This window comes from Dama dama, chromosome 28 (assembly GCF_033118175.1).
Source record: "Dama dama isolate Ldn47 chromosome 28, ASM3311817v1, whole genome shotgun sequence".
NCBI classification, from domain to species: domain Eukaryota; kingdom Metazoa; phylum Chordata; class Mammalia; order Artiodactyla; family Cervidae; genus Dama; species Dama dama.
The window spans coordinates 45,440,989-45,585,167 of record NC_083708.1 but is presented as its reverse complement, the minus strand read 5'-3'; positions in this window follow the sequence as shown (position 1 = coordinate 45,585,167).

Genomic DNA, 144,179 nt, shown 5'->3' with positions numbered 1-144,179 from the left:
TCTTGACATCATCTAAGAATACCTTTATACAAAATAAAAGTGTTGATCTAAGTATCTAAGAATACCTTTATACAAAATAAAAGTGTTGATCAAAGTATAAAAGTAAATTGGTATAAATATATTTATTTTTAAATAAAAATAATTTAAAAAAATAAATTGCAGGGTAGGTTTAGTTAAGATGAGAAAAAGTATATAAAAAAGCAAAATAACAATCTTAAATTTAAAAGCCCATTTGTCATTAATGTTGCCAATACTAAATATGTATTAAACAAGAATTAAATCAGTGTTTTATTTTTTAAATTAAATGATTATATGTTCTAAATCTCAGAAAATTTAGTGGTCATAAAAGTTAAAAACTTGTGAAAGATTCTGATCATTTTGTATGACACAATAGGATCTAGAACAGTTAGTTTCATTATTACTATTAAGTTATATAAACATACATGTGCTTATATATAATGCATACATTTGTGGTAAAATTAATACATCCTATACATTCAAGCACTGTGTTAGATACTAAGCCTGCAATTTTATTTGAAAATGTACTTTAAAACATTAATATTGAGACCCAGAGCACATGGAGTTTTCTTAGTTGTTTTATGAATTATAGTTTCTTAGTTTTCTTTACCTCTCTGATTCTCATATCCTTTTCATTAGAAGATGATGTCTGTTAGGTAATTCTGTAAATATTAGAATTTTAACTCTGTCGCAGAGATCCTATTTACCAAATATCTCCTCATAATATAGCAGTGTTTTCATTCATCAATATATCAACTGTAAATAAAAACTTCTAGACACACTGAGTCTGAGTCCTGCCAAAGGAATTTTTTTTTTTTAATTCTTCCTTCAAATAACTCAAAGGCTGTGGTCTGTGGTTTAGTGAATCTATTAGAGCAACAAACAATCTAGTTTAAAATACAGACTAGCCTGACAGAAGACGAAACATGCCTTTTACTAAAGTAATAATTACTTCAGTCTCTATGTACCACAGTTTATTTACATGCATTTGCTAATATTTATTTTTTAAAAAACTTCCAAGACATGGAAGAGGCGAGACAACTTGATCCATTGTCAAGAGATTAAAATATTTGAAAGAACTAGACTCAGAGATCTTACATATGTTAGAAGGATCAGAGGAGGATTTTTGCTTTAGTGGAAAAATATTCTTAGCTGATGTAATGGAAAAAGCATGAAAAATGTGTGAACAAGTGGAGAACATCAAAGAAAGACAGAAGCTATTAAAAGAAGCCCAATAGAAATGGAGAAGTTGTGGTAGCAGAAATAAAGGTATCATGATGGATGTATCAGAAGACTGGAGGATACAGAGAAAATAATTAGTTTGAAGACAGGTCAGTGGAATTTATCCACACAGATTTGTGAAGAAAACAAAAATTTTAAAAAGAAGAAAGAAACCAGAACATGCAACCTTTAAGTCAAGGTCAAATGGTCAAACATATATATAATTAGACAAGAGAGGAGAAAAAGAGGAAAATATAAGGGAGAATGAATGGTGCAGCATGTATATTAATATTTTAAAAAATAACATTTTATAATAGTTGAATAAGTTCCTTTTACACTGATTCATGCAGAGCAACCGTAAACTTTGGATTGAAATACAATCAATAAATCAATAAAATGAATTTTTAAAAGCAACTTTGCAATGATCAGAAATTCTTAATGTTAATATAGTCTTATTTACCAATATTTACCCTTAAGTCATTGCTTTTTTGTGTTGTTCAGGAAATTTTTCTAACATCTAGATTATAAAAATATTGTCATATAATATTTCTCACTGCCTTATTAATATTCAGTCTTATGAAAGTTGAGTCTATGGTTTTACATACAGATGCTATTTGTCTCAATTACATTTACCAAAATGTGCATACTTTGCCAGTTGTTCTTTTGGGTCATTTTATCATAAATTTTATGTTTATATATTCACAAAGTTCTTTTTAGATTTTCAGTGTAGTTTAATTTTTGGTTGTCTCATATTTTGTGCCAGTACTGCACAATTTTAAATATTGTGCTTATATTTCTCTTTGCATTTCCATATGAATTATATAAGCAATTCAATGCTGTCAGTTTTTAACAAGAACCAAAAAAAGAATGATGGGATTTTGATTTGGAATGCTTTGCATCTAATAATATAGATAACCGATATCTCTACAACACTGAGAACAGACTCTGGATAGGTTAATAAGGGGGGAAAGCAGATGGAATTACTCACTGAAAGGATTTTAAGTTGTATAAAAGTAGAAGAGATGTTTAAATTTTAGACTGAAGATTTGGAACAACTATCAGTGATGACACATCCTGGATATGGCTGCTGGAATGAGTGGATAAGATGAAGTTCAGGTAAAAGTAGTTAAATTCAAGACTATCAAAAAGAGGGAAAAGGGAAGAGGGAAAGAGAATTTGAGGCACTCAGTGGAATATGCATTAAGAATACTTTCGTCAAGGCAGATAGAAGACCTGGTTTGGAAGCCCATGAGCCAGTTGCAAAATCTTCAGCAAATACAAGACTGGATTGGATCTTATCTATCCCATGTGGTTACAGAAGTGTTAGAAAGAGGATATAGTTAGTCTCTAAGCAAAGTGGTGTTTCAGATAAAGGGAAAGAACTGTTTGGATGTAAGAAGGGCAGTGAGTATCAGTGGAATATACAGTATGGGAGAAAAAGTAACAATTCCTTCAAAACCTGATTCCTTGTTCAGAAGGCAAAAAGATGCAGGCGGTGCTCAGTCACACATTCTAAGAGGAAGACTAGGTTAACCATGAAGTAAAGGAGCAATGGGAGATTTTATAGAGGGTGGAGTAGTATGAGAGGAAATCAGAGGACTAGAAGCAGTTGATAATAAGTGTGAGGCAAGGGAGAGGATAACTTGGGCTGGAGAACAAAATACCAGGAAATTTAGATTTCTAGGGTTGAATTGACCTGAACTTTCTAGGCCTTATGGGTTTTGTTGTGGCTGGGTTTGTGTGTGGTTCTGAGAAAGCTGTACTTTCAGTGAGCAGGTGAGAAACTAGATAAGTTGTGCCCCAGGAATAATATCAAATTAAAAGAAAACCTGGAGTTGTTGTGCTAAATTCAAGTTGTGAGCCTTGCAATATCATTTTTTAAAAGCAAGATTGCTATGTTTATACATTTTTCTAAAGGTGAAATACTAAACAAAAATGCATGTATATATATATATATTTGAGTATGTGAGAATTTTAAATGTAAGAACTTAGATTCCAAGCTGAGGTTTCATATGGTAAAACAACATATTCAAACTATTTATTGCTTATCATCATTGAAAATTATAAAGTATTCTTTCAGTGAGTGCTGGGCTGTTAACAACTCTTACTAGACCAAGCAATCCCTACTGCTCACAAACTTGAAGGTGTTAAAGTCCAAACCAAAAATAAAACTAGTGTATCATTGTACAAATTGAAAAATAAAAAGACATTAGGAGGAACTAGAGAGACAAGTAAATTAACTATATTTTAACTCTTAAGCCTTTTATTGAACAATAGAATAATTAAAATAAAATTATTTGGGAATAAAATATACTAAAGGGGAATAAAGACTAAGCATGAAAGAGGGAATTTTAGAAGAAAGAATGAAAATATGGTTGGGATATGTTTTGAAATAGGCCAATTTTATAAAAGGAGAGGAAAAACTAAGAGAACAAAACATACCTTTTTTGATGAAAGGGTAGTTTTAAATACAAGGAGTCATTAAAACAAATCTGTAAGAGGATTATGTTGGAGAGGTGATAATTAGAAGTAGACTGCTCATTATTTCCCTGTTAATTCAGATACTTGCATTCTCCTAATTTGCACGTTTATGAATATGTAGTCATTTAATCTAAGTTCTGCCTCAGTTCAGTTCAGTCACTGAATCGTGTCCGACTCTTTTTAACCCCATGAACTGCAGCATGCCAGGCTACCCTGTCCATCACCAACTCCCGGAGTTTGCTCACACTCATGTCCATCGCATCAGTAATGCCATCCAACCATCTTATCCTCTGTTGTCCACTTCTCCTTCCACCTTCAATCTTTCCCAGCATCAGGGTCTTTTACAATGAGTCAGTTCTTCACATCAGGTAGCCAAAGTATTGGAGTTTCAGTTTCAGCGTCCGTCCTTCCAATGAATATTTAGGACTGATTTCCTTTAGGATTGATGGAATCTATCTGAAGATCTGGTTGGGTCTCCTTGCAGTCCAAGAGACTCTCAAGTGTCTTCTCCAACACCACAGTTCAAATGCATCAATTCTTCGGCATTCAGCTTTCTTTATAGTCCAACTGTCACATCCATACTTGACTACTGGAAAAACCATCGCTTTGACTAGATGGACTTTTGTTGGCAAAGTAATGTCTCTGCTTTTTAATATGCCGTCCAGGTTTGTCATAGCTTTTCTTCCAAGGAGCAAGCATCTTTTAATTTTATGGCTGCAGTCACCGTTTGCAGTGATTTTGGAGACCAAGAAAATAAAGTCTCTCACTGTTTCCATTGTTTCCCCATCTATTTGCCATGAAATGATGGGAATGGATGCCATGATCTTAGTTTTCTGAATGTTGAGCTTTAAACCAGTTTTTTCACTCTCCTCTTTCACTTTCATCAAGAGGCTCTTTCAGTTCAGTTCAGTTCAGTTGTTCAGTCGTGTCCGACTCTTTGCGACCCCATGAATCACAACACGCCAGGCCTCCCTGTCCATCACCAACTCCTGGAGTTTACTCAAACTCATGTCCATCAAGTTGGTAATGCCATCCAACCATCTTATCCTCCGTCATCCCCTTCTCCTCCTGCCACCAATCCCTCCCAGCATCAGGATCTTTTCCAATGAGTCAACTCTTCGCATGAGGTGGCCAAAGTACTGGAGTTTCAGCTTCAGCATCAGTCCTTCCAGTGAACACCCAGGACTTATCTCCTTTAGGATGGACTGGTTGCATCTTCTTGCAGTCCAAGGGACTCTCAAGAGTCTTCTCCAACACCACAGTTCAAAAGCATCAATTCTTCGACACTCAGCTTTCTTCACAGTCCAACTCTCACATTTGTACATGACCACTGGAAAAACAATAGCCTTGACTAGACAGACCTTTGTTGGCAAAGTAATGTCTCTGCTTTTTAATATGCTATCTAGGTTGGTCATAACTTTCCTTCCAAGGAGTAAGCATCTTTTAATTTCATGACTGCAATCACCATCTGCAGTGTCTTTGGAGCCCAAAAACATAAAGTCTGCCACTGTTTCCACTGTTTCCCCATCTATTTCCCGTGAAGTGATGGGACCAGATGCCATGATCTTAATTTTCTGAATGTTGAGCTTTACGCCAACTTTTTCACTCTCCTCTTTCACTTTCAATAAGATGCTTTTTAGTTCCTCTTTACTTTCTGCCATAAGGGTGGTGTCATCTGCATATCTGAGGTTATTGATATTTCTCCCAGCAATCTTGATTCCAGCTTGTGCTTCATCCAGCCTGGCATTTCATATTATGTCCTCTGCATATAAGTTAAAAAATGAGGGTGACAATATACAGCCTTGACATACTCCTTTCCTGATTTGGAAATAGTCTGTTGTTCATTACAGGTATAGGGATAGAATATATTATTAAAACAGGCATTTTGTCATTTATTTTTCAATGTAGAAGAATATTTACCTCTATTGAAGAGCTCATATATAAGGGCATGTATTATAAGATAATCCCATTTATGCAAGCTTAACCATGCACTTGAAAAAGAAAGAAAATATGAAAGATGGAGAAAAAGGTTAATTTAAAGCATGTAATATTTAACTCAGTAAATTTATGTTCAAATGGAATATGAGATGACACTCTTACTATTAGTCTCAATTGCTTTGTTCCGCTAACACCATGCTACCAAGTATGTCTAGTTTCAGTACAAGAGATTCTTAAATGCAAGACAACTTCATCTGGCACTCAGTCGAAGAAACAGGGCATAAAAGGATAATGTTGATTATGTGCTGACCTATTAGTTAATAGTTGCTTCAGCTGTGGGCCATGATTCATAATGAAAATAAATGTTTGCTTCATGTCTCTTTTTCCTTTTTCTCCAGTACAACTATTAACTATCTAGGAATGAGACATTTTTCAAACCATGCCAGGTCATTATACCACCATCATAATGACTCTTGGTACTTTTATGAGAATTATGAGACTCCATTGAGTAGCCTCCAGTCACCGTAGGAATAAGAGGAAGACAGAGATGTGATTCATTTTCTGTATGCCTGCTTCTTGCAGAGTACTTCCTCTTTCAAATTTTATATTTATTTTATTTCCAATTTTGTTTTTTTGGAGGTTTTTTTCTACATAACATTAAAAGTGAAAAAAATGGAAAGAACAGCAGGCATGCATTTAATGAGGCCTATTTTTCTTTCTTTTTTTTTTTTTTAGTTCAGGTCCAGATTTTCTAAATGTATAGATTTTCTTTTTTTTTTTTTAATTTAGAAGTGAATAAACAAGTGATTTTGTTACTTTCCATGTATAACTTCAAGTTTGTTTTTAAGTAATGTAGAGTAACTCTCTGTATTCCTTTTACTTATTTTTTCAAAGGTTTAATATCTACTTTTATCTACATGTAAGTTGGAAAACTTCTGTGATACTTGAATCTCTCTCTCTTTTCCTCTCACTCTCATAAAGCAGGTATTTGTCTTTCTGGATCAGGTCTGTACTCAGCCTTTATTTCAGGGATCTGACCTGTTCCATTTCAAAAAAATTGAAGAGCTCTAAATTAATTATTTCATTTCTCAGGATTTTGGCCTCTTTTCTGTTTTTTTTTTTTCTTTCTCTTATAAATTCATGGAGACCTTGACTCTATCTTTGTAATATATTCCCAACATAAACCCATTTGTGTGGGTGTGTGTGTGCGCATGCATGCTCAGACATGTCTGACTCTTTGGGACCCTATGGACTGTGACCCACCAGGCTCCTCTTTCCATGGAGTTTTTCAGATAAGAATACATACTGGAGAGCGTTGCCTTTTCCTCCTCCAGGGGATCTTCCTGACCCAGGAATCTAAGCCACATCTCCTGTGACTACTCCATTGCAGGCCAACTCTTTACCACTGAGCTGCCAGGGATGCCCATTTTATTAGCTTTACCCTTACTTCATTGTCTAGTTTCTAAATTTATCTTATTGGTAAAGGCTCCAATCTTTGTTGAATGCAGTATGTTAACAATGAATTTCATTCCTTTAAGTTCGTCTTGAAGAGCTGACTGGGTTCTTGCACTTTATACTTGCAGAAGTTTATGTGCATCCCCGTTACTCATTGTTAAGGCTCACTCTACTGCTGCTTTCACTGTCTACCTGTTAATGTCCTTACCGATTGTGGTTCCTAATATTTTCTGCTTTCAAGTACCAAGAATAAATGTGAGTCCAATAACAGGAGAATGTTATACTCTGTCAGCTGTCTGGATAACATACTTTGAAAATCTATACAGAACACTACTCTCTCTCCAACTTTAATCTCTTACCACCTAGACCTAACCTGCCGTATGTTTGTGCCTGAATTACTATAATAGCCTCTTAAAGGGTAAAGCTCAGTTTTACTTCTTCTGTATAAGGGGAAAATGCAATTCTTTATCCTGCGAATGTTTACTCTCAGAACACTTCACTTCTAGTCACCATATGTGTTTGGATTTTTCATCACAATAACAATCAAGTGTCTGACATCAGCTGGGTATCTACAATTTAATCCAGTCCTGATATCATCTACCCAGAGGTAGTATCAGGTCCCACAGCTAAAGACTCAGCCTCGCAGACTGTGCCCCAAGCCCCACTGACCCTCCAGTAGCAAACCCAGGTTATCTATCCCCGGTGCTTCTGATCAGCTGGCTACAGATGGGAGAGTCCAACGACTTCACCTCAGGTTCTGTTAACTGGGTAGGGCAGCTCAGAAATCAGTGAAACACTGAAGTTTACCACTTTACTAATATGACAAAGGATACAGATGAACAACCAGATGAAAAGATACATAAGGTGAGGACTGGGAGGGTCCCAAGTACAAGAGCTTCTGTCCCTATGGAGTTGAGGGACGTCGTCTTCCTGCTATGAATATGTTCACCAACTTGGAAGTTCTCAGAACCCCATACTTCTGGGATTTTATAGAAGTTTCTCATATGAACATGATCAATTATTAACTCCAGGGCCAGCCACTCTCCTCTCTCATTAAGTCTGCTCTTTCTGATGATCAACCATCATATGGGAGCCATCCAGGAGTGCACCCAGAGGCACCTCATTAGAATTAAAGATGCCCCTAGTGCTCCTATACCTTAGAAAATTGCAAGCACTTTAGAAGTTCCATGCTAGAAACCGAGGGGAAGTATGTGTATAAACACACACACACACACATATAGATAGATAGATAGATAGATATAGATAGATATACACTTTTATGCATGTTTGTGCACATATATAAACATGATTATATATACATATGTACTTTCTATGATCTCACATCTCTTAAGTGGTCTTCCTGCTTCTACTCTTGCTCCAGAGGTTTTTCCGAGAACAATCACCAGAAAGATCCCATTATAGACCAGTTTGTGCTGCTTTTCTGTCTAAAACTCTCTAACATCTCTCATCTTACTCAAAGTCTGAGATCCCAAAATTTATGGCCTTTTACCTCTCTAAATTCATCTCTCCCATTCCCTACCCTCAGCCACTTGGCACAGACACGCTGGCCTTCTCACTTTTCCCTAAATCTGCCAGTCACACTCTTCAATAAGTTGCTTGACTGGTAAAAAGTTAGGATATTTTTATATTGCTTTAAAATGTGCATCTTACAAGATAATTATATGGCTAAGTTGACTAAATTTTCCTACACATGACTCATATACTTTCAGTGTTATGTGAGAAAACTAAAAATGATTCCAGCTTAAGACCACATGATATGAACTTTTGACCTTCAATTTTCTCCTGTCAGTTGACAAGTGTTTGGAGTATTAAAATTAATGTTTAAATTAATTTAATTTTCACTAGCAAATTAATTTATTAAAGTTAATTTAATTTGTGTTAGCAAAGTGTAATTAAAGTAGTAAGTCTGTTGCTGCAGAAAAAAAAAAATCACAAATCCGTTTCATAGAAATTATTTTTGTATTACCTGCTGTCAGATTAATTCCAGTCACTCATTTGAATTGAAGGTAGGAGTGAATTACACATATAATTACTTTAATGCTCTATTTTACTATATCCATATGGATAAAATCAGTATTAGATTGCAGTAGCTAGTAACTGATTTTGTTAACATTTATAGATAAGACACTAATTTTCCACCTTCAGTGTTACTCAACTAAGAACTAAATGAAAGTAGAGCGTTCACAAGCTTTGTGTAAAATATAATTCTTTTGAGAAAATAGTGATTCTGTTCCATTGTAAATGAAGAGAATTACTTTTGTCAAAATGAAACATCCTTTGTGTATTTCCTACATGGGATTTCAGTGTTACTGCACTTAAAGAATTATCCACTTATAAAATAGCAGGAAATTTATCTCATTAGGTTAGTAATCAGTTCAGTTCATTTCATTCACTCAGTCGTGTAGGACTCTTTGCGACCCCATGAACCGCAGCACACCAGGCTTCCCTGTCCATCACCAACTCCCAGAGCCTACTCAAACTCATGTCCATCGCATTGGTGATACCGTCCAACTAATCTCATCATCTGTCATCCCCTTCTCCTCTTGCCTTCAGTCTTTCCCAGCAGCAGGGTCTTTTTCAATATAGGAATACTTTTTAAGTAAAAAGGTTAGTAATAATTTTATTTAAAAATTATTCCTACATTATGTGAGTTGCTTTCATAAAGTATTTAAGCTCTATTTAGAAATTCATATTTAGACATAAGAGCAATATTTTATGAAATACTTTTCTTTCTAAAATTTCTATCCTGTTGCTCCAGGGAGATAATGAAGAGTTTTAGATGGCAGAGGAAATCTTTTATAGATGCTCTGTTATCTAAATGACCAAGAAAAAATGCATTCTAACCAACAATGAAAGCTTTTACTCTGTAGTGGTTTTATACATCTTATGACCCATCACATGATATGTTGAATTAATTAAAGATATGGAACTTGTTGTTTTAAGATCATTATATCTAGCTAATTTCATAGTGACACAATATTCTACTATATAAATATACCCTTATCCATTTAAAACCATTTCTCAATTGATGAACAATTACTCTACTCCATATATTTTTCCTTTGTAAAGTTTTCTGCATTGAGCATACATTTATATATGTGTGTATATATATGTGTGTGTGTGTGTGTGTGTGTGTATACATACTTTCACAATATTTTGTAGTTTATAGTTTTAGAATCAACATTACAAATCAGAGATAATACAGTTTTTATATTTTAATACCTATGTCTTAAATTGTCTTCCTAAAGGATGTAATATTTATAGTCTCCTGAGCAGTGGGTGGTATGAGCTTCTGGTTCATTGGGACTTTAAGTTTTATATTCTTATGGATTATTCTTAGTGTGAATATCTTTATATATATATATATAGACTTCATTAATATGTTTGTCTTTTGTTAATTATTTCTTAAGAATGAATCATTTGTATTCAGAAAAGATGCTATTGTATATGCTAACACTTTTTGTTACATGTATTGCAAATCTGGTGACCAACTGTTTTTAAAAAAATGTGTTTATGGTGTCTTCCAACTTACATTTTTATTATGTCTCATACCTTATAGATTATTAATCCAATTCTGTATAATAAGTTGTTTCAAAATTTAGTGGTTTAAAATAAGGCAAAAAAGCTATTAGTTTCCATAGGTCAGGAATTTGGACACAACTCAATTGGGTCTACTGACTCAGGATATTATACAAGGTTGAAATCATGTTCACAATGAGGGCTACAGTCTTGTTTTCAAGAAAAAAACTCACAGAGAACCCATTTCCAAGCTCTCTTCGGAGGTCGGTAGCGAGATTCAATTCTCCCTAGGCTGTTGGATCGCAAGTCTATTTATCACTGGCTGTTGACTGGAGGCCAGGGCTCTGGCTCTATAATCCCTCTCCAGAGAGCAGCTCACTACGTGGCAGCTGGCTTCCCTTTGAGTGTGCAAGTGATGAGGCAAGAGATCAGAGATCGGCAGTAGCAGAAGCCAGGATCTTTTTGTAACCTAATTTCAAAGATGATAATTTCATCAGTTTTGCCATATTCCATTCCTTTGAGCCAGGACTCACACATTCCCCTTGTGTAGGGAACTACACAAGGAGATGAATAAGAGAAAGCGTCAGAATAAGGGGATCTTTTTGAGAGGCATCAGAAGCAGTGTACCATGGATATTGACGAATGTGTCTGAGTTTTCCTTTACTGTTTGGTGCCTGTGCCCAGTCTCTCAGTCACGTCACACTCTTTGTGACCCCTTGGACTGTAGCCCACCAGGCTCCTCTGTCCATGAGGTTTTCCCAGAGAGAATACTGGAGAGGTTGCCATTTCTTCCTCCAGGGTATCTTCCCCACCCAGGCATCGAATCCACGTCTTCATCTCCTGTGTCTCTGCATTAGCAGGTGGAATCTTTACCACAGTGCCACCTATAGCTTTGACATGTTTGTGACTTGTTTACAATTGCTTTGATATGGCTGGAGACCTTGAGGGTTTATATTTGGTCTAGTAAAATATGTCACATAGTTGATTATTCTGGAATAATATTTTCAGTCAAGCAATGAGATCTTTCAGCAGCTCCAATAATAGAAGTCATCTTCTTTCTTTCACTATCTTCCATGTTCGTTAATTCCCCTCTGACCATTTTTCTTCTTGATGCTATATTCTCTTTTTTTTTTTTTTTGCCTTTTTAAAATATTCTTTCTTTATTTTTTATTTAAGTCTACTCTACATTGGTTTACTTATAATAGAATATTTGAGATAATTTTCCTACTTTCATTCCTTTCTCTTTTGTTGTCCATTTCTACTTTTACTTTAAATTTCTGATTGGTGGCTTTTCATATCTCAAATTTTTTTTGTTTGGACTATATAAACTTTTGGAACATGTTAAGTTTTCTTGTTTTGTATCTCTTTTATATTTTGTAAAATGTATAGGATCCCTTTTTTTGCATCGCTCTTTTTATTGATGTATAATTGATGTACAATATTATATAAGTTAGGTTTCCCAGGTGGCTCAGTGTTAAAGAATCCGCCTGCTATTTCAGGAGACCTGAGACATGAGTTCAATCCCTTGGTTGGGAAGATCCATTGGAGTAGGAAATGGCAACCCACTCCACTGTTCTTGTCTGGAAAATCCCATGCACAGAGGAGCTTGGTGGGCTGCAGTCCATGGAATCTTAAAGAGTCAGAGACCACTGAACAACTGAATGTGAACATGAGCACATTATGTAGGGTATAGGTGTATAGTATAGTGATTCACAATTTAAAGGTTATACTTCATATATAATAATTGGTAAATATTGGCTATATTCCCTGTGTTGTACAATATATCCTTGTAGCTTATTTCTTACCTAATAGTTTGTACCTCTTAATCCCCTACCCCTAAATTGCCCTCCCCTTCCCCTTTCTTCTCCACACTGGCAACCACTAGATTATTCTCTAATTCTTTGAGTCTGTGTATTTTTTTTTTCGTTATATTCACTAGTTTGTCATCTTCTTTCAGTTTTCACATGTGATATCATACAATGATATCTTTGCCTTTCTTTGCTGACTTATTTCACTTAGTATAATATCCTCCAAGTCCATTCATGTTGTTGTAAATGGCAAAATTTCCTCTTTCTTATGGCTGAATAGTAACCTAGTGTGTATATATGCATGTTTTCTTAATCCATTCATTTGGACATTTGTAAATAATGCTGCTGTGAACAATGGGGTGCATGTATGATAGCCATTCTAACAGATGTGAGGAGATATCTCATTGTGATTTTGATTGGTGATATTGAGTATCTTTTCATGTGCCTGCTCACTTTATGCATGCCCTTTTCAGAACAATGTCTATTCAGATCTTCTATCTATTCATTTTTCAATCAGGTTGTTTGATTTTTTTTATGTTGAGTTGTGTGAGCTGTTTAAATATTTCAGATAAAATGCTATGACCAATAGGATCAATTTCTTCAGTGTACAAGTGTACAATTTTGTTTCATGATTTTCTGAAACAGTTTGCTAATGACTTTTGTTTCTGTTTGCTGATTTTATGATATTGTGATCATTTAAATAAGTTTGTTTAATTCTGTCCAATTTTACCCCTCTTTACACACAATTATTTTGGCTCCAATGTCTTCAAATAGTATTTATGATGTAATTTTTTTATAGAATTTCCATTGATATGAGGCTATTTTTTGTCATTTGAGAAGGAAATATTGGAAGGTGTTTATATAACACTAATATTGTCTACAACTACACAGAATTCCTACCACAAAGATTTCAGATTTATTTTTTGACTTTTTTATTTTTCTAGTTAAATTAGATTTTATTATAATCAATGTTCTCAATTACAAAAACAAAATAAATGTGTTTTCAATATGTAGGGCCATTATTTATATACTTGAAAATGTAAGGAACAGTATAACATCCTGAAAGCTTTGCTACAACTTTAGGAAATACTAGCTATTTTACTAGATATAAATGTCTAAAATTTTGGTAATTTGGGGGGAAACATCTTGTTAAGGGTTTAAAAGTAAGTGAATATTACCACCTTGCTGAAATGAAAGCAAATACTCCTTTAAAAAGCAAAAACAATAAGAAAACCAAGTTAAAATATTAAAAATTATGAAACCATGTACATCATGAAAAATGCTAGACTGGATGAGGTGCAAGCTGGAATCAAGATTGCCAGGAAAAATATCAATAACCTCAGATATGCAGGTGACACCACTCTTACGGCAGAAAGTGAATAAGATCTAAAGAGCCTCTCTATGAAAGTGAAGGAGGAGAGTGAAAAAGTTGGCTTAAAACTCAGCATTCAGAAAACTAAGATCATGGCATCCAGCCCCATCATGTCATGGCAAATAGATGGGGATACAACAGAAACAGTGACAGACTTTATTTTTTTGGTCTCCAAAGTCACTGTAGATGGTGACTGCAGCCATGAAGTTGAAATGCTTACTCCTTGGAAGAAAAGTTATCACCAACCTAGACAGCATATTAAAAAGCAGAGACATTATTTTGCCAACAAAGGTCCGTCTAGTCAAAGCTATGGTTTTTCCAGTAGCCATGTATGGATGTGAGAGTTGGAGTATAAAGCAAGTTGAGTGCCAAAAAATTGATCCTTTTGAACTGTGGTGTTGGAGAAAACTCTTGAGAGTCTCTTGGACTGCAAGGCGATCTAACCAGTTCATCCTAAAGGAAATCAGTCCTGAATATTCATTGGAAGGACTGATGCTGAAGCTGAAACCCCAATGCTTTGGCCACCTGATGCGAAGAACTGACTTATTTGAAAAGACCCTTATGCTGGGAAAGATTGAAGGCAGCAGGAGAAGGGGACGACAGAGGATGAGATGGTTGGATGGCATCACCGACTCCATGGACATGCATTTGAGTAAACTCTGAAAGTTGCTGATTGACAGGGAAGCCTGGCATGCCGCAGTCCATGAGGTCGCAGAGTCGGACACCACTGAGCAACTGAACTGAACTGATTTTACTTTCTTTAAAAGCACAATAGTTTGAAGTAATTAGCCTCCATTTAAAATAATAAAAGGTGAAAGACACAAGGAAATAAACCAAAAGAAAATATCTCTCATTCCTAAAAAAAAAAAAAAAAAAAGCAAAGGACTTTATTTGTTAAATGAAGTCATGATCCCATGGATAGAAAATTTTATATTATAACAGTTTAAAATATGTAGATTGAATTGTGGTTTCCTGATATTGAACATGGTATCTCTGACTTATCAATTATTTTCAGGAATATCGCATACATGAGCACACTATAAGTTCTCAGCATATTTGTTCATCAGATAATAGGGCCAGTAATCACAGTCTGAGGCTACAAAACACAAGCAAATCACACTGGGGAAGATTTAAGGTATTGTTCAAATTGGATCATGAAAAATAGGTTGGGGTTAGAGAAAGAAAGGAATAGGAAGAACATGCCTGGTATGAGAAATGATGTGTCTGTGGTAGAGAGCACATTTCTTTCAACATTATTGTATTTTTTTCTCAATAAGATAAAACAATAGGTAGCCATAAACACACCCATATTGAATGTACCCTTTAAGCCTTTCTTTCAGGGTAAATGCAGCCATATTACTAACTTCTTGTCAATGAATAAACAGAAGTGAGATGTGTCATTATCAGTTTTAGCCTATTGATTGGTATGGGCTCCTTCATATTTGTTTCTCTTTCTGTAACTAAGATGCTGTAAACTGTGGTGTGATCATGATGATAAAGACCAAAACCCTAGAAAAGTGTAGAAGTCCAAGGTGGAAGGAACCTGAATCACTAAGTGACTCTCTAGAGTAGCCTCTCCAGATTACTTAGCCTTGAGACGCTTATGAAAGAAATAGATTTTTAGCATCTTTAAGCCACTGTGATTTGAGGTTCTCATTTTTATAGTGTTTTAAAGTCTTAACTAATGTTAACTAATCTTAACTAATACAGTGAACTCAAGTACATAAGAGAGAAAGCACCATAAGGCTTAATGGTCCAGGACTGGATTAGTTAACCATAATTTAAAGAAAAAAAGAATGTGACCAAGGTGAATATATGCAAACAATGTCTTCCATCACTTCTGAGAAGGATCCTTAGAAAAAAGGCATGTGCAGTTTGACTTTTCTAGTTATTTTCTTGTTTTAGGAGTGGGATATTAAGATGACATAAATTACAAAATGTAAAATCTCTTAATTCAAGACTGCAGGTTCTGGAATCCACACCTTCAGACTTTGGTGCATAAACCTGCAGACAAAAATGAGGGAGATGAGGTGTAGTTTGACGTAGACGTCACGTTCATTTTCACAAATTAACACATGTGACACATTTGTTTAAACAGCAACACTGACTTATTTGTGTATGTTGAAGAAACCTTGCATCCCTGGGATAAAGCCTACTTAATCATGATCTTTGATCTTTCTAATGTGCTTTATTGACTACGCCAAAGCCTTTGACTGTGTGGATCACAATAAACTGTGGAAAATTCTGAAAGGGATACGAATACCAGACCACCTGACCTGCCTCTTGAGAAACCTGTATGCAGGTCAGGAAGCAACAGTTAGAACTGGACATGGAACAACAGACTGGTTCCAAATAGGAAAAGGAGTATGCCAAGGCTGTATATTGTCACCCTGCTTGTTTAACTTATAGGCAGAGTACATCATGAGAAACGCTGGGCTGGAAGAAGCACAAGCTGGAATCAAGATTGCCAGGAGAAATATCAATAACCTCAGATATGCAGATGACACCACCCTTATGGCAGAAAGTGAAGAACCAAAGAGCCTCTTGATGAAAGTGAAAGAGGAGAGTGAAAAAGTTGGCTTACAACTCAACATTCAGAAAACTAAGATCATGACATCCATCACTTCATGGCAAATAGATGGGGAAACAGTGGAAACAGAGGCTGACTTTATTCTTCTGGGCTTCAAAATCACTGCAGATGGTGATTGCAGCCATGAAATTAAAAGACGCTTACTCCTTGGAAGGAAAGTTATGATCAACCTAGACAGCATATTAAAAAGCAGAGACATTACTTTGCCAACAAAGGTCCGTCTAATCAAGGCTATGGTTTTTCCAGTGGTCGTATATGGATGTGAGAGTTGGACTGTGAAGAAAGCTGAGAGCCGAAGAATTGATGCTTTTGAACTGTGGTGTTGGAGAAGACAGTTGAGAGTCCCTTGGACTGCAAGGAGATCCAACCAGCCCATCATAAAGGAGATAAGTCCTGGGTGTTCATTGGAAGGACTGATGTTGAAGCAGAAACTCCAGTACTTAGGCCACCTGATGCAAAGAGTTGACTCTGATGCTGGAAAAGATTGAGGGCAGGAGGAGAAGGGGATGACAGATGAGATGGTTGGATGGCATCACCGACTCAATGGACACGGATCTGGATGGACTCTGGGAGTTGTTGATGGACAGGGAGGCCTGGTGTGCTGCGGTTCATGGGGTCGCAAAGAGTCGGACACAACTGAGCGACTGAACTGTTCAGAATGTGTCGTTGCATTCTGTTTGCTAGAATTTTGTTGAGGATTTTTGCACCTATTGCTCCCTGTTTTTTCCTACAGAATGTTTCTGGAACTTTTGGGCTTCTAATTTATTTATCTATTTATTCATTTATTTATTTACTTTAGTTAAGGGCTCCAAAAAAAGAGAGAGGAAGTTAGGATAGCATAGCTGGATTTGTATTACTTCTATGATAATTATTGTAACAATTAAATGTAAATAAAACTAATTTTCCCAAGTCAGTTTCAGAAGCGCAGAACCAATAATGATTTTGAAAGCAGTCTTTTTGTTCATCGTTAACATAGAAGGTGATAAATTTTGCCACGCAACAAACAGCTTGCTATTTGTGCACCCCCTCGAGGGCACAGGTGGTATTGGTTTAGAACACCTAGGCAGTCAGAATATGAAAAATAAGCCTAGTAAATTCACACCTAACTCAGATCAGTTACAGAGATTTACGTGGTCTCCCTGTTACTTTGTTCACATTTTACTTCTTAAAATGTAGAAAGTGTAGTACTTTTGGTCCACTTAAAAAACTAGATGCTTATTTTAGTTTCTTGAGTTTCAGATTATTGTGTTCTTAGAGATAGCTTCAACCAAAAAAGATAAAGCTCTGTCCCAAGTTTTGGGTATGTGACCCATGAAAAAAAGTAAAATAATGCTGAATCTGTCAGAGGGAGATTAATAATTCTGAATCTGTCAGAGACAGACAGACTCAGAGACACAGACAGAGAGTTGTAGCTTAGTCGCACACACTGGGGGAGACAGCAAAGGCACCCCACTCCAGTCCTCTTGCCTGGAAATCCCATGGACGGAGGAGCCTGGTGGGCTGCAGTCCATGGGGTCACCGAGCGACTTCACTTTCACTTTTTACTTTCATGCACTGGAGAAGGAAATGGCAACCCACTCCGGTCCTCTTGCCTGGAAAATCCCATGGACGGAGGAGCCTGGTAGGCTTCAGTCCATGGGGTTGCTGAGGGACTTCACTTTGATTTTTCACTTTCATGCATTGGAGAAGGAAATGGCAACCCACTCCCTTGTTCTTGCCTGGAGAATCCCAGGGACGGGGGAGCCTGGTGGGCTGCCGTCTATGGGGTCGCGCAGAGTCGGACACGGCCGAAGCGACTTAGCAGCAGCAGGAGCTGCAATGTCACTTCTGAAAAGAAAGATACATGTGTGGATGTGGATTTCCCAGAGAAGCGCTTTACACCACACTCTGCAAACTATTTATCTGTCAGTGGTTAAATGGCCACAATGATGGTGATCTGTTGGACCTTTTAGAGCACCTGGAGGAACTATCAAGCCTGACTGACAAGCTTAGGGGAAAAAAAAATGGTGAGAAATAGAATTGATCCTGTGAGAGCTCTACTTGATGTACTTCCCAAAGCTGAGAGTCTGTGAAAAAAGATTGAAATTACTATTGAGTATTGATTAATTGTAGATGCCAAATAATCCCAGTATTCCTAAATTTTTACCATCCTGTTAAATAGATAACGGCCTGATGAACACTTAACTTTTTGCTTCTCAAAATACTTATAGTTATTTAAGAAATAATAAGAAAAAAATCTACCAAAAGCCACATAAAATGTTACCAACATAAAATGACCAAGCCACTATTTATTAAGACATGACATAGTCAGTTGTTTTAAAACAATGATAGTAGATGAAAAATAAAAACACAAAGCCAAAGTCCCTGGAAGAATGGAAAGCAAAGTTAAGTTAGGATTGAAGGTGCCAATCTTTATATATCAGGATGGAAGTTATGACCTGACATTTTATCCTAAGGTTTGCCATCAGAGCTACTCAGAGATAGGCTACCCTCCCTGGTGTGAGACCTCGTCACTCTGCAACTCAAAGAGCGCTGTATTAAATTCAGCAGCTCAATGGAAAGAAAAGGAAAATTCGCACAAAACCAAATCATACAGAACTTCACTAGGGAAAAGAAAGTGAAACAAGTTCAGGATAAGGCAAAGAGCTCAGGGAACATAGTTGAGAAGAGTTTCATCTATAAATAAAAGCAGCAATGCTACATTGCCCCAATTTATTTTTGAAGAAACTATCCTTTGAAGATTGTCCATACAGCACTACCTAGGTTTGACTCCTAATAGATTTACAGAGCATTCTTTTGCGCTTGTTCTATTCTCTGTTTAATGCTGAATTTCAAGCTGCTGGATAACCTAGAGGAGTGTATTGCCATGGATACAGTGAGGTGTGATTGTTAAAATAGACTTGGCATGTTTATTTTTCCAAGTATTCATTTTGAACACTTGTTTACAGTTCTTTTGTATTTTAAATTTGCTCATAGAATACCATTTTGGCTCTCTGTTTTCCTTTGTTTTTACCATTTACACAGAAGCAGAGGCTAATCTATTACAACTGAAATTGCCACACTCAAAATGAGTGTTCTAAGTACTACCCCTGACATTAGCCACTGTCATTATTAAAAGACTCTCATCTCAGTTTAAATTAACATTGACCTTAGATTTAATAAGGACATCGACGATTACTGTCAAAGCAGCTGTATCACGTCAAGGTAAGGTATGCATCATGAAACACATTAAAGTATTTTAATACATTAAGTATTTTAATACTCTTTATTATTATGTTATAATAGTGCACTAATCATACAAATGTAGACCTCTGTAGCAAGATGATAGTATTAGGTATGTTTAAAATTCTTTGGAAAATACAGCCTCAAGGTAGACTCCTCTAAATTCCCCAGGCCTGGTACAAGTGCTGAAATATTAGATGAACGGGTGCTTAATAAAAAAGGACTGTAATCTTGTTAAAACTTTTCACCAAAATATTTTCAGAATTGTTTGGTTTGTTTTTTTATTTTTTGTTGAATTAATCTTAGCAGAGGCTGAACCTCTGTCTTCAGTTTCTTGTGTAACATGTGAAAAATCAAAGCACATGGTGAAAGGTCACTGTCAATCTCTTGAATGAAAGAATGTTTAAATGGCTATCTATGTGCCTGCTTGGCTGGATGACTGCATTTTTTTCTTTGTGTTTTAGGATATTGGTGTTTGAAATTATTATCGGATTGTGTAAAATGAACAATGAAGACTAAGGAATTCTTCACTTCATTTATAGCAGTGATACTCAAATTTCAGAATGCATAAGTCATCTAGATTGACAGTTAAATTACCCATTTCTCAACTCCTCATATAAGGATTAAGTGTGTATAGGTTGGGACCTAAGAAGCTGCATTTTATCACATTAAAATTTGTACTAATGCAGGCTATCTGTGGATTATGTTTTGAGACATACTTTTATATAATATATAGTTTTGATCAGAACAGACCCAGTTATTATAAAAACAGTTGAGCAAATCTAGGTTAAGATGGTCATACTTCAGAGTCCATACTAAGTAGATCTCTGAACCTCTGGCTGAAGTCTCACCAAGCCAATAAATATTGCTGTAAACACAATAAAAATAAGAAATCTGAGTTGAACATTTGACAGGTGCAGGGTTTTGGAGTGTTAGTATAGCTCTTGATTCAGTTCCCTGGGTTAAAGTCTTGGCTGTCACCTTTAGAAGCTGGATCTGCTTAAATGCATTACTTAACTTCTTGCTTCTATAGTTGTCTCATTTGTACAAGTGGAAAAAGCTAGCATCCCTTTTTTAATTAACATAAAGCATTTAAAAGGATAACTGATACTTTATAAGCTCTTAATCAGTAACATTTTCTCCTCAAAAATCACTGTTCTTCTCTTTCATTTTCCTAGTATCTTTGGAATGCTGTCATGAGAGATTCATAGAAAATGTAAATCTTAGTAGGACTTTAGGATCAATTTACAGGCCCTCTTCATTTTATAAATAAAATAAAATCAACTAGAGAGCTTGGGAGCTTTGTCAAGATCACATAGCTAGCCTGAGAGAAATGGGACTAAAGCTCTAGACTTTTTACGATTCCTCTTTTATGTATATTTTTCAGAATACCTTTGTATGTACAGAGTACATGGGCTCAACCTGAGAGCTATATGGTTTTATTTTCTCCCCTTGGAATGAGGGGGATGATTATAGAATCCACGTGTTCATCGTTTGAGGGTTTTTGTTTTCGTATTTTATTTTTTATTTTTGTTGGAGCATAGTTGCCATGTTGTATTATTTTCAGGTGTATAGCCAAGTGAACCAGTTTTACATAGACATACACCAGCTCTTTTTTAAGATTCTTTTCCTGTATAGGTCATCGCAGAGTATTAAGTAGAGTTTCCTGTGCTATATAGTAAGTCTTTGTTCTCCGTTTTATATATATTGTGTGTCTGTGTCAACCCCAGTCTCCCATTCTCTGCTAACTGTAAGTTTGTTTTCTACACGTTACCCCTGTTTTGTAAGTAAGTTCATTTATACTCTTTCTTTAAGATTCCACGTGAAAGCAATATCATATATTTGGTTTTCAGTGTCTGACTTACTTCAACTTGTATGAAAATCTCTAGGTCTATCCATGTTGCTGCAAATGGCACTCTTGTGTTCTTTTCTATGGCTGAGCGATATTGCGTGGTGTATATGTACCACATCTTCTTTATCCATTCCTCCATCAGTGGACATTTAGGTTGCCTCCATGTCCTGGCTATTGTAAATAGTGCTGCAGGGAGCACTATTTACATTTGGTGTACCTTTTTGAATCACGGTTTTCTCTAGGTATATGTCTAGGAGTGGGATTGCTATGTATGGCAGTTCTATTTTTAGTTGTTTTTTTTTTTTTTTTTTTAAGGAATCTCCATACCCTTCTCGGTAACAGTTGCAGCAATTTACATTCCCACCCACAGTGTAGGAGGATTCCCTTTTGTCCACACCCTCTCTAGCATTTATTGTTTGTAGATTGTTTTTTCGCTGATGTCCGTTCTAAAGTGTGTAGTGATACTTCATTTTAGTTTGATTTGCATTCCTCTAAAAATTAGTGATGTTGAGCCTCATATGCTTCTTGGCCATCTGTATGTCTTCTTTGGAGAAATGCCTGTTTAGATCTTCCAGCTACTTTTTGATTGGGTTGGTTGTTTTTTAATATTGAGCTGCATGAGCTGTTTGTATTTTTTGGAGATTAATCTCTTGTTAGTTGCTTTGTTTGTAAATATTTTCTCCCAATCAAGAGGGCTGACTTTTTGTTTTGTTTGTGGCTTCCTTTGCTGTGCAAAAGTCATTGAGTTTTTAAGGATATGAAAACTAAAAATGCACCAGAAGCCAACATCTCTATTTTCTTCAATAAACAGATATCATTTATTGTGCACATATTTACTAGGTGAACAATAATTCATAGGACATACTTCAGCCACTTTACCATGGACAAAAATATATTTGTCTGTTTCCTTGATTGGAATGATGGTACAGTACAAAAATAATTGACTTAAAAAAATTCTCATGAGTAAAAATGAATGACTATACAGTGTCCATCATGTAGAATAAAGAAAAGTACAGAAATAACAATTCTCTTTTTGTTGTTCTATATTATTTTGTCATTGGTTATTTTAAAATCACTGAAATCAAATGTCATTGATTATCAGTGGTAAGGGGAGCCCTGGGCAGAGAGCCCTTCAGTAAGGGCACCCAGGAGGATCGCTCTGCCAGCTGGCTTGCAGTATCAGGTTTTATGGCAAAGGGGTTAGTTTCCAGGTTGTCTCTGGCCAGTCATCTTGCTTGGACTATATGCAGTATGACTCAGGGTCCTTCCTCTCTCATCCAAGATGGATTCTAGCACAAAGGTATCTGGTAGTTAGAAGGATATATTATGGACTGGAATGTCTTCCCTCCTTTTGGCCCATCCCAAATTCATCTGGCTGGCTATAGCTTGTTAGTTCTGTGCTCCTTATTGGGACCTCCTGTTGTGAAATAACTCATAAATGTGCCTCACCAGGGTATATGGTTTCAGACAATGGTTCCTTAATAGGCTGTTAATATTATTTGATTGAAATAAACACAGAATTTATCTTTAACCAATAATTAACAGGATAATGTTAATATTAAAATTAAAACTCTTCACTTTTCAACATGACTATTTCTCCTTTTCAAAATTTAATAATGACTTATTCTAAAGTTTATATTGAAAAATGAAAGACCAGTAATAAAAAACAGACGATTAATAGAGAAAGCAAAAGAAAAGCAGATGACTGACACAATGCTGAACTTCAAGTCTTACTATAAAGCTGCATGAGGCTGTAGTGATCAAAATATGATAATATTACCAAAAGTATAAACAAATAATTAATGGAACAAAATAGAGAGCCCAGAAATAGATCCGTATAAATAAAAGCAGCTGATCTTTGACACAGGGGCAAAGGCAATTAAATGGAGAAAGGATATTCTTTTTAATAAATGACTGGAACAACTGGACATCCATATGCAAAACTAAATGTCTTACACATTTCACGGGACTAGCTCAAAATGTATTATAAACATCAAGGCAAATGCAACGTGTGAATCTCCTAGAATATAAAATGAGATAGCGTTTAGATGACTTTGAGTTTGCTGATGATTTTTCTGTTTGGCTGTACTGGGTTCTCCTTGGTGTATGGGCTTCTCTCTAGCTGTGGTGAGTGAGAATACTCTCCGGTTGCAGCACACGGCCTTCCTCCTGCAGTGGCTGCTCTTGCTGTGGAGTGCGGGCTCCTGGGTGCCTGGGCTTCAGCAGCTGCAGGGCGGGGGCTCAGTGGTTGTGGCTCCCGGGGCTCCAGAACCAGGCTTAGTAGTTGTGGTACTTGGGCTTAGTTGCCCCACGGCATGTGGGATCTTCCCAGAATAGGGATCGACCTGTGTCTCCTGCATTGGCAGGGGCATTTGTTACCACTGAGCCACCAGGATGACCCTGCTGATGATTTTTTATTAATAGATTTAGTACCAAAAGCACTGTCCAAGAGGGAAAACAAATAACTTGATCTTAATTAGTACTAAAATATTACTTTGCAACAGGCTTTATTAAGAGAATGAAAAGATAAGTCACAGACTTGGAGAAAACATTTGGAAATATATGTATGTGTGTGTGTGTGTGTGTGATAGGACTTGTATCTAAAATATATAGAGTTCTACTCATTTTTCCGTAAACTTAAAATTGCTCTGAAGTAACAGAAAATAAACAGCAAAAATGTAATATAAGACCCATTTTATCCATTATAAAGAAAAGCAAATGAAAAAATTTGAATCATAAACTACCCTTTTATTAAATTTATCATTACAATTAAAGCAGAAAAACATTATAGAAACCATTCTAAACCTATATATATATACATATATGTGTGTGTGTGTGTGTATATATATATATATATATATATTATTCCCAGAACCTCTTGAAAACTACAGTAAAGAATTTTAGAATTGAGAAGACCATATACACAAAGACATACAAACTAATATAATAACATTGAAGAGTTACGTATTTGAGGAAATTTTACACTTTATTCAGATAGAAAATATTAAATATATTCTTAACATCAGTAGAATAGTTTGAAAGGATCAGTATAATTAATCATGCTTACTCAGTGTTAGAAACTTAAAATTCACCATGCTCCAAAGACCTGACTAAAGTGAGATATGTATTTTTTCCCTTAATTAAAAATCTATTTTGATAAAAAGCAAATTTTTAAGGAATTGCTAGTCTTAGTTAAGTTGAGTTAATGAAGATTTATCTTGCTCCAGGCAAACAAAATATATCTTTATTTCTAGGATAAGATTCGCACTGGACATGCTCCATCCAAATAATGCCTGTAAAAGTAACTTCTAAAAATGTTCTTTCCCCATCTATGTTTTTATTTAAAACTAACTTCTTTGCATTTAAAGTTCACCATTTCCATTCCCGTTCTTTGGAAATCCAAGGTGTTGGTTTCCTCTGGTTTATACTTTTGAATTCTGGTCCAAGTAGGCTCTACCAGCTTCAGTGTTTTGGTGGTTTGAATGTTTGTTGGCCTGAGGGTCATGTTGATGTGGTTTTATTTCTTTACAGACAAATATGTAGCACAATTATAATGTCTTTAGAGCAGAAAGTAAACAATGTATATCTAGTTCACTGCTTTTACTGTTTGAAAATATAGCTCAACTGGCTTTGAACTCATTAATTTTCTGTGCCTCTTCAATGAAATGGTGTCTCATATAACACCTGAACAAGAGTGAATTATTCTACTTCAGAAAATGCAGAGAAAGAGTTATGCACTATTGAACTTTTAATATAAACCAACTGCTCCTTGAAATGCTTAATGATTACAGAGAAGACCTATAGGGAGCTTCCAGACTCAATCTCTCCTAGAAGAATAAATAAAAAAGACAGGTAATTAAAAGCAAATTCAGTTCTTGGTTTCACTGTTCAGTGTGTGTGCTCACCAAGGGTCAGCAGGTCAGAAGTAGGGATGCGGAATACTAAGCTGATGGTAGACTTCACTACAAGAAATCTACACTGTGCTTTTCATTATGAAAATCAGCAATGGAAAGTCTTCAACTTTAACTGACAGGCCAATACCAATTTTTTAATAGATGTGAATTAAAATGATGTGGAACTGTGTAACAATGAGTATGTTTGCATGTTAAGTTGCTTTTTATTTGCAAAACATAAGCCATATATATATATGTAGTATACATATATATAATTATATATATACACACATATAATTTACCCTAGGGGCAAATTTTGAAGATAAGCTCTCTTCTTTTTCAATTTTTTCCTGTAATTATATCTACTGGGAATTTAAAATTTAAACTTGCAGACTATAAATGGAAAATTGAATTAGCAGCTTTATTTGTTATTCTCCATTCCAGTCTGGAAGCTTGAGAAAGTAAACATTTTGCTTTCTGAAAATATTTATATAGCAAAATGTTCTTTGTATTACCTGTCAGAATTTCACATTCCAGTAGTTTAATGAAACAGCTGACTTATTTCTAATTATGCAAATCCCTTTCCACATACTGTAGTTTTGATAAATACATACAGCAGGTTGTAACACATGATTTTTTTGTTAATTGAACAGATGCTAAGATCACAAAACTTGCCAATACTAAAATATTTGGGAAAAACATGGACTATGCTAACTGAGCCTACAACAATGACTGTTCCAAAGCTGAAAGGCCCATGTATACCAAAATGTTTAAGAACGTAAGAACATATTTAAGAAGATAAAGTTTGATGTATTCTGAGATTTCCTTCCTAGACAATACCTCTGAGAATGTTGTTATATACACTCAATTTTAAGTGAGGAGTAAATAAATGTAACAACTATACTATAATGATTCAGGAATGGCACAAGCTGTGAAGAGGAGAATTGAGTTATAAAAAGTGAAAAGGAAACTTTACAACATTTACAAATCTACTTGCTGGTAGAAATAGCTTCTATTTTTATTTTCCTTTTGCAATTTTCAGATGGTAATACCTTTTGAATATTGTGAATACTTGGCAGATAATAAAAAAATAACTAAAATTTAATGCAGGACCATATTCCAACTACATAAGGAAATGATCTATGCTTTAATTTAGTTTTCACTACTCACTGTTCACATATGTGCAGACTTGGAGGCTGCTTTTTCTCAGTATAAATATTTGGAGGACAGTAGTATCAAACCAGACTGCACCACCACCTGAAAATCCTTTTAAGCCCCCAACTGTGGTTGATTTTCTATTCCAAATACTTTTCCAATCCCATTAAATGCTATCTAATCCTCTCACTTTCAGATGATCTTTCTTTTCATTTCAGAGAGAAAATAAAATGCATTGGATAGGAACTAGATCAAATTCCTCTAAAAAACAAAAGAGAGTGGGAGAAGGAAGGAAGGGAAAGGGAAGAAGTGAGATGGAGAAAAGGAAAGAGGAAAAGAAAAGTAAAAGAAAATGTAAATGGATAACAGTTTCTCCCACAACCAAAATCTAATTTCCTCATCTCTGCCAGATTCTATGCTCTTCTGTCTTTCTAGGGATTTCTTTAACCACAGGCTCTCATCTTTACCTACTTCTCTTCTGGGTTCATCCATAAATATTTGAAAATATGCTGTAGTGTTAAGCAGTAAATAAACTCTGTCCCACCCTAGGTAACTACCTCCCCATCCACTCCTCACCTCAGGCACCTTGTGGTCACCTACCCATGCTCCCTCCTTCATTTTATGGCTATAAAAACATGTTACAATTTACTACACTGGCCATGTTTCCCAAACTTCAATTTGTATTCCTTACATGTCTCTCCTAAGTCTTCATCTTTCCTAATGTTACAAATTTCCTCCTGGGCTGTCTCACTGACCTCCATGGCTTCAATTTTCATCCATCTTCTAACTCTTCCAAAACCTACCTTTGCATCCTAGCTTCTCCTAGACTTTGGAAAGGAATATTGAACAAAACAGTAGATGCAACTTCTTGGATATAAGACAGGAAACTCACACTCAACATATTCACAACTGAAATCTGCAACTTTCTTCCCCAGGCCCATTCTCCTTGCCTCCTAGCTTATCACAGAGTTTTGCAAAAATCTGCCCTGCTATTATTACTGATAGGATACGCAGTCACTGATTAGGAAAAACAAACAAACAAACATGTAATATTTGATCAGTGTGATACTCTCTCTTTTCTGGTGTTCTATCAATTTAATCACTTAATTATTGTTATTTTTTAGTTGTCTCATTTTGGCTAAAATGAAAGAAACTTTCATTAGTCTTGTGGTGGAATAAACATAATTTTCCCATGTTAGTAGAGCTAATGTTTAGTTGACCTGTCATCTTTTTTCTTTGAATCTTATACCAATAATGGAATACTTCAGATTTTTTTTGTAAAGAAACTCTCATAACAGTATAAATCATGCTGTTTATATGTATAATTCCAGTATAAACCATTACATGTATTTTAATTTTGATCATGCATCACTTCATATACATGTAACCTGCATGCAAATATGAACTAAATAAAATTAATATCCATGAATCCACCCTAAAACTATTATCCACAGTACTGTTTTATCATCTGTGAAATGCTGTCCTTTTGCCTAATCTTCTATTGGCTATTTGTATTTCTTTACTTATCAGTTTATTACATTGGTTCTAAATACTACATTTTCATGAATTATTTTCATGGCTTATTATTTCTTCCAGTTTTTTTCCTTGCCTTTTAACTTTTTATAAGATGTTTCTAGTAAACATAGCTTTCATTCAATAAATATTAATATTGCTTTAAATTATTTTTTATTCTATAGTAAAAAAAAAAAAAAAGCAAAAAATCTATCATCTCTCAATTAATCAATTCTAACTGATTAGTTTTCTTAACTCCTGACTTCTCTTGTATTAAAGGTGTATTTGTGATGATAATGTGTGGCAAGACCAACTTGTGTTCTGTAAAAGTCTAATTAGTTGATTAAAGCAAATTTGTATTTATTGTGTGCCATTATTTCTGTAAGGGTCTTGATTGTCCCATAACAATTGAAAAGGGAGTCAAATGTGGGATAGAGCATCAAAGAAAAGCTGGGAATAGATAAGAGACCCCCTCAAAAGACTTTTTAAAAAAAGTGAAAAAATGATTAATAGAAACACTTCTGTATTCTTGGTTATAGAAAGACCAGAATATTGATGTGAACTAGTAAACAACTTTTTTTTGTATTTGGTAGGGATTAAATATTCTGTACTTGGATGACCCTTTGTGGTGAATTTGCACAGATACATGCATGTAAAACTTTATTAAACATTTTTCAATTTTGATTTAACAGTAGTAGCCTCCATGGGCTTCCTTGGTGGCTCAGATAGTAAAGAATCTGCCTGCAATGTGGAAGACCTGGGTTTGATCCCTGGGTTGGGAAGATCCCCTGGAGAAAGGCATGGCAAACCACACCAGTATGCTTGCCTGGATAATCCCATGGACAGAGGAGCCTGGTGAACTACAGTCCATGGAGTCAAAAGAGATATGACTTAGCAACTAACACAAACACATATACTCATTGTTTTGAGTATTTAAAACAATACTCAAATGAGCAACTAAGCACAACCATCATGTATCTTGCAATTTATCTTATCTGATTTATAATAAGAACCGAAATAAGACATTATATTTTGCATCAGACATGCTAACGTATATTCTCTGAAATAAGATGTAATCACCATTGCTGTGTTAACAATATAATCACATAAATTGTTCAATCAAATTTATAGATGAGATTGCACTGAAGAATATTAGTGGTACTGATTCTCCTCTAAGTTATGATATCCTCCAAAATTTCCAACAAGCAATCTTGCTATCTCAAATTGAACAGTTACAAAAATTAATAAAGCATTTCCTCAAAAGCAATCATGTTAATATTGTCTGTCTCATCTTGAAGTTCACTTTCCTTTATTCATTGATTTTTGCCATACTGCACCTCTTTGAAATCTGTTGTAATGCATTTCAGGGGGAAAATCAGATAATCTCTCCAATTGTGAGGAGTCCTACAATTTTTCATCAATACCCATGCCTCGAGTGATTAATTATTTTCTCTCCGTATATGTTTTGTTTCAAATATGAAATATAGCTACTATTATTGGCTTCACTTTCATAAACATAGATGGAAAGACTATAAGAAATGTTTGGAGTTTTTCACTAAGTATATTTTGCATGTGTCTGAATAAACTTGAGAAAAATTACCACAAAATTATGTATCTATATGGCAAAATTAATTACAAAATTAAAATTAAGATGATGCCCAGTGTATTAATTAATGTACTTATGAGACTGCTTGAACTTTGCATATTCCTCATTTGATGAGGCCACAGTTATTTGATTAGTTTTTTTTTAATTTATTTGAACTTATCATTTTGAGTGGCCCAGATGGTAAAGAGTCTGCCTGAGATGCATGAGACCTGGGTTCAATCCCTTGGTCGGGAAGATCCCCTGGAGAAAGGCATGGCAACCCACTTCAGTGTGCTTGCCTGGAGAATCCCATGGACAGAGGAGCCTGGTGGACTACAGTCCATGGGGTCACAGAGTCAGACATGACTGAGCAGCTAACACAAACACACACACCAAACACACACACAAATATGAACATGCATGTTTTGAGTATTTACATATTACTATTTAATTTTTGTGCATTAAAAATTATTGAGTTGTGTGAATAATAAAACCAGTGACATATTTCACCTTGATTAGTAATTTGATATAAGTTGCTAAAATGTCTTGGATAAATGTTTTGCTCTCTGCGCTTAGTCTTTCAGTCATGTCCGACTCTCTGCGACCTCATAGACTGTAGCCTGCCAGGTTTATCTGTTCATAGGGATTCTCCAGGCAAGAATACTGGAGTGGGTTCCCATGCCTTCCTCAAGGGGAGCTTTCCCACGCTGGAATCAAACCCAGGTCTCCCACATTGCAGGCGGATTCTTTACCGTCTAAGCCACCAGGAAAGCTGAAGAAAGAATACTGGAGTGGTAGCCTATCCCTTTTCCAGGGGATCTTCCCAACTTAGGAACTGAACCAGGGTCTCCTGTATTGAAGGTGGATTCTTTACCAGCTGAGCTACCAGGGAATCCCCAGTGTGTATTTTTCCTCAGTAAAAGAACAATAAAAATCATTTAGCACTTATTTTATTGCAAGGACTCTTCTATAGCTTTCACCTATGTTAATCCATTTAATTCTGACAAGGAATGTCTAAGGTAGGTAGTATTATTTTCATGCTTTATAGACTAGAAGCTGAGACAGAGAGCTAAATGACTTGCCTTTAGGTGATTTAACCTGTACAGAGAGACCTGTAGCAGTCCACTTCAATACCTAAACTATAACCCCTTCAGTATACCAAAAGGTTTTACATTGCTTAAAAAAACAAACGTTGGAGAAGGAAATGGCAACCTACTCCAGTATTCTTGCCCAGAGAATCCCATGGACAGAGGAGCCTGGTGGGCTACAGTCCATGAGATTGCGAAGAGTCAGGCACGATTGAGCAACACACACACACACGCACACACACACAAACACACACACACACACACACACACACACACACACACACACACACACACACTGTTCCCAGAGATTGCGAAGAGTCAGGCATGATTGAGCAACACACACACACACACACACACACACACTGTTCCCAGAGATTCCAACCTAAGCGTTTCACTTTGCTTTCAAGCTTACAATAGCCTCTGGATCCTGGAGCAAACCATTTCACCAGTTCAACCTCAGCACCAAATCAGGTACAATGGACTTGATGCAGTGTTTTTCTCATATCAAGTTCAAACCTCTCGAAATAGACTTTGGTTGCTAAAAGATAATCACAATTACACCATTGTCATTAATTTGAGAAAAGATGAAATTATTTATATGTATTTAGTCTTAATAAAAAGATAAAAGAGGGTAAAGAATCCATTATGTATTTGAAAAATAAAATACTTTTTCTAGTAAAAAAAAACAAACAAACGTGACATGACCATTGCATAGTTTCTTCCCTTTATTTTTCTAATTGTTTTAAATTCAAAGGTAATTTGTTGGATAAGTTAATTTGAAATTTTTATTTAAATGGGCACTTCTAAATTAAAGTTCCCCAAAATAGAAAACCTTCTATGCAAACATAGCCCATATATCATGAACTGTTTATTTACCTGTTATTTTCTCCGACAGAGTTTGTCACATAAACTGTAAAATAAATACCCTGTGCCATGATAGATCTGCCTGACATTCTCAAAGAAAGATGAACGTGTTTCTAACAGTGAGAACACAGGAGAGGTATGAGCATATTCTCTTCTAAGTTCCAAGTATAAAAGGTAAACATTTCTAACTACAGTGGTTCTGTATTATTTAGATTGAAATCAAGAAGAATGTTCTAACAATGAATTCCCAAATCTGATTGAAGATTTTAGAAAATAAAGATAAAAGATATTGACGCTATTCAGTTCAGTTCAGTTCAGTCGCTCAGTCATGTCCAACTCTTTGCAACCCCATGGACTGCACAAGGCTTCCCTGTTCATCACCAACTCCCGGAGCTTGCTCAAACTCATGTCCATCGAGTCGGTGATGCCATCCAACCATCTTATCCCTGTTGTACCCTTCTCATTCGGCCTTCAATCTTTCCCAGCATCAGGGTCTTTTCTAATGAGTCAGTTCTTTGCATCAGGTCCCCAGAGGGTTGAGTTTCAGCTTCAGCATCAGTCGTTCCAATCAATATTCAGGATGATTTCCTTTAGGATTGACTGGTCTGATATCCTTGCAGTCCAAGGGACTCTCTGCTAAAATATTCAAAATATCTGAATTTGTTGAAACTATATTGATAGGCTTGAAGATTTCAGATATACCAGATATGCTATAAACACATTTTAAAGCTTTTTTCTGTTTTAAAAATTTCCTCAATTTTCCTGTCCTATTTTTTATTCCACTAACAGTATTTTATTCCTCTTTGATTATTTTAACATCTCGTTTGCTTCCCTTTCCCCAAAAAATGAGAGTATTTTATGTTAAAAATTACTCTCTAAATCAATTCAAGAAGAAAATTGCCTGCAAGTTACAGTATTAATCACATGGTATTTTTATGAAATACAGTATTATCCTTCTTGAAATAGAGTATTATATTTACTGTTAAATATACCTTTACTTCATCTGTCTCTCTCTGCTCTTCAACAAGTTTCTATTAGAAATAACATATTCTCATTTCCTGGTTATAAAATATTTCAACTCCAAACTCATACTTATTATGACATATCAAAAATGTTTTTCTTTAATACTTGATGAAGAACATTATTTTATGCACATAAAAATTAATACATAATTATATTTGAAGACAACAATTAACATTTTTAATAAGAAAATCAATTAACACATAAATAAAGGCTTAGGATATGTTTCTTTTTGGCAGGTGGATGTATACTTAAAATCTGAATATGCCTTGTTAAAGCTATTAGTGCCCCAGGTAACTGGATAGTTGAATTTTACACATCTGCATTTCAGAATAGATATATGATTATAGTAAAAAGTCTGCAGTTGTAGTAAAATAGTACAATATAAGTCTTTAAAACAGAAGTATAAAAATGATTGAAATGAAAGACAATTTTTTTTTCCTGTAGCGCTCAATTCACTATGCATGCATGTGTGTGTTTACATGTAGATATACACAGACAAAACCACACAGGCACATGCAAGATGTACATTGAAGGGTTTTATGGTATTAGGGTAATAATAAAAATAGAAACATTTACTTTGAAGTACTTAGTTAAGATATGTCTCTTTAACAATTTTAGAAGGTTATTTTAATTCAGAAATATAAAAGAACACAAAATATTTAAAGTTAACAAACAAGCATTGAAGAATGAAAAACATAGCATTTACTAATTTTAAGTTATGCATCTGAATTTGCATATTAACCTCCATATTCAGTAAATTACAGCAGGTATGTATTTATAAATAGCATGTGTGACTGGATCGATTATAAAGTCTTTCTTCTAGCTATTACACTGCTGAAACCTGCCTGATGAGCCTTGGCAAGTCCATACTTACCATGGAGGGGAAGGGCAACAGTTTAGTTGGAAGGAGGGCACAGTAGTTGATTTGTCCTAAAACTGTAGTTGTAGAGCAAACACTTTTTTAATAAAGTTACCAGGTTATTGTACTGACTTTAGAAGGCAAAGCACTATACAGTTCCAACTGGGGATCTGTAACATCCACCGTCAGCACCACTCTTTCTCTATGTAAAAGCCAGCCCTTTTCAGCTTTTCCAGACAAGTGGAGCCAGAGATTTTTCTCATTCTGATTAAAATTCTCTTTTTCTTAGTTCTCACACTTTACCATTTCCTTCTAGATCCATCCATTTCCTTCTGGATGATCGTTCCTCATCCTCGTGGTAGTATTTTGCGTTGTTCTCTATTTACGTCTCTAACACTTCAGTGTTTAGTCTGTAAAGGTGCAAACTTCGGTAATCATAATTATATTTATAATACTATAGCTATCTCAGTTTTTCAACTTAGATATTTTACAAATCTTTGAAACAGTGACTTCAAAATCTTTATTTTAAACTCAACAAGCTCTTGTTGATCTGTTTTCTATGGAAGGTAGTTCTTTTTATATTATTTCAGTAGGTCTTCATATCAACTCTATGACACAGGCCTTGATCAATCATATTTCTCATATTGGATGTGGCTCTACTGCCCTGGATTCTAACTTCATCTGAAAATTTGTGAGTACTCACATGCTGTTGTACTTATGTGACTTTATAATTGAAAATTGAAAATGGGATTCTAAGTTAACCACTACACAAAAATAGCTACTCTGTTACTGGAATGCTTCTTTCTAGATAGTTTGCTAAATAGCTCTTGCAACAAATTGTTCCACTGCAAATGCATTGTTTAACCTGGGACTGTTTTAATTCCTGACACCAGTACTTTACTAATAACACTAAGCATGATGAGTTTCTAGGCCTCCCTCTGTTATTACTCTGCTAGATTTACCCGCTTGATTGTGATATGCTCACCATGCATGGAAATGTTTTCCTCTTGTATGTATGCACACATATCCACATGCATGAAAGGACACACATACATGTACACACATACACACACACGTTTTTTGATCAATATACCTTGATAGAATGAACTGGATTAGAGCCTGGCAGGTACTCAAAAATACATATAATTAAATTCAAATTGCTTTTGAGAAAGTAAGCACTGGTGAAGAGACAGGTTGATAAATACTGTAATAAAATTTGAGTCAACACTTTGTTTAAAATGGAACACACTGCATGAAGTTGGAGCTTATATACAACAGAGCCATAGTTAACCATATTCCAGATTTCTGACCAACTAAAATTTAGCTGACATCTTGTAGGGGGGAAAAGTAAATAATTTATATAAATCTTACTGATTTCAAACCAGAGAAAAGGCATCATTTATTAAAGTGCTGGGAAGTTGATAGTGATGATGATGATAAGCAAGTGGATAATAGTGTCTGGAATTTTGGAGGCCTTCCACCTACACTTTCTGCATGAATAAAGAGAAAAGAAAGCATCTGGCATACCAGATGGCTTATATTTGTGACGCCCAAGGGAAAAAAAAAAAAGAGTATGGAAGACAGAAAGACATGTTCCTACTGATACTAATAGTTTAGTATTCAAATTATGCTACAATCATTTTTTCTCTATAGGAGATAAATGTGCCTATGCATCAAAAAGACATTTTAGGAATGAACTCTTAAGGAAAGAAGCAGACTGAATTCAAATGTCTTTTTCTTGTAGAAAATTGAATCCCCAATCATCCAAGGTGTTTTTCCAATTCTAACAGTGTTATTTTTTTTCCCAGCTTCTGGCTTAGTCTTCACACTGCAGGTGTTTCTTTCTGATTCAGAACATTTTTCATACCTGTTTCCCTTCACAATTGTAATGTTAGGGAAGGAAAGACTTAGGCCACACATGCAGCACCCTTGTGATTTTTGGACATCAAAGCCCAGAAGGAATATCAAAGTGCTGCTTAATCTTCCTGTAAGTGACTTGTGGTTCCTAAGTATCAACTCTTCCTGGAACACCATTTCTTAGTTCTGGGTTCCTTGGCTCTTCTTAATGACACGTTATAGCCCTCACGGAAGGGACACCTCTCCCCCCTCGTTAGCTCTCTCCATGGAGATCTCAACAGAATCTCTGTTCATTTTCATTCTCCTTGATTAAAACTGGCAAGTGTTTTGAAGATGGGTGCATTGGGAACAGAAAGTTTACATTCAGTTCACTTGTTCCCAGGTTTCACAATCCTTTTGTTTTCTGTTGCTTATAAGAAGTTTGACAATCCCTTGAAAGCATTTTCTTTTTGTTAATAATTATAACTTAAAGGACTGTTCATGAATTAGTAAGTGAGAGTCACATATACCAAATGTTTGATTATATAGATAAATTAATAAGATAATATGCTAGCTGTTTTGAACTAAGAAGAGAAAATGTGGTCATGTCATAAATCACATTTTTGAGTCAATAATTCTATGAGTTCCTTTGCCTTGTGGAAACATATGTATGTTCATTTTAATAGAATGAATTGTTAGGAATTGAAGCAGTTTTCACAATGCTATCAAAGGTCTTAAAGATAACAATGAAGTTTAAGACATTGAAAGAGGAAAGATAAAGATAAGTAACAAAATAAAGTAAAATAAAATCCATCTGCAGCACTGATTTGTACAAAGATGATTAGTATTCAGTTTATGACACTTTTAAATTTGTCATATTAATGTAAAGCTGTCTTTAATGAAATGCCAAACTTCTAACGTAATAGATTTTTGCTTTTTTAAGTGAAGGTCCAAAAGCTTTTACAATTTGAATAAATTTTTATGAGAACAGACACACTATTTTACCTGTGATAAAGAAAGAGATAAATATTTACCAGACTTTAATTAGCTACAATGAATCACTTTAAAAAGTGACAGAACAGCTCAAGGCTTTTGTCTTTGACTTGTCAATTAATTACTAATTTTATGTTGTCAATAAATACATTGATATTATGGAATAACAGAATTACAATAAGCATTGAAAGTCATTTAGTAACTTTTTAAATGTTTCCGTGTTAGCCTGTTATTTTAGTTATTTAAGCTTACAGATTTTAATAGAGTTAAGGTTGTACAGGTAGTAATGTTTAGTCAGTAGTAAAACATTTCATGACCCTATACTAAGCCTTGGGGATATTTCTAAGGAATAGATACAATGACCTAACATAGACCAAAGTAAGTAGGTCAGTACAAATTCAGTGCAGATTAAAATGTGATATCTTGTAGGTTGTTTCTTGGTTATTTATTTCTAGTATTTTATCTATTTCAAGTTAGATTATATTATTTTTCTTGGGGGGGCGGGTACAGTAGTAATTATTATGCTATACATTTTTTGCTTCCCAACGTACACTTCTGTTCCCTGAAAGTAGTATAACCTTTTAAAGCAGGCTGAATAAAAGCCCCCAAAGACACACAAGTACTAATCCACAGAATTGGGGGAAGGTACTTTACAGATTTTATTAAGATAATGGGGCTTCATCTGATTGGGCCCAGAATGTAATCATAAATGTTCTTAAAAAAGGGAAGCAAAGAAAGATTTAAATATAGTGGAGAAGTCCATATACAGAAACAGAAGCATTGTCAGAGAGTGATGATGACTCTGAGGATGGGGGAAGGAGCCCAAGCCAGAGAATACCAGTGAGGCCACTACAGGCTGGAAAAGGCAAGGAGACAGACTCATCCGTAGAGACTCCAGAAATAGTGCTGCTGCTGCTGCTGCTAAGTCGCTTCAGTCGTGTCCGACTCTGTGCGACCCCCGAGACGGCAGCCCACCAGGCTCCCCCGTCCCTGGGATTCTCCAGGCAAGAACACCAGTGGTTGCCATTTCCTTCTCCAATGCATGGAAGTGAAAAGTGAAAGTGAAGTCGCCCAGTCGTATCCGACTCTTCGCGACCCCATGGACTGCAGCCTACCAGGCTCCTCCGTCCATGGGATTTTCCAGGCAAGAGTACTGGAGTGGGGTGCCATTGCCTTCTCAGAGAAATAGTGCAGTCTTGTTAATATCTTGTTTTGGTCCAGTGAAATCTATTTAGACTTCTGACCTCTAGAACTGTAAGAGAATAAATGGTGTTGTTTAAGCCCATCAAGTTTGTGGTAATTTGTTACAGCAGTAATAGAAAACTAATGAAGGGCTATCAACATATGTTGTTGAAATAGTCACAGGAAGTAATAAATTATATCATGTTCCTAAATAATACAAACTTCCTTGTCAGCCCAGATTGCCATTACAGCTGCTACTTGCATCTGAATAGTTCTGAGGCCTTGTCCTAAGGACCCAAGCTCTTCAGAGGCTTTTCTTCATTTTGTGTGTGTGTGTGTTAGTTGATCAGTCGTGTCTGACTCTCTGTGACTCTATGGGCTATAGTCCACCAGGCTTCCCTGTCTGTGGGATACTCCAGGCAAGAATACTGGAGTGGTTGCCATTTCTTCTCCAATAGATATCCCGGACCCAGGGATCGAATTTTATCCCATGTGAATCCCCTTCAGTTCAAACTATCAGTGTTTCTGCTGTATAAACGTGCAGGCTCTTTATTGAGTGAAAATCCAGCAGCATCCTTGAGGTTCTCTTTGGAGAACCTTATCTTCTGAAATTTGGAAAGGTTTAGAATTTTCCAAATCTTCAAGTTCTGGTTCTTTATTTGTTTAGCAATTCCCTTTCAATTAATTCCTCTCCTCTTACATTTTACTATATGCAGTTCAGGAAGAGTCAAGCCACTCCTTCAATATTTTGCTTAGAAATCTCCTCAGCTAAATATCCAATTTCATTATTTGAAAAGTCTACCCTCCACAAAAAAATGGTAAAACACAGTTCAGCCACAATTTTTGCCATTTTATAACAAAGACTGCCTTTCCTTCAGTTCCCAATAACATGCCCTTCCTTTCCATTCATCACTATGATGACCTTTAGTGTCCATTAACCAACATTACTTATGCATTGTCTAAGAAGATGGAGGCTTTCCATTGAGCTCCCCTCTTATCTCTCTGAGACCTCATCAAAATCCGCTTTAACTCCATATAGCCACCAACAGTCCCTTCACAGCAATAAAAGAGTTTTAGCTCCTCAAAATATTTCCAGCCTTTACCCATTATGCAGTTTCAAAGTTGCTTCCGCATTTCGGCATTTGTTACAGTAGCACTCCTGGGTAGGTATTAAAATCTTTCTCAGTCATCTCATGCTGCCATAAAATAATACCAGACACAGTCTGCCTTAATCAACATTTTTTTTTTTTAATTCTCACACTTCTAAGGGTTGTAAAGTCCAAACTCAAGGTGTTTGCAGGGTTCAGTTTCTGGCAAGAACTCTCTTCCCGGTTTGGAGGACTTCCTCAGTGTGTTCAGTTGTGGCAGAGAGAGACTGTTCTGATGTCTTTTCCTCTTTTTATGAGGAAACTATTGTATTAGGTCCCATATTATCTCCTTTGTTTAATCTTAATTACCAACATTGTGGGATCATAGAGAAAGCAACTGTTCATGGGGTTCTCAAGGCAAGAATACTGAAGAGGTTTGCCATTCCCTTCTCCAGTGGACCACATTCTGTCAGACCTCTCCGTCGTCTTGGGTGGCCCCACACAGCATGGCTTGGTTTCACTGAGTTAGACAAGGCTGTGATCCTGTGATCAGATTGGCTAGTTGTCTGTGACTGTGGTTTCAGTCTGTCTGCCCTCTGATGCCCTCTGGCAACACCTACCATCTTACTTGGGTTTCTCTTACCTTGGACGTGGGTTTTTTCTTCATGGCTGCTCCAGCAAAGCGCAGCCACTGCTCCTTACCTTGGATGAGGGGTATCTCCTCACGGCCTCCCCTCCTGACCTTGAACATAGAGTAGCTCCTCTCGACCCTCCTGTGCCTGCATAGCCACCGCTCCTTGGACATGGGGTTGCTCCTCTCGGCCGCTGGCCCTGACCTCAGGCATGGGGTAGCTCCTCTCAGCCTCTGTGGAAAATTCTGAAAGAGATGGGCATACCAGACCACCTGCCTCTTGAGAAACCTGTGTGCAGGTCAGGAAGCAACAGTTAGAACTGGACATGGAACAATAGACTGGTTCCAAAGAGGAAAAGGAGTACGTCAAGACTGTATATTGTCACCCTGCTTATTTAACTTATATGCAGAGTACATCATGAGAAACGCTGGGCTGGAGGAAGGACAAACTGGAATCAAGATTGCCAGGAGAAATATCAATAATCTCAGATATGCAGATGACACCACCCTTATGGCAAAAAGTGAAGAACTAAAAAGCCTCTTGATGAAAATGAAAGAGGAGAGTGAAAAAGTTGGCTTAAAGCTCAACATTCAGAAAACTAAGATCATGGCATCTGGTCCCATCACTTCATGGCTAGATGGGGAATCAATGAAACACTGAAAGACTTTATATTCTTGGGCTCCAAAATCACTGCAGATGGTGACTGCAGCCACGAAATTAAAAGATGCTTGCTCCTTGGAAGAAAAACTATGACAAACCTAGACAGCATATGAAAAAGAAGAGACGTTACTTTGCCTACAAAGATCCATCTAGTTGAAGCTATGGTTTTTCCAGTGCTCATGTATGGATGTGAAAGTTGGACCATAAAGAAGGCTGAGTGCTAAAGAATTGATGCTTTTGAAATGTGGTATTGGAGAACAGTCTTGAGAGTTCCTTGGACAGCAAGGAGATCAAACGAGTCAATCCTAAAGGAAATCAGTCCTGAATATTCATTGGAAGGACTGATGCTGAAGCTGAAACTCCAGTACTTTGGTCACCTTATGGGAAGAACCAACTCATTAGAGAAGACCCTGATGCTGGGAAAGATTGAAAGAAGGGGCTGACAGATGATGGGACAGTTGGATGGCATCACTGATTCGATGGAAATGAGTTTGAGCAGGTCCTGGGAGGTGGTGAAGAACAGAAAGTCCTGACGTGCTGCAGACCATCGGGTCACAAAGAGTCAGACAGGACCGAGTGACTGAACAACAATAACTACCAAGAAAAAAAGACTTTTTTTTTTACTAATTACTAAAATAAAACAGTAAGTATTGCTGAGGATGTGAAAATTCTTTGTAGTTTGTAGAAGTTTAATTCTAAAGTATTTACATAAAATTATTTTTGTTATCAATCTTGAAACCCTGCTCAATGTGATGTGGCAGCCTGGGTGGCCAGGGAGTGTATATATAAGGCTGAGTCAGTCTGCTTTGCACCTGAAGCTATTGCAGCATTGTTAAACAGCTATGATCCAATGTAAAACAAAAAGTTAAAAAGATTTTTTAAAAAAATAAAATGTTTTGAATTACATACATGTATGTGGTTTGTATGTCATGATTTTTCCTTGTATTCCAGTGCTTTTGCTAGTTGTTTTATTTATGTATTTTTGCATTCTGAATTTTATACTCTGGCAATAGTTTCAGCAAATAACAATAAAATATTTTAGTGCATATTTCTGAAAAATGAATTTATTTTGCCCTCATTTATTGACTTGCAGTGCATGTAGGTATAAACATCTATGGTGGCAGTTATTTTTTTCCTATTACATACTACTTTGTATCCTCAGATCTATTGTATTGCACATTTTCTTTATTGTAAACAATCTGGTTTTTCAACATTATAACTTTCATATTTTTCAATCAACTTCTTCTTTGATTTACACTGGTGAATTCCCTGTCTTTGACCATGTGAAGTCTGTAGTTTATCTCTTTCCACGCATATTTTATTCCAATGATTGTAAATGTTCTGTTACTTATAGAGTTCAAATAGGCTCTTCTTCATACCACCTTCTCTTATTTTATATCTGCTTGTTATTGTTTCTTTCACAATTTTTTCTTCATTTTAGAGCTGGCATTCTGTCTTTATTTCTTTGAAAATTTCCAATTACTCATTTATTACTTTTTATGACTCCATCTCTCATTATTTTTTGGCTGTGATGTTTGTATCAGATTTCCACAAATATTTCCAGGTATTGACTAGTTGATTTGTTTTCACTGTTTTCTGTTTTCTCTTCTCTATTCATCTCTCCATCACTAGTTATTTTATAGGAACTTCCATCTGGAAAGTTCCAAAAGCAGAATCAAGTCTTACACTGGTGGTTTAGGAATGGATACTTCCTTAATGTGATCTGACACTGAACAGTCACTTGGTCTAGATCTTTTCTGCAACCTGGTGTTTGGTTACATTCTTTTCACCAGATAGAAAGCTTCAAGCATGTTATATGTCCTTCTGATCCGAGTTCATTCATGGATAAACAAGCCTCAACAAATTATCTGTTTGGCCAGTAAGACTGACACATGCCTTCGTTCTGAGTACCCATCTTTAGTCCTCATTTACCCAGAGAGCAAGTATTCCATGCCATGCCTGCCTCTGATTTTTTTGTTTCTTTTATGTGTTTGGTCTATGATTTTTATTTGTCTTTATTTACATATATGTAAACCTAATTTTTCTTTTAATATTTTTTCTGTCGCTGATATGAACTTAGAGCAAAAGAGTACCTTTTAAAATGTAGACTTGAAATGCCTACCTAGATAAAATATCTTATTTTCTTAAACAGTTCTTTAAGTTACAGATATAGAATAAAAAATACTATCTCACCAGATAATTCACTCAATTTTCCAAAAATCAGAATGTGGCAAGGCAGTTGTTTAATTATCAAATACCTCTGGGAAAATCAGGACTATTTTCTCCTTATCCTTGACTATATGTTATACTGTTGCTGTTATTAAAACAAACAAACAAAAAAACTATTTCCAGACTATGCAAAATATAATATGTATGTAAGGAGTTGTGGAATGTGATGCTGTTCAATTCTGGTTCCTTTGCCCATTTGTTTTTCTGTATTTTACATACATTTCCTTTTTTCCTGAGTTTCTGACACACAATAGTAATTAGAGATTCTGTAAAATTTTAAGCATGGCTTATAATGCCATTTATTATCAGAATATTTTACTGTGTTCCCTACTGTGATGTCCAACAGAAGAACACTTCCAGATTAACGTATGCCATAATTTTCAGTTTTTACATAGCCCTTGGTTGGCAATGTTTTTTTCAAGATGGCTTATAATTTTTTGGAACCCCATGAAATCCCCTCATGAAGGCTGTCTTTACTCTTTATCTGTGTTCCTAAACCAGTTTTGCCTTTTGAACTACATCTTCAGTTGGATTTTTTCTTTTTTAAATACAGCTTGAGCTTGGCCTTTCATATGTTCCCAGCAGAAGTCCCCATCATTGGCCCATAAGAAGCTACATACACAGATATTTTGGTTTACATGTAAGTAAAGATACATTCAAATTATACTGGACATACATAATATGAGCTTACGTACTCCCTGCCTCAAAGTCACTGAGTAGCATTGACAATGGGATATACTCTGTAGAACTGACAGTGATTTCCCAAACCACTATTTTTCCAATGAGTATACAGGAAAGCAGCATTTCCTAGTCTTCTTGCATTTGAATGTGATCATGATGTATGTCCTCTGAAGGACTAACATTAAAAGATTCTGCTCAATTTTTCACACTTGTGACTGAGCAAAGGATTCTGATGGAGTGGAATAACATGGAAAAAAATAAACAGAGCCCCAAAATCCATATTAAGAAAGAGTCATCTAGGAGTGCTACTTGAACTGCAAGAGCTTATAATTTGCAAGAACTGCAAGAGCTCAAACAGAATTTTTTGTTTGAGTCATGGATGCTTACTTGTTATTTGTTAACTTACATTATAAATAAACTATCATTAATTTTCGCAACTACTATATTGATAAATATTGTATATCTTCTATCATCAGGCAAAAGGCAGTCATGAATCATAAACTAAATTGTTATTACTATTATCAATTTTTAATGGGAGCAGTATTTCCCAAACACTATATTTTAAGGGTGTCTAATTCACCTTTTGTTTGCTGAATCAAAGAGTTATGAAGAAGTAAAAGTCCAACCACTGATGTCTGTTCCATGGCTTTCACTCAGAAAAATCACTGCAAAGTCTTTTTGCATCCTGATTTTGAGACAGAGGACCCTGTCTGGTCCTCTGATTTAATATGAAATTTAATATGCAAAACATGCAATTTAATATGTGAATTAAGCTTTCTGACTGACTACTGATCTTACTCTCTTTATATACTGCAAACTTTCTAAAGTATTCCATTTGGCAATATGTTGGCATTCTCCTAAAATACTGTTTTGTAACCTTACTATAGATATAAAGTTATTTTTTAAAGATATAACTAGTACAAATTGTGAAGTTTCTAAGATATGCTATTTTTCAAGATAAAAATGCAGTTATCAGTTTTATTGTGTCTTTCTGAAAATGTAGCCTCAATGTCATATCTTAGTTGCCAAATATTTTCAAATATGCTTTTGCTCTTATCTTTTTTATATATTTCTTTGAAGTACACAGTTGAATAATCGCTACTTAGTGTATTGTTCTCTATGCTGTCTTGGCTTACCTGAATTCTTCCATTGTGAAAGAGAAATAGTTGAAAAAGTCACTTTGCCTGAAGAAATACAATTTGTAGGGCAGTTGGAGTTCAAGATTGACACTGCTAAAAGAGCAGCAAGCAAAACATTAAAGAATACTTCTTGTCAAATGTTCCTTGAAAATAAACTCTATAGGATACATGGGAATGTAGTTAAACAAAGAGATGCTAAGGGTAATTTAGCAGATTCTTTGATGGAATGAGAAGCAGGCACCATACTTGCTTTGTCAATTGCGTGGAGGAACATTTAACTTGAGCCCCTGCTGAAAATAAAGCTATTTAATTACATTTGAGAAAAAGAGAAGAAAAGTTCTTCCTTTGAAGTTTTAGATTTCCTAGTTTGTTTAGAAGACTAAGAGTGAGGACAATGGTAAGCAAAACATTTCCAAAGACAGATCAGTTGAAAAAATTATGTTTAGTTAAATAGTTTGTAAAAATAATGAATAAATAGTATAAAAATAGGAAAGAGAAAAACCCACTATGGAAAGACGTTTTAAACTAAAATGATAAAATACTGTCGATTCTAACTCAAACCTAAAATCTGCTAGATTTTGATAGCATTTTAACTTTTTAAAACATTTTTTTAAATTTTCTAAATTTATGATACCACTGAATTGGTTATAAAATAAAATTCACATTTTTTGTGTTGGCCAGTAGGATTCTGACAGGTACAATTTGTAGCAGTAATTTTATCTTATGTTCTTCATTATATTACAGAACCCCTGTGCTAGAACTATTCAGTGCAGTCAATAAGACCAAATAGAGCTTGTATTTTACCACCTCCACATTTTGGCTCAAGCTTCCAACTTTCCTTGAATACCTATGCACTTAATGTGTATACATACTTGGCATTCAGTACACTTAGTCCTCATGTAATTATTTTAATTCATTTTTCATTATGTTGATGCTAAATTTTAAAAAGTTAAATAAAAAAATGAATTATATGTTTTCACTAATTTTAATGGAAAAGTATTCTTAATTTCATAACAAACCAAGATAAACAAGCAATTTCACAAATAGAAAAGGATGTCCATTGGTTAAGAAAAACAATAATATTAATTATAAACAGTTTATTTATAAAACAATGTAATAAAAGCTTGCTGTATTTGCAAAAAGAGTGGACAAAGAGTGGATGATGATTGATGAATGGTGGGCATGTGAGTTATTTTTTATAAGATGCATTCTGTTTTTAGACACTATTTTCTTCATTAATTTTGCAGTTTGTGAGGGTCATGGTTTTCTTGTACTCAAACTGCACTTAACAGACTTTTGGACTCTGTGGGAGAAGGTGAAGGTGGGATGTTTCGAGAGAACAGCATCAAAACATGTATATTATCTAGGGTGAAACAGATCACTAGCCCAGGCTGGATGCATGAGACAAGTGCTCGGGCCTGGTGCACTGGGAAGACTCAGAGGGATCGGGTGGAGAGGGAGGTGGGAGGGGGGATCGGGATGGGGAATACGTGTAACTCCATGGCTGATTCATGTCAATGTATGACAAAACCCACTACAATATTGTAAAGTAATTAGCCTCCAACTAATAAAAATGAATGAAAAAAAAAAAAAATAAAAGGAAACAGTACAAAAAATAAATAAATAAAAGGTTTCAAGTTCAGGAGTTTAAAATATTCTAGTATTTAAATGTGTTGAACATGAGAAAGTCCTAATGAAAGGAGTTATGAAGAAATTGCCATTAACCATGGAGTGCCATGTAACCAGGAGTGCAGGGGAAATAAATATATAACTGTTTTTAAAGAGGACTTTTAGGAAATCCAAGGTAATAAATTATTTTGCTGAGATTGGTTTTGTTTTCATATAGCTAACTTTACACAGAATGAAGAAAAATAAGAAACATAAGATAAATTGTAAATAATCTTTAAAAATTAAAAAAAAATTGCCTCCATACAAATGTAATGTCAAAATAATGCATCTTATAATGTGTGTCTTAGTGTATTGTTATTCATTTAAAATTAGTTGATCATTTTCCAGTTTTCCTTCTGTTACTGATATCTAGTTTCAGTCCATAATGGCCAGAAAGATACTTGATTTTAGTCTTGTAAATTCAGTCTTAAATTTGTTAAGACTTGTTTTGTGACCTAATGTGATATATCTTAGATAATGGTCTGTGTGTGCTTGAGAAGAGTGTATATTCTGCTGCTGTTGGATGGAATGTCCTATATTATGACAGTTATGAAAATTAAAAATTATTAAAAATATAAAAATTAAAAACCACTCTTCTGAACAACCAATGAGTAAAAGAAAGATTCAAAAGAAAAATTAGAAAATATGTTGGTTCAAACACAAAACACAACATACCAAAATTTATGAAATGCAGGAAAAGTAGTACAAAGATGGATGTTTCTGTCAATAAACACCTAGGTTAATGCAGAATAAAGATTTCGTATAATAATATATAACTTTATACCTCAAAGAAATTTTAAAAATTTAAGACAATATAAATCCTTCCTAGCAGAAGGAAAGGAGGAGTATGTAATACAGCAGAAAACAAAACATAAAATTTTTAAATATAAAAAAGTCAATAAAACTAAACAAAGCTGAGAAACTTTTAACCAAAAGGACTAAGAAAAATAGAGACAACTCAAATAACTAAAACTAGAAAGTGGCAGCATTATGAATGTTGGCGTAGAATAAGCAAAGATTATAAGGAACTGTTATGGTTAATTACATATCAACAAATTAAATAACCTTGAACAAATAGCTAAATTACTAGAAACATGCAATTTACCAAGACTGGACAGGGAAGAAATAGAAAGCATGACTAGAGCTATAATTAGTATGGAGATTGAATCAGAATCAAAAACCTTCTAACAAGCAAAACCCCAGGAATAAGTGACTTCACTGGAAAATTCTACTCAACATTTAAAGAGGAATTAATGCCAATCCTTCTCATCTTTTTGCCCAAAAGTAAATAAATAAATTGAAGAAAAGAGAATATTTCCAAATGCATTTTATGAGGTCTGTGTTATTACCCTGTTACTATGCCAGAAAAAGACACTACAAGAAAAGAAAGCTACGGACCAGTGTTCTTGGTGAACAATGCAAAAATACTTAACAAAATACTAGCAAACTGAATTCAACACCACCACCAACAAAACACCATGACCAAGTGGTAATATATTTTTAAATTGAAATGTCTCATCCGTTTATTTATCTTTTGAGCACTTATTTACTGAACACAGACTGGGTTCTGTGGTAAGTTCTGACAATACATAGACGGATGTGACAAGTGCATTCTCTATTTTACTTGATCTTATAGATGAAACGAAAACAAGGCAAACAAGAAATGATAAAGTGACAAATCCTAAAATTCAAGAACAGATATAAGAACTGAGTCCCAGAATCCATAAGACAATAATGGAAGAAATATTTAGTACACAGGTCACCAATTTAATGGACGAGTAGAAGGAACAAAAACTAAGACAGTGTAACACCCAGAGATCAGAAGCTCCTCCTGTCCCTGGGATGAGCCTGCGCCTGCCACTGTGCTGTTAACGTTGATTTGGAAACTGCTGAATAGAGGCTGCCTTTTCTGTCACCGAAACCACTGAAAAAAGAGAGGGTTCCTGCTGGGTCACTGGAGTCTGGAGTCATTCCTGCTGACACATCAGGAAGAGCCAGCAGCTACCAGCATCTCTGATCTGCCTGAACCTCTTCTGATTTTGAAGTACCTGTGAAAAGCAAAAATTCATATCAAAACTATAAGTGAGAAATCCGGGAAAAGTTTGCAAACTGACAAAATCTGTCAGTTTTCAGACTGACATCCTTTGACATATATGTATTGGGTAAATGTAAGTATGAAGCTGATGGATAACAGGAAAATTATCAGTATGAAACCAGTTCTCTAGAATAAGACTTAAAGTCCAAGTCCCGGGTTCAATTCCTGGGTTGGGAAGATCCCATGGAGAAGGAAATGGCAACCCACTCTCCAGTATTCTGGTCTAGAGAATCCCATGGAAAAGTTGTGTAGTTGCCAAGCCCTTTGCTAGAGGAAAAGTTTCATCCTAAACCAATAATTAGATAACTGCACAAGTTTTGGCGAAAAAGTAGACGGTGAGAATTGTATTTAATTGCAAGATGAAGACTAAAACAAGGATGGGGCTATAGGTAGAAGAATACTGTGTAAATGTTTTCTGTTCTGACAAATGAGAAATCTTCAATAAATACATGGGATAGAGAAATTGGAAGTGGAATGAAATCACTGGTACGAGGTGTATAAATAATAACGGGAATTCAAAGTATATCATTTAAAATATACAAACCAGATAGTACAAGATTGTATATTTTAAAATGAGAGAAATAAGAATAAAAACAGAAGTATTGATATATTGTGCTGCATCTATACATGCTTAATTATATCTGATGCTGTGATCTCATGGATTGTAGCCTTCCAGGCTCCTCTGTCCACAGGATTTCGCAGACAAGAATACTGGAGTGGGTTGCCATTTCATCCTCCAGGGGATCACCCTTGATACACCCTTGATACTAGAATAAAATTAACTTCTACCTAAAGATATTAAAATCATATAATATAAAAACTTATGGAACATTTAACCGGTAATACTCTATTGAAAATAATTCAGGTTTAAAGGTAATATTTCATAGTGATTTTGTGTTTTGTTAGCTGGTGAGCTAGTAACTGTTTGATAAAATAAGCAAAACACATGGACTCTTTTTTTTTTTTTTTAATTCTGTTGTCTTTAAACACTCCTTTCTCTATTCTCAGGGTTATTCCCACAGTTCCCTTAATATAAATCAGTTGAATTAGGTTGTTTAAATATATATGTACAGAATAGCATATGATTGAACTTCAATTAAAATACAACATCTAAAAAGTATAACTTCAAAATAGGTATGAATATTGATTCATCTCTATCTAAACACTAAGGATCACACAGTACCTCAGCAAGATTTTCATTTTATAGATATGCAAAGATCAATGGATGGAAATAAAAAGAAATGAATTCCTTCCCAGGGATATTTAATGAATATGAAAGATAATTTTTGCTGTTAACAGCTATTAAAGCTTTATTAAAATTTCTTCAAAGACATTTCTACTCTTCATTAATTTATATATGTTCCCCAAAGGTCCCTTGAATACTAGAAATAAAATATTTTTCAAGAGCTTCACCCAAACAATCATATATTTGGAGAAGAAATCTAACATGGCATATACAAATTATCAAATAACTATCTAGTGTTAATATTTATACAAATTTTATGTTTCAATGTCTGCTGATCAAAATTCTATTTTATCATATATAAAAATATCCTCAGTTGCATAAAATGATAACTAGCATATCATAGCTTTATATAGATTGCCTATGTGAATATATTCTTTTAGAATATAGAATATTCAACATCCATACATAATAAGAGAGTCTAAAAATAATTTAAGCCAACGTTGTTGAGATTTATTCAAATAAAAAATCCATTAATATAAGTCAAGATGGCTCACAGATGACTGAGATGAGTGTTAAACGTAATAAGCCCCCATTCTTTTGTCCAACCCAATGTTTCAGATATGCCCTTGAACAGTCTTAGAGGGTTTTAGTTAAAAGTCTACCTTTTTCCAGTAGAAAAATCAGACACTGATGAAATAAAATCCATTCAATGTGATGCAGCTATTTTGAGTCAGGGTCATATGTATTAATAACATTTTACTTTTGTGTAGAAATCTATTACTTATAAAATACCTTTATGTCATTAAACCTGGAACTCCCAACAAGTCTGTTCAATATCTAGATATAATCACTTTTAAGAAACTTTTCATAGTCAAAGACTCTATGACTTAGAAAGGTCAAATAACTTTGAATAAGTGGCCTCACAACATATTAAAGTACCAGAACTGAAATATGGTATTCAAGCACAATATTCTAGTCTTTAAGAAGCATTCTGATGTCTTGAAACAATACGGACATTAAATTGAATTTTCTGTTAGACAAATGCAAATTCTGTTTAAAAATGATCATGAGACGGAGTATGTCAGTAATGGCACAGGAGTTGTGTTAGTGTCAATCTTCAGATTGACACAGATAATTCCATAGATTACTATGGTAATGGTAGAAAATGGCAACCCATTCCAGTATTCTTGCCTAGGAAATCCCATGGACAAAGTCTGAGCCTGGTGGGTTATAGTTCATGGGGTTGCAAAGAGTCGGACAGGACTTAGCAACTGAGCACTATAGTAATTAACATGAAAATAACAACTATTCAAGTAAATAGTTCACTATTCATTTCCTTTTTCCACTGCACAGATTGTCTGTGGCCCCCTGCCTCCCAAGCAGTAGTCTTTTTTTTTTTAATTTATATATTTTTAATTGGAGGATAATTACTTGACAATATTGTATTGGTTTCTGCCATGCATCAACATGAATCAGCCATAATCATACATATGTCCCCTCTCTCTTGAACCTCCCTCCTGCCTCCCACCCAATCCCACCCCTTTAGGTTATCACAGAGCATCAGATTTGAGCTCCCAGCATCATGCAGCCAATTCCCATTGGCTATTTTACATATATGTTTCAATGCTACTCTCTTCTTAATTTGTCCCAACCTCTCCTTCCTCCACTGTGTCCACAAGTCTGTTCTCTATGTCTGTGTCTTCTTTTCTGCCCTGCAGATAGATTCATAACATATGTGTGTGTGTGTATACATATATATATATATATATATATATATATATGCAATCTAGAAAGATGGTACTGATGAATCATATATATATGTATATATGTGTGTGTGTGTGTGTGTTTTAATATACAGATTTTTTTTTTGTTTCTGACTTACTTCATTCTGTATAATAGGCTCTAGGATCACCCTCATTAGAACTGACTCAAATATGTTCCTTTTTATGACTGAGTGATATTCCATTGCATATTTGTACTGCAACTTTATTCATTTACCTGTCGATGGACATCTAGATTGCTTCCATGTCTTAGCTATTGTAAATAGTGTTACAGTGAACATTGGGGCACCATTGTCCTTTTCATTTATGGTTTCCTCAGGGTATATGCCCAGTAGCGGGATCACTGGGTCATAGGTTTTAAGGAATCTCCATACTTTTTTCCATAATGGCTGTATTGATTTACATTTCCCCCAACAGTGCAAGAGGGCTCCGTTTCCTCCACAGCTTATCCGGCATTTATTGCTTGTAGGTTTTTGGATGATGGCCATTCTGACTGGGAGTGGGGTGATACCTCATTATAGTTTTGATTTGCATTTCTCTAATACTAAGAGATATTGAGCATCTTTTCACATGTTTATTAGCCATCTGTATATCTTCTTTGGAGAAATATCTATTTAGGTCTTTTGCCCGCTTTTTGATTGGGTTGTTTGTTTTTCTGGTACTGAGCTATTTGAGCTGCTTGTATATTTTTTTGAGATTAGTCCTTTGTCATTGTTTCATTTCCTCTTATTTTCTCACATTCTGAAGGTTGTCTTTTCACCTTTATAATTTCCTTTGCTATACAAAAGCTTTTAAGTTTAATTAAGTCCCATTTGTTTATTTTTATTTTTACTTCTGTTACTCTAGGAGGTGGGTCATAGAGGATCTTACTGTCATTTAGGTCAAAGAATGTTCTACCTATGTTTTCCTTTAAGAGTTTTATAGTTTCTGGTCTTATGTTTAGGTCTTTAATCTATTTTGAGTTTATTTTTGTGTATGGTGTTAGGAGGGCTTCCCTGGTAGTTTAGCTGGTAAAGAATCCGCCTGCATTCCAGGAGACCCTGGTTTGATTCCTGGGTCATGAAGATCCCTTGGAGAAGGGATAAACTGCCCACTCCAGAATTTTTGGGCTTCCCTGGTGGCTCAGCTGGTAAAGAATCTGCCAGACATGTGGGAGACCTGGGTTGGATCCCTGGGTTGGGAAGATCCCCTGGAGGAGTGCATGGCAACCCACTTCAGTATTCTTGCCTGGAGAATCCCCATGGACAGAGGAGCCTGGCGGGCTACAGTCCACGGAGTCACAAAGAGTCAGACAGGACTGAGCGACTAAGCGCAGGACAGCATATGGTGTTAGGAAGTGTTCTAGTTTCACTATCTCATTCTTTTACACATAGCTGTGCAGTTCTCCCAGCACCATTTATTCAGGGGTAGAGCATTTGACAGCAGCTTAAACATAAAAATAAAAGCTACTTTTAATTCCTTGTATGATTATTTCAATGTCTGTTTCATATCTGAATTGATTTTGGTGATTAATTTGTCTATTACAAATATGTTTTACTTGTTTTTCATAAATGTATGATTTTTTGTTTTAAGTCAAGCATCTTATGTAGGACAGTAGACTGCAGTAAATATATTTCTTGCCTTGAAATAGGCATGTCATTTCTTCAGCTAGTGCTTAACTTCAGGGTTTAAGTTAATCCAATTAATAAATGAATTGGATTTGCATGTGATATTTCTATAGCTGTCTTTAGCACTACTGTGCTACTGTGCATACTTAGTAGCTCAGTCATGCCCAACCCTTTTTGACCCATCGGCCTGTAGCCTGCCAGGCTCCTGTCTCCATGGGATTTTTCAGGTAAGAATACTGGTCATTGTTTCAGTTGCTCACTTCAGTTCAGTTCAGTTGCTCAGTCATGTCCAACTCTTTGCGAACCCATGAATCGCCGCACACAAGCCCCCCTGTCCATCACCAACTCCCGGAGTTTACTCAAACTCATGTCCATCAAGTTGATGATGCCATCCAGCCATCTCATCCTCTGTCGACCACTTCTCCTCCTGCCCCCAATCTCTCCTAGCATCAGGGTCTTTTCCAATGAGTCAGTTCTTCGCATCACATGGCCAAAGTATTGGAGTTTCAGCTTCAACATCAGTCCTTCCAAAGAACACCCAGGGCTGATCTCCTTTAGGATGGACTGGTTGGATCTCCTTGCAGTCCAAGGGACTCTCAAGAGTCTTCTCCAACACCACAGTGCAAAAGCATCAATTCTTCGGCACTCAGCTTTCTTCACAGTCCAACTCTCACATGCATACATGACCGGTGGAAAAACTATAGCCTTGACTAGATGGACCTCTGTTGGCAAAGTAATGTCTCTGCTATTATTTTAATATGCTATTTAGGTTGGTCATAACTTTCCTTCCAAGGAGTAAGCGTCTTTTAATTTCATGGCTGCAATCAGCATCTGCAGTGATTTTGGAGCCCCAAAAAATAAAGTCTGACACTGTTTCCACTGTTTCCCCATCTGTCTCCCATGAGGTAATGGGACCAGATGCCATGATATTACTTTTCTGAATGTTGAGCTTTAGGCCAACTTTTTCACTCTTCTCTTTCACCTTCATCAAGAGACTGTTTAGTTCTTCACTTTCTGCCATAAGGGTGGTGTCGTCTGTATATCTGAGGTTATTGATATTTCTCCCAGCAATCTTTAATACCAGCTTGTGCTTCTTTCAGCTCAGCATTTCTTATGATGTACTCTGCATGTGAGTTAAATCAGCAGGGTGACAGTATACAGGCTTGACAGACTCCTTTTCCTATTTGGAACCAGTCTGTTGTTCCATGTCCAGTTCTAACTGTTGCTTCCTGACCTGCATACAGGTTTCTCAAGAGAGCGGTCGGGTGGTCTGGTATTCCCATCTCTTTCAGAATTTTCCACAGTTTATTGTGATCCACACAGTCAAAGGCTTTGGCATAGTCAATAAAGCAGAAATAGATGTTTTTTCTGGAACTCTCTTGCTTTTTCGATGATCCGATGGATGTTGGCAATTTGATCTCTGCTTCCTCTGCCTTTTCTAAAACCAGCTTGAACATCTGGAAGTTCATAGCTCACATATTATTGAATCCTGGCTTGGAGAATTTTGAGCATTACTTTACTAGCGTGTGAGATGAGTGCAATTGTGCAGTAGTTTGAGCATTCTTTGGGATGGCCTTTCTTTGGGATTGGAATGAACACTGACCTTTTCCAGTCCTGTGCCCACTGATGAGTTTTCCAAATTTGCTACCATATTGAGTGCAGCACTTTCACAGCATCATCTTTCAGGATTTGAAATAGCTCAACTGGAATTCCATCACATCCACTAGCTTTGTTCCTAGTGATTAGGCCCACTTAACTTCACATGTCAGGATGTTTGGCCTTAGGTGAGTGATCACACCATTGTGATTATCTGGGTTCAGAAGATCTTTTTTGTACAGTTCTTCTGTGTATTCTTGCCACCTCTTCTTTGTATTTTCTGCTTCTTTTATGGCCATACCATTTCTGTCCTTAATCAAAGCCATCTTTACATGAAATGTACCCTTGGTATCTCTAATCTTCTTGAAGAGATCTCTAGTCTTTCCCATTCTGTTGATTTCCTCTATTTCTTTGCATTGATCACTGAGGAAGGCTTTCTTATCTTTCCTTGCTATTCTTTGGAACTCTGCATTCAAATGGGAATATCTTACCTTTTCTCCTTTGCTTTTGGCTTCTCTTCTTTTCACAGCTATTTGTAAGGCCTCCTCAGACAACCATTTTGCCTCTTTGCATTTCTCTTCCATGGGGATATTCTTGATCCCTGTCTCCTGTACAATGTCATGAACCTCCGTCCATAGTTCAGCAGGCACTCTCTCTATCAGATCCAGTCCCTTACATCTATTTCTCACTTCCACTGTATAATCATAAGGGATTTGATTTAGGTCATACCTGAATGGTCTAGTCATTTTTCCTACTTTCTTCAATTTAATTCTGAATTTGGCAATAAGGAGTTCACGATCTTGGCCACAGTCAGCTCCTGGTCTTGTTTTTGCTGAGTGTATAGAGCTTCTCCATCTTTGGCTGCAAAGAATATAATCAATCTGATTTTGGTGTTGGCCATCTGGTGATGTCCATATGTAGAATCTTCTCTTGTGTTGTTGGAAGAGGGTGTTTGCTATGACCAGTGCGTTCTCTTGGCAAAACTCTATTAGCCTTTACCCTGCTTCATTCTGTACTCCAAGGCCAAATTTCCCTGTTACTCCAGGGGTTTCTTGACTTCCTACTTTTGCATTCCAGTCCCCTATCATGAAAAGGACATCTTTTTGGGGTGTTAGTTCTAAAAGGTCTTGTAGGTCTTCATAGAACCGTTCAACTTCAGTTTCTTCAGCATTACTGGTTGGGGCATAGACTTGGATTAGCGTGGTATTGAATGGTTTGCCTTGGAAATGAACTGAGATCATTCTGTCTTTTTGAGATTGCATCCAAGTACTGCATTTTGGACTCTTGTTGACCATGATGGCTACTCCATTTCTTCTAAGGGATTCCTGCCAATAGTAGTAGATATAATGGTCATCTGAGTTAAATTCACCCATTCCAGTCCATTTTAGTTTGCTGATTCCTAGAATGTTGACATTCACTCTTGCCATCTCCTGTTTGACCACTTCCAATTTGCCTTGATTCATGGACCTAACATTGCAGGTTCCTACGCAATATTGCTTTTTACAGCATCGGATCTTGCTTCTATCACCAGTCACATCCACAACTGGGTGTTGTTGCTTTGGCTCCATCCCTTCACTCTTTCTGGAGTTATTTCTCCACTGATCTCCAGTAGCATATTGGGCACCTACCAACCTGGGGAGTTCATCTTTCAGTATCCTATCATTTTGCCTTTCATACTGTTCATGGGGGTCTCAAGGCAAGAATACTGAAGTGGTTTGCCATTCCCTTCTCCAGTGGACCACATTCTTTCAGACCTCTCCACCAAGACCCGACCGTCTTGGGTGGCCCCACATGGCATGACTTAGTTTCGTTGAGTTAGACAAGACCGTGGTCCTGTGATCAGATTGGTTAGTTTTCTGTGATTATGGTTTCAGTGTGTCTGCCCTCTGATGCCCTCTTGCAACACCTACCGTCTTACTTGGGTTTCTCTTACCTTGGACGAGGGGTATCTCTTCACGGCTGCTCCCGCAAAGCGCAGCTGCTGCTCCTTACCTTGGATGAGATCACCCCTCCTGACACTGAACATGGAGTAGCTCCTCTTGGCCCTCCTACGCCTGTGCAGCCACCGCTCCTTGGACGTGGGGTTGCTCGTCTCGGCCGCCACCCCTTACCTTGGGCGTGGAGTAGCTCCTCTAGGCTAGTTGCTCAATCATGTCCAACTCTTTGCCACCCCATGGACTACAGCACACCAGGCTTCCCTGTCTTTCACTATCTCCCAGAGTTTGCTCAGACTCATGTCCATTGAGTTGATGATGCCATCCAATCATCTCATCCTCTTTCATCCCCTTCTCCTCCTGCCCTCAATCTTTCCCATCATCAGAGTCTTTTTCAATATATCTCCCAGTTTCTGTGGAAGAGTTGGATCCTAAATTCACAGAGTGACTCATTTAAGTTTTGAAACTACCCCCTGTCGTAAAGACATTAGATGTTTATTTTTTCCTTTGAATAAAGCTAATTAGCTAGCATATATAATCAAGTACCGAGTGAATTTAGGATGAACTATGTACGATAAATAGTGCTTCATGTTCTATACTCGTGGACTGATTGGTTATTATTTACCTTTTTTTAATGCTTCTTTTTATTTCAATGTTTATTCAATTTTATGTTCTTCCCTAGATTTCAATGCAATATAGTATTTTTTCCAGTTTTGGTGAGTATGGCTAGATGTTTAACTTTAGTTAGAGAACAGTCATTCATCTACCTATTTTAGACTGCCTTAGATGTAAATTAAGAGGGTAGGTTTTTTATTGAAGATATCCATCAGAAAGATGAAGTTAACTTTAGTTCATTAAAGTGTCTTTATGTTTAATGAAATAAAACACAAACATATTTTTATAGTTTGAAGGGAATCATCTGAGACATCTTGATTTTTGTTTTAAAATAGCTCCAGCCTGACTTCCAAGCACTCTTCCAATTCGAGAGCTACTAATTATTTTGAAGACATCTGTATAATGGATTGTATCTACTTGACTTTATAAAATGGTGTGTTTCCTTTCTATTTTGCAGCCTCTTAGTGGATTGCCTGTTATGCACATCACATTCTGGCATAATCCTCTTTCAATAATAAAAATTGCCTTCTTCCTTTCTACATTTGTGGAAAGGTTTCTGAGTTTGAGGAAGATTTTCTTCTTAATTATTTTCCCCAACAAATTCAGGGCTCCTGTGTAGTATTCCCTGCAGGCAATTATCTTTCATCAGCCTTTGGGCAGTTGCCCTGTGACCTCAATATTAGAATACAAAACATGATGAACTCACAGTTTGTCTGACTTTTCTTGTAATTTTAGGAGCATTGTTCTTTATAATCTATGCCCCAGGCCCACCCCTAGTGGACATGGAGAATACTCTGATGGCTTTTAGATTCAATTTGTGGAGGAAGAAAGAAAGGGAAGTTTTGTTTTGTTGTTGTTTTAGTTTTTAAAGAACAGAGGCTTATGCAGTCTAGTAATGGGATTTTATAATAAAAACCTAGGTATAAAGCAAATGGAAATCTCGGCACCTAAAGTTCAGACAATACAAACAAGCCTCACAGAAGGAAGGCATCTTATACATTGGTCCCAGGAGATTGTTAATGATCTGAAGTTATTTAAGGGAGAGGGATTTCTTGATGGAATCCCAGCATCAGGGATTTATTGATCACCTATTTTTACTTGATTCCATTTCCAACTGTCTCTGTTTTTAACTTCTCCTGTAAAACCACATAGTCTACTGGGTAGTTATTTGTTTGGTTAGTTTTCTTTAGTATATTTATTTATTTCAAAAGAAATATATATATATATATATATATATATATATATATATATATATATATATATATATAAACCAGCCTGCACTTATTCTTCAGTGGGTGTTAGTTCTAGAAGGTCTTGTAGGTCTTCATAGACCTTCAACTTCAATTTCTTCAGCATTACTGGTTGGGGCATAAACTTGGATTACTGTGATATTGACTAGTTTGCCTTGGAAACGAACAGAGATCATTCTGTCATTTTGAGATTGCATCCAAGTACTGCATTTTGGACTCTTTTGCTGACTATGATGGCTACTCCATTTCTTCTAAGGGACTCTTGCCCACAGTAGTAGATATAATGGTCATCTGAGTTAAATTCACCAATGCCAGTCCATTTTAGTTCACTGATTCCTAAAATGTCAACATTCACTCTTGCCATCTCCTGTTTGAACACTTCCAATTTGCCTTGATGAACCTAACATTCCAGGTTCCTATGCAATATGGCTCTCTACAGCATCGGACCTTGCTTCCATCACCAGTCATATCCACAACTGGGTGTTGTTTTACTTTGGCTCCATCTCTTCATTCTTTCTGGAGTTATTTCTCCACTGATCTCCAGTAGCATATTGGGGACCTACTGATCTGGGGAGTTCATTTTCAGTGTCCTATCTTTTTGCCTTTTCATACTGTTCATGGGGTTCTCAAGGCAAGAATACTGAAGTGGTTTGCCATTCCCTTCTCCAGTGGACCACATTTTGTCAGAAGTCACCACCATGACCCATCCGTCTTGGGTGGCCCTACACAGCATGGCTTATAGTTTTATTGAGTTAGACAAGATTGTGGTCGATGTGATTAGATTGGTTAGTTTTCTGTGACTGTGGTTTTCAGTCTGTCTGCCCTCTGCTCCGGAAGGATAAGAGGCTTATGGAAGCTTCCTGATGGAAGGGACAGACTGAGGGGGAAACTAGGTCTTGTTCTGATGGGCGGGGCCATGCTCAGTAAATCATTAATACAATTTTCTGTTGATGGGTGAAGCTGTGTTATCTCCCTGCTATTTACCAGGGGCCAAACTATGGTGGAAGTAATGAAGATAATGGTGACCTCCCTCTAAAGATCCCATGCATGGACTGCTACACTCAGTGCCCCCAACCCTGCAGCAGGCCACCAACAACCTACACCTCTGCAGGAGACTCCCAGACACCCACAGGCAAGTCTGGGACAGTCTCCGTTTCGGTCACTGCTCCTTTCTCCTGGGACCTGGTGTACAAGGTTCTGTTGTGCCCTCCAAGAGATTGTTTCCAAGTCCTGTGTAAGTTCTGGCAGCTCTATGGTGGGGTTAATGGCAACATTCGCCAAGAGTGCTTATGCCATACCCAAGCCTGCTGCACCCAGAGCCCCTGTCCCTGCGGCAGACCACTGCCGACCTGTACCTCCACAGAAGATGCTCAAACACAGTTCTGTCTCAGTCTCTGGAAGGCAAAAGTAGGAAGTGAAGAAACACCTGGAGTAACAGGGAAATTTGGCCTTGGAGTACAGAGACCTCTGTACTAAGGCTAATAGAGTTTTGCCAAGAGAACACACTGGTCATAGCAAACACCCTCTTCCAACAACACAAGAGAAGATTCTACACACGGACATCACCAGATGGCCAACACCAAAATCAGATTGATTATATTCTTTGTAGCCAAAGATGGAGAAGCTCTATACACTCAGCAAAAACAAGACTGGGAGCTGACTGTGGCTCAGATCATGAACTCCTTATTGGCAAATTCAGAATTAAATTGAAGAAAGTAGGGAAAATGACTAGACCATTCAGGTATGACCTAAATCAAATCCCCAGTGATTATACAGTAGAAGCGAGAAATAGATTTAAGGGACTGGATCCAATAGAGTGCCTGATGAACTATGTATGGAGGTTCATGACATTGTACAGGAGACAGGGATCAAGACCATCCCCAAGAAAATGAAATGCAAAAAAGCAAAATGGCTGTCTGAGTAGACCTTACAAAGAGCCGTGAAAAGAAAAGAAGCCAAAAGCAAAGGAGAAAAGGTAAGATATACCCCCTTTGAACACAGAGTTTAAAGAATAGCAAGGAGAGATAAGAAAGCCTTTTTCAGTGATCAGTGCAAAGAAATAGAGGAAAACAATAGAATGGGAAAGACTAGAGATATCTTGAAGAAAATTAGAGATACCAAGGGAACATTTCATACAAAGATGGGTTCGATAAATTAGAGAAATGGTATGGACCTAACAGAAGCAGAAGATATTAAGAAGACGTGGCAAGAATACATGGAAGAACTGTACAAAAAAGATCTTCATTACCCAGATAATCACAATGGTGTGATCACTCACACTCACCTAGAGCCAGACATCCTGGAATACGAAGTCAAGTGGGCCTTAGGAAGCATTACTACGATCAAAGCTAATAGAGGTGATGGAATTTCAGTTAAGATATTTCAAATCGAGATGAGGAGCCAAGATGGCGGAGGAGTAGGACGGGGAGACCACTTTCTCTCCTACAAATTCATCAAAAGAATAACTGAACGCAGAGCAAACTTCGCAAAACAACTTCTGATCGCTAGCTGAGGTCATCAGGCGCCCAGAAAAGCAGCCCATTGTCTTCGAAAGGAGGTAGGACAAAATATAAAAGATAAAAAGTGAGACAAAAGAGCTACGGACGGAGATCCGTCCCGGGAAGTCTTAGGCCGCATTGCTTGGGGTAGGGTCCGGGCCTGAGTGCCCTGAGGACAAACGGAGGGAGCTTCTGTGAGTTGCCAACTTGAACTGTGGGAGACCAAAAGAGGGAGAGTAAATTAACCGGCCCGAACACACTGCCGGCCGTTCGCAGAACAAAGAGACCGAGAAAGTCCAGAGAAGAGCTCGCAGGCTGCGGACCGGCCCAGCCCCGCCGGAGGCAGGAGGCAGGGGGGAGGGGAAGGTCACCGCGAGACACAGGGCGCAGGCACCCGACCGGCGCGGGCGGGGACTGGGGCTGGGGACGCGGAGGGCAGAAGGCGCGCGCACCCGACTGGCGCCAGCGGAAACTGAGACTGGGACCACGGAAGGGAGGGGGCGCGCCACACCCGGGGAGAGTGCCCCCACCAAGCCCCTGGCTGCCTGGACCGCTCTGACGGGGAAGGCACAGAGAGCAGGCGCAGCTTTTCCTTCCGCGCTTTTGTGGAACACCCGAGGGCTGGAACCTCGCGCAGCGTAGGGCGCGCTCCATATAGAGCGGCCGGGAGCCTGAGCAGCGCAGACTGAGAAAGCAGCGACAGCCCCTCCCGGCAGCGCCACCCCGTCCCTGTGGCGCAAGCCCGTCACCACGGCGACAGCCCCTCCCCGCAGAACGACGGAACTAGCTACCTGAATAAGAGTCCACCTCTGCCCGCCTGTGTCAGGGCGGAAATGAGGCTCTGAAGAGACCGGCAAACAGAAGCCAAATAAACAAAGGGAACCGCTTCAGAAGGGACTGGTGCAACAGATTAATATCCCTCTAGAAAACACCGACTACACCGGAAGGGGCCTGTAGATATCGAGAAGCGTAAGCTGGAACGAGGAGCTATCTGAAACTGAGCCGAACCCACACTGACCGCAACAGCTCCAGAGAAACTCCTAGATATAATTTTACTTTTTACTTTTTTTTTTTTTTTCTCTTTTTTTATTTTTCATTTTTTCTCTTTTATTTTCCTTTAAAATCCCCTATTACTCCCCCATTACTGCTTAACTTTCATTTACATAGATTTTTATGATTTTTTTTAATTAGGGGAAAAAAAAATTTTTTTTTCTTTTTCTTTTTTTTCCTTTTTTCTTCTTTTTTTTCTTTCCTTTTTCTCTTCTATTTTCTATTTTTCTTTTTCTCTTATTTCTTTTAAAGTCCTCTAGTACTCCTCTACTACTCCTTAATTTTCATTTTCAATACACTATAACCTTACAAAAAAAAAAGGAAGAGAAGCCCTATTTTTAAATTGAAGATTATTCTCTCCCAATCTTGACTCTCCGTTTTCTACCTCAGAACACCTCTATTTCCTCCTTTCCCCTTCTCTTCCCAATCCGATTCTGTGAATCTTTGTAGGTGACTGGGCTACGGAGAACACTCTGGGAACAGACAGCTGTGTAGATCTGTCTCTCTCCTCTTGAGTCCCCTTTTTTCTCCTCCTGCTCATCTCTATCTCCCTCCTCCCTCTCCTCTTCTTCATGTAACTCTGTGAACCTCTCTGGGTGTCCCTAACGGGGGAGAATCTTTTAGCCATTAACCTATAAGTTTTCTTATCAGGGCTGTATAGTTGGAGAAGTCCTGAGACTACAGGAAGAATAAAACTGAAATTCAGAGGCAGGAGACTTAAGCCCAAAACATGAAAACACCAGAAAACTCCTGACTACATGGAACTTTAAGTAATAAGTGACTGTCCAAAAGCCTTCATACCTACACTGAAACCATCCACCACCCAAGAGCCAATAAGTTTCAGAGCAAGACATACCACGCAAATTCTCCAGCAACGCAGAAACATAGCTCTGAACATCAACATACAGGCTGCCCAAGGTTACACCTAACACATAGACCCATCTCAAAACTCATTACTGGGCACTCCATTGCTCTCCAAAGAGAAGAAATCAAGTTCCATGCACCAGAACACTGATTCAAGCTTCCCTAACCAGGAAACCTTGACAAGCCAATCGTCTAACCCCACCCACTGGGTTAATCCTCCACAATAAAAAGGAACCACAGACCTCCAGAATACAGAAAGCCCACTCCAGACACAGCAATCTAAACAAGATGAAAAGGCAAAGAAATACCCAACAGGTAAAGGAACATGAAAAATGCCCACCAAGTCAAACAAAAGAGGAGGAGATAGGGAATCTACCTGAAAAAGAATTTAGAATAATGATAATAAAAATGATCCAAAATCTTGAAAACAAAATGGAGTTACAGATAAATAGCGTGGAAACAAAGATTGAAAAGATTCAAGAAATGTTTAATAAAGACCTAGAAGAAATAAAAAAGAGTCAATTAAAAATGAATAATGCAATGAATGAGATCAAAAACACTTTGGAGGGAACCAAGAGTAGAATAACGGAGGCAGAAGATAGGATAAGTGAGGTAGAAGATAAAATGATGGAAATAAATGAAGCAGAGAGGAAAAAGGAAAAAAGGATCAAAAGAAATGAGGACAACCTCAGGGACCTCTGGGACACTGTGAAACGCCCCAACATTCGAATCATAGGAGTCCCAGAAGAAGAAGACAAAAAGAAAGGCCATGAGAAAATACTCGAGGAGATAATAGCTGAAAACTTCCCTAAAATGGGGAAGGAAATAGCCACCCAAGTCCAAGAAACCCAGAGAGTCCCAAACAGGATAAACCCAAGGCGAAACACCCCAAGACACATATTAATCAAATTAACAAAGATCAAACACAAAGAACAATATTAAAAGCAGCAAGGGAAAAACAACAAATAACACACAAAGGGATTCCCATAAGGATAACAGCTGATCTATCAATAGAAACCCTCCAGGCCAGAAGGGAATGGCAGGACGTACTGAAAGTAATGAAAGAGAATAACCTACAACCTAGATTATTGTATCCAGCAAGGATCTCATTCAGATATGAAGGAGAATTCAAAAGCTTTACAGATAAGCAAAGGCTGAGAGAATTCAGCACCACCAAACCAGCTCTTCAACAGATGCTAAAGGATCTTCTCTAGACAGGAAATGCAGAAATGTTGTATAATCGTGAACCCAAAACAACAAAGTAAATGGCAATGGGACCACACCTATCAATAATTACCCTAAATGTAAATGGGTTGAATGCCCCAACCAAAAGACAAAGATTGGCTGAATGGATACAAAAACAAGACCCCTATATATGCTGTCTACAAGAGACCCACCTCAAAACAAGAGACACATACAGACTAAAAGTGAAGGGCTGGAAAAAAAATATTTCACGCAAACGGAGACCAAAAGAAAGCAGGAGTCGCAATACTCATATCAGATAAAATAGACTTTCAAATAAAGGATGTGAAAAGAGACAAAGAAGGACACTACATAATGATCAAAGGATCAATCCAAGAAGAATATATAACAATTATAAATATATATGCACCCAACATAGGAGCACCGCAATATGTACGGCAAACACTAACGAGTATGAAAGAGGAAATTAATAGTAACACAATAATAGTGGGAGACTTTAATACCCCACTCACAACTATGGATAGATCAACTAAACAGAAAATTAACAAGGAAACACAAACCTTAAATGACACAATGGACCAGCTAGACCTAATTGATATCTATAGGACATTTCACCCCAAAACAATCAACTTCACCTTTTTCTCAAGTGCACATGGAACCTTCTCCAGAATAGATCACATCCTGGGCCATAAATCTGGTCTTGGAAAATTCAAAAAAATTGAAATCATTCCAGTCATCTTTTCTGACCACAGTGCAGTAAGATTAGATCTCAATTACAGGAAAAAATTTGGTAAAAATTCAAACATATGAAGGCTAAATAACACGCTTCTGAATAACCAACAAATCATAGAGGAAATCAAAAAAGAAATCAAAATATGTATAGAAATGAATGAAAATGAAAACACAACAACCCAAAACCTATGGGACACTGTAAAAGCAGTACTAAGGGGAAGGTTCACAGCATTACAGGCTTACATCAAGAAACAAGAAAAAACCAAGTAAATAACCTAACTCTACACCTAAAGCAATTAGAGAAGGAAGAAATGAAGAACCCCAGGGTTAGCAGAAGGAAAGAAATCTTAAAAATTAGGGCAGAAATAAATGCAAAAGAAACTAAAGAGACCATAGCAAAAATGAACAAAGCTAAAACCTGGTTTTTTGAAAAAATAAACAAAATTGACAAACCATTAGCAAGACTCATTAAGAAACAAAGAGAGAAGAACCAAATTAACAAAATTAGAAATGAAAATGGAGAGATCACAACAGACAACACTGAAATACAAAGGATCATAAGAGACTACTACCAGCAGCTCTATGCCAATAAAATGGACAACTTGGATGAAATGGACAAATCCTTAGAAAAGTATAACTTTCCAAAACTGAACCAGGAAGAAATAAAAGATCTTAACAGACCCATCACAAGCAAGGAAATCGAAACTGTAATCAAAAATCTTCCAGCAAACAAAAGCCCAGGACCAGATGGCTTCACAGCTGAATTCTAACAAAAATTTAGAGAAGAGCTAACACCTATCTTACTCAAACTCTTCCAGAAAATTGCAGATGAAGGTAAGCTTCCAAACTCATTCTATGAGGCCACCATCACCCTAATTCCAAAACCAGACAAAGATGCCACAAAAAAAGAAAACTACAGGCCAATATCACTGATGAACATAGATGCAAAAATCCTTAACAAAATTCTAGCAAACAGAATCCAACAACATATTAAAAAAATCATACACCATGACTAAGTGGGCTTTATCCCAGGAATGCAAGGATTCTTTAATATCCGCAAATCAATCAATGTAATACACCACATTAACAAATTGAAAGATAAAAACCATATGATTATCTCAATAGATGCAAAGAAAGCCTTTGACAAAATTCAACACTCATTTATGATTAAAACTCTCCAAAAAGCAGGAATAGAAGGAACATACCTCAACATAATAAAAGCTATATATGACAAACCCACAGCAAGCATCACCCTCAATGGTGAAAAATTGAAGGCATTTCCCCTGAAATCAGGAACAAGACAAGGGTGCCCACTCTCACCACTACTATTCAACATAGTGTTGGAAGTTTTGGCCACAGCAATCAGAGCAGAAAAAGAAGTAAAAGGAATCCAGATAGGAAAAGAAGAAGTGAAACTCTCACTGTTTGCAGATGACATGATCCTCTACATAGAAAACCCTAAAGACTCTACCAGAAAATTACTAGAGCTAATCAATGAATATAGTAAAGTTGCAGGATATAAAATTAACACACAGAAATCCCTTGCATTCCTGTATACTAACAATGAAAAAACAGAAAGAGAAATTAAGGAAACAATACCATTCACCATTGCAACAAAAAGAATAAAATACTTAGGAGTATATCTACCTAAAGAAACAAAAGACCTATACATAGAAAACTATAAAACACTGATGAAAGAAATCAAAGAGGACACAAACAGATGGAGAAACATACCGTGTTCATGGATTGGAAGAATCAATATTGTCAAAATGGCTATTCTACCCAAAGCTGTCTATAGATTCAATGCAATCCCTATCAAGCTACCAACGATATTTTTCACAGAACTAGACCAAAGAATTTCACAATTTGTATGGAAATACAAAAAACCTCGAATAGCCAAAGTAATCTTGAGAAAGAAGAATGGAACTGGAGGAATCAACCTGCCTTACTTCAGACTCTACTACAAAGCCACAGTCATCAAGACAGTATGGTACTGGCACAAAGACAGAAATATAGATCAATGGAACAGAATAGAAAGCCCAGAGATAAATCCACGAACCTATGGACACCTTATCTTTGACAAAGGAGGCAAGGATATACAATGGAAAAAAGACAACCTCTTTAACAAGTGGTGCTGGGAAAACTGGTCAACCACTTGTAAAAGAATGAAACTAGAACACTTTCTAACACCATACACAAAAATAAACTCAAAATGGATTAAAGATCTAAATGTAAGGCCAGAAACTATAAAACTCCTAGAGGAGAACATAGGCAAAACACTCTCCGACATAAACCACAGCAAGATCCTCTATGACCCACCTCCCAGAATATTGGAAATAAAAGCAAAACTAAACAAATGGGACCTAATGAAACTTAAAAGCTTTTGCACTACAAAGGAAACTATAAGTAAGGTGAAAAGACAGCCCTCAGATTGGGAGAAAATAATAGCAAATGAAGAAACAGACAAAGGATTAATCTCAAAAATATACAAGCAACTCCTGAAGCTCAATTCCAGAAAAATAAATGACCCAATCAAAAAATGGGCCAAAGAACTAAACAGACATTTCTCCAAAGAAGACATACAGATGGCTAACAAACACATGAAAAGATGCTCAACATCACTCATTATTAGAGAAATGCAAATCAAAACCACAATGAGGTACCATTACACGCCAGTCAGGATGGCTGCTATCCAAAAGTCTACAAGCAATAAATGCTGGAGAGGGTGTGGAGAAAAGGGAACCCTCTTACACTGTTGGTGGGAATGCAAACTAGTACAGCCGCTATGGAAAACAGTGTGGAGATTTCTTAAAAAACTGGAAATAGAACTGCCATATGACCCAGCAATCCCACTTCTGGGCATACACACTGAGGAAACCAGATCTGAAAGAGACACGTGCACCCCAATGTTCATCGCAGCACTGTTTATAATAGCCAGGACATGGAAGCAACCTAGATGCCCATCAGCAGATGAATGGATAAGGAAGCTGTGGTACATATACACCATGGAATATTACTCAGCCATTAAAAAGAATTCATTTGAACCAGTCCTAATGAGATGGATGAAGCTGGAGCCCCTTATACAGAGTGAAGTAAGCCAGAAAGATAAAGAACATTACAGCATACTATCACATATATATGGAATTTAGAAAGACGGTAACGATAACCCTATATGCAAAACAGAAAAAGAGACACAGAAATACAGAACAGACTTTTGAACTCTGTGGGAGAATGTGAGGGTGGGATATTTCAAAAGAACAGCATGTATACTATCTATGGTGAAACAGATCACCAGCCCAGGTGGGATGCATGAGACAAGTGCTCCAGCCTGGTGTACTGGGAGGACTCGGGGGAATCGGGTGGAGAGGGAGGTGGGAGCGGGGATCGGGATGGGGAATACGTGTAAATCCATGGCTGATTCATATCAATGTATGACAAAACCCTCTGAAATGTGAAGTGATTGGCCTCCAACTAATAAAAAAAAAAAAAAAAGATTTAAAAAAAAAAAAAAAAAGAAAGAAATACCTTGGGAAAAAAAAAAAAAAGATATTTCAAATCCTAAAAGATGATGCTGTGAAAGTGCTGCACTCAATATGCAAGCAAATTTGGAAAACTCAGCAAAGGACTGAAAAGGTCAATTTTCATTCCAATCCCAAAGAAAGGCAATGCCTAAGAATGCTCAAACTAATGCACAATTGCACTCATCTCACATGCTAGTAAAGTAAAGCTCAAAATTCTCCAAACCAGGCTTCAAAAATACGTGAACCCTAAACTTCCAGATGTTCAAGCTGGATTTAGAAAATGCAGAGGAAACAGAGATCAAATTGCCAACATCTGCTGGATCATCGAAAAAGCAATCAAGTTCCAGAAAAACATCTAACTATACCAAAGCCTTTGACTGTGTGGATCACAATAAACTGTGGAAAACTCTGAAAGAGATGGGAATCCCAGAACACCTGACCATACAGAATCTGTATGCATGTCAGGAAGCAACAGTTAGAACTGGACATGGAACAACAGACTGGTTCCAAATAGGAAAAGGAGTATGTCAAGGCTGTATATTGTCACCCTTCTTATTTAACTTATTTGCAGTATACATCATGAGAAACTCTGGGCTGGATGAAGCACAAGCTGGAATCAAGATTGCTGGGAGAAATATCAATAACCTCAGATATGCAGAGGATACCACCCTTATGGCAGAAAGTGAAGAACTAAAGAGCCTCTTGATGAAAGTGAAAGAAGAGAGTGAAAAAGTTGGCTTAAAAGTCAACATTCAGAAAACATAAATCATGGCATCTGGTTCCTTCACTTCATGGCAAATAGATGGAGAAACAGTGGAAACAGTGGCAAACTTTATTTTTGGGGGTTCCAAAATCACTGCAAATGGTGAGTGTAGCCATGAAATTAAAAGATGCTTACTCCTTGGAAGGAAAGTTATGACCAACCTAAATAGCATATTAAAAAGCAGAGACGTTACTTTGCCAACAAAGGTCCGTCTAGTCAAGGCTATATTTTTTCCAGTAGTCATGTATTGATGTGACAGTTGGAGTATAAAGAAAGCTGAGTGCTGAAGAATTGATACTTTTGAACTATGGTGTTGGAGAAGACTCTTGAGAGTCCCTTGGACTGCAAGGAGATCCAATCAGTCCATCCTAAAGGAGATCAGTCCTGAATATTCTTTGGCGGACTGATGTTGAAGTTGAAACTCCAATACTTTGGCCATGTGATGCAAAGAACTGACTCATTTGAAAGACCCTGATGCTGGGAAAGATTGAGGGCAGAAGGAGAAGGGGACAACAGAGGATGAGATGGTTGGATGGCATCACCGACTCAATGGACATGAGTTTGAGTAATCACCAGGTTGTTGATGGAAAAGGAGGCCTGGAGTGCTGCAGTCCATGGGATTGCAAAGAGTCGGACACGACTGAGTGACTGAACTGAAATGAACTGATTCTTCAATGGACTTTGTTCTGATACTACTGTAAACAAAAGAATTATCTTCATGGCACATCACGGGTTTAGATTTTCAGAGGTTAAGAAAATATGATTGGCACAGCTAATCACATTAGCCTGTTTGGAAAAGCTTTTCTCTACACAATAAAAAAAATATACTCTACTGTTATAGTTCAGTTAGGGCTTTTGTCTCAAAAATCATACATTTGGCCATATATCATGAAACTCGTCTGAGAACAGTAAGCACATTAAGTGCCTTCTAATATGTGCATCAAAAAAAGTGTGTTTAATAATGCATTTTAGTTACAACAAACTGCCACAACCCCATCAAGAATTAGCTCATATCTTCTGCCGTCTCTGTATTTGCAATCAGGTTGCAAAGCATTATCAGAAAATAACAGTGTCTCATACCTTGACATCTGTCTCAAAGCAGTCATTTCTCTGTTTTCCTACACCAGCACCCTTTTTTACATAATGTCTATTTCAGACTTTTCCAATCATGTCAATCCTATTCATACCAAGTTCCTGTCATTTTGAAAAGATTTCATCTCCTCTACACAGCTCATAGACACAATCACATGGGAAATTGCTCAAAACCTTGATATTAAACCTAAATGTTTTGAATCTGAATGTATCCTTTCCTTATTGCTTCCTATTAAGATAGAATAGATAACTTTTGTAGTCCCTACACCTGACCTTCCCTTTAAACTTCATACACCTTTTCCTTCTCTGACCATGATTGTTTTTCCCCTTTTTAGTTATTTTTAAATTTTATTCACTATTATTTTTCATTTATAAAAATAAATCTTTCCTGCTAAAAGGAAAATTTCACTTGACCACATGCCCCCCTAGCCTCCAGTACTGCATTGTCGCTTTCCAAAACTCATAGACAACTTTCTAAATGGCGTCCATTTCAATCTGTGTCCACAAATCATGGCTGCCTCTGCCTTCTGTTGTTGCTCAGTTACTAGGTTGTGTCCAACTCTTTGTGACCCCAGGAACTGCAGCACGTTAGGCTTCCTTATCCTTCACCATCTCCCAGAGTTTGCTCAGTCTCATTCCATTGAGTTGATAATGCCATCTAACCATCTCATCCTCTGTCGTCCCCTTCTCCTCCTGCTTTCAATCTTTCCCACCATCAGGGTCTTTTCTAATGAGTCGGTTTTTTGCATCAGGTGGTCAAAGTATTGGAGCTTCAGCCTCAGCATCAGTCCTTTTCTAATGTGGATAATTTCCAGGGAAATACCTATCATGAAGATTACTGCCCTCTTTCTTTTGACTAAATACAGTGGGTGTTTCTTTACTATTATGCTATTAAAATTCTTAGGTTTATCTGATATTGTTGAATACTTTTGTTTTGTTTTTAATCTGGTTTGTCTCAGTTTTTTGATATTGCTTCCCAGTATTTTTTTTTTTTTTGAGAATTCTATTTCTAACCTATTTTTTTAATATAATTGTATGTATTCTAAGAATCTTCCCTAAAATTTAATCTTCTATTAATCTAAATGGGTTTCATGAGAAATCTTATCCATAGCTTTATCTCTAACATGTTATGTTCTGATTAATTTCAAGATAATATTCCATTCTGCATTTTTATTTTCTGGCATTCACAACCCTTCAGCTCCATACTGGACATCGTTTTGGGGGATGTCTTACAGGCTATAGGCTATGCCTATACCTAAACTTTGGATGTTTCTCCTAAATCTCTTTCTAAACTTTATAAACGATGCTCCTAATTTATAGTATAGTTTTGATATACAAACTTATAAATACACCTATGTATGTATCTCATCTATTTGCTTTCTAGATTCTACTACAGAAAGACAATTTGCATTTTTTTTAAATATAACAAACCCTATGATTTAAGGTTATTCTTTCAAAGTCTACTCAAAGAAATACACTTCCAAGGAAAATTTTAGGAATATTTTTATTAGAATATTTTATTTCAGTATTTCTAAACAATGTATAAAATCTTTCTACTGATAAAATAGGGCTTCCCTGTAGCTCAACTGGTAAAGAATCTTGCTGCAATGCGAGAGGCCTGGATTGGGAAGACCCCCTGGAGAAGGGAATGGCTACCCTCTCCAGTATTCTGGCCTGGTGACTTCCAGGGACTGTAGAGTCCTTGGGGTTGCACATAGTTGGACACGACCGAGTGACTTTCACTTTCACTTTTTTCACTGATAAAATAACTTTCTCAGTAGTACACTTATGTTTCAACACTATAACATCTTATTAAAAATCATGGGCAGCTAATAAAGAAAAATACTAAATATCATAAATGCTTAGAGGAAAAAACATAGCATGCTACTGTATAAACAAGTGCATATAAATTGTTAGACACGTGACACAAATGTGTAAAAATGATCTGAGTTTGATAACATATTTTACTGTTTAGTTCTCCCATAGTGGTTTAAATACTTACATTTATAGGAAAATAGTAACTGCATAATGTCCAAGTAAAATGTATTATTAGCATACTAAATTTATCCTACAAAGCAGGTCAATTTGTTTTGTACATTCTTCTTGCAACATAATATTTGATTCAAAGACATTGCAAAGGGAGTTTATTCCTTTGAATTTTTAGAGATTCTATAAGTGAAATATATATATATATATATATATACACACACACACATATATATATATATATATATATATACATTTTTCAGGAATCAGATTTGCTTTTACATGTAACTTTTTTTGGACTTTTTTGTTTGTGTTAGCAATGTTCATTTGATGTAACCTCACATGCTCATTTTATATATCTTGTCTTTGAGATTGATATGCTCTAAATTACAAATATCTGCCAATAGGCAAGACTGAAAAATCCAGTTTAGGCCTGTCTTTCACTGTAAAATTTGGTTTGTTACCCATTGGCCTAAATCAGAAGTTATCTCTTCTGAGTCTGTAGAATTTCCCTTTAAAAACTGTAATAAATTTTTATAGTTTTAGTATAGTATAAAAATAGAAATTAGATATATTTAAAATATATTATTATATAACCTGTGATGTTTGATATTTGTATCAGTTCAGTTCAGTTCAGTTGCTCAGTCATGTCCGACTCTTTGCAACCCCTTGAATCGCAGCATGCCAGGCCTCCCTGTCCATCACCAACTCCCAGAGTTTACTCAAACTCATGTCCATTGAGTTGGTGATGCCATCCAACCATCTCATCCTCTGTTGTCCCCTTCTCCTGCTGCCCCCAATCCCTCCCAGCATCATGGTCTTTTCTATTGAGTCAACTCTTCGCATGAGGTGGCCAAAGTATTGTAGTTTCAGCTTCAACATCAGTCCTTCCAGTGAACACCCAGGACTGATCTCCTTTAGGATGGACTGATTGGATCTCCTTGCAGTCCAAGGGACTCTCAAGAGTCTTCTCCAACACCACAGATCAAAAGCATCAATTTTTTGGCGCTCACCTTTCTTCACAGTCCAACTCTCACATCCATACATGACCAGTGGAAAAACCACAGCCTTGACTAGATGGGCCTCTGTTGGCAAAGTAATGTCTCTGCTTTTTAATATGCTGTCTAGGTTGGTCATAACTTTCCTTCCAAGGAGTAAGCGTCTTTTAATTTCATGGCTGCAGTCACCATCTGCAATGATTTTGGAGCCCAAGAATATAAAGTCTGACACTGTTTCCACTGTTTCCCTATCTATTTCCCATGAAGTGATGGGACCAGATGCCATGATCTTAGTTTTCTGAATGTTGAGCTTTAAGCCAACTTTTTCACTCTCCTCTTTCACTTTCATCAAGAGGCTTTTTAGTTCGTCTTCACTTTCTGCCATAAGGGTGGTGTCATCTGCATATCTGAGGTTATTGTTATTTCTCCCGGCAATCTTGATTCCAGCTTGTGCTTCCTCCAACCTAGCGTTTCTCATGATGTACTCTGCATAGAAGTTAAATAAGCTAGGTGACAATATACGGCCTTGACGTACTTCTTTTTCTATTTGGAACCAGTCTGTTGTTCCATGTCCAGTTCTCACTGTTGTTTCCTGACCTGCATACAGGTTTCTCAAGAGGCAGGTCAAGTGGTCTGGTATTCCCATACATTGTAAAATAACTACCAAAATCAAATTACATTAAGGTAGCCTCATTCTTCTGGGAGAAACCTTCACAACAACAGAAACAGAGAAAGCTTTTCAAAAGTACAAAACATCTGAAGTATTGACAAATATCTAACACTATCACTCTGAGTTGTATCTCGAGTAAAACATCATCTCTCTATAGAGCTACCAGATACCTTTCCTCCTTTCAGAAATTTCCTGAGGTTTTTAACCATAGCTTCATTCCAGGTATCATATCCTCCTCCCAACTTATACTGAATGTTCTAACTCTTATACATATTTTGTGACTCAGGAGATACACATATTTATAGTTACACAATACATTAACCTTTTAGTAGGAAGAAAAGTCTAAATATTCTAAATTTCAATTAATAAAAGACTATTTCGCCCAACAATCTTGATTCCAGTTTGTGCTTCATCCAGCCCTACATTTTGTATGATGTATACTGCATACAAGTTAAATAAGCATGGGAAGAATATACAGCCTTGATGTATTCCTTTCCCAATTTGGAACCAGGCTGTTGTTCCATGTCTGGTTCAAACTCTTGCTTCTTGACCTGCATACAGATTTCTTTGGAGGCAGGTAAGGTGGTCTGGTACTCCCATCTCTTTAAGACATTTTCAGTTTGCTGTGATACATGCAGTCAAACACTTTGGCGTAGTCAGTAAAGCAGAAGTAGATGTTTTTCTGGAACTCTCTTGCTTTTTCTATGACCCAATGGATGTTAGCAATTTGATCTCTGGTTCCTCTGCCTTTTCTAAATCCAGCTGGAATATCGGGAAGGTCATGATTCAAATATTGTTGAAGCCTGGCTTGGAGAATTTTGAGCATTACTTTGCTAGCATGTGAGATGAGTGCAATTGTGTGGCAGTTTGAACATTCTTTGAGATTGGAATGAAAACTGACCTTTTCCAGTCCTGTGGCCACTGCTGGGTTTCCAAATTTGCTGGCATATTGAGTGCAGCACTTTCATGGCATCATCTTTTAGGATTTGGAATAGATCAACTGGAATTCCATCACCTGCACTAGCTTTCTTAATAGTGATGCTTCCTAATGTCCACTTGACTTCGCATTCCAGGATGTTTAGCTCTAGTTGAGTGATCACACCATCGTGATTATCTGGGTCATGAAGATCTTTCTTGTACAGTTCTTCTGTGTATTCTTATCACCTCTTCTTAATATCTTCTGTTTCTGTTAGGTCCATGTCCATACCATTTCTGTCCTTTATTGAGCCCATCTTTGCATGAAATGTTCCCTTGGTATCTCTAATTTCCTTGAAGAGATCTCTAGTCTTTCCATTCTATTTTTCCTCTATTTCTTTGCGTTGATCACTGAGGAAGGCTTTCTTATCTCTCCTTGCTATTCTTTGGAACTCTAGAGAATTTGGAAGAAGAAATTTAGGAATATGTATCTTTTAATCTTAAAAGTATAATATTTGAAATGGATTATTCTAACAAGTTAGACTATCTAACATAATTCATGTAATGGAAACAATTGAAAACACTGATAAGTTTGGCTATATTAGAAAATAAAAGCTTTCTTTATCAAAAACAATTAAGATATTGAAAAGGCAATCCATAGAATGGGAAAGATATGTGTAATACATACAAACAGCAAAAGTGTTGTGTTCAAATCATATAACAGACTCTCAGGGCTCACTGAAAATTTTCACACTCATAGAAAAATGACCTAAAACTTGAACTGGCATATAACAACAACAGATATTGAAATGACCGATAGATATTGAGGAAGACACTCAAGCCTCATTATTCATCAGGAAAGTGCAAATTAAAACCGTTGTGACATACCACTACACAGCTCTCATAGCGATCAAAGCTGGAAGAGCTGACAGAACAGGTATCAGCAAGGATGTGGAGCACCTAAATTCTCACGCTCCTCTGGGGCCACAATTACTGTGGGAAACTGTTTAACGATAAGTTGGAAATATGCATATTCTTTGCTCAAAAAGTTCACTAGTATGTATATATCCAATGCCAAGTCATTTCAATCCTGTCTGGCTGAAATGCGACCCTATGGACTATAGCCTGCCAGGCACCTCTATCCATGGGATTTTCCAGGCAAGAATACTGGAGTGGGTTGCCATGCCCTTCTCCAGGGGATCTTCCTGACCCAGGGATCGAACCCGCATCTCATGTCTCCTGCATCGGCAAATGGGTTCTTCATCACCACTACCGCTACCAGGGAAGCCCATATATCCAGTAGATATGTCCATATATGAAAACTAAAGATATTTACCAAGATGTATATAGCAACCTGAGGAGGGCATGACAACCCGCTCCAGTATCCTTATCTGGAGTGTCCCCATGGAAAGAGGACCCTGGCAGGCTGCAGTCTTTGCTGTGCAAAGAATCGGACACAACCGAGCAACTCTGCACAGCACGACACCGCACACAGAGCAACTGGGGGCTTCCCAGGCGACTCACCGGTAAAGAATCCACCTTCCAGTGGGGGACGAGGAGACGTGGGTCAGTTCCCGTGTTGGGAGGATCCCAAGGAGGAGGAAATGAAACCCACTCCAGTATTCTTGCCAGGAAAATTCCAAGGACTGAGGAGCCTGGCAGGCTACAGTCCATAGGGTTGCAAAGAGCCGGACAGGACTGAAATGACTTGGCATTGGATATATACATAGAGACACACACACACAGAAACTTTAATCATAACAGCCCCAAATTAGAGAAAACTGTATGTCCAGCAATACTAACAGTGATTAATAAACCTTGACCTATTTTAACAATAAAAAAACAGATAGCAATCAAAATGATTAGACTCCTAAAGAGCATGATGGATATCACAGACATAACACTATGTAAAAGCAGCCTAACACAAAAGAACATATGTGTTACGATTACATTTATATCAAATTTAAAAACAAAAAAATCTATATTAAAGAAGTCAAGTAGTAGCTACAATTAAGAGAAAGAAGTTGGTAATTACCAGAAAGGGACATGAGAAGGGCTTTAGACTTGTTTGAAAAATTTTTATATTGAGATTGTTTCTGGTAAAATAGACATGTTCATTTTGTGCTAATTCACAAATAATTAAACTTGTAAACTGCATAAACAAAATTTATATATAATGAATCAGATTACCTTGATATCTATATAAAATGGACAGATATGAATTACTGGTTAAAAATACTGAATAAGTATTTTTCCTAATCTAATTGAATATTACAGATTTTGTAGAACTGGACACATATATTAATGTTACTATCATCTTTTTAAAAATTCGGGAAATGTGTAAACAATATTGAACACTTCTATGTATTTTCCATCCTTACATTTGGCTCTAAAGTATTCATACCAAGTTAAGCCAATTATAAAAGATATTATAGGGAAATATAATTGGAATATCTTATAATTATATTTTTTATTTAATGGCTTACAGTAGAATTGTATTGCTGTTCTCAGTAAAGATTCTAATAATGATATTCAGATCAAATATTCTTTCAATTAGAAAAGATAGAATCCACATCTTGTTAACTAGCAACACTTTGCCCTGTTTTCGAAGCCATCCCTAGCATCTAACATACATTATACTTCCAAATTAATGCAATATTGTGACAAGATTACTTGAAAATTACTTGTGGGATCATCAGAGTTAAACTCCAATTTGTCACATGAAGCAGTATATATTTTCTCTGACAAACTCAATTTGTTCTAAAATTAAACAACTCTTGACATATCTTCATCAAGTGAAGATCAAATTTTCTTTTTTCAATATAGACACATCTTAGATGCATAATTTATAGAGTCACAGTCCTTTAGATGTAAGCAAAATACAACATGCCTTTTAAAAAACCCTTCATTGAGATATAATTGACATATAAAAGCCGTGTATATTTATTTAATGTATACAACCTAATAAGTTGGAGATGAGTTTTCATCACTACAATCTATGCCATAAACATATACACCCCTTCCAAAATATTCCTTCCTCTCACTTTTATTATCTTTATTACTTTGTGCCTTCAGAATGCTTACCATAAAACTTATGCTCTTGGTAAATTTTTAAGTACAAAACTGTTGTTAACTATAATCACTGTGTTGTACCATAGATCTCTAGGAGTTATTCATCTTGCATAACTGAAACTTTGTTTACTTTGACTAACATGTCTCCATTTCCCACTCCCCCAGGTCCTAGAAATGACCATTCTAATCTCAGCTTCTATGACTTTACTGTTTTAGATTCTTCATATAAATGGTATCATGTAATATTTGTCCTTCTGTGTCTGACTTATTTCACTTAGTATAATGTCCTCCAGGATCATCCATGATAATTCAAATCATAGAATTTTATTATTGTTAAATGATGAATAATAGCCCACATTTTCTTAAATGTGATGACAAAATTAGAAGTAAAAAATAGTATTTTGGTAGGTGCTCGGACTGAGAGTTTATTTTTAGGTACCTCTTTATTTATAAATTATAAAGGAAAGTATGTCAGATCCCTAGGAATAATTGTTAAATTGGTTATCAAAGGTTAATTCTATACACTTTCATGAAAAATAAGAATTTTCATTTATGAAGTAAAAATTTTAAAAGGGGATATTGCATAATGTTCATGACATGAGAATACTGATTCCCTTTTCTGTGATCCAGATTTTATACTTGAAGTGGCAGTAGAATAAATGTAGGTGCTTGGAAGTCACCACCCCAAATAAATATAAACTTTGTTATCTTCCTGTTACCTAAAGAGAAAATTTATGTTTAAATTATTTAATTTGTTCCTTTTTATATGTTGAAGCAGTGGCAAATTATGAAATGCATAAATGCTATCCATGTTAAAACATATATTCATAAAGTAAAATTTGGAACAATTTTAATTTGTACTATTTAAAAAATGTCCACAAATGCTTGAATATACATAATCAGGCAATGCACAGTAATAGTGGAACAAGGATATCATTAATTCAAGGTAATTACAAGTGAACACATTTAACAATTTCTCAAAAATCATGTTATTACATGTTTTATAGGAATAATCTGTCATTTTGTTTTTTACGAAGAAAAGAAGATTGCTGCATAAAATATGCACATTCTCGAAAAATCATTAATTTTTTTTTTTATTAAAAGTCTGTGGTTACCTGGAAATACAATGAATTCCCTTAGTTTTGTTGACATAGAACTAATATACATGTTTAAGTGCAGTGAAAATAAGATCTTAATTAGAAGAGTCTAAAGATCTGTTGCTTTCATATTTCTATCACTTGGGAGTATTTATTGTGGGCCTGGTATGTTCCAGGCACATTACCCATGCATGGAATATATTAGGGATTCATGGGTGTGCATTTATATGCTAAGACTCTAGCAAGCAAAAAAAAAAAAGAAGGGGTATTGTTAATAACATCCTAATTGTAGGTAATAATAAAGAAACACATTGAAGCTACAACATTTAACAAGAGGACAGTAAAATTAGTAATTGACTATTTTATAAACTGTTTTGAAAAAATATCAAGAAGTGCCAAAGTTGACATATATCTATATACATATTTTAAATCAAAGCTATTGAACAGGAAATTCAGTGCTCTGTGGTCACCTAAAATGGGAGGGAATCCAAAAATATATGTGAGTATGTGTATGCATATATATATGCGTATATGTGGCTGACTCACTGCTATAGAGCAGAAACTAATACGACATTGTAAAGTAACTATACTCCAATTTAAAAAAAGTTATTGACAGTAAACATTATGGTTGTAATGAGTAAGTAATGGAATAGGAAATTATGGTTAGATCTTGAGATGTAAGTGATTTTTGCTATGACAATAAAAGTGAGTGACTAAAGTCAAGTGAAGGCACTTATTCATTAAAATGAGAGAAAAAGAAATACCAGTTATCAATGGATAATATGTATGCAAATTAAGAAAATGTGGGATACATGCAGATATTGGGCAGATAGTAAAAATAAATAAAACCTGATGCCACGGTTTATAATAAAATTATTTAAACAACACTTTTGAGAGTGTAAAATTGTGCAAACAATTACTTGAAAATAACTAATATAAACGGGATTTCCTAGGCAAATTGAGACTTTTATTTACTGTGTAACGCACAAAGTGATGAAATATTTGAAAGTATCTGAGTTGATAAGTGTAGGGAGTTAGTACAAATTAATAACATGAACCTCAAAAGAGAAGGGTTATTGGTTAAGAGAAAAAAATATGATCAGGGTCTCTCTCTTGTGAGAATGGAGGATACCATCCCTACCTAAGTAGCTTACTTGACTTAGAATTAGCTCTTTCATTGCTTTTGGACGATTTTACTCAGGAACAGAAAGTATAGGAGCTGTTTGATGAAGGGAATGATGATAGAATGGAGCTTAGTTTTCATGAAAGAGAAGCCAGGTTTCACACTAGGGAGAATGACCAGAATAGAAGAATTTTCCCAAATGAATAAATTCCACAGATCATAGAATTTTCAGAGCTAAAACTGCAAGTGTCCTGATTAGCAAAGTTGGTCATCCTAAATCAAGGCAGAAAGTGTAGGAAATATTCAGTAAAAAGGCTGGGCAATGGAATTTTGAGGAAAGGAGATGTGGTTTTTTTGGCTTGTTTTTTTGTTTCTTTTTTTTAAAAAGAAAATGCTAACTGAATGCTTTTATTTATTTTTTAATTGATTTCTATGGGATTATAGTTGCTTTACAATCTTGTGTTAGTTTCTACTGTACAGCAAAATGAATATGATATACACCTGTGTGTGTGTATGTATGCAGAAACAAAGAAGAGGGGAGTGTGTAAGGGAAATTAGAGCTAAGCAGAGGCCAGGTAATAAAACTGACATTATGTCATGATAATCAGTTAAAATGGAGGCACTTCTATTTTTAGAAGAAGAGAGAAATAGTCCAAAATATTTATTTATTTTATTTGTTCTTTGGTGAAACGTGCCTCTAATGGTTTAGGGAACCTTGACTTTAATACATTTTAATAAATTATTATATATTAATGCAGGGAACCACACACAGATTTTAATAACCAAATAATGGAGTCAAATAATAAAATGCTTATGCAACCTTTATATCACTGTAGACTGAGTAAACAGTCTTTACTTCTTTGGAGCCCAGATGATTGTCTTTGACTCTCAACCAAGATAAGGGCATTGGAATTTATGATGTGCATTTTAAAGTCCAAAGCTCTCTTGATGATCCACAGAGCCAAAACCAAACTTGCTGGGAAATAGTTCCTTAAACTCTCCTTCAGTAAGATTCCTCACATATCAGTGGTTCAATCTGAAGATAAGTGAGTTCATGTGTGGATAAGGACCTGCAGAGCTTCAAATTATGTGTAAATATTCAGGGGATTTTAAAGTACCAGATATTCCTTGCCTTCCACTGCTTGTCTACACTCTGTTTCTTCGCCTATACTCTGTCTTTTGTCTTTAAGTAAAGGCTGTATATGAATACATTCTGTGGTGTCTTGTGAGTCCTCTGAAATATTTGATGTGGTAAAATCTCTACACTCATTCTATGAAAAAAATAATTGTGTTTTCATGATATACTTTTAAGTTGATATGTAACTTCTGTACATTTTCTGTTCTGTTTCATTCATAACCTCATTTTCTCAGGCATTAAGAAGAGAAGACAGAGGGAAGAAATGACAGAATTAGGATTTATTTGTGACATATTATAATTTATTTCCTAAATTGGAAAATTGAAGTATATGAAAATTATGTAAACGGATAGTTGACAAATTTTCTTAAAAATGTCCTTAATCTCTATTCTTCCTAAAGATACCTTGAATTAATTATTATATTCTTAGAATATCATAAATCATCAATACTATTACCATGAAGTGATCTCAGAATATATATATTATGCTGAGGACAGAGTTAGTAGATAGCTTTATAAGCAAGACTTCTGTATATATTTTATGAGAAAATATAGATACTTTGTTGAGAAATTAGATAGCTTATGTAATATTATGAAATGAAATTTCATTATTAAATATTAAAATTTTATTCATGAAATAATTTATTAGATTTTAAATTTTAAACTTTTAACAAAAAAGTTTAAATAAGTTTTACATAAAATTGTAGGATTATATGAGTTTTGCATTTGGAAAATTATTAGTATTATTTTAAACAGAAAAAAGTTGCTATAAGAGTGGGACACCATTCAAGTGTATTGAGGTGTAGAGAAGCATGATCGACCTTATGTTTTAAAAGTATTTATCTGGCTGAAAGTAAAAGAATGGATAGATGGGGACAGACCTGAAGTCAGGGACAGTGAATTGGAGGTTAATGAAGTATGAAATCGGAGGAGATGTAACATGGCTTAAAGCATATGAGTTTAAGGAAAACAGAAGAAAATGATTTTGAGACAGAAATCCGAAAGCAAGAGAGAGAAAGAAAGCATACTAGGGAAACATAAGTAAATTAATCCTCTGTGTAATTTTGTGAAAGATTGAACTTGTAAAAGTCTAGAGCAGTTTGCTAAATAAAAGCCCACAAGGTGGCCACGTGCTCTGGTGAGTGAAGTTTTACTGAAAAACAGCCAGACCCATTGGTCCCTGTGTTGTCTATGGATGCTGAAAGCTGTAACAACAGAGATGAGTAGTTGGGACAAAAACCACATGCCTGTAACATAAAAAACCTACTATATAGCCTTTTATAGAAAAAAGTTACCAAGAATCAGTTCAGTTCAGTTCAGTCACTCAGTCGCGTCCGACTCTTGGCGACCCCATGAACCGTAGCAGGCCAGGCCTCCCTGTCCATCACCAACTCCCGGAGTCCACCCAAACCCATGTCATTTCATTATAGGGTACTGGAATGCAAATGTAGGAAGCCAAGAAATATCTGGAGTAATGGGTAAATCTGGCCTTGGAGTATAGAATGAAGCAGGGCAAATGCTAATAGAGTTTTGCCAAGAGAACGCACTGGTCACAGCAAACACCCTCTTCCAACAGCACAAGAGAAGACTCTACACATGTACTTCACCAGATGGTCAATACCTAAATCAGATTGATTATGTTCTTTGCAGCCAAAGATGGAGAAGTTCCATACAGTCAGCAAAAACAAAACCGGGAGCTGACTGTGCCTGAGATCACGAACTCCTTATTGTCAAATTCAGAATTAAATTGAAGAAAGTAGGGAAAACCCCTAGACCATTCAGGTAATGACCTAAATCAAATCCCTTAGAACTATTCAGTGAAAGTGATGTATAGATTTAAAGGATTAGATCTGATAGAATGCCTGAAGAACTATGGACAGAGGTGCATGACATTGTATGGGAGGCAGTGATCAAGACCATCCTGAAAAAAAAGAAATGTAAAAATGTTGTCTGAGGAGGCCTTATATACAGCTATGAAAAGGAGAGAAGTGAAAGGCAGAGGAGAAAAGGAACGATATACCCGTTTGAATGCAGAATTCCAAAGAATACCAAGGAGAGATAAGAAAGCTTTCATCAGTGATCAAGGCAAAGAAATTGTGGAAAATGATAGAATGGTAAGGACTATAGATCTCTTCAAGAAAATTCAAGATACCAAGGGAACATTTCATGCAAAGATGGGCATAATAAAGGACAGAAATGATATGGACTTAACTGAAGCAGAAGATATTAAAAAGAGGTGGCAAGAATACACAGAAGAACTATAAAAAAAAAAAAAAAAAAAAGAGATCTTCATGACCCAGATAATCACAATGGTGTGATCACTCACCTTGAGCTAGACATCCTGGAATGTGAAGTCAAATGGGCCTTAGAAAGCATCACTACGAACAAAGCTAGTGGAGGTGATGGAATCCCAGTTGAGCTATTTCAAATCCTGAAAGATGATGCTGTGAAAAAGTGCGGCCCTCAATATGCCAGCAAATCTGGAAAACTCAGCAGTGGCCACAGAACTGGAAAAGGTCAGTTTTCATTCCAATCCCAAAGAAAGGCAATGCCAAAGAATGCTCAAACTATTGCACAGTTGCAGTTATCTCACACGCCAGCAAATAATGCTCAAAATTCTCCAAGCCAGGCTTCAACCGTATGTGAACCGTGAACTTCAGGATATTCAAAGTGGATTTAGAAAAGTCAGAGGAACCAGAAATCAAATTGCCAACATTTGCGGGATCATCGAAAAAGCAAGAGAGTTCCAGAAAAACATCGATTTCTGCTTTATTGACTACCCCAAAGCCTTTGACTGTGTGTATCAAAGCAAACTGGAAAATTCTGAAAGAGATGGGAAACCAGAACACGTGACCTGCCTCCTGAAAAAACTGTATGCAGGTCAGGAAGCAACATTTAAAGCTGTACATGGGACAGCTGACTGGTTCCAAATAGGAAAAGGAGTACATCAAGGCGGTATATTGTCACCCCGCTTATTTAACTTATATGCAGAGTACATCATTAGAAACGCTGGGCTGGATGATTCTCAAGCTGGTATCAAGATTGCCAGTGAAATATCAATAACCTCAGATATGCAGATGACACCACCTTAAGGCAGAAAGCAAAGAAGAACTAAAGAGCCTCTTGATGAAAGTGAAAGAGGAGTGGGAAAAAGTTGGCTTAAAATTCAACATTCAGCAAACTAAAATTGGCATTCAGTCCCATCATTTCATGGCAAATAATGGGGAAACAATGGAAACAGTGACAGACTATTTTTTTGGCTCCAAAATCACTGCAGATGGTGACTGCAGCCTTGAAACTAAAAGACGCTTACTCCTTGGAAGGAAAGTTATGACCAACCTAGACAGCATATTAAAAAGCAGAGACATTACTTTGCCAACAAAGGTCCATCTAGTCAAGGCTATGGCTTTTCCAGTGGTCATGTATGGATATGAGAGTTGGACTATAAAGAAAACTGAGCACCGAAGAATTGATCCTTTTGAATTGTGGTGTTGGAGAAGGCTCTTTAGATTCCCTTGGACTGCAAGGAGATCCAACCAGTCCATCCTAAAGGAGATCAGTCCTGGGTGTTCATTGGAAGGACTGATGCTGAAGCTGAAACTCCAATACTTTGGCCATGTGATGCGAAGAACTGACTCATTTGAAAAGACCCTGATGCTGGAAAAGATTGAAGGCGGGAAGAGAAAGGGACAACAAAGGATGAGATGGTTGGATGGCATCACTGTCTCAATGAATATCTGTTTGAGTAAACTCCGAGAGCTGGTGATGGACAGGGAGGCCTGGCATGCTGAATTCCATGGGGTTGCAATGAGTCAGACACAGCTGAGTGACTGAACTGAACTGAACTGATCATATGATCATGTGAAAGTTTAACTAGGTATAACTTGGAAGAAAATTTATCAAAGAATACATCAAATAATAGTTTTGGTAGTTAACAATGAATATATAACTGTGACCCTAATTGAGCTTTATAAAGTTTTTCACACATTTATAAAGTTACAGTAAATGCATTAAACTACATAAATACCTCAAGATTCTGGGCTCAATGGGAAGAGTTGAACTTTCTAATTAATTGTCTGCCAGGTACTTTTTGTCTCCCAATCAAGTGGAAGGGTAAAGCTAAATTTTATTAAAGGATGTAAAAGGAAAGGGAAAGTAATTTAGATAATTTTTTCATATGCTCAAATTGATAATCCACAGTCTTAATTTTTGCCCATTGTGATTCTATTTATTCTAAAAGTTACAGACTCATTTCTCACTCTGGCTTATCCATTAGGCTGTCAAATTAATAGAAACTTAGATATGTTTGATTTTAGAAATTTTAGCTAACAATTTTTACACCATTTTTATTGGAAAATGTAGCAAATGTCTAGTTGCTGTATAAAAAGAGAGATATAGATTTTTGGACTCTGTGGGAGAAGGCAAGGGTGGGATGATCTGAAAGAAAAGCATTGAAACATGTATATTATCAAGTGTGAAACAGATCGCCAGTCCAGGTTGGATGCATGAGACAAGTGCTCAGGGCTGGTGCACTGGGAAGACCCAGAGGGATGGGATGGGGAGGGAGGCGGGAGGGGGGATCAGGATGGGGAACACATATAAATCCATGGCTGATTCATGTCAATGTATGGCAAAAACCACTACAATATTGTAAAGTAATTAGCCTCCAACTAATAAAAATAAATGAAAAAAAAAAAAAAAAAACAAAGAGAGAGGTATACCATTTAAAAAGAAGGAAGACAAAACCATTTTCTTTATACCCTCTATGAAAAAGAACATTGTTAGTATTATTAAAACCCTAGGAGTCCTGTGTGGATTCAGCTACTTACTTCTCCATTGGTGATCACTCCTCTGATTTTTGTGTGAAATATTTCTTTAGAGTTCTTTTCTACCAACTTGATTTAATAACTACTGACAGAGGGATATTATAGTCTCCAAGAATAATAGTAGATTTATATTTTTCTATTGGGCTTCCCTGGTGGCTCAGAGGTTAAAGCCTCTGCCTGCAGTGTGGGAGACCTGAGTTCGATCCCTGGGTCAGGAAGATCCCCTGGAGGAGGAAATGGCAACCCACTCCAGTATTCTTGCCTGGAGAATCCCATGGATGGAGGAGCCTGGTGGGTCCACGGGGTCACAAAGAGTCGGACACGACTGAGCGATATATGGGTATGGGTATTAGTTCTATAATTTTTGGCTTTGTATATTTTGTCACTTTCTTGTTAGATGCAAATTTAAAATTGCTATATCAATTGGATAATTGACTTATGTTTAATTATGTAATCTCCTTCTTTGTCACTGGTAATTTTCCTGTCTGAAGTCTGCTTTGTCTGAAATTAGCATAGATATTCTGGCTTCCTTCTGATTAATGGGGTATCTTTCTCGATCCCTTTACCTTTACCCTATTTGAATTTTTATACTGAAAACTGATATTGCATAGACTTCATATAATTACAAGTTTTACATTTAAATCTAATTGGACATTATTTGTCTTTTACCTGGCTTGTTTAGAACATTCATTTGTACAGTGGTCGTTGACATATTTAGATTTAAATCTACCATCTTTGTAGCTGTCTTCTATTGTGCTTTTATTTGTTATTTTATCCCTGTACCCCCACCATCCCCATTTTTTTTGACCTCCTCTGTTTTTACTTAAACATATTATGATTTCATTTTTCTTCTCTGTTGTCACAATATTAGTACTTTTTTACAAGCAATGTTATAATTTCTCTAGAGTAAGAATCTGCCTGGAACAAAGGAGACCTATGTTCAATCCCTAGATTGGGAAGATCCCTGGGAGAAGGGAATGGCTACCCACTCCAGCATTCTTGCCTGGAGAATCCCATGGACTGAGGAACTTGGAGGGCTCCAGTCCATGGGAATGCAAAAAGTTGGACACAATTGAGTGACTAACACTTGCACTTTACAATATATATTTCTAAATAATCTCAGTTCTCTTTAGTAAAACTATATCACTGTGTGTAGCACAAGTACTAAATAGCAGAGTATCCTCATTTCCTCTCTCCTGCTCCTTGTGACATTACTGTCAAATATTTTATTTTAGATCACAAATATGTATTTTGTGATCTATAATCACCCAATACATTGTTGCTATAAGTGCTTAAAATTATCTTTTAGATCAGTTAAAGACCAAAAAAAAAAAAAAAAGAGTTTCATTTAGCTTTATTATTTTTGTGACACTCTTCTTTATGCAAATCCATAATACTTTCCTTTCATTGGAAGAACTTCTTTTAACATTTCTTGTGAAACATTCTTCAGTTTGAGAGGTTTCTACTCTATCTTTAAATTCACTGATTCTTTTATGGGCTGTGTCAAGTCTGTGCCAAGAATGTCAAAATTGTTTTGTTTTGTTTTGTTTCCTTGTCTTTTATTTCTAACTTTTAATTTTCATTCTTTCTTATGGTTTCCATCTGTCTGATGACATTACCCATCTGGTCTTGCATGTTGCTAGCTTTTCCATTAGAACTCTATGAGTTTCGCTAATTTTGATTTCTTCAAATTTCTTCAAATATCTGTCTGGCTCCAACAGAAGACAGAAACAAATCAGTTATCTTTAATAAACAATTTAATATACATATGCTAACTAGATAATCAAGAACTGAAATTTTATGAAAAGAAAGCCTTGCATTACAATAGAGGACAAAGCAGTTACCACCTGAGATCTCAGAAAACAAAAAGGAGAGATGAGAATCATTAAAGATTTGAAGGTAGAAAAAGGATTCAGCCTAGGAGGAGGCTTCACTGATTGGCTGATGTCAGTTTCTCAGAGTTCAGATGAGAGACGCTGAGGGACTAGAGTACAGAGCTCTGAGAAAAAGGTACTAATGGGCTGATGTTAAAAATCTCTGAGAGGGTGCAAGGAACCTAGATTTGTGATGGCTGAAAATCTGCAAACTAGGATCAACAGCTGCTACTCTAGTAAACGTTAACTGTCAATGTTAACTCACTTCTAGAGTAATACTGACAGATACTGGAATTAAAAACAAAAAGGGAGGTAAACAGGGAAGCACATATTTTCTCTTTGCCCTTTGTCTCCCAGAACTCCGCAAGCACAGAAGTTTCTATTGGCCAAGCATGATGAGGAAGCAAATGACAGTAGAAACGGCTTACAGGCTCCCTGGTCCTACATCATTAAGCGAGGTACAGGGTGGGATGTACTGGAAGATTGGAATTGACAACCCAATTATTGACAATCCAATATATATTGAAATATACACACTATTGATACTACATATAAAATAGGTAACCGTACAGCTCAGGGAACCCCACTCAGTGCTCTGTGGTGGCCTAAATGGGAAGGAAATCCAAAAAAGAGGGGGCCTCTCTATCTATCTACCTACAGCTGGTTCACTTTGCTATACAGTAGAGACTAACACAACACTGTAAAGCAGTTATACTCCAATAAAAATTAAACAAAAAATAAAACGAAGTATGAGAAGGTAGATGTGAAGCTGAGAGACCGTAGTTACATAATTGACACTGTCCTTCCATAGTTCTATCATTTACTTAGATTCACTCCATTTCATATTGAACTGTGAACCTGAGGCATTCACCTGTTGTACATGCTTGTCTTTCTGGTATATTTCATTTCCAAAAGTAGAGTTATTTACCTCATGTAGAAAACGAGGACTCCCTCTTCTATTGGTATCTGGAAGTGTTCAAATATTGGACCTTATAATTCAACAAATTCACATTCCCAGCAGTTCTCCCAGTTTCTACCTTAAAGGTCTCTTTCGTTTCCACTAACATCTTTGTCCTGACCCACTTAAATTCAGTCCTCGGTGGTTTGTCATTCATGTAAATCTTTGTCCTGGAAAAGGTGCTGTTTTTGACCTTCTGACCAAAAAGTTGGTCAAATGGTTCCGGCTACCTCTCACTAGGGTCACCCCTCATTAACCCTCAAACTTTGAATCTCAGTTTCAACTGTGACGTCTTCTCCAGGTTTTATTGGCTGTTCTCATATTTAGGAGCCAAGCTTTCTAAGCAGAGTGAATACCTCCCAACATGAAAGCAGTTATGTGTTAGTGATTTGATTCCTGGGTTCTTTGACTGTCAGGGACTTCATTTAGTCTCTCTGCTATCTATTTATTGACTTGAGTGATGATTACCTTTTCTTTTCACTTTGGGTTAATTAATCAAGATGTAAAATTGTGTGTGTATGTGTTATGCTTCCATCAAAAACATTACACATAATTGTCAAACTTTGAGCCAAAGCAAATGGTATTAATAAAGTAGTGGTATTCATTGAAAGAGGATAGAAAGGGAAATTAGGGGGAAAATGGAGCAGATATTTTTGTTTGAGATGCTAATAAGTTTACAGATGTTAAATATTCAGTATACAGTCTGAAATATGATATAGAACTAATGAAGACAGATACATATTTAGGGCATGTTAGCATTGAGGTCAGGCTTTTCTGGTGGTTCAGACAGTAAAGAATCTGCCTGTAAGGCAGGAGTGAAAGTCTCTCAGTCGTGTCCAACTCTTTGTGACCCCATGGACTTTACAGTCCATGGAATTCTCCAGGCCAGAATACTGGAGCAGGTAGCTTTTCCCTTCTCCAGGGGATCTTCCCAACCCAGGGATTGAATCCACATCTCCTGCCTTGAAGGCAGATTCTTTACCAGCTGAGCCACAAGGGAAGCCAAGAATACTGGAGTGGGTAACCTATCCCTTCTTCAGTGGATCTTCCTTACCCAGGAATCGAACCGGGGTCACCTGCATTGCAGGCGGATTCTTTACCAACTGAGCTATCAGAGATACCCTAATGCAGGAGACCCAGGTACAGTCCCCAAGGTCAACCCAGGTTAAGGAAGATCCCCTAGAGAATGGCAACCCACTCCAATATTCTTGCCTGGATAATTCTATGGACAGAGGAGCCTGGTGGGCTATAGTCCATGGGGTCAGAAAGAGTCAGACACGACTGAGTGACTAACACTTTCAGCATTGGGGTCATAATTGAAATCAGAGGGTAGGTGGCAAGGAAGAGATTTTATAAGTAAAATATATTAAGAATATAGTGACCGTCCTTTAAAATGGTTCCGATTTTTATTTAAAAAATTCTGCCTTCCATTTTCTGACCCATGCATTCCAGGAAATGAAATTACAATGCACAAAAATGCATAATTTTTATTGCTTAATATTAATGAAATCATATGCACATAGACATACACTATATATATGTGTGTGCGTTTGTGCATACATCTACACATATACATATATATTGCTGCATATACATATATATGCATGTGTGATAAATCGCTTCAGTCCTGTCCAACTCTTTGCAACCCTATGGTCCATGGCCTGCAAGGCTCTTCTGTCCATGATATTCTCCAAGCAAGAATACTGGCGTGGGCTGCCATGCCCTCCTCCAGGGTATCTTCCTGAACCAGGGATTGAACCCATGCCTCTTATATCTCCAGCATTGCCAAGCTGGTTCTTTACCACTAGTGCCACCTGTGAAGCTCATATATATGCATATTATCTATTAACCGTTTAATAACTTCAAAACCAGTAAGATCAACTGACAGTCTACCACCTCACCCAAATGGAAAGATTTTTTTGTTTTAGTTATTGACATAGCTTTCTGATGGATATTCTTTTTGTTTTCTCATTAGGTGTTTTGAATAATTTAAATTAGCTTATAGATTCTTAAAATTCTTCAATCCAAGGTTATGATGTCGTACTCTTACTGAAGAAATCTTAACATGATTTTTTAAGGTCTGAGAGCTGGCTAGTGATCTATAATTATCCAAGAAACCTGATTCTCCCCTTCAGTTTCTACAATTCTGACTTTCCTAAAACTGAACATAAAGCTAGTAAACAGCCACCAGGCTCTTTATTGATTACAATGGCCCCTTTCCCTTCCAGGAATACTAAATTTTCATGGCACACATATTCCAAATCAGAAAAAGTTCCAAAAGATAGGTCATATTTTTCATAGATATATGTTTAACAACTGAGGGGAAAAAAGGAAACAAATTGTGTATTTTGTCTATGAATAGGAATTATTGAATAATGAAACTAGCTACTACTATTAATCCCTGAAAAATGTTCTTATTTCAATTTACAAAATGCCAGTCGTCTATTCTTGTGTTGCATTCCAGAAACAGTGACAACTGATTTGTAAGCAATGCTACAAATTTTATTAATAATATCTGTATGTACACACCTGCCAACAATAGAAACACATCTCAAAAAATGTTAACAAGGGTACAATCATAACACAGACAATTGTGTTAAGTGTAATATTTTGAAGTGATAAAAAATATTTTTAAGACTTGTCTTCTGAAAATATTGACCATATAAGACAGAATAGTATCCAAATATCCCCTATTGTTACATAATTAAATAATGCAGATCAAATCTTCTGTAATTGAAAAAAATTAGATTTGTGTGATAATTTTAGTGATTTAAAAATGATTTGAAAAAGGCTACTAATAAGATGAAATCAAATGATTAGAATTCTTTTTAATATTCCTAAAATATAACTACCTCACTGAAAATGTTTCATAGCACGTTTAAGCCCTTTGCTTCTTTATTCATGATTCTTAACATTCTGCACCAAAGAGGAGATAATATCTTTACCCACATTACTAACATGGCGGTTACAAAGAGGCCAACCTCCTACTGTCCACAGATGCTTTTAATTCACGAGCAATCGGAGTAAGTCAAGCATCACTAGTGAGTCTTCGCTGCTTCTTGCTGTTATTTCAACTAGGATGCCATTATGCAAAGTAAGAACATCTGAAGATAGGTACCCCACTTAAAAGTGTTCAGCAGGAGTTCCACTTTTTGTCATTTTTGGAAAATTGCATCGTTTAGTTGCATATGTCGTACTGTTGGTAGACATGATTGCCTGGAATTAGTCAACATGCACACATGATTTGACAAACTTAATTTTTCTCAGTGTCAAAAGTGAACTAAATTTCCAGACATTACTACTGTAGTAAACTCATTTTGCTTTTTGTCATTCAATTATGATATACAGTTTAGACCGTGTTAGCATATATAGCAATTATTATATAAATTCCAGGTAATAGGTTGTCTATGGGAAATATTTCACTGTGCGTACAGTCTAACCCCAGGGTGAAAAAAACTAGAAAACCTGGTGTTAACTAAATTATGCTGGGGCTTCTGAAGTGGCGCTAGTGGGTAAAGAACTGGCCTGCCAACACAGGAGATATAAAAATGTGAGTTCAATTCCTGGGTCTAGAATCGTTAAATTAGTCCTGACCCATTAGATTTTAAAATGGATCTGTGAGAATTTGAAGTGAAAATAACTTTTCAGAAGCACTCATCTCACTGGGGCTGGATTATGTTTTGTTGTATAACTCTATTGTGGTCCTAGAATCTTCTTTAATATAGGAATTTATCCTTAATATAGGATTTATCTTTAGAGTCATTTTGCCACACCAGACAAAAGTACCCATTGTTCATTCTGTTTTGAAGTTTACACGAAGCAAATATCTAAATAATGTGTGAGAATTGTCTTAAATCACGTGTGGTACATTTCACATGCAGTTATATCCTATATACTGATCATTTCCAGTATGATTTTGTCATTACGATGATAATAACTGACAGTTTTAAGTAAGACCTTGATGTCCTGCACAATATTAATAGATTTTTACTTTAAATCATCTTTAACTTTCATGATAGCTTTGTGAAGTAAGTAATATTATTATCTCCATCTACTACTGAGCAAACTGAGGTCCAGAGAGACGTCTTAATCAGCTTCAGGTTCTACAGCTAGTGAAGCTGCTCCCCTAAGACTGAAAAGTCTGAAAAGTCTTCCTGAAAAGCCAAAATAGTGTGTACGTCTAGCTCTTGAATTGCTTAGCCAGTTCTATATACCATAAGCAATAAAACCATGTACTTACTGAGCAACTGGTAAAAAAAAAAAGGAAAGAAAAGAAAGTATGTGTCAAAAGTATATCAATTTAACCATTTAACTTATGAATAAAGAAAGGGAAGAAGGCAAGTATGCTACATGGTGCTCACAATTCACATTTTATCTTTTAAAAAGTATCTATCATAAAGCGGATTACATTTCACCAGGAACAAAGTCCTATAGTTTTTATCACATTCTGGAACAATACATCATTGTTAGTGCAGTCCCACAGTCCAGATGGACCTATCTTCCTTCGAGCTACCTTGCGGTGCAGAGTGCTCCATGTGTAATAGAAGACAGAGATTCTAGTTGAACCCATAGCACACACATTCCATCCACGAGGAACAGAGCTGGACCACGGAGAGTATGTGCCCTCTATGCAAGGGCATTTCTCACCATTGGTGCATGAAACTTCTGCTCACAACTCCCACAACTTACGCCCCTGACTACAAGTAGTTGCCAGAAAAGAAAAGCTGAGGAATTGTAGTCTTTAGCTGGAGCAACCATGTGTTTAGCTAAAATTCTTATGTTCTTTCAGTGAAGAAGGCAGCTATAATGGATATTAAAATTAAGGAGTAGGCTTTTGCAAAGGAATACCTTAGATAAAGAAACGTTTTGCATTCAATAAATGTGATTTCCAATTTCATTTAATATATTCATAATTGAATTTGCCACAGGGTAGTCAAGGAAACAATGTATAGAAAAGTTCTGAAAGTCAGATTTTGTGCCATTAGAAGTAACTGTAAAGTTTATGACATAAAGGTGAAATTTAGGAAAAAGATAAATTTGGTATTTGAATATTTAATGCATTTGCTGTTTTCATTGACAGACTGTGCAGTAGTGTGCCATGAGTGTTATCTCAATATTCAGATTTGCCTAAACCATATCATCAATGTTTCTACTCCCACTTGTCAGAGAAAGAGGATATTTTAAATAATCTATGGCACTGTCATTGCCTTGGATACCAAAGAGGAGACCATTTGTAGTTTTAAGAGAGAAAACTTAAAATAAGAGTGGGTCAGTGTTTCTTAACATTTAGTGAAAAGGGTCAACTGTTTTGACAAAGGAAAACACAGGCTTTTCTTAGAGATCTATGTGTTGTTTCCTTCTTGTGTGATCTAGAAAGAGAGCAGGCATGGCCGTCTCCGGAAGGAAGACTGAACTAAAGTTGAATGTCCCATTTGCACTTTCATTGGGCTGGAGCCCATAGTACCCTGATGAGGTCTGCTAATTGAAGCGGAGGCAACCTCATTAATTAAATGCTGAAGTCCTGTTCCAGGCCATGATGTTCAGAGAACCAAGAGACAAATTATGTACCTTCACTGCTGTGTGCTTGGTCACTCAGTCGTGTCTGACTCTTTGCGGCCCCGTGGGGATTCTGTCCATGGGGATTCTCCAGACAAGGATACTGGAGTGCCATGCCTCCTCCAGGATATCTTCCAAACCCAGGGATCGAACCTAGGTATCCCACATTGCAGGCAGATTCTTTACCATCTGAGCTGTGAGGGAAGCCCCTCATTGGAGAGAAATATAATTTCCGGAGGGTAGGGATAAATGCAGAGGGTTGAAAAATATTAACAAGATTATGGGAGGAAGGAAAGAGGACTTGAAGATCTAGATGAGGCAAAGAGATCTTGAGAGGTAGTTGGATTCCACAGAGATCCTATCTTCTTCAACTATGTAGTTATTGTTTGGTAATGTTTGCTTTGTGTGAGATAAGGCAGCCCCTAAACTCAAGAGAGTTACAACCTTTCTTCCTATCACAGTACATATGCCTGAGATCTACACAATCCTCCAGTAAGAAACACCAAGCATTCCCAATACGGTTATGTTGGTGTGGTCTGGCAGAGGCTAGAAAGACAGGGTCTCCTGGGACAGACTATCCTTATGAGTGCTAGAATAATGGATCTAAAGCTATTATGTTCCTCCTCCTCTTCCTTGGGGGGCAATAATAGAAAATCACCACCAACACTATTGCAACAAGAGGAGAGAGTAAGGTAAATGTCTCCAGTGCAATTGCAGTTCATAGAGAATCACCCTAAAGGTTGGGGAAAAATAGCCCTGCCCAGACAGGTTGTACACAACTAATTTTACAATTTCAAAGTCAGCCTTGCCTGAGGGTAACAACTGATTTCTATAAGACCAGCTTCCTAAGAAGGTGTAGCCTGCACACGGCCACTCTTTTCCATGATAAATGTTGATAATCTTTCTGAGAGTCTGCTTTTTAGTTGATGTAGTAGCATTATTTCTAAGCAATATCTAATCTGACATTTTCACTGTTTTGTATTGTATATTCCTTGGACTGATGGTCAGCTTCCTTTTGAGAGTTGTGCTTTCACAAACATACTTGAAGGATATTGGTAGTGAACATCTTATCCTACAGGTGCATTAGGGGCTCCAAGAGGGGCATTAGGGGCTCCAAGAGGTACATTTTCTCACTTTCATATCAAATGTGTGTGCATAGTATGTTGTAGATACAGATACACAGAGATGACACTTCACCTCTCCTTAGGCATAGTATTTTAATCTCCCATTGAATATATTATGTGAAAGATGCTCCATTATGTTTATCACATCATGTCATTTCCTATTACAAAATGTGTCCCCCAAAATAAAAATATTTTATTATTAAAATCCATACTTTATATAATTCTTTCCAAGTTCTTCTTATCTCCAACTCTTGTAGATTAAGAAAAGTAGCACTAATGAACCCACAAATAAATTGCAGTTACTAATCTACAAATTTGGTCATCTCTTCTTAATCTTTAGTCTTTGATAACTGTTAGGGTTTCTAATTTTGTTGTTTGCTTATTTTTTTAGATTGCCCAATCCTTTTGGAAACTAATTTTGTTCTTTTGCTTTCTATGACAAAAAGAAGTGGTTATTTCATGTTTTCTCCTATGTTCTTTTTTCTATCTCTATCACGATTTCTGCCATTTCCTACTGCTTTGAGCAGTCTGTAGAGTGTTTTTCTTAACTGTCTGGCCTTAAGTTCAATACTTTCTTTTCAAATATCTTGTCATAATTGTTATTTTATGTTATTTATCAATAGGTGCTGCCTTCCTTCTGAATTAAAAAAACAAAACAAAACTTTAAAATATTATCACTGGCAAATCTTGCTGACCCTTAAAACTATAGTAGCACTGCCATATAGTACTTGCCCTGGAAATAAGAATATTCTGTTCTCATGTTGTTCAGTATATACGGAGTCCACTCGCCACCGCTGAATATTAACATGCTGAATTGTGGCTAGAAAAAGACTAAGAAGCTGAATCTTTTAGCTTTATTTTATTGTAAGTAGCCACATATTACTAGTAGCTACTTTATTGGATTGTACATCTCTGAAGCTGTAGAATTTGTGAGGGAGAAAGTCTCAGAAATTGTAGATAATCCATCCTATAAATGAGAGTGAGTTTCAGGGTGATTACTTCAGTGTCCAGTGAACTCTAATCTCCACCATCTAGACAGAAGCAGGGAAGCTGAGCAAAACCTCACAACGCCAGCAACTGGCTGGATGAACACTGTTCTTAGATTCACTAGTAATATTCAATTCTCAGTTCAGTCCTTTAGTTTTCTATGATGATCATTCTAATTCTGCACAACTATCTTGAAAACATATGAGCATATAAGGAAGCACCCCTTGTTTCTCAATAAGAACTGAACAAGGAACTAGACAGTGACAAGATGAAGTGAAACATGGAACATACTGGATATACATTATCTGTTCCTTTGTGTGTATATGTGTGCGTATGAATGTTTTCAAGGAAATATAAACAAAGCAAAACATTTAGAAAAACTGAATTGTTTGGGAAAAAAAAGTATGGGACACATAGATTAGGAAATTCTTTCTGACATTCTCTTATTTTAAAATTAAATTTAATAAATCTGAATGCAAGGGTATTTAATATGTTTTAATACACCTAATTTATATTAACTTTAACTTTTCCATTTTCTTAAGGATCTCAGGAAAACTACACAAGGAATAAGAAGTAGTATACATGAGAAAATTTCTTAGCAAACCATAAGATATTTGTGTCTATGTGCCTGTGTGTGCACATATGCAAGTGTGCGGGCGTGTTTGCTAGAGTACATTTTATGAGGGCATTTGCAGACATAATCATGAGCAAATGTACGTTTTTTTATAGCCAAGGCAAATGAAGCATGCCTTCAATTAGAAACTTCTGAAAATACACTGTGATAACCTACTGAGACTGGAATTGCTTTTCTTCACAGCATCACACCCACCTCTCTTTAGATGCTGGTAGTATTGAGTATAAGAGTTGTAAGTGCAATATGCTCTTCTTGAATCATTTTTGTTCATTAAATGCATTTTGTACTTCAAATACCATTCCAGGATTATACATTTGATACTTCAGAAAGATGCACATGCTGCTTTTAGAGTTCAGGATGTGAAATAAGTGAACTTCAAAAGTCTTAGAACTCACATGTTATATAAATGAAAATGTGAAACTTCAGATTATTAAGGCTTTTCTGAAACACTTGATACATTTAAATTCCTCATTACCTAATATGCTATTACTTATTTTCAGCAATTGAAATTTAATTTTATATACCCTTAAGCAAAAATTGAGAAAAAAAGACATCCCTCCTTATGTTAAAAGTAAATATACTTTGGCTTATATATGACAGATATAGCTATAGATAAATATACATGTATCTATATTTATATCTGTATCTATATTCCCAGGTGAGGCAAGTATGATTCTACATGTATTTGGGAGATTTTAAGGTAACAGAATCAATATCAAACCTTTATACCTACAAATCCTTTATTTGACATTATTGTAAATGTTATTTTTAAAAAGTTTAACATCCAAATTTTCATTGCTAGTACATAGATATAAAATTAATTTTACATGTTGAGTTTTACCTACAACCTTATCAAACTCAATTCTTAGTTCTTGTGCTTTTCTTTTGGATAAGGAGATTACAGAGATCCACTGCCATTTACCTCCTTCATTTCTTTGTTATATATTTAATTTTTATATATGTTAAAAACACAATATATTGCTGTTAAATGTTAGCTGGCTCAGTCGTGTCTGACTACCTCCTTTTTAGATAGTTAACATTTAGTTTCATTAAAGATAATAGAAAAGTGATTTTGACATTTACTTTGATTTTATTTTCAGCATTTTATTTTTTGTGTTTGTAGCAAGAAGAAATCCATGTTTTAGCTAATAATATATTCCTTTAGCTGGAAGATTTTCTCTAACATTTATTGAGCTATAGATCTGTCACCACAGAATTCTCTTAATGTTTGATTACTTAAAGGGTTTTTATTTCCCCTTCAGTTTTGAAATATATTCACATTGATGATAGAATACTGGTTTCACATTATTCCATTCTGTTCTGGCTTTTATAAGTTCTGATAAGAAGCCTGTTTTCATTACTCATTTTGTCCCCTTTACCAAAAAAAAAAAAAAAAAGTGTGTATTTGGCTGTAGTGAAGCCTTTTTCTTTCCTTTAAAGTAGTTTCAGTATGCCATGACTATGTGTGTGTGTGTTTGATATTATCCTGTTTGATATTTTTCAGGTTTCTTAAATCTATGGAAGTCTGTCATTAAGTGTGGAAAAAAATTTAGCTGATATTCCATCCAATATTTCTTTGTTGTGTTTGCTCTATCTTCCCCTTTTGGCATTCCAAATTATAAAGATACTAAACCCTTTTTTAAAATTATTATTTCACAGTTCTTAGATACTATGTTTTGTTGGTTTTATTTTTCTCTTTTTTTCATTGTTTTGATTAAGCCTAACATTCAGGCAGTCATATTGAGTCTAAACCTTGGGGTAGGATCTTGTCAGCCAGATTTTTTAAATGTCTTCTTGCATTGTTGGTATATCTAATGCCATGGATTTAAAAAAAAAAAAAAACAAAAACTGCATATCTGTGAACATGTAATGAAACCTAACTTGATTCATATTCTATTAATGGGTTCACTGATCATAGTGTCAATTCAAATGCTTATTTTTTTGTATTTATTTTCTGATTATCTTAGAGTTTCTAGTATTAATTTATCTTTTTGCTAGTGAAACTATAACTTCAAGAAAATTTTTCAAGGACTGTATGTAAATATATAATTTCCATGTATCAGATATTGGTTTTCTGTAGCCTTATCACTTGCTCACTCTCTTATTCATACATTTTTTTTTACCCATTCATACAGAAATAATTTATTTTACTGTTTCTTCTAAATAATTTGAGATTAATTTGACATCATACTATTAAAAAAATCAAATATTGACAAATTCTTAGCTTATATTCAAATGCTGTTGATTGTCTTTTAATACCTTTTTAAATGTCTGGTCCATGGTTCAATCCAGAATAAGTCATTTCTATTAGTCATCATGAAACTAAAGTTTACTTTATTCTGAAATAGTACCTCAGAATGTCAAACCTTTGACATTCATGATCTTGGTGTTTTAGAGTAGTTCAAGCCAGTCATTTTTTTAAATGTTACAATATGTATTTTATTACATATTTTTAACTAATAATGCTTCATCCAGGCTTAAAACATCTCATTGGCCTTTATTAAATGCATAAACATCAGCCTTTGTGCCTATAATGTTAAATGTATTTAAAACACGTCCATGAGAACAGTCACCTTTATTTCATTCATCAGTTGAACAAATCTTTACTGAATTCCCCTTTAAGGCCAGACTCTGTCCTGTGCTGGCAGTGGGAGGACAGTGGTGAAAAGTGTATAGCCTAGAGGAACAAATATCATATGATATGACCTATATGTGAAAAGCGGGGATATAAATGAACTTATTTACAAAACTTAAACAGACTCACAGACTCACAACAAAACAAATGTATGGTTACCAAAGAAGAAAGGCGGGGGCTGGGGAGTTGGGGAAGATGTGGAGGGATAAGTTAGGAGTTTGGGATTAACAGATGCACAGTACTATATATAAAAGTAGATAAACAATGTGGACCTACGTATAGCATAGGAAATTACATTCACTATCTTGTAATAATATGTAAAGGAAAATAATCTGAAAAAGAATATATATTCACCTATGATTTGCCATACGTGTGGAACTAACACAACATTGTAAATCAGCTGCACTTCAATGATGATAATAATGGTTGAAAAAAAAACAGCATGGTTTCTGCTCCTATGGAGCAAAGAATTGAGTGAGGAGAGACATAAATACTTTTCTGATCTCACAATGACAACCATCACTGCATGCTATGAAGGAATTGGAACGATGTAATGGAAGAGTATAAACAAGTATCTAATTTAGGTTGAACTGGAGTCAGAGAAGTCCTCTCTGTAGAAGTGACTTTTAACTTGCATCTTAAAGGCTAAATAGTAGTAAACTAGATGAAAAACATCTCAGAAGTCAGAACCCATGAGGTAAAGTCCTGGATGGGAAAGGAAGAGAAAGTCAGACTGGGAGGAGTCCAAAGGGAGAATGGGAGTGGTTTAAAGTGAGGACAAAAGGTATAATGTCACCAGAGTGTATGAGTCCCCTCAGGTTTATGAAGAATTTCATTTTTATCATAAGTGTGATTTGAGCCACAGAAAGCATGATGTAGGAGACTCACGTGATTAGATCTACATTTATTTCCATGAAACCACCTTTACTCTCCCTCCTTTTTCAATATAATTTTTTAAGCATTTCCTCTGCATATGTTGATCAAAATATCAAATGGTAATATCATTTTAGCCTAGGACATAAAATATGATATGGTACACATAAGATGAAGGACAGTTTGTTCTTTCATTTCTTACCCCAATTTGTTCTTTCCTTTTCTGAAGTGACAAGCCTATTTGAAGTCCTTTAGCTTATCTTGAAGAATAGTTTTGCTAGCAACAAATTCTGTTTCCTTTCATCTGAGTTTGTACTTCTTGTTCATTCTTGATGCGTTTCCCTGGATATTGAATTTGTGGTGGATCTTTCATTCCTTTCAGTACCTGAAATATTGTACCACTTCTGTCTGTCTTAATTTTCAGCAAGGTCCGGTGGACACAGGGGTAGGGAAGGGAGAGGCTGAGAGTGCCAACCAGCCCTGCCCTTGACTCTGTTCGGCTTGGTTCCTCAATCTGGTGATGAGTGTGTGCGTGTGGGTGGAGCGGAGTGGTGACTAGCCCCTCTTTGCCCTGCCTCATTGAGTCTAGTGGGGAAAGCTCAGCTTGTGAGCCTACTAAAACTATCTTGGGGTGAAATCAGTGTGCTGCCAGCCATCTGTCTCTGGTGTCTGAGGGATGGAAAACCAGCTCCCTGCTAATTGACACTACCCACCTCCTGCTTCCAGGGCTGGGCAGGGGGCACAGAGTTTGAAAATCAGCTGCCAATGTTCCCCACTGAAGTCACAGAGGTGGAGGGTGGGGGTGGAGGAGGGATGCAGTTTTTCTGTTTGGCTGGATCGGGGTCAGTATTGCCAGCAGTTTTCTGTTATTAAGCCACCCTTTTTCTGACCCTTTGGCTAGGGAGGACAGTAGATTCTGCTTGGAGCTTTTGGTCTGTGCCTGTGGGCGGTTCAGGACAGAGTTTCTTCCCTGCTTCCTGGGGATATACAGGAAGTAACAAAGAGAACAGGGGAGCTCTGCCCTTTGTTAGCAAGGAAGAGGAAGCATTTGAAAAGAACCTCAGGAGAAGGGTGGGGAATGAGGAGTTTGGTTTCCACAATAATAAGCTTAAGTTTTCTGCAGGACAGCAGTAATATCAAAGAGTGGTGGCGATGATTGGTCAAGTACAAATTTAGAAAAAATGAGAGCAGTGTGGAAAGAAAAACATTTGTCTGTTTCCCTCTGAAGTTGTATTATGCTCTTTTTCAAAATCATTTGCTTTCATTATATATAAATGTTAGTCTGAGTCCATTAGAACACATTTGACACCTTGGAAGAAATGAAAGAGATAGATAAAATTAAAATGAGCTATTAGGCAGCACATTTAAATGGTTTGTTTTTCACAAAGTGTCCCAAAAAGGAGACAAGGTGTCTGACATCTAGTCTTTTAAGTGCCTTGCTCTCCAAAACATATCTGAACATCCAAATGTGGAAGAGAGGAAATTGGGAACCTCAAAATGACTCTTTTAAGAGCTTTCTCTGGCTTCCAAAGAGATTTGTTTGCTTCTAGGAGATTTATTTTGTTATTATCACATCTGAAATGCACTAGGAAGAAAGAAAAAGACTTTTGTTAGTTTCAAACTATAGTAAATCAGCTATCCTAAGTGCAGTTCTGTCTTAAAGATTTATTTTGTTTGGTTATAATTGAGATGAGTCAAGGAGACAATAGTATGGAAACAGTTTTGATTCTGTATCAGAACAAAGGTCAGTAACTTAAGACTCAAGTATCCTCATAGTAAAAACACTTTTTAAATATCTCTGATGGGAAGCACTGCTCTGGTGAGGATTAGATCTGTCAGCATACAGCACAAAGCAGAATACAGCACACCGCTAAGAACCTGCTGCCCACCAAAATGTTAGAAGCAGCAAGCATTTTAGGAAATATAGTTTGTACTCTATGCTTTTTGCTTTCAGCAAAATAACTATAGGGCAGAAATTGCTGTTTCACTGAGATGGTGTGCTTCATGCATATTGAGATAGCTCTATTTCTCTAGCAGGTCTGCCAACTTTTACACTGTATTAGATGTGGTTTTTGTCAGGGACGCATCCACCTCACACTGTTAAAATATCTGGTTTTTAGGTTAAGGTGCCGTTTGCCACTCCAAATTTTCACACAGAAAATTGTTACAGCAGATAAAAACAAAAATAAAAACTAAGAAAAAAAAAAAAAAAAGAGCAGAGTCCTGATTCTAGTCCTATGACCTGTGATCTGTGCTTGGGGAAAAGTTGTAACCTTTTTTCGTCTCAGTTTTTTATACATGTAACCATAATGATAATGCCTGTCCAGGAGGGTGAAGTTAATATACAGTGAACATGTGAGTTAGAAGACAGTGTATGTTCTGTGAATAGTATTGCTTTATCTTTAGTGTCCAGAATGCACACCACGACTATTGGCAATGAGAGACGGTTTATAGAAATTAGAAAACAGATACTCAGAAGATGCTGGGAAAGTTACAATCTGAAAGGGGCCAGGGGGGAACACCTGCTTTTCTACCCGAACACATGAGTGAACAAGTCAGTTTACAGGAATACCCAAGAAGCCAATCTGGTCAGTGAAGTGGGAGCTCATGGATAGATGGATGAAAACAGTCATTTCATTTGCTGATTCTGTGGGTCTCACCTGAGTGCCTGGTGACGGGCTGGGAGCTTCTGTTGTTGAGTAGAGTTTACAGTTGTGGAGATGTGCTAGACATGGAACAGAGGAGAAAGAAAATACTTAGACCCATCTCTGCCTATCACAGGGTCTGACCATGGCAACCTTCCAAGAATAATGACTTTTGCTATGCTCCCAATTTCTAAATGTAATATATTGTTTCTCTTGACTTTGATCTATCAAAGTTTTATAACTAACTTATGATATTTGATACTTTTTACCTGATATGAAGCTTTATTTAGGCCCATGTTGTGATGGTTAATTTTATATGTCAGTTTGACTGGAAATTTCAGGTATTTCTTTACACATTATCCAGTATCTGTCTGTGAGAGTGTTTCTTGATGAGGTTAATATTTGAATCTGTAGACTAAGTAAATACATTTTCCTCTTCAGTGTGGATGGACCTCATCCAATCTATTGAAGACCTGAGTCAAAAAAGACATGATAAGGACAAGTTTGCCCTCTCTGATTGACTCAGAGATGGGATGTTGTTGTTCAGTCACTAAGTCATGTTGCATTCTTCAACCCCATGAACAGTAGCACACATCTATCCTCCACTATCTCCCAGAGTCTGCTCAAATCCATATCCATTGAGTCAGTGATGTCATCCAACCATTTCATTCTCTATTGCTCCCTTCTCCTTCTGTCCTCAGTCTTTCCCTGCAACAGAGTTTTTGTCAGTTCTTCACCGCAGGTGGTCAAAGTACTGGAACTTCAGCTTCAGCAACAGTCCTTCAAATAAATATTCAGGATTGATTTCGTTTTGGATTGACTGGATTGATCTCCTTGAAGTCTAAAGGACTCTCAAGAGTCTTCTTCAGTACTGAAATTTGAAAGTATCAATTCTTCAGCACTCATCCTTAATTGTCCAACTCTCATATACCAGCGTACATGACTACTGGAAAATACATAGCTATTGAAGTTAAAAAAAAAAAAAAAGACAGGATAGGACAAGTTTGCTGGATAGCAGTCTTCTGTGATCAATGCAAAGAAATAGAGGAAAATAAAATAATGGGAAAGACTAGAGATCTCTTCAAGACAATTGGAAATACCAACAGAACATTTCATGCAAAGATGGGCACGATAAAGGACAGAAATGTTATGGACCTAACAGAAGCAGAAGATTTTAATAAAAGGTGGTAATAATACACAGAAGAAGCCTAGATGGCATGCAGCTCAGAGGGCGGGCCCAGGTAGCCAAGTGTGACCCGCCAGACAAACACAGCCAGCACAAAGAGCAGGACTGTTGTGCTGACTGAGGGGAGGCTTACAAATCTGGGCAGCGCACACAACCCTCCCAGCACAGCCAAAAGAAGAATAACCTCCGCAGCAAAGACTGTAGGCAGTGAGGCGCAACAAATGCACGTAAACCCCACAAATGCAGAGGGTGGGCACGGTGAGCCCAGACAAATTCACACTAGCCCTGTGATGCAGGGGCCAGCCCGGGACGCTGAAACAAATGCATACCAGCCCCGCAACATGGAGTGCGTGCCCGGGAAGCTGAGAGGAGTGCACCCAAGCCTACGACACAGAGGGTGGACCTCGGGAACTGAGTCAAGGGCACACAGGCCCCGCAACGCAGAAGGTGAGCTTGGGGGGTGAGGAGAGCCCACACAAGTCACCATGACGCAGAAGGAGCCACACAATTCCCTACCTAGCAAGTTTCGGCCAGCAGCGCAGGGGAACAGAAGGTCCGGCAGTGATCCCAGGGACAAGTAGGGGGCTGGTGGCGCTGCAGTTATGCTGAGAGGCCACTTTGAAGCAGCTGTGGACATAGACATGACTGACACCCCGAAAGCTAGAAAGAGTGCCCAAAGGCATACCGAACCCACAGACGCTCCAAAACCTACTGCTGGACACTGTACTGTCCTCAAGAGAGAGGAGATCCAGCTCCATCAGCCAGAACACAGGCAAAAGCTCTGCCAACAAGGAAAACGTGATGAGACAACAACCCAACCACATCCACAGGGGCAGACTCCACAACCAAGAACTACGACCTTGAGAATCTTTTTAAAATTATTTTCCTATTTCTCTTCTCTTACAAATCACAGTGTTTATTCACCCCACATATCTCCACCTTTACACTAGACTTTAGTGGTGTTGAGGACTTTTCCACTTTGTTTTTCTTGTTACAAAAATTTAAAAAAAAATCATTTTAAGATTCTTTCTTCTGATAAAAAACACTGCTTATTGCCCAACGTATTTCCACCATCACATTAGCTTTTTGAGATACTGTGGAGTTTTCCTTGTTAAAAAAAAAAAAAAAAATCATTTTAAGATTTTGTTTTTCTTTTTTCTTATTAATCACATAGTTTATTCCCCCTACATGTTTCCACCTCCATATTAGCCTTTTGTAGTGCTATGGAATTTTCTTCTTTGTATTTCTTCTCAGGAAAAAAAAAAGAAAGAAAATAATTCATTTTAAGTTTTTTTTGTCTCTCTCTCTCTCTTTTTTTGATGAGTTTTTTGGATTTTTTTTTTTTTTTTATTCAACTGCTTTTCCTACTGTTCTTTACTGTCTGTAGCTATTCCTGAATATATATAAATCATTTCCACATATGTCTATTCAACTTTGTTTTTTCTATTTATTTCTTTTCTCTCTCTCTTTTTAATTTTTGTAATCCTCTTCTCCACCCTTTCCTTTCTCCTTTCCATCCCTTCCTGTCTTTCTTTTCTCTTTCTTTTTTTATTTTCCCTATTCCCCTCACTCCTTCTTGTTTCACCAAGTAAGTTACATTGTTTTGCTCTTTATGCTGTATTCCCCAGATTGCCCCCTGCTCATGCTCAGATCTCCAGACTGAGCATTAACTAAGTCGGCTTTCAATTGCTTGATATCACCTCTGGTTTCCCTTGCTCACCAAGTCAATCTCCTGTGTTCTTTTCTTTGGAACACTTTGGTTATTACTGTATGTGTGGAGTGTGTATATATGTCCCAGTATTTTTGTAATTACCTACTTGATCTCCTCCCACTAGAAGACAGACACTAGTCACCCCCAACAAGAAATCAACACAAACCACCCAACAAACATTTCCCTCCAAGGGCAAAAATCAAAAGGAAGAAGTAATACAACCCTAAAGCCTGGGAAAAGGAGACCTCAAGTGGAGCAAGTTAGAAAAAAAAAAAAAGAAAAAAGATGAAACACAGAGGAATATAGCACACATGAAAGAGAAAGGTGGAAACTCACAAGACCAAATAAACAAAGAGGAAATAGGTAATCTTCCTGAGAGAGAATTCAGAATAAGGATGGTAAAGATGCTCTGAAGACTTGAAAATAGAATGGAGAAAATGCAAGAAGCATTTAACACAGTTCATACAATCACTAAGGACATAGAAGAAATAAAGCATAAGCAAACAGAGATGAAAAACTCAATCACTGACATTAAAAATACTCTAGAAGGAATCAATAGCAGAATAACTGAGGCAGAGCTGGAGGATAGACTGGTAGAAATAACTGCTGAGAGCAGGATAAAGGGAAAGGAATGAAAAGAATTGAGGAAAGCCTCAGAGACCTTTGGGACAGTATTAAACAAATGAACACTTGAGCTATAGGGGTCCCAGAGGAAGAAGAAAAAAAAGAAAGGCACTGAGAAAATTTTTGAAGAAATTATAGTTGAAAACTTCCCCAATATGGGAAAGGAAATAGTCAATCAAGTCCAAGAAGCACAGAGAGTCCCCTACAGGTTAAACACAAGGAGAAACACATCAAGACACATGTTAGTCATGCTAACAGAGATCAAGCACAGAGAAAGAATATTAAAAGCAGCAATGGAAAAGCAACAAGTAACATACAAGGGGTAACCCATATGATTAACAGCGGATCTTTCAGCAGAAAATCTACAGGCCAGAAGGGAATGACAGGATATATTTAAAGTACTGAAAGAGAAAAATCTACAGCCATGATTACTATATCTGGCAAAGATCTCATTCAAAATTGACAGAGAAATCAAAGGCTTTAGGGACAAGCAGAAGTTAAGAGAATTCAGCACCACAAAGCAAGCTTTGCAACAAATACTAAAGGGACGTCCATAGCCAACTAAACACAAGAGAAAGGAAAGACCTACAAAAACAAACCCAAAACAATCAAGAAAATACCAATAGGAACATATATATCAATAATTGCCTTAAATGTAAATGGATTAAATGCATCAACCAAAAGTTACTGACTGAATGGATACAAAAACAAGACCCATATATATGCTGCCTACAGGAGACACACTTCAGATCTAGAGACACATACAGATTGAAAGTAAAAGGGTGGAAAAAGACATTCCATGAGAATGGAAACCAAAAGAAAGATGGAGTGGCAATCCTTATTTCACACAGAATAGACTTTAAAATAAAGAATACCATAAGAGACAAAGAAGGACACTACATGATGATCAAAGGATCAATCCAAGAAGAAGGCATAGCAATTGTAAATGTCTATGCACCCAACATAGGAGCACTTCAATACATAAGGAAAATGCTAACAGGCATAAGAGGAGAAATTGACAGCAACACAATCCTAGTAGGGGACTTTAACACCCCACTTTCACCAATGAACAGATCAGCAAAACAGAATCACTCAGGAAACACAAACCTTAAATAAAACATTAGACCAAATGTACCTAACTGATATTTTCAGGACATCCCATCCAAATGCAGAAGAATACACTTTCTTCTCAAGTGCACATGGAACATTCTCCAGGATAGACCACATCTTGGGCCACAAATCAAACCTCAGTAAATTTAAGAAAATTGAAATTTTATCAAGTATCTTCTCTGACCACAATGCTATGAGACTAGATACCACCAACTACAGGGGGGAAAAAAAAAACAACAGCAAAAAACACAAACTCGTGGATATTAGGCAATACATTACTAAATAACAAAAAGGTTACTGAAGAAATAAGAAAAGAAATCAAAAGATTCTTAGAAACAAATGATAATGAAAGCACAATGACCCCAAACCTATGGGACTCACCTAAAGCAATTATAAGAGGGAGGTTTATAGTGATTCAATCATATCTGAAGAAGCAAGAAAAGCATCAAATAGACAACCCAACTCTACATCTAAAACAGCTGGGAAAGGAACAAAAAACCCTCAGAGTCAACAGAAGGAAGGAGATCATAAAAACCAGAGCAGAAATAAATGAAAAATAAAGGAAGGAAGCAAGAGCAAAGATTAATAAGCTAAAATTTGGTTCTTTGAGAAGATAAACAACACTGACAAACCACTAGCCAGATTCATCAAGAAAAAAAGGGAAAATCAAATCAATAAAATTAGAAATTTAAAAAGAGAGGTTATAACAGATAACACAGAAATACAAAGGATCATAAGAGAATATTATAAGCAACTATATGCTAATAAAATGGACATCCTATAGGAAATGGACAGATACTTAGAAAAAATTAGCCTCCCAAAACCGAACCAGGAAGAAATAGAAATAATGAACAACCCAATCACAAGCACTGAAATTGAAGCTGTGATCAAAAATCTCCCAAAAAACAAAAGCCCAGGGTCAGGTGGCTTCACAGGGGAATTTTATCAAACATTTAGAGAAGAGCTAATGCCTATTTTTCTGAAACTTTTCCAAAAAATTACAGAGGAAGGAACACTTCCAAACTGATTCTACGAGGCCACAATCACCCTGATACCAAAACCAGGAAAAGACAACATGAAAAAAAAGAAAATTGCAGGCCAATATCACTGATGAATGTAGATGCAGATATCCTCAACAAAATTCTAGCAAACAGAATTCAACATCACATTGAAAAGCTCATACACCATGATCAAGTTGGGTTTATTTCAGGGATGCAAGGATTCTTCAATTTATGCAAATAAATCAGTGTGACATATCATATCAACAAATTGAAAGATAAAAACCATATGATTATCTCAATAGATGCAGAAAAAGCCTTTGGCAAAATCTAGCTTCCATTTACGATAAAAATTTGCTTCAATAAATGAGTATAGAAAGAACCTACCTTAACATAGTAAAGGCAATATATGAAAAGCCCACAGCAAACATAATTCTCAGTGGTGAAAAACTAAAAGCTTTCCCTGTAAGATCAGGAGCAAGACAAGGGTGTCCACTCTCATCACTATTATTCAACATAGTTTTGAAAGTCGTAGCTATGACAATTAGAGAAGAAAAAGAAATAAAAGTAATCCAGATCAGAAAATAAGAAGTAAAATGCTCACTGTTTCCAGATGCCATGATGATATACATAGAAAATGCAAACGAAACTATCAGAAAATTACTAGAGCCAATCAGCAAATTCAGCAAAGTCATGGGATACAAGGTCAATACACAGAAATCACTTGCACTCTTATATACTAACAATGAAAATCCGAAAAAGAAAGTAAGGAATCAATACCATTCACCATTGCAACAAAAAGAATAAAATATCTAGGAATAAACCTACCTAAGGAAACAAAAGACCTGTATAGAGAAAACTATAAGACATTCATGAAAGAAATCAAAGATGACATAAACTGATGAAGAGATATTCCGTGTTCCTGGGTAGGAAGAATCAATATTGTGAAAATGACTATACTACCAAAGGCAATTTACAGATTCAATGCTATCCCTATCAAATTACCTATGGCTTTTTTCACAGAATTAGAACCAAAAAATTTCACAATTCATATGGAAACACAAAAGAGACCAAATAACCAAAGAAATCTTGAGAAAGAAGAATGGAGTTGGAGGAATCAGCCTTCCTGACTTCAGACTATACTACAAAGCTACAGTCATCAAGACAGTATAGTACTGACACAAAAACAGAAATATAGTCCAATGAAACAAGATAGAGAACCCAGAGATAAACCCATGCACCTATGGGTACCTTATTTTTTGATGAAGGAGGCAAGAATATACAATGGGGCAAAGAGGCAAATACAACCTCTTCAATAAGTGGTTCTGGGAAGACTCACAGCTATGTGCAGAAGAATGAAATTAGATCACTACCTAATGTCATACACAAAGATAAACTCAAAATGGATTAAATATCTAAATGTAAGACAGGAAATTATTAAACTCTTAGAGGAGAACACAGGGAGAACATTCAATGACATAAAGCAAGATCTTCTATGACCCACCTCCTAGAGTAATAGAAATAAAAACAAACAAAAATAAATAAATAGAATTAAATTGACCCACCTCCTAGAGTAATAGAAATAAAAACAAACAAAAATAAATAAATAGAATTAAATCAAATTAAGCTTAAAAGTTTTTGCATAGCAAAGGAAACTATAAACAAGATGAAAAGACAACCATTACAATGGGAGAAAATAATAGCAAGGGAAACAACTGATAAAGAATTAATTTTAAAAAATACAAGCAACTTATACAACTTAATACCAGAAAATCAAACAACCCAATCAAGAAGTGGGAAAGGGACCTGAAGAGACATTTCTCCAAAGCAGACATACAGATGACTAACAATCACATTAAAAGATACACAACATCCCTCATTATCAGAGAAATGCAGATCAAAACTACAATGAGATACCACCTCACACCAGTCAGAATGGCCATCATCAAAAAGTCTACAAACAATAAATGCTGGAGAGGGTGTGGAGAAAAGAGAACACTCTTGCATTGCAGGTGGGAATGTAAACGGATTCAGCCACTATGGAAGATGGTATGGAGACTTCTTAAAAAGCTAGGAATAAAACCGCTATGTGACCAAGCAATCCCACTCCTAGGCATATACCCTGAGGAAATCAAAACTGAAAAAGATACATGTACCCCAATGTTCACTTCAGCACTATTTACAATGGCTAGAACATGGAAGCAACCTAGATGTCCATCAACAGATGAATGGATAAAGACGCTGGTGTACATATATACAACAGAATACTATTCAGTCATAAAAAAAGAACATATTTGAATCTGTTCTAATGAGGTCGATGAACCTAGAGCCCATTATACAGAGTGAAGTAAGTCAGAAAGAGAAATGTAAATATTGTATACTGAAACAGATATATGGAACCTGAAGAGATGGCATTGGTTAATTTGTTTTCACAGCAGCAATGGAGAAACAGACATAGAGAACAGACCTATGGTCAAGGTGGGAGGAGAGGAGGGAGAAGTTGAGATTTATGGAGAGAGTAACATGGAAATTTACAGTACCTTGTGTAAAACAGATAGTCAATGGGACTTTTCTGTATGAGTCAGGGAACTCAGAAAGGGGCTCTGGGACATGCTGAAGGGTGAGGTGGGGAGGGAGATGGGAGGGAGGTGTGGGAGGGAGGGGACATGGGTGTACTTATGGCTGATTCTTGCTGATGTGTAACAGAAAACCACAGAATTCTGTAAAGCAATTATCCATCAATTTAAAATATTTAAAATTTTTATTTAAATTTAAAATTTAAATTTAAAATTTAAAAATTTTAAATTAAAAAATTAAGAAAAAAAGAATTAGGTTGCAAAGCAGCTTATCACTAACTTTTCTTAAGACAGTTATTTCTTTATTAGTAAATAAATGAATAAAAGAAACATAAAAAAAAAAAAAAAGAATACCCAGAACTCTACAAAAAAATATCTCCAGATCACCTAGAGTCAGACTTCTTGGAATTTGAAGTCAAGTGGGCTTTAGGAAGCATCACTACGAACAAAGCTAGAGGAGGTGATGGAATTCCAGTTGAGCTATTTCAAATCCTAAAAGATGATGCTGTCAAAGTGCTGCAATCATTATGTCAGCAAATTTGGAAAACTCAGCAGTGGCCACAGGACTGGAAGAGGTCAGTTTTCATTCCAATCCCAAAGAAAAGCAATGCCAAAGAGGGGTCAAACTACCTCACAATTGCATTCATCTCAACACTAGTAAAGTAATGCTCAAAATTCTCCAAGCTAGACGTCAACAGTATGTGAACGTGAACTTCCAGATATTCAAGCTGTATTTAGAAAAGGCAGAGGAACCAGAGATCAAATTGTCAATAAACATTGGATCATAAAAAGCAAGAGAGTTCCAGAAAAACATCACTTCTGCTTTATTTACTACACCAAAGTCTCTAACTGTGTGGATCAAAGCAAACTTTGGAAAATTCTTCAAGAGATGGGAATACCAGACCACCTTACCTGCCTCTTGAGAAATCTGTATGCAGGTAAAAAGCAACAGTTAGAACCAGACCTGCAAATGGACTGGTTCCAAATTGGGAAAGGAGTACGTCAAGGCTGTATATTTTCACGCTGCTTATTTAGCATATTTGCAGAGTACATCATGCGAAAAGCCGGGATGACTGAAGCACAAGCTGGAATCAAGATTACCAGGAGAATGTCAATAACCTCAGATAGGCAGATGATACCACCCTTGTGACACAAAGCGAAAAGGAACTGAAGAGCCTCTTAATAAAAGTGAAAGAGGAGAGTGAAAAAATTGGCTTGAAACTCAACATTCGAAAAACAAAGATCATGGTATCCATTCCCATCACTTCATATCAAATAGATGGGGAAAGTAACAGACTTTATTTTCTTGTGCTCCAAAATCACTGCAGATGGTGATGACTGCAGCCATGAAATTAAAAGATGCTTGCTCCTTTGAAGAAAATCTATGACAAATCCAGACCTATGACAAAAATCTATGACAAACCCAGCATATTAGAAAGCAGAGACATTACTTTGCCAACAAAGTCTGTCTATTCAAAGCTACGGTTTTTGCAGTAGTCATGTATGGATGTGAGAGTTGAACCATAAAGAAGGCTGAGTGCTGAAGAATTGAAAATACTTTGAAATACGGTGTTGGAGAAGACTCTTGAGTATCCCTCAGACTGTAAGGAGATCAAACCAGTCAATCCTAAAGGAAATCAGTCCTGAATATTCATTGGAAGTACTGATGCTCAATCAGCTTCAGCTTTGAGGCGCCAATACTTTGACCCCCTGACTGGAAGAACTGACTCATTGTAAAAGACCCTGATGCTGGGAAAGATTGAAGGCAGGAGGAGAAGGGGACGACAAGACAAGATGGTTGGATGGCATCACCAATTTGATGGACATGAGTTTGAACAAGCACCAGGAGTTGTTGATGGACAGGGAAGGCTGGCGTGCTGCAGTCCATGGGGTGGCAGTCGGACATGACTGAGCGACTGAACCGAACTCAAGTCTTCTTTTGCCTTTGGACTTAGGTTGGAGCTTACGTTATTTTCTGCTAGGTCTCTAGTTTGTAAATTGCAGAGTCTAGGACTTCTCAGTCTCCATAATTGTGTGAGCCAGTTCCTAACAATAAATCTCTCTCAGCTTCTGTCTCTATCTCTGTTGCCACTTCTTTCTTCATCATGTGAGGCCATAGCAAGAGGTTACTGTCTTCAAGCAAGGAAGAAAACCCTCACCAGGAGACATTACTGGCCGGCATCTTAATCTTGGAATTCCCTGTCTCCAAAACTGTAACAAGTACATTCTTACTGTTTAAGCCTACTGTCTGTGGTATTTTGATATGACTATGACTTCCTGAACAGACTAAGACACTTAGGCAACATGTCATTCCTGATTTAATAATTTATTAAGCATGGAATGTGTATCTGTGCACTGAGCACTTTCATTTCTGCATAGTGAGATATCAGTAGCTGCTTTTTGTATCTGGAGATAGTCAAAATAAATTAGAATGATATGTGTTACCTTTATAATTTTCACTTTTTGAGACATTGTTTTTCAGTGCTGTTTTAAAGATTCTACTTTACTACTTTTCAAGATTTACATTTGCAATTAAGTCTGATTAAAAGCTTTACCTTTAAGTATAGAATCAAATCAATGAATAAGAATTATTTATGATCAGTATATCCATGTTACACAAAAACATGATTCTCAACTACAAAATTATACTTTAAAAATTCACTCTCTTATTTAAATATCTGAAAAAAAGAAACAGAAAACCAATTAACCTATTGACATTTTTAGAAGTTTTTAAACATGACAGTTTCTTTGTAAAATGTTAATTATCATAAAAATGAATCTTTTCAGAAACAGTAAATTAGAAATCCACACATTTAGCTTAGAATTTACATTGAAAGACCAGTTGAATGAAAATGAAACAACAAATATAGGTCATTTCTGCATAAGACAATCAATATCATATCCTAAACACAGAAAAAATATATTATGTCAACTATTGATAGGAAATTACAGTGGCATATTCTATGCATTAAACAATCAGAACTGACATAAAAAGTCAATTTTTCCAGTGTTATGTAAAGATAGAAACAGAAAAAAAAATTGAAAATAAAAAACCCAGGCAGTTAGAGAGGCTGATATAACGTGAAACCATACCCATGATTGAGGATATATGTATATGTCTAGAAGACTAATGTATTTCACATAAATATGCAGTGAAATATTTTTACTTTCAGAGGTACAGAAATAATAAGCCTAGATTTGGAATCAAACTGGTGATATTCAAAAGTAATTGGGCTGGGGGACTTCCCTGGTAGTCCAGGGGTTAAGACTTCGCCTTCCAATACAGGACATGCAGGTTCAATTCCTGGCTGGGGAACCAAGATCCCACATGCCTCAGAGTCAAAAAATCAAAACATAAAGCAGAAGCAATATTGTAACAAATTCAATAAAGACTTTAAAATTGTCCACATCAAAACCTCTAAATAAAAAAGTAATTAGGATGTTGTATTTTATTTCTATCTGAAACTTTCACCCTAAGGCAGTGTTTTTCAGTGCTGTTTTAGAGAATAGAGAATAAAAAACTGAATCACAAATGCTTCTTAAACACAGTTTAAAATAATTGCTTGAAGCTATAAAGAAATGTAGAGAGTAAAGTGTACATCTGGTGACTGCCATGGGTAAAAGTATTCTTGTCCTTTTAAGTGAAAAAAATTTTTCTTTTTTTTCTTTTGATTCTGTTTCTTAATCTCCATATTCTGTTTATAACATTAGGGCAAACCATTATCTGTGTTCTGAAGTTGAGAGGACTAAGTAAAACAATGCATACCTCTTTAGCAAAACACCTAGAATAGAGAAAGTACTAAAGAAATATTTGCTCCCATTGAAAAAAGGAAAAGAAAATTGAACAGGTACATAGGGAATGGTAAAAGCAAGAATTCACTGAATTTCAAGTAGATTTAAGAGAATTGTGAATAAATTATAATTAATCAGTAACTGTTATTACTTTGATATTTTTTAAAAATAATTAATACAGTGCAACCAGAATATTATTGATCCAAAATAGCTATAACATAGCCATAAAGTTTCACCTTACTGCATGAATTTTAACAACTGAAGATATCTGCAGACAGAATAGAGTCTCAAAACTTATTCTAGGACTTCTGTTTCACCAAATACATTGGCAAGAGAGAAACAGAGGAAAGCCAACTATTTAAGTATATTAACCTATTATGTCATGTCTTTTTTTTTTACTGTTCTGTTACTTGATATAAGGCAAATTGACAATTTATTTGTGATAAGAGTTCTATTAGTTATAAATTGGACATTTTGTTAGAATAATGCAAAAAAAAAAAAAACACTTCCTATTTTATTAAATGTGTTCTCCACTTTCCTGAAATAAATTTGTAAATTTCTAATGCTATTCCTTCTTAAGGTTGAATATTTACTCCTTAAAAATATACAGGCTGCTGCTTGAAAAAGACTTGATTTTATAATTGTGTTTGTGTGTATGTATGTATGTGCGTATATGTGTGTGTGTGTGTATATATATATGCAATATATATATACATAAAAGCAAATGCTGGATATTTTTCCATGTTAAAACCAAGGGAATAGAATCTTTAAGGATAAAGAGTTTAATCATATGAGGGAATTAAATTATTTAGAGTTCTAGGGACCTATTGATTTAAGTTAACTTTTCATCTCTTTGAGAAACAGACACCAGCATGCCCTTAATGAAGATTGTTTGACAGAGAAAATATATGTCCAGAGTGCAACTGAAACCTAAAACTACCAGGGATCAGTCACACATTGTGCCATTTCTCCTAGGCCATGCACTGGAAATTATTGGATTTTTTTTTTTTTTTTTTTTTTTTTTAAGAATAAGAAGATTTAAAGGACAAAAACCAAAACTAGTGTTGAAATTCTCAATGTCTTTACAGGAAAATCCCTCAAACTTCAAAACTTCCCTAAGCTTGCCACATGCCTCTGAACCACAGTTTCATCTTGAAAAAATTATATATGTATATATGCATGTATGTATGTATCTATCCATCTAGCATCTATTATATATATATATATATATATATATATGCATAAAATGAAGATATTTAATTTTGAGGATTTTTAATTTGATGTTACTAATGAATTTTTAATGTAAAACTGTTTACTTGTTGCCTAATAAAAATAATAATTCTTACTTGCTAGGCTATTAGTGTCACAAAATTTAAAGGAATATTTTGCAGTCAGCTTTTCTTATTGCTACTCATCTTCCAGAATCATTTCACTCGATGCTCAATAAATATTTTTCAAATGCCTATTACATCCCCCACACTCTGTTAAATAGAGAGTATGTGAGTTTTGACCAGGAGACAAATGTTGACCGGAACATTCTTTTTCTCTTAAAGGGTTTATACTGTAATTGGAAAGACAAGTATCAATCAGATAATTGAGATGCATGTACAATTTCAATATCTGATTCTATATAAAGGAACTATGGGCTTCCCCAGTGACTCAGAGGTAAAGAATCCGCCTGCAATGAAGGAGATGCGGGTTCGATCCCTGGGTCAGGAAGATCCCCTGGAGGAGGGCAAAGGAACCCACTCCAATATTCTTTTCTGGAGAATCCCATGGAAAGAGAAGCCTGGTGGGCTACAGTTCACAGGGTCACAAAGAATGTAACATGACTGAAGTGAGTCAGCAGACACACACACAAAGGAACTGTAAGATTTTGTAAAAAACTATAAAGTAATACTTGAAAACATCTTGATTTGACGGAATGAAAGATCAAAGGTTGGGTTTTGGTTTTGCATGTGAATCTGAGCAAATTTTGAGGCATTTACTACCAGAGAGCAAATAGGAGCTTCAGTACATATGTCTAGATCTCAAAGAATAGAATTATAAAGTTGAGAGTTATCTGTATATAGATTGGAATTAAAGTTGTGGAAGAGAAGGAATCTCCAAGAGTGACAACATAGTAACAAAATAAAAAGGTCAAAGTACAGAAGGAACAAGTAACTACACTACTTTTTTTTTTTTTTTTTTAGTAATATAGAAAAGAATGAAACTCTAAAGGGGTTCAAGGATTATTGGCCATTGAGGTGGAAGATAAGATGGGGAATAGGGTACCTGGAGTTCACAACTACAATTCTGTGATAGATAATCTAAAATAAATTCCAAGTCTTTGCCTAAGGTTTTTCTACTTCAAGTACAATGTAAAATCAATCAGAAGCAGACATAACAATAAATGAGAGGAATCATGGTTGTAAATTAGCTAAAAGATAATTAACAAGACACAATAATCTTAGATACAGAGTTCATTTTGTTAGCATATGGATAGTGTCAAACCATATATTTGTGGAATCACAAATTTTGGATCAAGGGAAATATTTTGAATAATCATACTACTATACATGTTCATACACCTTCTGTGATGTCTTCTTAAACTCCAAGTTCACACTTCAAATGTAAGATTTAAAGAAAAAAAATGTTATTTTAAAATATAATGTGATCACTTCCATAGTACTACATTTTGAGAACTCATTGCTTTTAACCTCCTAGCAGACAACTCAAGCAAAAAGAGAAATTAAATCTCCTGAGATTTCTTTATACATTTTTCTCTGAAAATGTGCATTGTCTTAACATTCACAATTACTTGAGTCAATCATGTACATAAGAAGAAATAATTTGTTTTTAAAGCATTGCTTTTTTATGCTTGACGGAAAATATAAGGCTGATAAAATGAGAAAGCATAAAAACACTGTGCTCCTGTTAGAAGTCATCCATTAAAGAGCTATTTTAGATTGAGTAATAAATAGATAGATACTAATTGTTTTAACATAAAATTTCCAAGAAAGCCAGTTATCAAATTATCCCTCTTAAATAGTGAAGTAGATATACAATATGCTATGTGTGATTTTTAAATTTTGGTTTGGTATGATTTGGATTACAGATGTAACTGTATCCTAATTTCCATAATCAAATCTCAAAGCTAGCTGACTTAGATTGCAAATATATAGCTTTACTGTTACATTTGAAAAATATTGAGAATATACAAAAATGAAACAGCTAAATGTATTACAAAATGTTACAAAAACCATACAGATCTCAAGTACATACATATAATTTAAAATTAGAACTATTCAAAAAATACAATGACCTGTCTTAGATAAAAGTGGAGTATAAATGGTGGGGTTTGTCCATTAATCCATCCATATGTTTAGGAAAACTTTAAAAAGGAAATGAGTTCATTTCAAATTATAAAATAATTTTAAGTAAATAAAACAAAAATGACATGTAACAATTTTTTAAAAGAATTTCTTTAATCCCCTACTGGCAGAGTAGCAAAATTCATTCCTAGGGATGAACTGACTTTAATTAACTTTGTTTATTATACTTTCATTACTTAACAAAGTAGTCTCATGTCTTTGCAATAATTTCAGTTTTACTACACTTTTAATGACCAAGACATACATTCAGAGTCCCTCAAAGCACATTCAGAAATCTAATTCATGATGTGTAAGATAATTTGCACAATCAATGTGGGACAAAAGAAATACTTGCTTAAAATGTAATCCCTCAGATCCTCATCACTAAGGAAATTTGCATGCTGGAGAGATGCATTTTGACTTCACTTATCAAGTTTATCTTTTTTACTGTAATTGCACTTGCAATTGCACTAGGGTGACAGTCAAATTTAATTCCTAAAGAAGATGAACAGGACTTTAAATGGCAATGCCACTGAAGCTAGAGTTTGTGCAGTTTTACAGTTGAATGCAAAGCATTACATAAGGATATTCCCCATTGCCAAAAGTTGCCTCACGGCAAAGAATCCAAAAGACTAAGCACAGGTTCCACTCCTCTGCTCTCTGTTGGGCAGTAGAGGACACACTTTCTCTCTTGAATCAGGAACCAAGGATACAGGAAGGGAACACCCTGAGATGAGGACACTCAGTATGGATTCTCTGTTAGAACTTACTGTATCCTGCTTCTCAGATAGGCATATTCTAGCTACATGACCTTCCCCAATCCAATGACAGAGCCCTGTAGAGTTCTAAAACTAGATTCAGACCGTAAACATCAATATTATTAATTAAGCATATTGACAACCTAGTATCAGCCTTCCCTGAAACTTTCCTTGGATTCATGGCTACAAAAAGAAAAAAAAAAATTAATCAATTTATTACATGCTTTGTCCATACTGTATCAGTACATTTCTGACTTTAACAAATCAGTCCAGGCTAATTTTAGACTATATAGCACATACTTTATTTGCTTTTTCTTAATTTTTATCTCCTTAGATAATCAGATATTGAATAAGGTATTTAGCTTGGATGTCTTGATATTATAAAATATTTTTTGTACTTTACACATAGATAGAGATATACTACTTTATGCTATCATTGTTACCAGATGCTGGAGGTTTTAGATTTATTTAAGTAAGTCTTTTGTCTTATTAGTAATTGTTCTAAATTCAAATAAAAATCAGATACAAAGAATTGTTTTTGTTTTCTTTTTGGTGATTTTGGTAGAGCAATATGTAGTATTCACAAGTCTGTCATCATCCTATTTGTTCTTTAAATTGTTCTTGGTTGTAATTCATCTGATTTGGCTCTTTTATGTTATATTTTTTTCCCTTATAATTAGAGAATTACACTTTTACATTTATATTTTTACCTCTTTGAAAAAAGATTTAGGATATATTTTATATAACATATAATAGAGTTCTTTCCCAATTCTGAAAAAAGATTTAGGATATATTTTATATCACATATAATAGAGTTCTCTCCCAATTCTCCACTCCTCAGAATTATTATTATTTTTGTGTGTGTGGAACAAGACTAAAGTAGCATGGGTTTGTTTTACTGAAATTATTTCAAATATCTCCCAGCACGCTAAAGTTGGCAATATACATTTGTGCTTTAATTATTTTGGGGTTTCCCTGGTGACTCAGAGGGTAAGGAGTCCACCAGCAATGCATGAGACCCAGGTTCAATCCCTGGGTTGGGAAGATACCCCGAAGAAGGAAATGGCAACCCATGCCAATATTCTTGCCTGAAGAATCCCATGGACAGTGGAGCCTGGTGGGCTACAGTTCATGGGGTCGCAAAGAGTCAGACATGACTGAGCAACTAACACTTTACACTTTGTTTTCATTTAGTAAATGAAATGTTATTTTATTCCTTGTGTTATCTCTTTAGTACCTTAATTCTCTAAGGTTACTGAATATCTACTTTTTGGAAGATATTTTATAGCAGAGAAAATGACAGAAACAAACGTGTAGAAGTGTAAAATCGTGTGGTTAACACCAACGCAGGAAGCTATAGAAAGTTGAGTATTTTAAGCTTAAAATGTGATGTGGGAAACCATGCTTGTGTTTAATTACAATCAGAGTCATTAAAATGTTTTAATCAATGAGTGTGGAGTATAGGTTTCCTGGGAGGTACAAAATGATGAACACAGTTTATTCATTCATGCTTGAATATGTGATAGCAAACAACATAACATACATGAAATTTGAAACAGGATTCTGAATGAGAAAGAGCACTTTGCAAGGAAAAAATAACTCTTTAGGACTTTTTTTCTTTTTTACTTATTTTTTGTTTTAATGTTCTTGTGCCACTGTGGAAAATCAAGCTTTTTATCCCTTGGACTGAAACGTTGTCCATAATAATCAGTTCTCCTGTGTATGCTTTCTTTGCTGTGTAAATTTGCATTTCCTCCTTTGGAAGACAGAGTGTATTCCTTTGTCTCTTGCCTCCAGGCATGGTTATTTGACTCACTGTTGCCTATAAAACATACATGAAAGTGAAATGTGCCCATTTGGAGTCTACACTCTTGCACCTATGCCGTTTCCATGAGTAGCAGATGCCCTTGCTAGCCTGTTGGTATTAATGACTCAGCAGCCAACCCAGGTCCATCTATTCTGTAGAGATTTTAAATTGGCTGAGTCAGTACAACCACTCTAATCTATCCATAGACACGTTAAAAATGTATGTTATGAGGGTATTTAAATGAGAGTTTGTTTATTTTCCTGTTATGCAGCAAAGCTGATGAGTATATATATATTCATATATGTATATATATATTCTTAATATTTAATTTCTTCCTCACAAAGCCCTATCATTTTTCAATATTAGAGTCTAAAATAGATAGATTAAAGGGTAAAGAAATTAGAGGTAGGTAAGTCTGCAGATGCCAGATGGTTGTTATAAATGATCACATGTCGAGTCAAAATTACTCCATGAGAAAATATATTAAAAATATTTGCTTTGTGTCTGTTCTTTCTTTTCCATACAAAGACAGGAGTGATCTTATCAAAACAAACAAACAAAAATGTGTTTAAATGAACTTATTTACAAAACAGACTTAGAGAATGAATTTATTGTTCCCTGTGGAGAAGCATAAGGGAAAGGAGTAGTTAGGGAATTTGGGATGGACATGTACACAGTGGTCTGTTAGTACATAAGATAGATAACCAGCAAGGACCTACTGCATAGCATAGGGGACTCTGCTAAGCATTATGTGAAAGCCTAGATGGGAGGGAGTTTAGGGCAGAATGGGTACATGGATATGTATGGCCAAACCCCATTGCTGTCCACCTGAAACTATCACAACACTGTTAATTAGCTATACCCCAATATGAAATAAAAAGTTTAAAAAAAAATGCTAGTCAGTCCCCACCTCAGCAAATGTGTTTATTGTAATCAAAATAAAATCTCAAACCTTTAAAAGGCCACTCTGTGTGACCTGACCCATGTTCTCTCCTCAAGCCTTATCTTAATCTATACTCTCACATTTATCATTTGTCCAGCCACATTGACCTCATTGAAATCTATCAAAACTTATAATTCTGTATCCCTTCCCACTACACATTTTGCACTTCCCCCACCCTCTCTGAACAACTTTACTTTTCTAGATTTTACTGAGATCTTTAGGCTATCACATGGTTCACCCATTTATCATTTAGTTCTCAGCTCAAGTGCCATTCAGCATAGAGTTCTTGACTAGGACATCTAATATCAACCCTCTTGTCTCAGACACTATCTCTCATGACCTAGTTTTATTGTCTTTTTAGCCCTTATCATTCTCTGACAATTATTTATTTGATTACTTATTGCTGTTCTCTCACTGGTATGTAAACCTTGAAAGTAGAGCTTTTAGTTATGTGTTTGTACTCACAGCTGTAACTATAAAGCTTAAAACTTTGCCAAATATAAAACAAATGCTCAAAAAAATATTACACTAGGGAATAGAGAAGTTGGAAAAGTTTAGTTGATGATGTGCATATTATAATCCCGTTTTAGTCACATTGCTGAACAAGGTTCAAACAGGTAGACAAACTATCTGTGTCACCCAAATAGTTATGGCAGAAATTGTAACCCACATAGTTTTGACTCCATCTATGGGTGATTATATTTCCATCAATATTACACATGATAATTCCATGAACACTGAATAGGCTTGTTAGGGTACACAAGGTCAGATGTCTATGCTTCTCATTTCTTTGCAGTAGATGAAGATTTCAAAACGTTTTGTTGAGAGTCATTTCTTTGTCTCCCATAAGGTGACTTATCCACATGGATGAAATCTACAAGCATCTCAGTAAATATAAAAATTAAATTACATTTCATGTAACTAAAAAGCTATTCATTTTGAAATTAATAGAACATAATGAAGAGATAAATATTTCAGGAGTTTCAAAATATCTAGCTATGTCATTTTCAAGAATTGGTATGTCATTCATTTAGATGAAGCTAAGGAATTCAGTGCAAGAGTGAAAGATTTAAATTTGTCTCATCATGTTTTCTTTTACACCAGACTCTTTTACACCTGGACTCTGTCACCAGGTGTCTTATCAAGTTGTCTTAAGTACAGCATTTAGAATTAGTCTGGGTTTTGGGTTTTCTAAGATTAAAAGGTCAAAGTAGACAGATCACTTAGAATTATAAATATGGCTTATCAGACTAGCCTATTTGTCTTCTTTTATTTTCAATTACAAAATTAAATTAGAAAAAGATTTAATGACATTGAAGGAAAGTATCAAATGCATGTTGGTTATCTTCTCTTTCATGAGCAGATAGATCTTCCTCTGTTAACTAAATGGTATGCTCATGGTTCTTCCTTCTCTTTGAATACTTATTCCATTTATAGTTCAGGAACTCATTCATTTTAGCTCACATTCTATCCTAACTAAACTTAGGCTCCAGTAAATGTATTAGGGTCCAAGGAATTTTCATTTGTGCGTTTATCTGCTTCTTAATATAAAATCTCATTCTTAACCCACCATCACTACATTGTTAAACTTAGATTGACATCACTCTAAACATTTTTTTTCATCTGTTCTTTCCCCTAATTAATTGATCTTATTAGTGATGCTTTAAATTCTTTATCTGATAAGTTTATTTCTCTTTCAGTATTTTTTTTTTCTGGAGCTTTGTTTTTTTTCTTACTTATTCAGTTGAGACTACTTTTTTTTTTGGCTTAAATCTTCTGTCTCTATGAATTTAGATCAGTAACCTATTGCATATTGAAGGGGTCCCTTATGTGTGAGTTTCCTTATACAGTTCGTGTGTGCCTATTGTCTTTGGTGTAATTGCTGGATTTGATGTGAACAGAAGCTATGTCTTTCCTCAGGGGATCCTGGCAGTTATCACCTTGATAGGAAGTGGGGTAGAAGATGGTGTGTCTAGGGCCAGAGCCAGGCAGATGGTGGGGCATCTCCTTCCTCGGTGTTCATTACCTTCCTATCAGGGGTGATGTTGAATCCCAAGGTGATGGAGCTGAAGCCCCAAGTGTCTACAGCCAGCTGGCTATGTTCCCTTTAACTGTGTGTTCTTCCTTCTCCCAGCTCTGATACCTTTGCTCCAGAGGTTGGAGCGCTCAGCTCATGACAGGGTACAGACTGTGGCAGGCCAATTAGAGACAGAGGTCTGGGCTGTTTCCAACATGCAGCCTGTGCAAGTGTCAGCGCTGGCCGCCCCCATTGCATCCGAGTCTCTTTGGCCCCTCATAGGTGATCACTTCCCCAAGCTTAGCCCCGCGCCCTCTCTCTGTTATAGAGCTGTGTCACAACGCAGGCAGGGCCCTCCTGGGAGCTCAGCACGCACTCGGACATGGGTTGGGGCTGTCTTGGCCACTGTCAGAGACTGAGGACCACCCCATGGCGTGCTCCCTGCGTGAACTCCAGCAGAGGCCATCCCTGCCCACTCAGATGCTGCTCGTCCCAGTCAGAGTCGCCTCTGTGTCCTGGGACCAGGTACTCTCCCTGTTCGAGGTAGCCCTTGCTTGGTGGTGAGCCATGACAGGAAGCAAGCGGAGCTAGAGTGTTCACTTGGCTCAGGCTGGATCATGCGTTGAAGTGGCAACAGGAAAGGGGGCAGCTCCCTGTGAGTTTTCAGTCTATCTTTTCTGGCCTGCCTCGAGAGCCCACCAACACCCACCTACTCCCCTCAAGCAGAGCCCAGGCTTCCACAGCCCTCCAGTTGGCCCCAGTGATCCTCCACCCAACTGGGGCCGGGGGGCAAGGAGTGGTGATCTCCTCTCTTTTGGGCCCCAGGACAAGGGTGCCCCAGTATGGGACTCTAATTGCTCACTCTAAGGGTGGATGCCCAGCCCTTTATTTTCTCTTTTCCTCTGAGTCGCCTTCCCTGGGGCACAGGTCCCAGTCTGATCCTTTCTCTCCCCTTCCTACTTATTCCACATGAATATATCTTATAGCTTTGTTTGTAAATGGAGTCTTTTTGCAAGTTTCCAGCTTGTCATTTCACATGCAGAGGTATTTTTGAATTGTTTGTGAGGGGAGGTGCCCTCCTCCTACTCCGCTATCTTCATCGATCCCCTCCATTTGTCATTTATCAAAAGAGTAATAGTTGTAGCAATGTGCGTGGCTAAATGCTTTCTAGGAAAACTATATTAGAGAAGATTGTGACCATGAAGTGAAGTGAAGTGCTCAGTTATATCCGACTCTTTGCAACCCCATGGACTAGCCTCCCAGGCTCCTCTGTCCATGGGATTTAAGGGCTCACCAAACTGGCCTTTCCATCCAGGAAAAAAAAAAAAAAAGAATTTGTGTTTATTTTGGATGTACAAGAAAGGCACTTACTACTATGTGAATCAATATCCTTTAATATATAAATGTTGGTTGCAGTATACTCTATAAATAAGTGTTATTTGTTATGTACTAAGAGGAAAATATAAGGATGTCTTCACAAACACAAATAAGATTTGAGTTCAGGAATACATACTATCTTTTAGGGTAAATTAAACTTTCCTGCCTCTCTTTTTGATAATATTAAACAAAATTACTTGGAATTTATAATTTTAAGACTAATTGAGTGTCTTAGGTGTCTCAACTACTAGAATAATACTCCAACATTTTATATGAATCTCCTATAGTCAGAAAATAGATATCAAACATCATTTGTGAATCTGAGGTTAATGGAGCCCTAGTAATTCCTATTATAGGTATTGATTTCCAAATTAACTAGGAAAGATGATCATTTATTTATTATGTGAAAATATCCCATTATTTGACTTCTGATCAAATTGAAAAATAAGCTGAATTTCAAATATCATTAATATTTTGTAATGTACAAAAGTGATTGCAGCTTTCACTATGGAGAGAGAAATTTCTGAAGTGCCACTATAATTTGAGCATGTATTAATATTGGACTGATATCCATCTGCTACATTAGAATGCCTTAATCTTGTGCCTTTAAATGTGTATTTTACCACCTTTTTAATGTGGAAACCTTCTTTAGAGCTTAAGCTCAATCTTCTGTTATAAAGTCGCACTACAGTCATCACTTGAGTGGACTTAAGATGTTTTTCCCATTCTCATATGGCTGCTGTGACTTATAATGCCCTTGCCCAGAGCAAAAATAAGCCTGTCCGATCTGTTTATAAATTTGTTAGTTGATAGCCTCTTTTAGGATGAATAGACATTATCTACATTGAACTAATTATCCAAACAGAAACACACTTTATCTACATTCAGAACAGATTGTTTCTGCATTGAAGTAGTGCCCTTCTGACCCACTTGCATTGATTCCCGCTAGTTTTACTGAGAATAATTGAATCATTTTGCCCTCCTTTTCTCTTTCTCATGAAAAAGATTTTTTTTCCTTGCTTAACAGTGTAAATGCCATTTGTTTCAGAGTCATTATTACTGATTAAGAAAAGGCAGCTAAATAAAACATTTAAGTTTTGAAAAATGAAAATGCATTCTAATATTCAAGGATGCTGTTATTTAGGAGCAAGTAAATTAACACAAAAACAAGATGCTATTCACATATCTAATTTTTCAAAAACAAAGGTGTGGTGAAATAAGCACTCCCACATCTTGTTGTTGAGAATGAACAGTAATATTGTGTTTAAGAGAGCAATTTATATATATATATATATATATACATATATATATATATATATATATCAGTCAAAAAATATAATACACATAATCACTGACCCAGCATTTCCTTCTAGGATTTTATCCTAAAAAAATAATCATGTGTATACAAAGTATGTTTTTATAAAATGCTTCATTGGAGCGTTGCTTATGTGAGCACAAAGAAAAAAAGGAAAGAAAGAACACTTACTATAGAATTCTTTACAAAAATCATGTTCAGTATTGTATTATTTATATAAACAGATGTAATAATCCAATCTATGGAAATATAAGTAGGCATTAAAAACAATGAAGTTTTTGAATGATAAAGATTTCTATGAGAATTCAAATTACAAAATAATTATCAGAATAATATGTATAGTATTACTTCTGGGGACAGGAATAAACTGGAGATTTTTTGTTTACTTTTTTGTAAATAGACCTTAGTATTTGATATTGTATTTTGTCATATAATTGTAGATTTTTTACAGTGAACAAATATCAATGCAGAATTTTAACAAAACTATTTAAAAAATAAAATTAAGGTTTATTTATTAGTTTGGTGAAATATAATTGCAGTACCAGACCATTGGTTTTAAGTCACTATAACTGGGCTCAAACACATTTTTGTCAACCAAATTGGGAATCATTAGGTGGTGCTTCTGTTAGGTCCATACCATTTCTGTCCTTTATTGTGCCCCATCTTTGCACGAAATGTTCCCTTGGTATCTCTAATTTTCTTAAAGAGATCTCTAGTCTTTCCCATTCTATTGTTTTCCTCTATTTCTTTGCATTGTTCACATAAGAAAGTTTTCTTACCTCACCTTGATATTCTTTGGAACTCTGCATTCAGATAGATATATCTTTCCTTTTTTCCTTTGTTATCCACTTCTTCCTTTTCTCAGCTATTTGTAAGTCCTTCTCAGACAAACATTTTGCCTTTTTCAATTTCTTTTTCTTGGGATGGTTTTGATCAGTCTCCTGTACAGTATTACAAACCTCCATCCCTAGTTCTTCAGGCACTCTATCAGATCTAAGCCCTTGAATCTATTTGTCACTTCCACTGTATAATAGAAAGGGACTTATTTAGGTCATATCTGAATGGTCTAGTGGTTTTCCCTACTTTCTTCGATTTAATTTTGCAGTTAAAATTCTGAGTTTTGCAATAAGGAGTTCATGAACTGAGTCACAGTCAGCTCCCAGTCTTGTTTTTGGCTGACTGTATAGGGCTTTTCCATCTTCAGCTGAAAGGACTATCTCAATCTGATTTTGGTATTTACCATCTGGTTATGTCCATGTGTAGACTCATCTCTTGTGTGTTGTTGGAAGAGTTTGTTTGCTCTGGCCAGTATGTTCTCTTGGCAAACTGCTGTTAGCCTTTGCCCTGCTTCATTTTGTACTCCAAGGTCAAACTTGCCTATTACTCCAGATATCTCTTAATTTCCTACTTTTGCATTCCACTCCCCTAAGATTAAAAGGACATTTTTTTTTTTTTTTTTATGTTAGTTCTAAAAGGTTTTGTAGGTCTTCATAGACTCGTTCAACTTCAACTTCTTGGGCATTAGTGGTTGGAGCATAGACTTGGATTACTGTGATACTGAATGGTTTGCCATGGAAACAAACTGAGATCATTCTGTCGTTTCTGAGACTGCATCTAAGTCCTTCATTCTGGACTCATTTGTTGACTATAAGGGCTACTCCATTTCGTCTAAGAAATTCTTGCCAGAAGTAGTAGATATTATGATCATCTGAATTAAATTTGCGTGTTCCAGTCCATTTTAATTCACTGATTCCTGAAATGTCGATGTTCACTCTTGTCATCTCCTGTTTGACCACTTCCAATTTACCTTAATTCATGGACCTAACATTCCAGGTTCCTATGCGGTATTGTACTTTACAGCGTCTGACTTTACTTTCACCACAAGACACATCCACAACTGGGCATTGTTTCCACTTTGCCTCAGCATCTTCATTCCTTCTGGAGCTATTTTCCATGTTTCTCCAGTAGCATATTCAGCACCCACTGACCTGGCTAGTTCATCTTCCAGTGTCATATTTTTTGCCTTTTCATACTGTTCATGGGGTTCTCAAGGCAAGAATTCTGAAGTGGTTTGTCATACTGTTTCGGTCCTTTACTCAGCACAATAAAGAAGAAGCAGTATGGACCAGAAGCAGAAGATATTAAGAAGAAGTGGCAGAAATACACAGAAGAACTGTACAAAAAAAGATCTTAATGATCCAGATAACCATGATGGTGTGATCACTCACCTAGAGCCAGACATTTTGGAGTGTGAAATCAAGTGGGCCTTAGGAAGCATCACTACGAACAAAGCTAGTGGAGGTGATGTAAATCCAGTTGAGCTATTTCAACTCCTGAAAGATATGCTGTGAAAGTGCTACACTCAATGTGCTAGCAAATTTGGGAAACTCAGCAGTGGCTACAGGACTGGAAAAGGTCAGTTTTCATTCCAGTCCCAAAGAAAGGCAATCCTAAAATATTCAGACTACCACACGACTGCACGCATTCACATGAGAGCAGACGTAAGACCAATATGCCAACATCCACTGGATCATAGAAAAAGCAAGGAAATTCCAGGAAAAAAAAATCTGCTTCACTGACTATTCTTTGTGGATCAGAGCAAACTGTGGAAAACTCTTAAAGAGTTTAGAATCCCAGACCACCCTACCTGCCTCCTGAAAAACCCATATGCAGGTCAAGAAGCAACAGTTAAAACTGGACATGGAACAATGGACTGGTTCAAAATTGGGAAAGGGTTGTGTCAAGGCTGTATATTGTCAGCCTACTTATTTAATTTATATGCAGAGTACATCATGTTAAATGCCAGGTTGATTGAAGCACAAGCGGAATCAAGATTGTCCAGAGAAATACCAATAATCTGAGATATGCAGGTGACAACATGCTCAATGCAGAAAGAGAAAAGGAACTAAAGAGTCTCTTGATGAAGGTGAAAGAGGAGAGTGAAAAAACTGGCTTAAAACTCAACATTCCAAAATGAAGATCATGGCATCTGGTCCTGTCACTTCATGGCAAATAGATGGGGAGCAATATAAACAATGATAGACTTTATTTTCTCAGACTCCAGAATCACTGCGGTTGGTGACTGCAGCCATGAAATTAGAAGACACTTGCTCCTTGGGAGAAAAGCTATGACAAACCTAGGCAGCATATTAAAAAGCAGAGATATACTTTCCCAAAAAAAGCCCATCTAGTCAAAGCTTTGGTTTTTCCAGTAGTCGTGTACAGATGTGAGAGTTGGGCCATAAAGAAGCTGACCACCGAAGAATTGATGCTTTAGAACTGTGGTGTTGGAGAAGACTTTTGAGAGTCTTTTGGACAGCAAGGAAATCAAAGCAGCCAATCCTAAAGGAAATCAACCTTGAATATTCATTGGAAGGAGTGATGCTGAAGCTGAAGCTCCAATACTTTGGCCATCTGATGCAAAGAGCCAATTTATTGTAAAAGACCCTGATTCTGGGAAAGATTGAAAGCAGGAGGTGAAGTGGACAACATAGGACAGATGGTTGGATGGCATCACCAACTTGATGGACCTGAGTTTGAAAAAACTCTAGGAGATGGTGAAGGACAGGGAAACCTGGTATGCTGCAATCCATGGAGTCACAAAGAGTAGGACACGACTGAGTGACAAGGTGGCGCTAGTGGTAAAGAATCCACTTCCCAATGCAGGAGACTCAAGAGATGTGTGTTCGATACCTGGGTTGGGAGGATCCCCTGGAGGAGCGCACCACAACCCACTCCAGTATTCTTGTCTGGAGAATCACATGTACAGGGGATACAGTCCAAGGGTCACAAAGAGTTGGACACAACTGTGGTGACTTAGCACACACACATGGAGGAACCATTACAGTCAACATGTTTCAGCCAATGAGAAATAAATTTGTTTATTCCTGTAGTTTAAAAACCCTTTCTTCAGGATTCATAGCCCAATTTATTCAACTTTTGAAGCATTGGTTGTGTGATGCACTGTTGGTTGTTATCCTGGAGAAGAGTTGGACCCTTACTGTTGACCAATGCTGGCTGCAGGCTTTGCATTTGTTGGTGCATCTCATCAGTTTGCTGAGCATATTACTCAAATGCATTGGTTTTGCCAGGTTCAGAAGGCTGTAGTGAATCTGATGGGCAGCAGACCACCAGTGACCATGTCCATTTTTTGGTGCGAGTTTGTCTTTGAGACATGCTTTGAAGCTTTTTCTCAGTACAGCCACTGAGCTGGTCTTTGCTGGTTGTATAAAATCCACTTTTCATTGTGTGTTCCAGTCCAATCTGATCAAGAAACTGCTTGTTGTTGTTGCATAGAATAAAAGAAAACAATACTTCAAAATGCTGATTTTTTTGATTTTCAGTCAGTTCATGAAGCATCCACTTATCAAGGTTTTTTACCCTTCCAATTCACTTCAAATGCCAAATGACCAAAGACTGGTTGAAGTTGAGTACATAGGCAACTTTTTTGTGTAGTTTTGAGAGACTCAGCTTTGAAGATTGCTCTCAGTTGGTTGTTACCAGTTTTCGATGGCCAGCCATTGCACTCCTCATCTTCAAGTCTCTCGTCTCCTTTGCAAAACTCCTCGAACCACCACTGCACTGTACATTTGATAGCAGTTCTTGGGCCAAATGCATTGTTGAAATTGCCAGTTGTCTCCGCTGCTTTACCACCCATTTTGAACTCAAATAAATAAATTGCTTGTTTGTTTTTGTCTAACATAATTTCCCTGGCATAAAATAAATATAAAATAAGCAGCAAATAATAAGTCTCTATCAAAAAAAGAAATTAAAGTGAAAAATGTGCATTATATGATGTAAACATAGTCACATTTATTTAATGATGTGTGCCAATATCAAACAGTAAATTTCAATAATACAAAACCACAATTACTTTTGCACCAGCCTGATAATAATACATGGGGTTTCTTAACATAGATTATATATTTATAAAAGAGGATTATCTTAAATTTAACTTTGATAGTAACATATTTAATTTGTCTACACAAAAATGTCAAAATTTCAACATAATTGTATATTGAAGTAGTAAAGATAATTGATACAAGTTTCAATATGGATATATGTATAGTATTTATATAAGTAAATATAGTATTTCTACAAATACATAGTATTTTTATGAGTGATTATATGGAAAAGCAACTCAATTAATCCCTTACTACTTTAAATATATCATAATTAGTTACTGTGAATTAATCTCTCTTTTTTTTGTTTTGCTTTTGTCTTTTAAATTGGAGGATGATGGCTTTACGATGTTGTGTTGGCTTCTGTGGTATAACAAAGCGAATCAGCCATAAGTATACCTATAATCTCATATATTTCTCTGCATTCAGTTTTCTTAAAGATACTTATGGATGCATGTGTGACAAAGCTTATATCTTTATCTATAAAGTCTGTTTCTTTATCTACAAGGATTTCTTATAATTAAACACAAAACTGGGCAAGAGAAAACAAAATGAAATTCACAAAATGGATTGACAAAATAAATGCAAATTACCAATAGACACAACTTCACTATCTAACAAATACATATCAGTAAAATACGTCATTAAAACATGAAAGGCTTTTGAAAAAATATTCTAACAATGGCATTGATAAAGATGTGCTTTATCACCAGGATACATGCTATTGGTATAAAATGGTTCCATCTTTCTAAAGGGAAATCAGTATATGAAGACCTTTCAATTGTTTGTGCACTTTAAAACACAAATTGTATACCCAATAGTTTACTTTAAAGAAATAGTCTAAGATAAATAAAAATAATTGTATGCCAACTAATCCATTGAAGTATTGTCTGCTTTAGCAAATAACTTCAAAACACTAAATGTGACATCACAGTGGAATTATTCCATGTTATGCATTTATCCATACAATGAAGCAGTTGTTAAAATTCATGTTTGCAAAACATTTCTATCATGTTATCTGAAGTAAACATGCATGTTCAATGTCATTTAATTTTATCAAAAATCTGGATAGGTGACAGATTGTAAATTTAAGCTTTTATTTGTAATAATTGCAAAATAAACATACATGCACACATATAGAAGTACATTCAGAGCTCCATTAAGCAGTTAACCCAAACAGCCACCAGAACCAAAATATCAAATATTTAATAAATATTTAGTGATAGTTTTTGTTTACAAATTCTATATGATATATGAAAATTTAGCAAGCAGGTGGACTTTAGAATTTCTAGAATCCAAACCTATTATTTCACAGCTTAAGAAATATATGTATAGTGAAAGTGTTAGTCAGTCAGTTGTGTCCTACTCTTTGCGACCCCACAGACTATAGCCCGCCAGACTCCTCTGTCCATGGAATTCTCTAGGCAAGAATACTGGCTTGGGGTGCCATTCCCTTCTCCAGAGGATCTTCCCAACCCAGGGATCAAACCCAGGTCTTTTGTATTACAGTCAGATTCTTTACCATCTGAGCTACCTTGGAAGTCTAAGCAACATACAAACACATATTAATACACAAATATACACAGACACGTGAGATACTTGTGAGCAGCCATACCTTCTGAAGTTTTGTTCTGAAATTCAGCTTCTAAACTGCTTCATTCTATTTACTTTACTCTAACTAAACTGTTAGAGTTTATAGTAACAACTGCTATTAACTAGCATTTTAAGCATATTCAGCATACTAAGCACAAGAGAACAGTCATGCAAAGATGGGCCCAATAAAGGGCAGACCAGAAACAGTATGGACCTAAGAGAAGAAGCAGGTATTAAGAAGAGGTGGCAAAAATACACAGAAGAACTAAACAAAAAATATCTTCATGACCCAGATAACCACAATGGTGGGATCACTCACCTAGAGTCAGATATCCTGGAGTGTGAAGTCAAGTGGGCCTTAGGAAGCATCACTACGAACAAAGCTAGTGGATGTGATGGAATTCCAATTGAGATATCTCAAATCCTAAACGATGATGCTGTCAAACTGCTGAACTCAATATGACAATATGACAAAATCTGGAAAACTCAGCAATGGCCACAGGACTGGGAAAGGTCAGTTTTCATTCTAATCCCAAAGAAAGGCAATGCCAAAGAAAGTTCAGACTACTGCACAATTGCACTCGTCTCACACACTACCAAAATAATGCTCAAAATTCTCCAAGCTAGATGTTAACATTATGTGAACCTAGAAATTCCAGATGTTCAAGCTGGATTTAGAAAAGGCAGAGGAACCAGAGATCAAATTGCCAACATGTGTTGGATCACAGAAAAAGCAAGATAATTTCAGAAAACATGTCTACTTCTGCTTCACTGACTACCCTAAGTCTTTCACTGTGTGGGTCACAATAAACTGTGGGAAATTCTTAAAGAGATGGGAATACCTGCCTCTTGAGAAACCTGTATGCAGGTCAAAAAGCAACAGTTAGAACCAGACCAGGGCAATGGACTATTTCCAAATCGGGGAAGGATCATGTCAAGGCTGTATATTGTCACCCTGTTTATTTAACATATTTGCAGAGTATATCATGTGAATGCTGGGGTGGTTGAAGCACAAGCTGGAATCAAGATTTCCAGGAGAAATATCAATAACATCAGTTATGCAGATGACACCATCCTTAAGGCAGAAAGCAAAGAGGAACTAATGAGCCTCTTGAAAGTGAAAGGGAAGAGTTAAAAAGTGGGCTTAAAACTCAACATTCAAAAAACAAATATCATGGCATCCAATCCCATCGCTTCATGGCAAATAGATGGGGAAACAATGGAAACAGTGACAGGCTTTATTTTCTTGGGCTCCAAAATCACTGCAGGTGGTAATTGCAGCCATGCAATTAAAAGGCACTTGCTCCTTGAAATAAAAGTTATGACCAACCTAGAAAGCATATTAACGGAGAAGGCAATGGCACCCCACTCCAGTACTCTTGCCTGGAAAATCCCATGGACGGAGAAGCCCGGTGGGCTGCAGTCCATGGGGTCGCTACAAGTCAGACACGACTGAGCAACTTCACTTTCACTTTTCACTTCCATGCATTGGAGAAGGAAATGGCAACCCACGCCAGTGTTCTTGCCTAGAGAATCCTGGGGACGGGGGAGCCTGGTGGGCTGCCGTCTATGGGGTCGCACAGAGTCAGACACAACTGAAGCGACTTAGCAGCAGCAGCAGCAGAGAGCATATTAAAAAACAGAGACATTACTTTGCCCACAAAGGTCAATCTAGTCAAAGCTATGGTTTTTCCAGTAGTCAAGGATGGATGAGAAAGAAAGAAAGAAAGAAGGAAAGGGAGGGAGAGAGGGAGGAAAGAGGGAAGGAAGAAAGAAAAGTCGCTCAGTCGTGACCACCTCTTTGCAACTCCATGGATTGTAGCCTACCAGGCTCCTCCATCCATGGGATTTTCCAGGCAAGAGTACTGGAGTGGGTTGCCGTTTCCTTCTTCAGGAGATCTTCCAAACCCAGGGATCAAACCAGGTCTCCTGCATTGCAGGCAGACGCTTTTACCTCCTGAGCCGCCAGGATGTTATGGATGTGAGAGCTAGGCTATAAAGAAAGCTGAGTGCTGAAGAACTGATTTTTTTTGAATCGTGGTGTTGGAGAAGACTCTTGAGAGTCCCTTGAGCTGCAAGGAGATCCAACCATTCCATCCTAAAGGAAATCAGTACTGAATATTCATTGGAAGGACTGATGCTGAAGCTGAAGCTCCAATACTTTGGCCACCTGATGCGAAGAACTGATTCGTTGGAAAGGACCCTAATGCTGGGCAAGATTGAGGGTAGGAGGAGAAGGGGACAGCAGAGGATGAGATGGTTGGATGGCATCACTGACTTGATGGACATGAATTTGTGCAAGCTCCAGGAGTTGGTGATGGACAGGGAAGCCTGGTGTGTTGCAGTCCATGGAGTGGCAAAGACACGACTGAGTGACTGAACTGAACTGAGACACTTTGCACATTGCAAATTCACATAAAAGTCTCAGTCTCAGGTTACAGATGAAGAAATTGAGACTCTGAAAGATAAAGTAGTCTATCTGAGATGAAGCAGACAGTATGAATAGCCCCAGTATTTGGGGATCATGTTCTTCCTCCATGGTATCTCACTTCCTCATAAATTATCAGTAAAGCAGGGTGGGGCTTATTAATACTTATGTGTGAGACTTCTTATAACAAAGCAGTTTATGATATGAACTGATACACATTAAGAATCTTGCTTATAGATAATTTGATATCATTTGACCAGATTTATTAATTTATTGAAATATACAAAAACATGTAATTGACAATAATGGACCCGATAAATGTGGGTATTACTGATACACAAATAATGCATGCCAATCTATATCTTTTTAGTGATACATATCTGTATCTTTTTAGTGATGATATGTTGAGGAACAGAGATCTGGAAGAATCTAGTATGCATTGTAGCACTTACTTCAGCACATTTGATTATGCAACACTTTGGATATTAATTTTATGATAAACTTAACCTTTCTCATGTTCCAAGGCTTACTAAGAAATGATTCTACATGTTTTATTTTATGAAATAATTTAAAATTTTGCCTCTTGGATTTATTTCAGTTTATGTTGCTATTTCTGTGCACTTTCCCAAAGGCCCTAAAAACTGGCATGTTTGCAATGGATAAAAATACGGTGATTTTGTGTGTGTATGAAAGAGACACCTCGTTTAGATTTAGTGAAGTGAAGCTCAGATCAAATTACATGCTGAAACAGAATTCATGTATACAAATTATGTACAGTGCCACAATTAACTTAGAATTGGATACTCATTATCCTGCTGTTTTGTTCCATTTTTGTTCACATGTCAAAAAAATCAAATATAAATGCAATTACTTTCCAGGAGGAAATAAATGTCAGCAATTCAACATTCAAAAAGGCAACAATCACAATGCCAGATGACCAAAGCAATAACTTTCTGAAGATAACAGGCAAGCAATTAACCCTGGAGCCAGATCATCAAACCATTCAAAGAAATCTTAGATCAATGGAAGAGGCTTGCAGCAAGTATGACTTTAAAGGTAAATAAAATATATTAAAATCACCCCATCTCAGGATGACTATATGATTTTGTTAACCTCTTTTCAGATCTCTCAAGTTTTTAAAATTATTTATTTCTTCATTTTTGGCTGTGCTGGTTCTTTATCACTGCATGGGCTTTTCTCTAGTTGCAGCAAGCGGGGGCCACTCGCTAGTTGCAGTGTGAGGCTTCTCACTGCGGTGGCTTCTCTTGTTGCAGAGCACAGGTTCTAGGGCAAGCAGGCTTCGGTAGTTGTAGCACGTGGGCTCAGTAGTTGAGGTTCCCAGGCTCTAGAGCAGAGGCTCAATAGTTCTGGGGAATGGGCTTAGTTGCTCCATGGCACGTGAGATCTTCCTGACTCAGGCATCAAGCTTGGATCTCCTGCACTGGCAGGTGGGTTCTTTATCACTGAGCCTCCAGGGAAGCCCTGAAGCCATCGGTTTGATGGCAACTGCATAATAGTTAAGGATTTGTGCCAAATTAAAAGTGCTTTTTAAAAATCCCAACTCTCCTAAGTCTGTCTTGTGCTTGTACTGCCGTATTGATCATACTAAGTCTTTATCTCTTTATAACGAAAGACAATAAATCCATTCTTAAAATAATATACCATTGTTGTGTCTGTAGGTTTTAAGTTGAAGAGGGGAGCTAAACTGGGTGCTAAAATATTGTAATGGATATCAAAACTTTCCTAAATATTTGAATTCAGCTTGTGAAATTAAGCTTTTGTTTGTAATGATTACAAAATATATATATGCATACACATAGAAGTGCATTCAGAGCTCCATTAAGCAGTTAACCAAAACAGCTGCTAGAAGGATAACATCAAAACATTTGATAAGCATTTAGCAATAGTTTTTGCTTACAAATTCTGTCAGATATGTGAAAATTTAGGAAGTAGAGGGACTTTAGAATTTCCAGAATCCAACCCTATTATTTTACAACTTAATAAAAAGCAACACACAAGCACACAAATACACACACACACAATACACTCTTGAGCAGCCATACCTTCTAAAGTTTTGTTCTGAAATTGACTAACACAAATGCAGAGATAGACACTATGATCCCTTCTATAATCTTCATTAAGGTACCTTTTCTTCTATTTGCATATGAATATTCATTAAATTCCGTGTCTTGGGAATCTATTATTTTCTCAAAATACACAAACAGACGTCTAAAATAGGAAAACATAAGCAGAATGTAACTTCTCATTCTAGAAGCCATGTTGCAGTCATCTACAGGGCTATTGAAGGACAACAGTTTTGTAGAGAGTTAAATGGTGTCCACCAGTGTTTCAATATCTCAGAAGCTTGCTGAATAAGCTTCCAATCTTCCTTTAGAATTGCATGTGTTATAGCTTGTGTTTCCTTAAGATAAGTCATAAAAATATACTAGATTATATGAAAGTCGAACTCAGGAATTAAACCCACAAATGTATCTGTCAAAGTGTGCTGTGCTGTACATTCTTAAATAGATTAGCAAAAATCACTACTTTTATTACTTATAAAGAGAGAATTGTTGGCATTATAATTATTCTGACTATGGCATCTTTACCCTTCATAATGATATTTTTGGATATTTGTGAAGCAATACTTTACATTTTGAATGATTGTCTTACATAAAGTGTTTTTATCCATAAATGTGTATTATTCTACTGTTAAATATTGTTTGTGTGATACATCTATTCATGCATATAAAATAAAAGTTTTCCACTCTGAAGAGTTGAATGCTTTTTGTATTTATGGACCCTTACAAATCATAATCTGATTTCAAAGCTATACTATGATTTAAAATTTTAGGTTTTTACATATGTTCAAAGACCCTTGGTTCCTTAAATTGGAATATTAAGCACCTTAATAGCTAATTGATATAGTCTCCATACTGAGCATTTTATTTTATATTATGGGAATAACCTGTAGATATTGTAAACCTGGGTATGTCCATACTAATGTCTTCCATTCTGGCTTAAGATTTTCTTTCAAATGTGTGCTTTCATATGCTGATTTACAAATTAAAAGTGATAATTCATCTAAGTGATCAGGATATATTAAATATATACCCGTAGTACAGGATTATTTAAGTGTGATATGAAAATAAACATACTTTCACTTACAGTTTAAATTTTCTTTACAAATGTGTAACTTGTAATGTTTGTTGAAACTGCATATGAATTTCTGTTGGCTACTCTTCAACAAACTGAAACTTGGCTAAAATCCAGATGCACATAATAACATGAAATATTTTTCACTGTTTTAAAACAAATTGAGGTCAGCAGTATCACTACTACAAAGATGTGGCTCTGATCATATTATATGTCATGGTTGATACACTTCAGCATGGAAAACAGTTTGGAAGTTATGTAGTCAAGATGATCAGTGAATAAGGCAATGTTACTACTACCCTGGATTGCCTGCTACAGAAAAAAGTGTGATCATTTCAAATAGAGTATTCAGGATATGTTTTGAAAAATATATTTAATCTAGAGTATTTCAGAATAAATCTCTCTTACAGAGTTGAGGATATTTCTTAATAATGTTAGCCATGAAGACTTGAATGCTATCAGTAACATCCAGTAGCTTTACTTTTCTTATATCTTATGTGAACTACTATATTTATTATACTACAGATATGCTCTTTTCTTAGAATTCACAGACATTATACCATAATATTTCCATGAATAAATGTTTGTCAACCTGAACTTTTAGAGATTATTATTAAAAAGAGGTGGTGTTTTGTCATATATAATGGTTATGTTAAAGAAGTTGGGTTAAGGAAATATTTTGACAAAGTAATAGAAGATAGGCATATCACCATGGTTCCTCAAGTAGTTTGTATTAAAACTGAAACCTTAAATTAGATTGCACTCTCCTCTATATTAATCTTCATGTCAGTGAAAAAGTAATTCAACTAAGAGATGTTACTGCAAATGTCGCATTTAAGTGATTGTCAGATTTTTATTTTTTTGATGCTGAAAGCACCAGTTTTATTCAATATCATGAAGTAAAATAAATTTTATATTTATTTTTATTATTATTTTATGAGTTTTTATACTCTACAGCCTTCATAAATAATTTGGCAGAAAAGAGCATAATATGTCAATTTGTTAGTATCATCAATATAAAATATAGTAAAACTTGGTCATGGGGAAATTTCATTGCTGTAGAGGCATAATTCTATCAACTATATCCAAATTCAAGGGATGACAGCACTGACAGTGAAGCTCATCCTCGAGGGTTTTTAGAAGAAAATCTATCATCTGTAAACCTAAAGCGATAACAGCCATTAGCTACAAGGGATGTGGATGTGCTCCTTGTCAATTTTCCAAAGGAGAAAAATGCATTTACTGAAAAGATAAACTGTAACTGTCAGGTAGAGAAGACAGTCTTATCTTTGACAAGATTGACCATGAAAAGGTACAAAAAGATTAGTGTTCTAGAATGGTTTGCAGGATTATTGGATATTTTTGTTTAAAACAAATTTAATTCAGTATTATTTGCTTCAGCAGAGAGTAAATATGCCTAAAAATCAAAAATATCTTAAAATCAACAGTTTTTTCATATAAAACAAAAATCATGTACATACATGGACATGCTTGAAAAACAAATGAATGACCGAAGACTTTTTTCTTTAAACAAAACAGGTCTTAAATTTAATCTAGTTACACTTTCTATGATTTTTTAAGAACTAGTTGGTCTTAAGCTGATCTTTTTATTTTCTAGCCTTTCCCCCATGTGAAGTTATGGTTCATTTCAGCATATCCTTAAAGGATTTATTCTGCCTGCCACTCCTGTGTCATCTCATGTTAGTTCAGCAGCCAGCAGCTGTTGGGCATCTTGCTGTCATCTACCCTACACACATCTCCTGAAGCAGCGCTGTGTTGTGACAGGAATCGCTTATCACCGACTGCTTTCCAGGCCTGCCTTTTGGATAATCACGCTGTGTCATTTCCAGCTAATATGAGCACAGTTTATGATTGAAGCTTATGAAATAGTTTTGAGAACCAAATATGTCTATGGAGTGTCAATGATTGTTTCGTTTCTTCCTCGCTGAAACATAACAGATTATAAAACCGATCTCTCCCAACTGCCTGATCTATAGTAGGACAGTAAGTATTTCGAGTCACCAAAAGTCCTTTCCATAAAAAGCTTTAGATGACCCGTAACAAGCATCCTGGCCTAGCTGTTATGGAAGACCTCTCCAGATTCCATGTTATTCGTGCAACTTACTGCAGGGGGTTCCACAATTTTTTGCCCATCTCCCCAAAAGTCTTCCCTGGTGGCTCAGATGGTAAAGCGTCTGTCTGTCATGCAGGAGACCTGGGTTCAATCCCTGGGTCAAGAAGCTCCTCTAGAGTAGGGAATGGCAACCCACTCCAGTATTCTTGCCTGGAGAATCCCATGGACAGAAGAATATGGGGTTGTGAAGAGTTGGACGTGACTGGGCAACTGAGCACAGTGCATCACAGAGTCATGGATATTTTAGCTAAATTATATTATCATGCTTTTAAAGGGAATTGAAAAAAAGGGAAGTGTTTCTGATTTCCTTAAGGAGATAATTTATACCTATTATCAGGGTCCGAATGAGCCCCAATAATTCAGCAGGTAGAGTTTGCCTACAATGCAGTAAATGCAGGAGATATGGGTTCAGCCCCTGGGTCCGGAAGATCCCTTGGAGAAGGAAATGGCAACCCACTCCAGTATTCTTGCCTGGAAAATCCCATAGACAGAGGAGCCTGGTGGGCTACAGTAAGGATCTCAGAGTCAGACACAACTGAAGAACTAAGCAAAGTGCAAAAAGCATACTATTGGGGTAGTTAGCATTGAGTTGACTTAAATGTGTGAGAATAAATTTATTGTGTAAGGGTGTTATTAATTCCTTAGAATAATAGACATTGGAATTAAATGTGGGTCATTCCTTAACTTTCTCAAAAAACACAAATAGACACTGGTAGTCACAGTTTTCCTTTCTTCTGTTACTACTATTACAACTTTGTAAAATAAAAGAGTTCACTATAAAACCTCAGAATGCACTGAGATATGGTGTTATTTTGTGTACTCTAGCCTTTGAAACCTGATATTTATAAATGGGAACAACAAGCTACTTACAGGGCTAAAGTGGTATCCATAGTCACTATATTAACAGATTTAGAGGACCATAGGTTATATATCAGTTATGCATTCAGGCAGGTATAATATCTACCCACTCCATAATTGTACTTTGGAAATGAGTATTTACACTGAATATCATTTATACTCTTTTACTCTATAGTCTGAAAAAAGATTCATCTTACTCTAATCATATTCTACTGTGGAGGAGTTGATAAACAATGAGTGTAGATATACAGTGTTGTATTTTCTCCCTATGGTTTCCATCATCAAAAATGGAAAATTTTAGAACTGGGACTTGAGAAACAGAAAATGTAATATAAGGGGAGTTGAAGATAGAGAGTTAGGGAGAAGTCAAACAGTGTCAGGGATTGGAGGTCATAACTGACTATCCAAAGCCAAAAAGTCAGCTTTCTATTTGTTATCATCTTGTTGTGAGGGGATAACATAATCAAATTTAGATAAGAAAAAGTTATTTGCATAGCAATGTAGAAAATAAAGTGGAAGACTGCAAAAGGCATTTAGGGGTAAGAGATATGAGCAGTGTGAGAGTCCAGAAAAGAGATTATAATCACTTGGAATAGAGTGAAGTGAAGTGAAGTCGCTCAGTCGTGTCCGACTCTGCGACCCCATGGACTGCAGCCCACCAGGCTCCTCGGTCCATGGGATTTTCCAGGCATGAATACTGGAGTGGGTTGCCATTGCCTTCTCCAGTAGAGGGGTATAAATAAAAGGAAAAGATATGAGTTTGAAAGATATGTAGGATGCAAAGATCAAAGAATTTGGTGAATGATTGCATAATGCTGTGGAAAAAAAACAGTTGGTATCACAGACACTTTTGATGTTTTGGGCTTGATAAATAATGATTGTATAATCAATAGGGAAAACTGGAAAAAGTAAATTTAAAGGTGAGTGGGATATGGTAATAAGGTTGCTTTAGAACAGCCAAAGAAGGAAATATTTTTGAGATATCCAGAGGCATCTGGGAATGGTGGGTATCATGCTGGATATTAACTGTGAGTAATTTGTAGGAATAGGGTAATCATGATTTTAGGCAAATTTCATCTATTAAAGAATGCATGACATGAAAAGAGGGGAGGATTTAGGATAAAACATACTTAGTAAATTGTTTAAAGTCCAAATGGGAAATAATAAGGCAACAAAGGAGACCCAGAAGGTATGGACTGAAAGGTAGACATTACATTAAAAGACAGTTCACAAAAGATAAAACAAAATGAAAACCAGTGTTTTCACAAGATGGACGATTGAAAGTATTGAGTGTTCCTAAGAAATCAAGGGGAAATAAAATGTGTAATGTGGAAGGAAACTGATGCAGAAATAGTGAGTTATTTCTGTGAAGTAAGCTAAGGTAAAGCCAGAATGAGGGAGAATGGTTGGAAGAGAATTGAGAAAATGAGAACTTTAGTTATATATAGAATCCTAGGAACAACTGGAGGGATGCTTTTGTTTCAGTTTGAACAGTCTTTACAGCTAAGTTAACTGACTTGACTGAGAGAAAGGAAAAAATATTTCAGTAAGTTTCCAATAGAATAATGATGAACATACAATATAATATTTAGCACAGATTAAGAACAAATAAAGCAGTTTATAGCCTCTGTCCACAATACAATTAGGAGATGAATACAGTGAATTTCAAACTATATGTCCATATGGAAATGAATTGCCAGATCCATCCAGCTAGGTCCAGAGCCTAGCATAGAGGTAGAAGTTGCACAAAAAGGAGAGGAAGTGATCGGTGGCTGAGGAGGTGAGAACACAGATGATACAGTTCAGTTGCTCAGTTGTGTCTGTTTGTGACCCCCAGGCTCTGCAGCATGCCAGGCTTCCCTGTTCATCACCAACTCCCAAAGATTGCTCAGACTTATGTCCATTGAGTTGGTGATGCCATCCAACCATCTCATCCTCTGTCGTCCCCTTCTCCCCCGGCCCTCAGTCTTTCCCAGCATCAGTGTCTTTTCTAAGGAGTCAGTTCTTTGCATCGGGTGGCCAAAGTATTGGAGATTCAGATTCAGATTCAGCATCAGTCCTTCCAATGAATATTCAGGACTGATTTCCTTTAGGATTGACTGGTTTGATCTCCTTGCAGTCCAAGGGACTCAAGAGTCTTCTCCAACGCTACAGTTCAGAAGCATTGATTCTTTGGCGCTCAGCTTTCTTTATGGTCCAACTCGCACATCCGTACGTGACTACTGACAAAACCAAAGCTTTGACTAGACAGACATTTGTTGGCAAAATAATGTCTCTGCTTTTTAATATACTGTCTAGGTTTTAATATGCTGAGAAGATCAGTGGCCCAGAAGGTGAGAACACAGATGTTACAATTCTTAGTTTAGTAGAATGAGAGTGAGGGAGAGAGGAAAAGGGAGAGAGACAGATAATGGGTTTCAACAAAATGTTAACAGTGAGTAAATAAATCTAAAGCTTGGCCAAGTTGTGATAATTGTACTGCTCTTTAAACTTTGCTTTAATTTAAACATTTGCAAAATACAAACTGCGAAAAGTAAATCTGCAGCATTGCTACATATTGTTTGCTTTAAATTATATAATAATAATACAATGTTTTGCTAGTAAATCAGTTTACTTCTTTTCCTTTATAAGCATATAATGACCAAATTGACCCATGAAGGATATTACAATTGTTCTATATTGTGAAATCTGTCAGTTTTATTACAAACAATAGTTTTATTAATGTGATTTCAATATTTCTATTCCTAAGATCAACTTATGAATTATACTCATATTTCTCAGACAGTGCCCCTTTAATCAGTCAAATAGAATTAATTTTGTTTTGGTATATTACTGTGTGAAATAATTTGTAAAATAAGCCAAGAATTATCAAAATCTGGTCTCTCTGACCTACGTATCAGAGCCCTTTATATGATAGCTTGACCAGTCATTCCACTTAGGACACTGAACAAACCATTTTCCAATAATTTCTGTTTTCATAGGCTCGTCTGTCATTATGTCTTCTCAGGAAAAGTTGTTTGTGAAACAGACCATGTTTATAAGTTCTGGGAATAAGTTCAAATA